At 39.7% G+C, this 121,896-nt stretch overlaps 1 protein-coding gene across 1 annotated transcript; it reads right to left on the bottom strand.

Annotated features, from left to right (window-relative positions):
• Window positions 1-288: 288 nt before the first annotated feature.
• On the bottom strand, window positions 289-58,406 carry srrm4 (serine/arginine repetitive matrix 4). The gene is made up of 13 exons (XM_070834557.1): window positions 58,204-58,406; window positions 17,886-18,020; window positions 10,266-10,349; window positions 10,050-10,130; window positions 9,936-9,962; window positions 9,625-9,675; window positions 7,654-7,737; window positions 6,588-6,753; window positions 2,908-3,230; window positions 2,514-2,708; window positions 1,963-2,064; window positions 1,680-1,835; window positions 289-565 (listed from the first exon to the last, which is right to left on the bottom strand). Exons 1-13 carry the CDS (start codon window positions 58,404-58,406, stop codon window positions 289-291), a joined length of 1,884 nt encoding a protein of 627 aa, XP_070690658.1.
• Between the last annotated feature and the right edge of the window lie 63,490 nt (window positions 58,407-121,896).

The following is a 121,896-nucleotide window of genomic DNA, read 5'->3' as shown; positions in this document are numbered from 1 at the left end:
TCTAAGAGATGAACAGTCTCAGGCCATTTTGAGTGCTGATGCAAGAGGGTGCAGTACAAGAACAAAACAAACAAACAAAAAGACATTCAGTCTCCAATGTTCTCTGTGGGCAGAGTGAACAGGACTGCATCAGTGAAAGACATGGTCGGACCCCTGCTGGGACATGTCCACTCAAGCGTCAAAGTGGAGCACGGAGACGTACACAGTCGATTGCACCAACATCCTCCGTTCCTGCTCTCAACTGGATACACGACGGGCGCTTCGGTCCCTTAATGTTCTCTGAGAAACCTAACGCCTGGTTTTGTTGCGTTTGTTCAACGAACCGCGACTCCTGCTGCGACTGCGGGTCCCAAAGATTGAGTTCCAGGATGAACTGCGGCTGTAGCTCCTGTAGGAGGAGTAACTGTTGCTCCGGCTCCGGCTCCGGCTCCTGCTCCGGCTCATGCTGTGGATCGGGCTGCGACTGCGACTGCGGGTGAAGAGGCTGCTCCAGGACGACACGCTGGTGGACCGACTGCTGGAGGAAGGACTGGGTCGGAAGTAAGGGATGGGTCGCTTCCTGGCACTGTGGAGAGCCAAAGAAGTAAGAGTTTTAATATAATCAAATAGTGAGAACATTAAACCTGCAATCTGTACAGTTAACCCTGAAGCTGCACTAATATTTTTGTATGAACAATATCATCACCGTTGCTTTCAGCCATAGCAGGCAGCTGTTTTCAGCAAAAAAGCACCAGTAGATCCACATTACACTGTCTGCTCAGCACCAAATAGGCAATAAGTTGCGACTAGCTTGTGAACAAGTGGAGAATTTAGCAGCTAAAGAGCCAGATATTAATGTTGCATCTTAAAGGAGACATGGGCTTACATTCACCAGGTGGCCAGAAACATGACTCTGCTGAGAGAGCAATATATATTCATTCATTCTCCTTTTAACACTGTTTTGGTCTCCACCAACTCCTAAGCAAAAACATTGAGCTCTACAGTTGCTAAGTGATCCATTATGTTCCCTAACTTTATCTGTTTGCTGCAAATATAACTTAATTTAACCAGGAAAATGCCTATAGAAGATACAAATCTCTTTTACAGGAATGTCGTGGCAGACAGTTGAGGGTAGTGACAGTAAAACAATAAGTTGACAGACCCTAAAACACTATGTGGAACTGAGGGGAACTTCAGAATATAGTGATAATTCATTACTTGACCCCTTTCACATTACACAGTCATTTGGCCCATTATTGATATAGAATATTCAGCTTTAAAACGGTACAGATCAGTGGAGGATATCTACATAAAATTTTGTAATTTCTCGACAGCTGTCATGTGTTGTTTTGTGCATATTTCTGGGTGCTGCTGTCAAAGAGCAGTATGAAAAGAAATAAAAATAACTCATTGTGTCGCAGACAAGATCTGTTAAAAAGGGAATAACAGACTTGCTTGCTCTTTTTTTACATTTCAGATTGCCCGTCTTTGCTGTCTGCTTCTTTAGCACCTGTGGTGGCTTTAGAGCTGACGGTTGTTTCATCCTCTGGCTAAATGCCATTTCAAGGTACACAGCTCACACTCGATGGGGACTTGTCCAACTGAGGGGGCGAAGGGTGGGACCAGCAGTAAATCTTTCCCACTTTTAGGCATAAAAATGGAAATTGTTGCTACAAATAACCAGGCTGAGAAAGCTGTACCTTGTGATTCGGCGTGCTTCCAGATGGCTTGGTGAGTCTCTCCTCCTTTTCTTCATAGGAGAGTAGGATTTGCGTCTTCGTCTCTTCCTGCTAACTTTATGTGCATGCTTCACATCTGTCTCTCTGGAGCTAGGTGTTCTCTTTCTGTCTCGTAGTCTGGGGAGCAGGCATAAACTGAATGAAAATTGAATCACCAACGCTATAAATATATATTAGTTCTCATACAACACTAATGAGTTATTAGCATTAGTCATTAGCAGCTGAAACATTTCGTAAAGTTCACCTGTCAGCACTGTATCTGGAGTAGCTTCCCCTGGAGCTCAGGCTGGCTACGCTGCCTCGTCGCCTCAGATCGGCTGAATTACTTGGCGAGCGTGAGTATGAGCTGCCAACGAGAAAAATTACAGTTAACCCCTGGAATCGAACAAAGACGCCATTAAGATGCCATTAAATGTTGCGCAATGTTTATTGAAAATTGCTGACACTTAGACACAATGAAATGTGATCAGTGTGTGTTTCCATCAACTTCCTTTTGCAAACACATTGTAAATATGTGATAGCACCATGCATGTAGTCAAACATCTCTTCTGATTCACTATAACATTGCTTTTTCCCCACCTACGACAAGATTTGCGTATTTGCTAATGAATTAATTTGTCTCTTCTGATCCACATGTACCCTGTGGTGTTTTCATCTGCCGCTATAATAGTAGAAGCAACAAGATGATGATGATGAACTGGGGACATGACATTGTGGTTTATGATCAGTGCCTTATCACCAGGCGAATCACGTGCAAATTAAAATACATGTGACAACATAAAGTAGGTAACCCACCTACAAGATGACAACGATAGGCTTCGAGAGTAGCGTCCCGAGTATCTGGAACTCCCCGAAGATCTGCTCCTGCTCCTGCTGCTAGATGACCGGGTTTTCAGGTGCCTTCGAGACGACTTACTTGTCTTCTGTGAACAGCTGGAAGTCTTTGGAGATCTCACAACCTCTACCCGACACCCCAAGGTTATCTGCGCTCTGCAAAGAAAACACACAAGGCATTTCACTGCTTTGAGTGATAAAGCCGAAACTGTATCCTAGGTTGCTTTCAAGAAATGTGCTCCCTTATTCTCACTAATAAGACGAATATTTCAAAAGGGCAAACAGAGCATGGAAAAAAAAAAGATAAACAGCTCGCGATTTTCAGATGGATTATTTATTATGAACACTACATTACCTTTTGCCATTTCTGCTGAAAAGGGTTGCAGACAAGGCGTCCTCCCTGTAAGGTTTGCACAAGGAGGCGTAGCTGGTAACAGAGTTTCCTGAATCAGAGACATTGTCTCTTTCAGTGAACTGCAGCTTCTCTGGCGAGGCCATACGTTTAGAGTGGTTCCTCTTGTCTTCACTGACACTCGCCCGAGAAACACCAGTTTTGCTTGATGGTGGCGAAGATGTGTCATTCCCAGAATCGTAGTCGTGCGGAACTTCAGTCTGGCTCGATAAATGCTGAGACCTTTTTCTGTGTAAAAGCTCGCTTCCAGGTTTTGATGACAAAATCTGCAAACAGACAAATAGGCTGCAGCTTAAAACCAAGGGTGTGCTGATGAATGGAACCTGCTATCTGCTTTGTTGCACTGTGAATACTCTAGTACAAAGGCACCTATTCCCTTGAAAACACAGAGAAGAGATTTCTTTTTTTTTTGTCTTGAGACGGAAAACTTTGAAAGATAAAGACATCATGCAAATTTGAAGCATGCGAGTAACCTCAAAAGAAGGTCTGAACTCAACTTAAGTCAACGAAATCAACCAGAAACAAATTTAAATAAAATAATTCTAAACTAAAACAATTATATGAAAGGAACAACAAAAGAGCAGAGAGGAAAGAAAAACTATGTGTGAAAAGGGTCTACTGACTAACTCGAGTGAAGAGAAAAAGAGTAAACAATAGCCCCATCGAAAAGCCTCATTTAAAGAACATTGAACAAACATCACAAAATGGGTATTATGTAGAAATGAAAAGGATTGCAGACAAAGAGAGATCCCATCAGTCTAACTAAGAAAGCCCTCAGAATAGGACAGATGACTGTGCTCTTTTTCCTGTAAGAAGTAAATAATTAGCCTGCACCGACCTACAAGTAAATCCCTAAATCTGCGGATAGCATCGACTTACCAATCAAGATTTCCTCCTTAAGTAGGTAAGGTGTAAGAAAAAGGGAAGAGCGGGCAACATAAGTGCATCATTAGAGTTGTAAATTGCAAGAAAAAGACAATAACCCTCTCTTCAAACCCAGAGCCAGACTTATATTGGCATGTTCCTTTTTCTTTCCTTAATTGCTTGCATTGTTTTGGAGTTTTTCGGGAGCGAAAAGCCCCAGAATACTTAAAAAGTGTGCTTATATTAACTACTGCACGCCGATATTTGAAAGTTTCCCTACACATGGAAAAAGATACTGACTCTCCAAGGATTATAGTGGACTAATCTCGTAAAATTATGATCTCTCTTTACTCATCGATTACGAGTCACTCAGAGGTTTATCCAACCTGTCCTCCCGAAGGTTTCCCATTATCTAGTCTAAAGTCAACACAACAGACCAACCTTGAGGGAAATTTACCAATCGCATCTACGCACAATCTGTGTGCACTCAAGAGTAAAAGATTTCACTAACAGAGGGACACATTTTAAAGTGAGACATTCTTCAAAGTCACCTCGAGATATTTTGACAAAGCTGCCTTCAAATAAACATTTCATCGCTGCCTTGGTATTTTTCAAATGCTCCTTGTGAGCTTTCTTTTCCTTTTGTTGCCACAACCTTTCTTATGTTTCCACCACAAAAGAAATTCACAAAATCACAATTATATTAACAGAAAAGGTTGACATATTTTACAATCAACCACATTCATGTCAGTTTTTGACACTTTTGAGGGTTTTTCTGCCCAGTCATACCTACCTTTCCCTTTATGGATTGCTTTTTGGGAAAGAAATATTAAGCAAAGATCATTCCGCATTACTTTTAGAATTATGTGCTTTTATTAACAAAACCAATGAATAAATGCAAACACTAATATTGTGATACCATGAGGCTACTACTCAGTAAGAAACGGTAAAGTCCTACTGAAAGACTTTGGGATATTGAATGCCAGGCATGATTCAATATATGGATTAATTTATTGAATTTCAATTAAAACCCGGCGGTGTGTAATTAAAAACATTCGTCTGTGCAATTACCATAATTTAATGATTGCTGGAGAGAAATTAAATATATTTCATGCTCCATTAAGCATGAGACAACGAGTTTAAGGACATAACTGTATTTGAGTCTCTTTGGGAGACAAAAAAAAAAAAAAACAGGAAAAAAGAAAATCAACCTGTAATAAACAGCACAATTTTAGAAGTCTGTCACAGTTTAAAGATGCTTGTTTTCTCTTGGTTTCACTTCAACTCCAAATCAAGTCTGCGATCTGAAAACTGAAACTGCCTGCTGGAAGTATAACATAAAACAGATGCAATGACCGGAGGGGACTGAGAAGGGCTGAAGTGAAAAAGCTCTTGACAGTCTGCCACTGTGCAAGTATTTAGAGGTCACAGACAAAATGCAATATTAAAATAAAACTGTTTTTTTTTCTGTTTTACATATGAGTTTTATTAGGCCCTTCCATGAAAGCAAGTAAAATTAAGTCTATATAAGTAAATATATAGATTTTCTGACCTGCTTTTGTTTTTGGTCCAAAATGGCAAGAACATCCATAATCGTTCCAAGTGTTTATTCTTTATCGTAGTCTGCTGCTTCAGCCTAGTCTCCCTAATGTGCTGACAGTAAATGAACACAATGATGCCAGCGCTGGGTTCCCATACAGGAAGCAGCGTGACGTTTATGTAGCCAGGCAGAAACTAATGCTTAATGCCCCCCATCTCAAGTCAACTTAAAGCTCTGTGTACTAACTAAGCACAGTCTGTCGCACTTTTGACAATAAACAAGTGCTTCCTGCCTGCTGCTTGCAAATCATGGTTTGACAACCAAATATAGAATGGCAATAACATTGTTTTTATCAGTTCTGTTCTTTATAAACAAAACATTGCGCCACTTGCTGTGCAGCATAGTGGTTTTACAGTGTGTAATGTGCAGCAAGCCACAGATATTAACAGGCAACAGTAAACTACAGGCTTTGTTTGTCAGTTATAGATCTAATTGACGTACTTTAAGATGTAACCAGATGCGTTATTTTCCTAATCTTGACCATGATGCGAACACATAGTCTCTTGTAATAATTCGGAAAAAACATTGGTCCTATATTCTTTCATTAATCATCCCTTAAAAAACATGTTAATAACTCTTCAATAATTCCTTTAATAAAGGAATACAAATATATAGCGAGAAATAACTCTTTTAAATGAAGTATTTGTGCATTTGGTTTTAATTTCTCATTTGAATTTGACACTCTAATTCTCAACAAGAGGGAAAATGAGCTTGGGAGAAGGTGTAAGCTTTCCTGTGGTATCATTAGTCTTTTCTATCCAGTACTCAATGGTGTTAGTTTTAAAAACAGAAAAAGAGGAATGGACAAAATTACTGCAAATAAAGAATTCATAAAATGAGCTCAGAGTAAGGCCATGTACAGTGTGATTTTTGAAGTTTTCATCCCTTAGCGGACAGCTAACATGTATGTTTGTGAAAAATATTGTAATTCAGTTAGATATTAATGCAAAACATTTTTTTCTGTATTCACCAGGATGTGGAATTGGAATCTTAACAGTGAGCTAAAGAAAAAGAGAATAATTATCCAATCCCCACCGCCTCACTGTCGGCACTTCATTTTGACTGACAATAAGCTGTTTTACATGGCCATAACTGAGGAATCAAACCAGTGAACCAATGAACCAGTGGCTGCACCGTCAGAGTCCTAAAGTGTACTTACGGTGGCGGTTGAGAGGATGGAGCGATATTTTGGAGCCGTTTTACACACTGATTTGGTTGCAGGTCTCCACTTCATGTCCGTGTGGTCGAGCACTCCATTGGTTTCCTCTACTACTGCTGCCAGATCTCCAAATGTGTGATGTGCCACAGATTTCTGCAGATGGTGTCTGTGGGAAAAAGCTACATTTAGTTCAGGACATAAATTGTTATTTTTTTGTTACAGCCAATTATGCAACTCAGAAAATGGGGCAAAAAGTAACTCTTTTTCACACTGTTTTATTTTGGCCATTTAAAAAAATGAATGATAGCCTGTTGTGTAATTAAATTAAAGGGAAGTTTAGCTAATGAGGACTGAGTTTCAGCTGTATAAAATATTGGAAAAATGCAGTTTGAAGCTAAACATTCCCTGATTTTTTATTAGTTATTTTCTCTGTTTAGCATCTCAAGAAAACTAGTAAACTGCAATGAGTAAGCAATACAATAAAAAGTTAAGCAACAAAGAGCTCCAGACAGATTTAAAAACAGTAATTTCAGAATATTTTTTATATTATTTCAGTTTGACATTTGGACCTCAATTTGAGTTCAAACTGAGGTGAATTTTGCTTGTTCGCGTGTCAAAGTTCACTACCTGAGCAGTTCATGCGGATGCCATTCTGACTCTTAATGCACTATTCTGCATTCAGTGGCAATCAATAATGATTCAAAGGTTAATTATCACCAGTGGAAGTATCCACTTATTCCACTAGCTACTACAGATCATCATGCTGTCAACCCCGTTCAGTAGAATCTATACAACCTGTGGAAAACAACATCTTTCATATTATCACACGTCCAAGATTTGTCATTATAATTGAGTGCATCGATCTGTGGAGTGAATTTGGGGCCATTTCCTGTGAAGCTGTGATAAGGGCTGGTCGTGCCTTGAGACCAGGAAGTCACCTCTGTCTTATCAGTCATCGCTGTGGTGTGACCAGGAACTCAGCAGACACCTCGGGCTGATAAGATAAACTGACGGAGTATTGGGGGTGAGGGGGTGAGGAGGGAAGGAGAGAGAGATGAGTTCCTACCTGTCCTCTGTGGAAGACTGGCAGGAAGAACTGTCCGACTCTGACCTCCGATAGTGCCGCCTCCGTTGTGAGTGAGTCCGTGAACTGAAGGAGGTGATGGGGAGAGCGGGAGAGAGAAGACACAGGCAGATAAGGAGCTAAGAGCACTATCAATAATCATCTGATACAATCCACTTTTTATTTCTTATAATCAGTTAATCGTTTATGTCATTTACCAAACCCAAATTCCAGCCTCTCCAATGTAAGGATTTCCTGTCTCTATCTGTTCTACACCACTGTAAACTGATTGCATTTGTACCTAATGCTCTGTGTAGCTTGCACATATTGTCCACATACCTTTTAGTTTTGTGTGAGGTCGGTGTATTAAGCTCTGGGTATGGCAGAATCCAAAATGCCGGTAATAATCCCTCATTGTTCATTGTGTATGCACAGCTGTAGAAAGTACAGGTCAAAGCTGAACCAGGAAGCTAGTCTGTAAACTGTTTACACTGGACAACTTGACCAACAATTTCACGTTGTGAAATTTAATTTCACGTTTTCTCTTCCAAATAAGTTTGTCTGAGCTGCTGTGCCCTGGTGTTATGGGGTTTAAGGTGCAGACCATCAACTACAATGTCCCAGGTTTAGGTTGGGGGTCTCTGCTGCGTGTCTTCCTCCAGCTTGGTATCTCTGTGTTTCCTGTAACCTATGGAATAAAGTCTGACTTACTACTTTTGTTCCTTTTCCCCACTAGAATTCTTTTTTAGTAATGGCACGGCTCTCCCAGACCTCAGCAATTAACCTTCGAATGAATTCAAATAGGTCTGGAGTTGTGTCCCCATTTGGAGAAATAATTGTTCAATCAGGGCGTAGTAGGAGGGATCAAGAGTTGGGACAACACCTTCCTACATAGCGACCGAGCAACATAGGAATACCCATGAAAAAATGTTTCAGAGAAAAGGCGGCAAATGTGGAAGAGCTCGGGAGAGCTGCACAGGCAGTTCTAGGATGACTTACAGAAAGACATATTTCTTTGATTATGATGAAACATGAAGTTAGGTTGAATGAATAAAGTGAAGCGAATGGCAAGTCAGTCATTCTGGGGAATAGGTTTGATTCTAGGAAACTAGGAAATGCACTTGTACCCAATATGTAATAAACTGGGCATCAACCAAGTAATCTATTACTTTGGATAGTGGATCTATTACTATGGTTACAATGAATGGATAGATTAGCCAAAAATGTGTATGATCATCAGCTGCAGTCCTTTAGAGCACTTATGTAAATGTTCTGCATTGCTGAATGTTTGGATATTCTGTCAAAGCAAAATCAGATCAAGCCTGTACAACTTCAAAGGTGTGTTATTCAAATAGTTTTTTGAGTGTTGCATCTCTACCTCACTCTGTTAAAGGCCCTGAAAATATATTTCCTCAATCAGGATCTTACTGTGAGCGACGGGGGGTCCGGATGTATATGAGCCGCGTTGGAAAAATAGGAGAGCGCGCCAAAGACGGTGAGAGTATAAAGGAACAGCAAAGGCTTGACGAGAACAAAAGAGGCGAGAGGAGAGAGTTGCAGTGAGTTGGGAGGCTTCTGTTGAAGCAAGCAGCAACTGAACCTGGCTCTACAAACAACAGCCTGCTCATCCAAAGTCGAATTATAAAATGTTGCAAGATCACAGCATGAAATTGGTTTCTCTTACCCTCTTTCACCCCCTTTTTTCTCTTTGTGGCTCAAGCTTTCAATCTGTTCTCCTCTTCTACGAACGCTTTTTCACGCTTTGCTCAGAAAAATAAAAGCAGCACATTTCTGTATTCACCCATAGTGCCCCTACATGAGAGCATTTTTGGAGGATCCTCTCTCTTTCTTCTTCAGCAATAGGTGTTCTGAAAAGGGTGGATGGGCTTACCATGGCGGAAGAAAAGGAGGTGGAGGGAAGGGTCAAAAAAGTTGTGTAGGATTTGGAGAGTACAAGATTGTGATGCAACTGACCTTTTCTTGTGCTTGCGCTCATCCTTCCTCTTGTGTTTTAAACTTGAAGAGCTGTTGGGATAACAGAGAATAGAAACATGAGTGTGGAGTATTAGGATTGACAAAGCGTGCGCAGACACCCTGCTTTCTTACTGACAAATACTGTAAGGAGCATTGGCTCTTAAGTTGGGAATCTGGCAGAGAACAGCCACTAAATGTATCCAAGTGTTTGCCTTTAAAGATGTTCTTAATATTTAACCCAATAGAAATGACACACATATAATCATACAAATGCTAAAATTATGCAAATAATGCAATCATCATATACATACCTGTGTTTTGACTTTTTGGATGTATACCTGGAATAAGGAAAAAAGATGATTTCAGTAACCTAAAAATAAATGTCATGCCATTTTACCAGTATTGTCATAGTAAACAAGAACCACCTATGCCGCTTGCTTTTCTTGGAGCTCTTCTTCTTCTTCTTTTTCTTCTTCCTCAGTGGCGACAGGCTGTAGGAAGGAGACCTAAAGCAGCAGAGCAAATAAACATGAAGCCTTCCCCCCCTGCACAACTCTCAATTTGTCTATTTCAGAAAGCTTGACAAAAGGTGTCCAGTAATGCACCTTGCTGCAGAGTCATCTCATTTTGAGGGGACTGACCTTTTCCTTTTCCTCTTCCGCTCGGACTTTCTCTTCTTCTTCTTCCCTTTGGGCCGTGGGGAGAGTTCCTCATCAAAGGAGGGGCTGCAAGCAGAGACACAGCAGAGGGAACACTTATTTCTGTATTCATTCCAGTGATGGGAAATGAAATGTGAAATCTTGGCTGCAAGAATTCAGCAAGGTGAGAAACACATGGTTGAGGTGCGAGTTACATCTTCTGAATCCTAATATCGGAACTTTTGGAGTTTGATTTACATGCTGAACCTGCTGAGTAGATTCACCCAAATAAAGCCCAGTCTTCTTTCCTCTAGTATCATCTAGTCATTCAGATGGTTCTTTAGCTTCCTGCTTCCACTCCAATGAAATAAATGGAAATGGAATTTTACAGCCCAGAATCCAGAATTACGACCACCTCACAATGTACGTCTGATGCCAACAAGCTGTACCAACATGGGACGTTGTGCGCCCTTTTCATAATGAAGTGGAGAATGAGGGAGAAAAAGGCAGCTGAGCGGTGGATCCGTATGTGTTCAAATGCCATCACAGACCAGCAGTTGATGCTTGTCTTTTTGTTCTTTTTGTGAGAATTGTGTAGAAAATAAGTGTAAATGTAGAAAGTGTTGAAAATGCATTGGCATTCGGCATGATAAAAAAAGAAGTAGAAGTGAGCCCTGTTGTGTCAGTCTTGAATTGAGCCCAATTAACTAAAATCTATCCCCCTCCACCTCTGTATTATAGTGGAGGTAGAAATCTTAGAGTCAGAAACATCAAAATCAGCATGGCTAGACACCACTAAAGGTAAGTTAGAAAATGTGTTTTTATTCTTTCATATTTTTGGTAAACTGTCCCTTTAAACATGGGTTATGAATAACTCAACTACTACGCGACCATGTGAAATGATCACGCCAGTGGGCAGCTTGGGCTGCATTCACAGCAACATTAACACATGATTCCATTGTGTGAAAATTTCACCTACTTTATTTCATGTGATATCACACAAGTGTTGCTTACACTTTTCTCTGTGCATTTCATGCCAAGTGCAAAACTCCTTTAAAGTCTTTATTTCCTAAAATCTTTGCTGACAAATAACCCTAACAGAATGGATTGGGTAAAATAATCCTCATGACTCATCATTGGCATCACATAACTGCACATAAATGCATCCTGATTGATCCTGACACACATAGGCAAGATTATCCGTGAGCCAAATGTCCCGTATGAGATGATCCCATCACAACAGGATGATGAAATCCTATCCAGACTGCTATAAAGCACAAAACTGATCACATGCCAGTGAGTTTCACTGAAGTCAAGACTGATGACAACATGGCCTCAGTCAGAGGGGGAGATGGATCCGTGATACATCCCATCCACTGCCAGAGCACAAAGCTGACTTCACAGTAGTTATCATCAGTGCGTCCTATCCTGCCTGTGAATCTTTGTTATGCGCGCCTCTCGGCATATTGGATTGTCCCTCGTTCTTTCTCCCTTTCTTCGCATTTTTTTTCAAATTTTACAAACTCACTTTACAGTAATAAACATATACTCAGCTCTCACTTTATACAATGAACCTTCAGCAGCAACATTTGTGAATAGCACATTTCATAAATGTGTGATTTGATTGTTTTAGCAGAACTGAATAGACATTTTTCATTTTTATTCATTGGCAATTTGGTATTTTTAGCACTAATACTGGACCTCCATGTTAGACTAACTACGTGTTGGTTACAGTCAACCTTAATGAATTAAATTAGTAACCAACTCAGAGATATCCTTGTCTATTTATGTAAACACGCCAACAGCTACTGTAAACAGTTGAGCTCTAGAGTCCCGATTTTAAGACTGATCACATCAACTTGCTGTAGCTTATGAGAGAAGAAGTGATATGGTCGTAAATTGTGATTTTAAGTATTTTCTAGCAGACCAAAATTACTAATTTCTGTCATCAATCAGATGTATCTGACATCTAATATGTAGACACAAATATATCTATTGTATTAAAGCTACTGTTAATGGATAGGGCATGAACACAAACACAGATGGCTTTACACTTAGATGCTCGTAGCTAACAGTGACAAAACCTGACTATTAGTTCTCAGATATCCCTCTGGACACACACATTTCCACGTACACCGACACACATGCTCATGCTACCCTGACCTATTCTTCCATTCATTCATCTCTCGAAGTGTGAAGCCGTCATTGTAAAGAAAAGAAACTTGTCAGATTCCATCTGTTGACCAGCTTGATTACTGTCCAGAGGTCCACTGCATTTGCTGTCTGAAAATGACTGATGTGCAAGGGAGATGAAGGCTCTCTGAAGAGCAACAAGCTCACTGAATGAGCCTCTCAAGTACAGAGTGAGTGAAATTCACAGAAAGCACAGAGGAGGGTGTGAGCGAACATGTAGGGTGATAGAGAGTAAAGGAGGGATGTGCAAAAAGATGATTTTGACTGCAGCTCACTCTGTCAGCCTCACCTTAGCTTTGATTGTGAGGACTGAAATATGCTTTGTTGGGAAAACTCAAAGGATGTCTGGTGTAGGTTAAATCAGAATGGATGTGAATTTCATGTAGGAGTCTTCACATGGTTAATGGTAGAGTAATAAACAAGGCAGAGGGAGGAGCTGAATGCATGGAGCCATAATGCACTTAGTTATGCCTATTTACTCACATACAGACAGAAAAGTACATGATTGCATGCAGACACACTGAACTGCTTCATTAATTAACAAATGGAGCTGATGATATGAATGATGTATCTGTTCACTCCATGGTTTATCACTACAATCAAAGCACATATTCTTAGACTCTATCAAGGGAGAATCAACAAGGCTGTGCAGCTCCCCAACCCATTTCCCCAAGTACCTGGCACATCAAATCTATGCAAAACCCTTTGGGAAGAACAGCAAAAACATCCCTTTTACTGGCAGCTTTCTTTTGAGCAGATTACTTCAATTCTTAATGTGTTAAAGGGCAGTTTTTATTCATTCAGTCTGAGGTAAAAACACTATTCGATTACTAGAATTAACTATGAAACTACTTTGTTTAGCGCCTTTCTAGTCATTTTGACTACTCAAAGCACTTTTGCATGACATCCTCATTCACCCATCATTCATACAGGAGGACTCTAAGTTGGAGGAAATTATTCTGTCACACACATTCACACACTGAAGCTATGCTTCAGGAGCAGGGGGTTCAGTGTCTTTCCCATGGACACTTCGACATGCTGACTTTGAGGAGCCGGGGATCAAACCGTCGACCTTTCAATTGATGGACGACCGACTCTGCCTCTGAGCCAGAGCCACCCAAACCTTTCACGTGCTCCTGGTTCTTCAATGTTATAAATTGCATTTGCATTGCATTTTTTATATTATTGTAAATTTAGTGTCTTTGTGTTTCTGACTGTTGGTCGGACTAATCAAGCAACATGGAGATATGCAGCAAGTGTTTAGACTAAAAGATTGATTATACAAATAATTAACAGATCAAATAATAGCTGTGATGATTTCATCCATAGTTGTCTCTTTTTTTTTTTTTTTATCATGGCTCTGGCACAGAGACCCGGCAGGATCCCATTCACTGAGAATTACACCTTGAAATAACGTGATCACTGCCCACCGTGATTCAAAGACACGGGGAAAATGAGAGGGCTTCGTGTTTGTTTGGATTCCCTCATGAAACAGACATGCTGAGTCGTTTTCCTATTTCAAACCAAATGGAGGAAAACCTGATTGCTGAGATTTACGGCTTTCCAATTCTCTACAATATAACTTTAACCAGTTACCGGGAAAACGATGCATGCAAACTAAGTTACATGCTCGACACAATCACAGACGAAAGCTTCAGGCTCGTGAGACGCACGAGTGCACCTGCTACTCTGAATTTGGATGTGCGCAAACAAAAAAGCACTTTGAAATGTTCTCATTTAAAAATAAATTTTCTCCATATAATGACAAAAACGGAGAAATCAGCAGTTCCCCATGAGATTAAATATTAAGCCAAAAATCTGGAACAACACAGAAACAAAACCAACTGGAATTGACTACTACAGATTTTATACTTTAATTAGTTTTACTGTGAATAAAACATTAAAGATAAACTACATATTTGAAAAACTTGATCAATATCCAGATAATATTTCCATAGCACAGAACTGGGCTTAATTTAGCTCTCTCAAATGTTTATCCTGCACAGTTTAAAGCACTTTCATGCTGACTCAAGGGGAATCGTTTGCTGTTTAAACTTAAAATTCAAACAAATGTACCTTCATGTTACACAAACAGCAGGTCATGCTAACAGGTGAACGTGATCAGAAGTGATCCAGACAGTGACAAACCGCACTCCTTCTTGATATATGCGACCACAGAGCTCTGGAGACTACGTGCCTGCTTCACTGGATGCAAAAGACTGTCTTGCTATAATAAATGGCCCTGCTTGGTGTAGTCGGCAGTTTGGGAGCATTAGGAACTGAAATGCATTAAGGATGATTAGACAGACCGAGCCCAAGTACCCCCTCCTGGTAATGAGAACGCTTTGTCACTCATTAACACCTCTACCATTCTGGCCTTGTAGAAAGAGAGCACAAGGCAAGCATTTGCATTTTTTCTTGCCAGCAGAAACAGTTTCTTTTGATGAGGTGGAGCGAATGAAGGGGAGAATGAGAGAGCAGTCAATTGCCAGCTACACTGGGAATGGTGATTGCGTGAAACAATGGTGTATGAAAAAAGGGATTTGAGGACATCTGATGAGAATTTGCTGAATGCAGCTTATTTTCCTGAAGAGCATGTTTCTTATTTTTCCCTGCAGCAATCATACATGAACACCATACATATACAGTATATTGAACGCATACATGTAACTACATCCCGGGTATGTCATTATATGAAAAATACATCACTCACTTGGTGTAAGGCTCTGTATTGATTTTAGTGCAGTCGTGATCAGGTGGATTTGTAATGTTTCGTGTGGGGGTTCATGCAGGGTTTTTTGGTAATTATATGTTTTCAGCTGATTTAGTTTAATGGAAGTAGTTCATTTTCTACCACTACACTGCTTGGCCTGCTGCCACAAGGACCCGCCAGTACAAAGCGGATGGATGGTTCATTTCCGCGGCTCTTTTTCGAGTGAACCAGGTTTGGTAACAAGCATTTTCTAAAACTCACTGACTGTGGCTAATATACTTTTTTAGGCGGCAGCAGCTTGCGGTTTCATGTCATAATTAACATGGGTAGCTCGCTGGATTGGGCTGCTGCCGGCCAATTAGTAAGATAACATCCCAAAGAACAAACGTCTTTCTCAACAGAGGAGACTTTTCTCAGGCACCAACTTGCGGTGCTTTGTAATTGAGACAATGAAACTGGGAAAGCTCATTAGCCACTTTTTGCAAAGTAGAAATGAATAAACACAAACACAACATTTTCCCTGTATTTCTTCTATTATTTATCATTTTTGATCCATTAATGTTTTGCTTATAGCCAATGAACCTCAGTGTGATGCATCTGTGTAGCTGCAGAAGCTCGATCACGACTGGATTTTTTAGCTACTGTTCAGTCTCCTCAGTCTCTGCTAACAGCTGACCTTTTGCTCAAAGTTGATAAAAAGTTGCAAGTGACAGTTCTCCTTCGTTGAAATTAGTTTCCAGAAAAATAGAGAATTTTCCAATGTGTAGTCTAACTGAATTTCTTTTAGAATTCATTTTAATGTACTATGTTGCATGTGGTAAAAAATTTCAAAATCACTTTGTGACCCTCTGTCTGTGACAATGTGTGTTACTTACTTATTAATTATTACTTACTATTAATCACATACAAGGCTTTTTATGGGCTAGCACTGGAGTAAATACTCAACCTCAACCCTAAGATGCCCACCAATTTCAGTCATTTAATGATGATGATGAAGCTCTTGCTGTTTTGGTTCTTTGGCTTAGGAACAGCCCTCCACTTAGCATCAGGTCTGCTGACACTGTCTTTGTTTTATTCTCCTTATTCTGGACAGCATCTCTTTGCCTGAAAGGAGCTGAATAAAGTGATCATAATTATTGCTATTGCTATTTTTATGATATTCAAAGAGTATCCACCCAGATGGTGGCTTGAGGTCAGCATTTTAGGCTGCGCTCAAACTAACAATAGTTATGCAACAAAAATGCAGAAACACCCAGTTCAACTACTGCAACAACACACAGCAGCACCATCCAGCAACGCAATGTTGGGACACATTTCCTGGTAGCTTCCTGGTGGGTACTTGTTGTGGCATGAAGGACATAAGTCTGCTGTTTAAATGGAGTTGTGAGAAAAATAATTGTTACAGTGGAAACACTGTGTGGTGTTTCAGCATCTGATTAGCCTTAAAACTCATGTGTTACTCAAACTGGACTACCTTGATGGTACTTCTTTACTTCTGGATCTTCTCTCACTAGTAACTTTATCTGCTTAAATCACACTGATGCAGCTCTGTGCAATTTGTGTTTTTTTGGTGCACTGCACAAGACTAGTTTGCTCATTAATATAAACCAAAGCTGTAACACAGCAAAGATACGATCTCCCACAGCCTACTAATAAATATGCGTTTATGAAACATAATATTAAGTGTTGCGGAAAACAAGCAGAAATGAAATTAAGTTCTGTAACTTAATTGCTAAAGAGAGATTATGGTATGGTCCTGATGTCCTGCCTTGGGAATATAACTGGTCGGGCTGGTAAAAGTGTGCTGTGTCCACTTAACTGGAGACATCTTGTTATACCTCAGTTTCAAACGACAACAGTGAAGTCTTATGCTGTAAAAAACAACTCTTAGTTTTAAGGATTAAAAAAAAAAAATCCACTGTAAATCTTTCCCACTCTGCTTTTTTCTATTGCACGCACAAACCAGAAAAATGATTATCAGAAGTCTTCATGCCTGTGTGTTCTCCATGCTTGATGTCAAATTCAAAAACAAAGAGAGGCAACCGCTGGGTGAAGTTCACCCAAAGAGAAGTAATTCGTGTTTATGATCCTCTCTAACACCTCTGATACAGCTTCAGTCGTGTTTTACATATCACAGGCTCCTTCCCTGCTGTGTAACTGCAAAGGCTTTGAAGGTGTCAGATTAATTAAGAGGTTTCTCAAAAAAAAAAAAAAAAAATGCCTGAATTGATTCTTCCCACCTCAGAATAAGAAGCCTGAAAATTATTCTCGGTGTGTGAAGGAGACTTTTGGTTCAAGGTGTTGGTGAAAAGAGGGGATCTGAATGACACAGTGTGGAATTCCTCACAACATGTTTGTATTTCTCCACTTGGCCCGACCTGATAAGACTGTTTACATTCCCTTCACTAGAATATAGAGATTAGTTCTGTTTTCTCACTGAGAATGAAGCCCTGAAGGAGTTTTGGTGTACTGTTAGAAGACTTTATCACCACCACTTAAACCCACAAAAAACACCCCCCCCAAAACAAATTAAAAACTCAAACTGTTCATCATCAGAAGTGTTTCTCTATGATCAACAATCCTGCAACTTGAAAAGACACTGATTTCTCGCCTTTCTCATCTCTTCACCGGCACTCATTATTTGACATCAGAGATTCTTTTCAAAGGATTTCAAGTGCTTCTGCTCGACATTGGCACAAGCATAAAAACTAGTTCACCTCCTGGCCCTGCGATGTCTGTGGCGTTTGCGTCCTTTTCCCTTGATGTAGCCATTTCTCTCAGCGGTGTCCACCCTCGTGTCTGCCGCTTTCCTCTCAACAGTCTTGAGCGGCTGGCAGGTTGTTGTCTCCAAGCTGTGATAGAAGCAAAAGAAAAGAAGAAAATTATTATTTCATTTTTTTTCGCTCTTGTGCCATCTCGTGCGAACTTTCCAAAGTGATTTTTCTAGTTGTCCACACAGTTAACGCTTCCATCATAGAACAGTGATGAGGATTTAGCATGCTTGGTTAGCGTTATTCCCACTGGTCTACTGGGTATGTGTTTTATTCCCCTCCATTTCTCCCTGCCAGCCATTCTCCGGGAAAATTGGAGGTCAGCCATTTACCATTCAAATCGAGGTGTCAATTGAAATGTAGTTATTTACATGCTTCAGTTGCCCTGACATTTTGGGAAATGGTGAATTCTATCTCGTGCTGGGCAGATTCAGCCACGAGAGATGCATGGTCACAAGAATACTTGAAGTTCTCCTTGATTTTTTTTTCCTATTTCTGATAAACCAGAGTTCATACATTTTTAGTTAGCAACACATATTAACAAGAGCATGAAGACAAAACCAAGAAAAACCACAAGCCACATACTCAGCCTCACGTTTAAACATATTCACTGCTGGCTTCCAAACAATGCCGATATAAGTCAGGTGTTTACTAATTCAACCGCTTCCACCTGAACCTCCCAAAATCTTCATCTATAGTCAGATACGGCTGCAGAACGAATGACTAAATAAACTGAATGATTAGATGTGAGCACACAGTTCTAGCCCTGCTTATTATCCTCTGTTTTAGTCATGGGAGATTTGAGCGTAATTACACATTCTCCTCTTCTTCGAGTGGCTCCCGTCTGATTGTAATGAGAAGATAATCAGAGCCAGAGATTAGGCCGTCAACGCCGTCTCCTCCTCCTCCTCCTCTTCCCCCAGCGACGAGCAGGCAGGAGCCGTTGCTTTCCATCTTCCTCACCTTCATTTTCCTCTGCTTCTCTGCATAAGAGGGAGTGCCCCCGGCAGAGCACTAATAATGTAAAATGGCAGACAGGGTGCTCCAACATGACCGAGTGTTTGAAAGGTGATAGGGGAGATAAAGACAACCACCGGAAGGATGATTAGTCTGATCAAGGGGGCTGATGGGAAAGGAACCTTAAAATATCCCTGTGAAGTGGCTCCTAGTGTTGAAAATTAGATTGTTTAAGTTGAATTCTGAAAAACCATCTTGGCAGATCATGAATCTTACTTTGTTGTTGATTTTCTTTTATGTTGCAGTATAAAATATCAGTGATCAACCAGTAGGAGCTCTGAGTTAAGATATGAATAAAATCCTCTATCAAAGCCAAGTCAAGGTTCTGCAAAGTAATAAAATCCAATACTGCTAGAAAGAAGTCACTTTTATTTTGTTATTATGTCCTTATTTTTTTTTTTTATTACCTTTTAAATACTTTACCTGCTAAATGATTTGCAACCTTGCTCACAACAGTTTCATACAACCCTGGCAGACAGCTATTTCTGTTATTTAGCCTGCCTTAATTGATATGAATCGGGTGGACAAAATAATAGCAACACCAGTCAATATAACTCAACAGCACCACAAACTGCAATGCATCTATAAAATGATATTTATGTTAGAATCAAGTCCTCTTTAAAACCGTTTCAACAAAAACTGAACTTTAGAACCTTCAAATAGGTAGGATTTACTGCAGGACTGTTTTATTAGACAGGCACTGTCTGAACAAATCATTTACAAGACACATGTTCCAATTTGTCCAATCATCCAATAGTATGTGACAATGACCTATCCGTAATGCTGACATCAGACTACATGATTGGAGTATCAGGAACAAAACTGAACGTTGGGTACAACAGTTGTTTGTTTTATTCCGTGCAGAGTTTCATAGAGGAAGACAGCCAACACAACATTTGGGATGGCTCACAACATACCATAAAAAGCTTGTATTTTGCCTTTTTCTGATAACCTGTCCGACATGTTCCATGGCATTGGAGGCATTGGAGCACAGAGCGCTGGACACATGTAAACACGGTGAAGTGAAGCGGGCATGATGTTGGTGCTGTCAGGTGGAACAGTGGCACCTCGTTTCTGATCACCCGTGTACATCACGAAGGTCGTGGTTGATTGGTCAGCATTCAACGTGTCCGCCATGTCTCTTTGCTAAGACACAGCAAGGATTTATCAGTGTGTGATTGCCTAATTTGTAACAGTGGCCATCTCAAAAGAATTTTTTTATCTCTTGATTTTTTTAGACTCATCCTAGTAAACACCAGAAAGTCCATATGGCGATTTTTGGCACATCTTCTGTCTGCACACACCAACAACAAACACTGAATCTTGCCTGCTATCAGCAATTCACCACCTCCCCTGTTTCCTCTTGTATTAGCATTTAGATGTATATGAATTCCAATGTGTCTGTCTATATGCGGCCCTGTTCATTGAATGTATATCCATAAAAATGAAAAATCGACCAGATAACTTGATTGTGTGTTCTGTGCAATCTGACAAAAAAAATGATAATTATTCAACTTTGCTCTTGCAGACCTGTCAGGTCAGTAAAACAACACACTCCTGTCTTTCCATTCTGTGTTTTCCGATGCATCATAAGAAAAGCCAAATCACAGTCATGCTATAAAGCCTTAGTTGCTTGTATAGGTCTTTGACGTTTAGTGCGACAAAAGATATTAGTGTTCCAACGAGTGTTAATACATCCTGCGAAGATCTGAACAATACAAGCAATTAACTTGACACAGTAGAACAAAAGGCTGAAACATTTGCTCTGTTGAACGCTCCGCTCTGCGTCCCTGGGTAAAGCTGGAGTGGAAAGTGGTCCAAAGCTCCTTTTACTACCCCCCTCTCTGCTACCTCTTTGTTATTTGCTGTCACTGTAAGAGCTGCAGTTGATGAGTTCTAAATGAAATCGATTTTGCCATCAAGGATGCACATTCCCTTGATCCGGCCCTGCAATTTATGGCCGAAACTTTCCAAGCTATAAGCACCTGGATTTATCGCGGGCTGTTTGTATCTGTCAAACTACTCCCCTCGCTCCTTCTCTCTCTTTCTCTCTCTCTGTAGTCTCTGTAGTTGTGATTCATAACCAGGCAGCAGTTGAAGGTTTTTAAAGGTACAATTCAAACCACCAAACTGGCAAAATGAATGCATTAAATGAATGCAAATACTGAGCGGATTAAGTGAGAGTACTTCATGATGAAGAATTACGTGGACACTAATCCTCCAAAATCCTGACTGGATTTGTTTACCATAAAACAGGTAAAATGGTGTCATAGGCTGAGATCAGCTCCAAAACAATCCCAGCTGATATACAGCATGGTGGGAATGCCACTCATTGAAACCACTGTCTTTGTGCAGCAACACTGCAGATACAAGCAGCATCGCACTTCTTTACTTTTTGACCTCTGTCTCTCATCATATGTGTCATAGTGCACAGGTATGCCTTAGCACAGCTCTCTTGGCGATGAGTAATTCTGTCATTGGCGGCTGAGAGGAGTGACCACGCTGTGACTAGCTCTTGTTTCAGTCTTTGTCACAGAGGGAGCGTCTCACTCCTGTCAACTGGACTCCTCTACTCTTCACTGTCTCGTGGAGGGGTAACAAACACTGACAGATGGTGCACACAAACACACTGCAAACGGGAACACGACGCCTCTTTTAAGAGGAGGGGAATGTGATTTTCACCTCTGTGTGTGAACATAAACAAATCAGTGAGCCACAGCTTTCTTTTCCAGGTTCTTTTTCATAACGAACATGGGTTTACAGTGGTTCCATCCTAAATATACCGTTCAGATGACCCAATCCACAGCTAAAGAATTTCCCCAACAAATACGCTATTTATGCATAATGATTTCTAAAAACATTACTGCCCAGCTGTTTTAGGAAATCATTTAGCCTTTTTATGATATGAAAACATATATTCATGACCTGCTAATGTTTATTTACAGATTCGTTGGGTATGAATAGGTCCCGGCTGCCAAGCTGACAAAGCTGGGGAAGTGGGAAAGTACAGAGACATGGACATCGTTAGAATAGTTTTTTTTATCATGATGTTCTTGTAAAGCGTCCTATATAAATCTAAGTTATTATCATTTTTATTATTATAAAGTAATTCTTTCTCCAATAGTTTAGAGATTTAAATGATTAATGGATCAATCAATTAAATGTTTAAGTCATTTATTGAGCAAAAATCTCTTCAGCCTCTCAGCTGTGATGATTCTATGCTTTTCTTTCATAAATGTGATAGTAAACTGAACATCTTTGGATGTTGGTCTGTTTGTCAGAAAAAACAAACAATTTGAAGACAGTTTGTTCAAAATAAACTGTGTAAACAATCGAGAAAATACTTGATTATTATAATCAATCTATGATGAAAATAAACTTTAGTTGCAGCCTTACATGAGTTGTATGGGAATGTATTTTTTGGTGACGGGGCTGGTTTATATGTGAGCAGAACTGCAAATACGTCACAATATCAATGAGGCTATTTAGTAAAGAGGAAAGAGGATAAGAGAGAAGGGAAAGACAGAACATGTGTAACCTTTTCATTTAGTTTCTATCTAACCATCTGCTTGTCTATTGAACTTCCAGCTCTGCACTGAGATATTCATAAAACATCATTGACTGCCAGAGTCACAGGAGGATCATCATAGTTTGTGTACAGTTTCATTGTCTACACCCCATTTACGATGTAAAATTGAGATAAACTGCTACAATATCTGCCAGGAGCTGCTCTGTAATCTGCCAGCTGCTTTACACAACACCGGCTCGCTGTCGGAGGGCTGCAACTCACATCAGGTTGTACAGGTGTGCAAGAAGCATGCAGGCAGCCATTAAACTAACCAGCGAAACAGCACCGGTGTTTGCATTGAAAATGTGTCAAAATCACACTGACGATTAACACAGATTGCAATCTCAGCTGCCTCAATCACATTCTGCAAGATATGTTTTCATGCACACTGCGATTTTAAATTAACAGTTTATTCAAAGCGTGTGAAGAAAACTGCCTGACAGTTTGCTTCGGCAGGCCTTCTGTGGCGTTGGAGTGTGTGCAGAGCTGGACGGGTGTTGAGGATCTACGGGAACGCAACACACTGCACTCAAATGCAACCTTTTCCTTCCAGCCCTTGCATCTATAGATACCGAGCTGTGACAGACAGGGATCTTACAAAATCAAGTTAAGAGACACTCGAGGTGCTTTTGCACATTTTCTATTCTGTGATCTCATCTATTCCTGAAAGACAGATAAATCCAATCCCTCTCGGTTGTGTTTTGCTCTCTCAGTGTAAATCAGTGACCTCTCACAACCTTTACTTCTGGGATCCTTTTAGTTCAGTTCATTTTGTTTAATATCACAGGTGTGTAAAAGGGATTATCCACATGCTCTTAAATCAAATTGGGGAAAAAGTGGTATTGTTTCCTCTTAAATGGTGAATGGATCATTGGTTTCCTTGTAAGCCTCAGCATGAAAGCAAATGGGCGCATTGCCCAATTGTTTAAAAAGTGATTTGTACTTGTGACTGGACATTGCAGTCCGTGGACAGTATTTTGCATGAAAGAAAATGAAATAAATTCATTTGAAAAATTAATAGGATTTTGTGTAACAGGAATATTTTTTTTTCTTTCTGATCCCTTTAATTATGTTGTGTCCTCTTAGATTTCTATTACAAAATGTTCTATTTTGTTCCCCACATTGGGGATAATAGGAATAGATGATCTGGTAATACTAAACATTTTCACTAGTACTGACTTCAATAGCTATATTTAGGTTGTAATCATGATGCTTATGCTGTTTTTGATGCTGTGCTAAGAGCTAAATTCTGTCTTTTCAAACATAAATCAACAGTGAATATCCATTCACACATCATTTTTATTTTCACTTAAAGATACTGATATACGTAGATTCCAGCCTCTAAAAATCCATATTGGTCAACTCTCTGTCATTTTGGTTGCCATGCCATCCTCACAGGTGCTCTGTCCTGCTGAGTGCTGAGGAGACCCACGCCTAATGGAGTAAGTGAATAACAAAGTGTGGACAAACGAGTTAGGGGATATACACGGAGAGATCAATAGAGCTGACCCTAAAGCAAAAACAGGAAAACAACATCAGGCGATCGATGGGCAATATGTCACTTTGAGAAGTCCTAACAAGAGAGAGAATTTCACTCCAAAGAAAATTCACCTTTCAATATTCTTAAATATTTCTAAATTTGTAAAGCACATATGATGTCAAATTATGTCAATTAAGGAGTCATTTTGAAAATTAATTTCACACTGCGCTACATTTAATGAGAGTTGACATTAACTGCCGAACTCTTCAAAGAAACTCCACTTCAGCATTAACTATGTTGGAAGAAAGATTTCCTCAAAGGGTCATTACTCTGTACAGTGGAGCGGCACTCAGTCTAACAAACCAAACATCTTGATTATTCAAAGTAGAGGGTTGCCAAATTGTCCAAATTAGCACTTCAGGAGCTTTGTTCTAAGTTAAAAGCTTGTAAACACGTCAAGGCTTTCAGAGCTGATAATGGAGGCAGAGGAAGGACTCGCGTGACCTTCATCCTCTCAGGAGAAATCTGTGTAAGTGACAGTAAAGTATGCAGAACTGGCATGCTTTTATTTTTTTCTCCCCATTTCCTTGGATGATTTAAGAGTTCTCCTGCCTCTCGTGAGGTTCACAGAGGCTAATAAACTTTTCATTATCCCTGTCAGAGCCACCAGGAACAATTGATTATCGTTATTATAGGAGTGATGATAGTTGAGATAATTACCAGGGAAAGAGATGATCTACGGCCACAATTAAATCCCAAACAGGGTGGTCTCAAGGCACTTTGCTTTAATTTACGCTGAGAGTGTTTATCCAAGTTTCAGACTCGAGTCGGGAACAACTTCATCACCACCCAAAGGACACAAGCGAGCGATTAAACCCACACAAAGTGAATCAGACTCATCCCTCACAAGGCCAACTAAAGGCAATCAAAGCCTGTTTTTCGACGTAAAGTGTATACCTTTAGGACGGGTGCCATTGATGAAATGTTGAGGGATTTTGAGGCAATCATTCAGGTTAAAACCCACACAAACATGGACATGCAATGAAGCAGTCCCAATCAATTAGGCACATAAGCAAAAGATCCAACCACTTGCTCGCTAAAGCTGCCATCAGAACTGAAGGAAAATGCCATTAGGTGTCTGCACTAAAAGTTCAAGATTCACTGAATGACTTTCAGAAATTTAGGAGGTACTTAAATTTAAATGAGCTTCTGAATGAGCTGGCATTTTTAGTATTTAAGTATAATCTAAAATATCTGACTACTAAACACTTATATCGCCATGACATTAATCCAGTTTGCATCGCTGCTCTTGTGAAAAGACGTTCTCGGGGTTGTCATGCCCCCTTGAACAAGTCTGTGCATGTAAAAGTGCCGCTTCTTTTTCTTATGGGTAAGAAAGTCACCTCATGTATTTTTTCTCTCAAATGTGCTCAGATAGATAATAGATTTTTTGTGACATTCCTCCCACCCGAATAAAATGCAAGGAGGGATGCAAATCCTTTTGGGTGTCTGAGATCAGCCCCAAATTGGCCACCTCTTCTTCCTTACAATGCATGATGGGAAGGCAGGATGATAGAAGTGAACATCCAAGATTTAATGGTGGTACAGCCTCAGTTAGGAGGGATCAGTGGCTCCAGGCAATTTCCCGTCTTCGCTAGTTTGCTCCAAATCTAACAGCAAACTTCAGCATTAAGCATTAACTGGCCCTGATTATTTCAATCAGAAAGACTACATTGTCTGAGCTGGACATCCTCGCCTCACAATCAGCCAATCAGCGACAGCGAGCCCTTTCCCCTTCCAGCGAGGGCGAGTACGCCGTGAGCCACAGTGACTTTGAAGACAAGTGAGGCTGGTTTATTCAATTATTGTGTCCTGATGATAAAATGGGAGCAACATAATGGCTTGATTAATTTCCTTATCACGGTGAGCACAAAGAGTAATTACAACCAAATCCACCGCTTGGTGAACCACACATCAATCAAATTAAAGCAGTCTCCACTCGGCAGCAATCACTTTAAAACAGAACAAATGAGTTGATTGGCTCAGGTCTCCGCCTCCGGCCAGGGTAGTGTTTACCTAAGAACTGTAACTCCAAGCAAAGGTTACTCAGGGTGATTAGAAAGCTTGGAAAATGTCAGAAATCTTAATAGAAACTGTGTATGCACAATAATAATGCCAGTGTGAGCGAGGCTGTGCAGAACCTCTGTGAATTTATTTGCCTAAAGCGGTCATTAAACCTTGTGACAACCTTGACAACTGGCTTCCAACCAGCAGGAAAATTGTGCAAATGTGAGGCTGCGATCAAATGTCGACGCATAATTACGCATGACCTCCAATCACATCCTTGACCACTTACTTCACAAAGACAAATTCACAATGGTAATTTCCAAAAAGCAACTATTATATGAAACCAAACTCATGGTGTAGTCCAGTCCAGTTTTCATTTTTTTTTTTTTTTTTTTTTTATGTCTAAAGGGGCTTACTGCATCTGTTCCCTTCACTGTTAATGTACGGTAGGATTGGTTGGCACAGGCTGAGTAAAGCTCAGGACAAAAAACCGTGACCTCTGACCTCAGCACTTAGTCCTAACATGGCAGAACCCTAACAGGAAGACTTATTGATCTGAAATCAATGCTCTGTGCCAAAGCCTTAATGAAATCCAAAATTAAGATTGAAGACATTACTGCTTGATTATTTTACAGACATTATGAGGCTACAGTATGTCCACAAATCTCAGGTGTACATTTTAAAAAAACATTTTAGCCTCAACTTGTGCATCTAGTGTATTATAATTACATTTGAGTGACAGCACTAAGCATCCATTACTCTGAAAAATAAACAAAAGGTTATTTAATGACATCTACCACTGTTCCAAGACATTCCCTCCAAGAGAAATAAAGTAAAAAGTACCAATAAAGTCATTATTACTTTTATTTTCAGCTATATCGGCTACACGAAAAAAAGGTGACTTGAGAAACAGGTTAAAAATATTTTTATTTTTCTTGCAACAGACTTTCATCCAAAGTCTTTGAGGATTATGACAATACCTTCAGAACATTGGTAAATGTTTTTAACAATCTTCTGGGTTTTTTCAGAGATCGCCATTGTTTTTTTTTGTTTTTTGGGTAAATTGGGTGGCTACAGTAGCTCTGTGGTTTTAAATCTAAAGGTAACACACGCACAAACTTGTTCTTGAAGCCAGATTTGACCTGAATAGATACTCAAAACAGCAGTAATAAGTCACTGTTATTCTTTATTAAAAATAACTGATTGTCCTTTTAACATACCCAGAGACAGAAAAAAGATATTTAAAAACAGTACAATACAGTAAACATAAAGAGCATTGCTAGTATTGCATCTACTGCCCTACTATTATTACTGCATCCACAGTGATAGAACCTCCTTACTGCCAGCTCTAGCAGTAGTTCTGCTACTTTAAATAAATAGATAGCCTGGAGGTCTTTCTCCAGCTCTTATGTGAATGAATCCATAATTTGAAAAGAAAAATATAAGTAACAAAAGCAGATTTGACAAAGCAATAACTTGCAAATATTAGAAAAAGTAAATGTTCCCACATTATTATCAGAGCATCAGTAAAATCCAACCACTCTGTCCCTGGAGCTGGTCTACAAGCTTTAGTATTGAAGTCAGAACTTCTCAGTAAAATACATTTATATATAAAATCTCTAGATATTCCTATCCAGAGTTATGTAAATTAGAACTGTAACATAGACTGGAGGATGAACCATTTTGGAAAGTAAATTCTTCTTCTTTTCAGCCAGTGATTCATAGCCTAAAGGCTTCATTTGACTTGGGTAAACCTGATGGATTCCATTGGCAGCTCTTTCTATTTGCCTACCCTCTGTAGAGCAAACGCTCAGCCTCACAAGAGCTTTAAGCACTATGGTTCATTACAGGAGCTACTACATGCTGAGAGGAGGGGAGAACGTGTAGGAAGGAATGTTGAGGAACGTCAACATTTCAATAACGGCTTCATATGATATGCAGAGCGTGCAGCATGAGTTGAAAATGTCTTGTTGGATGGTGACGTGTCAAATGTGGTCACATGTGTGTCAGTGCTGTCTGCATAGTAATATTTTGCCAGAGTGAGCTCATGTCAGAGTTAGGGCAGCAGCACTTCCCTGCGAATTGAGGGCTGAAGCCCGAGGCTCAGAGGAAGATGGCACCATTCCCTGAATCTGCTGCTTTACATTTCGTTCCTGTTACAAGCTGCCTTGGCCTGAGAATCTAAATGTCAGGCAAAGTTTATTTCCAGTGTGGAGCACGGAGCCAAAGTCAACAGAGTAATCAGCATCAGTTCAGTTCCAATGGCAGAGAACAGGCATTTTCATAAAGACTGCACACCCGGCAGACATGCACAACAAAGCTTGCCTCACTCTTGATTAGCCTGAAAGCTCATATGAATGCAGACACTGAGGGGCTGCCACTGTCATCCCGCCGCCATCATCATCCCTGTCACCATCATCCTTATAACCTTTGTGGCCAAAATCAACAATGCTATTTTAGCGTACGGTTCTCTTAGCCCAGATTGTTAACATCTAAACTGGTAGTGTTTCTGCTCTTTCACACATCACCTTATATATGCATCAATTACTTGCTTCCAAATCGAGTTAGAAGTGATTAGAGGGTTCTTTGTGAGAAGGCGGAAGGAGGGAAGCGGGCATAGTTGGGTTTAATTAGCTCCTTGTGAGGCGCACATCCTCACTGCACTTCTTCCTGTGTGAAGGAGATTACTGAAGAGCCTTCTGCAGATGCTAATGTATTTGGAGTGCAGTGAGCAATAATCATTGTGTTTAATTAGCACAACTATGACACCAGAGATGAATGACGCACCGGGAGGAAGCTGCTGAAAAAGCCTGTGGATGGCAAAAGGTGTTCCTGTGGAGTTTGACCAAAGACAAAAAAAAAAGTTGGATTGGGGAAACAGGCCTGCAAGTCTATGCTGTGAAAGTCTTAAGTATAATTTGCTCACTCAAATAGCAGCTGACAGATGGGCTCGGGATTGGACATTTCAATTCATTTTGAATGTGAGTTTTTGGCCTGTGTGAAGAATTCAACAAACATTATCAACTTTTGCAGCACACCTCTCCTGATTAATTGAGAGAATAGAAAATAAAACTGCCATCTGGCTGGAATTTAATCAGCCAATTAAACAAGTAATATTTACCAGAAACTGCAAAGAAAACTAATAATAGAAAAATAATTTTCTTCATGACATTGAAGCTAATTTAGAATCTGCTTTGACAGACCAGCAGCCATAGCACTGTGCATTAAGGACCTTCTGGGCTGCCTTTTCCCACCTCTGCCTCCAATTATCCACCATCACATTTCCTTGTAGTTGCTCTATGGGAATAATTCCTCGAATTAACTTAAAGGTTTCTCCACACACCTGTCTGGATGCACAGATCTAAATGGGCGAACAGATTGGGACCCTACACTTTGCTGTTTCAATCCCCCCCTGCCTTAATGAGCTGCTAGAATCCCACACTAATTTGTGTCAGTAAACATATCAGGTTTGCAGCCGGCCATGACAGGCAGAATGAAACTCAATGGGCCAATCGACACCTCGGTGTGGGAGAGCAAGTGAGGGAACTCCTGACAAGATCTGGATATACGCTGGTAATTAGAGAACGTGTTCAGAATGGACCAACATGTTCCATTACTTTCGACTTTCCATCTCTCTTCCTTTTTCTTCAACCTCATCCTCAGCTGTGGTGCCTTTGCTATGCAAAATAGCCATGTGAATTATTCACGAAGGCCTGCTTATGACTATGTTTCACAGTATCTGTTCCCTCATTAGGTAATCAATGTCAGTAGAATAGAAAGTTGACCAGAATATAGAATAAAGATGATTTTTCCCCATTTCTTTCATCCTGTTGATTGATGTGCCCTCATAGGAGCAGTGTGTAATCTGGCAGGAAGGGGTCGGGCTTAAAATGGTGTCGGAAGTAACATCTGGATTCCTGGATAACATAATGTGTTTTCGCTCTTCTCTCTAATGTCCGTCCCGTACATTTTATAAATAGGCATATTTATGATAAATTACATTTTGGCCAGAAAATGGCTGACAGTGAAGTTGATGACTCAATTCTTGGAATTCAATTTATTCTAAATTGTACCTAAAATTGAGCTGCCAGCCTACAGTAGAGAAAATGAGGCAAGACCACTTTTTAAAATCAAGAAAATTGCACAGGAAACTTTTTTTTTTTTTTTTTAAGTAGAGAGGCACCAAAAAGCAAATGTTAAATATACAGCACCATTACTGAGATTAGCACTGAAGCTGCGCGTCATAAGACATAAACAGCATCATGAAACCTGTTTTTTTAGTTTCCATACCAACTTGAATTACCTGACACCTGTCCTCTCCCCCCTACCTGTGCTTATTACAGTTTTCACTCAATACACTCTGTCTTATCATGCTGGTTTTGGCACGGAGACACGAACAGGTAAACTGCCCCCATGATTCTTCCTCGTGTTCGTGTCTTTGCCACCTACCAGGTGTGGCGCACAGGCAGATGGACGCACAGCATCCAACAGATCAAGCGGATCTACCACCATTTTGATGCTATAAATGTACCTCAGCGGATACTGCCATATGCAATCCGCAGCCAACTATGTCCCCCCTCTCTTCATATGCTTGTATCAGACCTCCAGGCTTGTTTCGTCTTCGTTTTTGTGCTGCTTTAACCTTCTGTCTCTGTCTATCCGAGTCTTGTCCAAGGAGCTGATTCTTGGTTTTCTCAGTAGAGCTCCACAGTCCCGTACCACCCGCTGTCTGTGGTGTATCAAAGCCGGGACCTCCTCCCACGTCTGCTGCTACACCCTGTGGGCTGTTAGATGGGCCACAGGTGTCATATCCTACTCTAATCTCTCTTTTTCCATCTTTCCCTGTTGTTCCTCTCTGTTTACTTTACTCAAATTGTCTGCATCTCTGCAGCATATCTCCACTCATATCTCACTCCAGTGTCCTTAGATAGTGTCCTTGTACTAATCTCAGAGCACCCTTTGCATCATCTCTAGCACTTCTTTATACCCCATCATGTCCTCTGCTCATACACAACACAATGTGAAGGGAGTTATCCTCACATCCAATGCTGACAGGGATTTGTGGAATAAATATCCCAATGCTGCACACTCTACATGACATGTGTGTATATATGTATGTGTGGGAGTGCTTGCAGGCATTGGTTACAGGTGTGGCAGATTGCTGTCTTGAGGAAACTTGCATTAGCCATGCAACCTGGCACTGACATCTAGAATAATCATCTTAAAAGTTGAGCAGGGCATGCAGGATGGGAAGACTGCAGAGAGCAATCAAGACACCCACCGACTTCCCCTTCCTGCACCCATCTCTCCCCCCTGATGTTAATCAGTGTGGGTGCTCCTGGCTGACTTGATCTGATTTTGAGACAGAAATGCTGTCAGTCTGTAAAAGATAAGCAACATGCAACACTTTGCTGCCCAAAATGTATCTGCTTATCTTAACAGTCTATAACCACCATGAGAGTGGTACTCCTTGTAGTGTTTTAAGCCCTCTCTACAAAGTAAAAGTTTTTTTTTGTCATTGCCTGCATTGCTTTGTCTACTTTCGATGATTTATACCTGCCTACAAGAGAGGATATGATAAAATTCACCTGGACCTCTGGTCGGACACCAACCCCTACTTTTAGAAACGATAATAGCTTAGAAAAGTTTTTTAGATTGGAGCTGAAATGATTAATCAATAAATTAATCTTGGTAAGTAAATAATCTAAATGGCTTCTGATGATTGATTAAATAATCTTTCAAGCAAAAACTCCCAAAAAGTGCTTCAGCTGTGAATACTTGTGATGCTGTATGATAGTAAGCTGAATGTATTTGGGTTTGGACTAAATAAGACATTTGTTGACATCACCTGAGCTTTTGGAGAATGTGATGGATGAGACAGACAAAATGATTCATTGATTAACAGAGAAGTGAACCGTAGATACATTTATGATAAAATAATCATTATTTGCAGCTCTGTGGGCTCATTCACTTTTATCCAGCATTTTAAATCATGGGTTTAGGTGTTTGTTTTCCTCGGCAAACCTGTATCAGCAGAGGTAGATGCCAGATGGAAATTTTACTACCTATTTGGATTCTTAATTAATTGGGAGATTTGTACTCCAGCCCAACATCATGATTTAGGTTGGTGAGACTGGGTTTGCATAACAAGCATGTTTAGTGCAGGTTTTGTACACTTGAAGTCCCTCTACACAGTATGCATTTTATTGGCTCTCAGGCCACAGACCACAAACAGGAATTTGCTTCTTGCAAAATCAATAAAAATTCAGTCCAAATATTTTTTTGTAATTAAAGTTCCCATTCTAATTTAAACCCTCTCATGCCATCTTGTATTTCTTGCACTAAATTGAAATATCATATGGAATAATTGTATGAAAGAGCATGATTAATGTTATAAATGTTAAACTAGATACTTAACGCCCACCAAAATTTATTTTTACATTACATGTGTTTGAGCACAGTATTTTGGCACTTGCGCTAACCATGCTTTCACGTAATTCTAAATTTTGAAAAACACATTCTTGCAATAAAATCTGTATATGTCACAGTTGCTCATAAAAAAACTTTCACATCACCCTAAAATCAAACAAATTCAGTGACACCCAGCAGTTTTAATCTATGCTAAAACAATAATGTTCTACAACACAGCTCTACGTGCTCCCTGGAGGCTTGCTAACCCTTCCTGGTGATGGCTGGAGGTGACCTCGGTCCATGTTGGTACACATAATTACGATTTCCCTACAGGGGAACTGGTGATCAATGAGAGAGTGACCTTACCCTCCATACGCACCTTCTTCAAAGTCAGATAATAAATTGGTTCATCTCACCTCCCCTACCGTCCGTGTTATTTAGAGGGCTATCTGAGAGAGTCCATTACCTTTTTATGGAAAGGAGGTTCATTCAATTTGCTGGCGACCCAATAAGAAGTTCTGTATGGATGCACGGCGAGGGGCTCAAGGGCAAGTGAATTATTCCATTATCTTTAATGTGTGGGAAGGCAGAAGCCGTCAAGGTCCTGAGGGGATTTATTTAGCTATGTAACCTCTGTTCTACGAGAGGAAACAATGAGAGTAAATTAGAAGTCACAAATAAGGGCCTTCATGTTTATTCATGACTCAATGATATTAGCAATATGTTACTGTTTAAGGTAAAGTTTAATTGTAGATTGTATTAATGCAAAAAAATGTTTTTGTGGATTTTACCTTATCGAGGTTATCCTACTAGCTCCTAATTAGATTAAGATTATTAATTTTACATGCTTTCAACCAAAGTAGCATCATTTATTTTATAACTGTTATTGATGCAACTTTGGTTTTATAATTTACATGCAGGTTCATGCTGCCGCGCTAAAATTTTGTTCTCTTTTTTTAAAGTTGGAGGCTGGATGTGACGAAGAGGAAAACCGTAAAGATATTTAATTGAAAAGCATCACAGCCACATGGCTTGAAATGACTGGCTTAATTAAAGGGCAAATCATAAGTCTTCTTATATTTGGCTTAAACCTTATTAAGGAATAATCCCCCTCAAAGTCAAAGGTGGTGTTTAAAGGATTCACCATGCTGTGTCGTCAGGCTGCACATACAGTAATGTCTTAATGTGGATATAATGAGTGGCATAAACTGTAAAGCGAATACACATGTGGTCTGGCATTGTAGCTTATAACTTGTACTTTGTATAGTAACTTCAACCACTGTGGGAGGGTTTTATAATTAAACAAATATAAATGTAAATATTCTCAATCATATATTGGTGAACATTATAATATCATCAAAACAGCTATTTCTGGATGCAATCTTGGGTGTTGTATGTTTCTTAATTACAGTATCTAGCACAGAGATATTGTATCACAAACGAATTTGACCAACACAACCCTTTTTTTAATGTTTGCTATGTAAAATATAATGTCTAATGGCTTCATTCCATTAAAGTACATTAACTCTTAGGATGATAAAAATTTTTGTCCCCGCTCTGCAATTAAACACTGGGAAATCTCAATTTTACCCAACTGGCCACACACATTGTAGAAGATAAATCTTCTCCTTTAGCAGAAGCTCTAAAGCAGGGGTGTCAAACTCAATCAAAGAAAGGGCCAAAATTTAAAACACGGTCTAAGTCGCGGGCCAAACGGGCTCAACATTTAGTGAAGACTCTAATTGTGACTCTTTTATTATAGTATATTATATATATATATATATATATATATATATATATATATATATATACACACACACACACACACACACACACACACATATATATATACACACACACACACACACACACACACACACACACACACACATACATATATTATCCAGAAATATGAATTTAAACAGCCAAAGTTCAACAACTTTTCCTCAATAAAATAAATAGAATTTTAAATAATTTTTTTCTTTTTTGTACTATCCTGATGTTTTGTCTCATAGTGTCGTCTTAGATTTATATTCTTTAATTATGGTCACATCAGCTCCACAAACAAGACACACAGGTTTACCTCCGATATCGACAAACAGGTAAAATTCTGCCCCCCACCTGCTTTGAAAGTCTCTGTTTTCAAAGTCCACTTTTCGTTTAGCCATTTATTTTGGGGGGGGGTATCTTAATGGCGCGTTTCCACTAGTACCTACTCCGAGTAGAGCTGAGTAGGTACTAGTGGAAACGCTCCATAAGTGTCGCTATAACAACGCTGATCGATGCATTGATCCACTGATCGGTGTGTCATTATACCTGCGGGAGGAGGGGCTGCTGCACGGTTCCTGACTAGCGCGGCAGCTGTTCAGTGCATTGTGGGATTTGTAGTATTAGAGGCGGGAGTGCTGTTTACCGACGGGCCATTCTTAATAGTCACATGAAATTATTTCGCGGGCCGTATATAATTGTATCGCGGGCCGGATGTGGCCCGCGGGCCTTGAGTTTGACATATGTGCTCTAAAGGAACATTTGAAGTAATCTGTCATCGAGTAGTCTTGTATTATCTGTTGTTTAATTATAAAGCTACAGCCACTTAGCTTAGTTTAGCACAAAGCTTGGATACATGTGGAAGCAGCTAGCCTGGCTCTGTCCAAAAAATAACAACATGTGCCTTTCAACACCTCTAAAACTCACAAATTAGCAGAATACATCTCATTTGTTTAATCCGTACAAAAGCCGTAGAGTAAAAAAGAAAAGAAGTGGTTTTAACAGACTTTCTTGCCAAGAAACCACTGACAGACATGTTAATTTTCAAGCAACAAAGCCCTCTAGCAAACTTGTGGAATTGTAACTCATTTCAGGTGGCATGGACAAAAATTATATTTTGTCATTTCATTAATTTAATTTAATTTGTTGGGTTTTATGGGGAGTTATTCAGTCTGTTTTAACTGGGGGCAATGACTTTCTGGTGTCATCTCTCAGTCGAAAAAGTTAAAGGGAGTAATGAGTAAAAACATAAAAGTAACACAGAGACATTTTTTTGTATTTTCCTCTCTCATGGCCAAGTAGTCCGATGTCCTATAGTACAATATTTCTCTTTCTATTGCAACAGTTCTCAAGTTGAAAACAGATTAAATAAAAGCAACAGGACATGTGTAGGCATACCAAGCATATTGAATTCATATCTATTTTGAGAGCACTATGAAAAGCATTATTGCTTCATAACATAGGTAAACAAGCGTAATATTATAAATTGCACATTTCATATCCTTTTCCACTATGCAGGACGTATTGGGAAATAAGATATGTTAAAAAATAATCCCTTAAGGCATATATGAGGCATCTGGCACAGAGCCTTTCAGCTCCTTTAAATGTCGTCAGCATCTTGACAGCATGTTTTTTGTCATTTTGCTGGCAAACGCAGCCGCTCTCTGAGTGAGCAGAAGGGCAGCGGCTGCTGTGTAAGTGTGTGTAAATGTAAACTTGAATCTCTCACTTTTGTTACAGAAATCCTATAAGCACATTTTCCAGAAAGGAAATAGCGAGGGAAGGGCGAAGTGAAACGTGACTCAGGAGCGAGGAGTCCACTCTCTGTTCTCAGGGGAACTGGAGGAGACAGAGTTTAAAAGAAGGTGAGTCTGATCCAGCAGCGTGTTCAGCGGAAGCAGATTATGGAAAAGAGGGCCTGATGAAAAGTGACTTAAGCCTTATTCGCACAGGGCCACTACAAGATGCTGTGTAGAAAACTTCATGCAATTAACGAATAACCCTGTCAACCCTGCATCTATTGGCGCGTTTCCACTAGTACCTACTTGGCTCTACTCGGCTCGACTCTACTCGACTCGGTTGCATTTCCATTACAGTAGCTTACCACCTCAAAGTGGGCGAGGTCGTCATAGCAAGGCGGCCCGAAACTCCGGTGGCGTTATTTGTATACGGCACAAACAAACACAACTAAGGACATGGAGCGTTTGGTTTGCGTGTATCCGTTTACCTCGTTCACAGAAATAATAAAAGCGCCTGGTCTCTGTTTCCAGGGTTTTAAAAACGGCAGGTTTGATTCTTGTGAACGGGTCGCTCTGGCCAATCGGTGGCCTGCAGTCTGGTGACGTCGCATTTTCAGCTCGACTCAGCTCACCTGGAACCCCGGCCGAGGAGGTACTAAAATAGTACCTGGTACCTGGTACTAGCGCTGGTGGAAACGCAACCAAACCGAGTCTAGTCGAGTCGAGCAGGTACTAGTGGAAACGCGCCATATGAACAGAAATCTAGGTTACAACTTTGTGATTTAATGTAGCAAAAGTAATACCTTTAAGATATTATATTATCTAAATTCATATGTTAACATGCCCACAAGAAATCTGATCTTTGGGACTAGTTGAGGCAGATCGTGGCTATTGTAAAAGCGCATGTTTACATATTTTGAACCAAGGCTTGAATAATTTACATTTTTTATTTAAGTTTATTTTCTGTTTTTCCTCGAATGCGAATATTTTACAAATAGACCATGACACACATTTTGATTTAGAGGTCATCATCATAGAGAGTTTAACGAGTCTAATGAGTTTCCCAGCCACATCAGCAGCTTCTCTGTCTGTGTCATGCTCATGTGCTCTTGTAAAAACCCTGTTACAAACCCAGTTGCATGATTACTTTGCTAAGAAATCAGGTTTATGCAGCATATATCTTGCTGTATCATCAGCAGATCAGTAGTAATATCATTGTTAAAAGCTTTTTTTTATTTTTTTTTATAGTGCTCTTGTTTATTTTCTAATACTCTTGTTGATAGTTTATTTATTCTCTTTGGCTTATAACTAGGATCCGATTACTTAATTTCATGCCATCTCATGTGCTAATGTGTGCTGGTATGACAATGAAGATCCTTGAATCCTCGAATCCTGTGATTGCTAGAAGACAGTTTTGGAACAGCAGAAGAATACTGCAGGAATTCTCCTTAACAGTCAGAAACTTGCCCTCAAAGTTTAACTTTACAAAATATCGACATGGTGCAATTAAAATCACCATGAATCTTTGAAACTACCGCAAAAACCATCTCACTTCTCACAGCAGTATCGGTCTTGTGGGAATGGGGAACGGGGCTTTAGGCCGGGATTAGAGCTGATAGCACAGGCGGTCAACCACACTGATGACCTGAGGGCTAAGACGGTACGTTGCTAACTGGCTTTTAGACTTGACTCCACCAATCTGACGTACCCTAACCTTGGCGACTGTCAGTCAGGCTGGAGGACTGTCCTCTCGCCTCAGAGTTTATGAGAAAAGATAGGGTGTCGGTGAGATTATTCCTCCTTTCCAATACCATATTAGCCTCTAATCTCCTGCCTCTCTCAGCCCATTCTCAACAGGATGAGGTGCCGTTCAGGGCAGCGATAGATGGAGAGAAGGCTGGTGGAGGACTTTGCTGGAGAAGGAGTAAATATGTCAATCACTTGAAGCGCTGAAAGGTTTTCTTGAAGAGGTGGACAGGAAAGTCAACAAGCCAACGCTGTAATTCTTGAACTTCTCTACATCCAAAGTATTTAGACTCATTGCTGCACCAGAACTGTTTCATAGTTACTACGCAGAACGAGTTTAACTAAAGTGTTTCCTTATCAAGGCACACACAAATACAGTGGTTTTGATTCATGTCCACCACCTGTATTTCAAAAGTGCTGCATTTTGAAACCATTTTCCATCAGGTTGAATAACGTGGCGAGTGTGCAGAAAATCAAGGATTCAGATGAGTGGATTAAAAATAGATTCCATTCTAATCTTTGACTTTGACGTTGATATCGCAGTGCATTAAGTTTTCCCTTTGGCCATCATGAGAAGGATTATGCCACCAGTCAAGATGTATTTGTTTACGCAAATCCTGACATGATAGCCCTCACCCCCCCACCTTATCTGAATGTATTAAACAAGACTAGGGCGTCCTGCAGTCAAATTGTAGCTGGCAGCTTGATGTCCATCACATGATATCATTTATGCTGCATATTGCTGCAGTAAGTTCTGAAATAATACCCAAATATAGGCAATGTAGGTTAATGTGGAAGTTGATTAGATTAGGCAGATGTACTGCAGCTCCAGTCTATGAGGCACCACGATCATTGCAAACATGATTCAGATTCTTTTCTATTTTAAACCTTTGGATTTTTTTTGCCAAAGGTTCCCTCGGTGCAATGCAAGAAAGACAAAATCAAAAAGTAAAACTTCTAGCGCAGCCTTAATAATTTAGGAGTCTTCCACAGAACTAGGAACTCATTTAGATGAGGACAAAAGGCACTCGTACATTGCCCCGGTCGGATCAAAGGCAAATCGTTAATTCTGAGCCTCCTGTTGTAGTCAGATCTGGTGTTTTATTGCGACTAGATTTCCTTAAACTGTCTTCAGAGTCAAAGAGAGTGCTGAGACAAAGCAATTCTATTTCTCCTACAAGGGCACTGCTGAGCCCAAGTTTAAATTGAATGCCCCAAAATAACCGTTTAATTATGTGGCTATCGGAGAGGCTTTCATGTTTTCCAAATGAATCAGGCCGAGTGCGATAACCAATTCTTTCATCGATGCAAAACTGAAAAAAAAAAAATTAAAAGTCGTCCCCGCTTCTATCAAAAGTGATAGGAAGCCACTGAAATGAACTCATATGCCAGAGACATTAATTATATTTCTTATAATTAAGCAGAATATCCCCAGATCACCCCGATCCCTGCCAGATAAATTTAATTAGTGGACAAATTCATCGGCACATACAGTGTCTATATCTTTATAAAGCAATCCGTCTGAGGCTGGTAGATGTTTTCATTTTTAATGTTTTACTGGCAGATCATGGTTTAGGACTCATTTCTACCACAGCAGACGATAAAGTTGTATTTTATTATAGGTCTCAATTCAGTGTTTTGATGACCAATTCTTTAGGGCTATTTTTTAAGACGGAGATGAAATCAGTTGAATCAAAATATGAAGCAATAGCAGTATTCCACAGACAAATCTGTCATTGAGTGAATGAGTTTGTGATTCATTTCATGAAGGCTGCCTATAGCTACTGAATTACTGGCACTGAATATACAATAGATCACCACTCCGTGATGAGGAATACGACTGACTTTGAAGGCTGAAAAGTTAATTAAACTTGGATTATGGAGGACTTGCCTTGCTGATGGTACAAAAACTAATTGATTCATGGATTATTTATGATTTTACAAACAAGACAACAGGCTACAGTACATTGAGGGCCTCTATTTCCAGCATGGTCTAAAGATGTTGAAATCCAGGAGCAGTAACAGAATAACATAAGAAAGATGATGATTTAATGTTAACAAGAATCTACAGCCATGCTAGCAGCTCTGTGAGGCTATACTTAGGGACAGCGGTGCTTTGAGCTAAAGGCTAATGCCAACATGCTCACAACGACAATGCTAATGTTTGCTGATGTTTAGCAGGTGTAATGTTACCATACTGCATAGTAACATTTGCTGATTAACACTAAACACGAAGTGTAGCTGAGGCTGATGGGAATGTCATTCAGTTTACGGGTCTTAAAGTATAGGGCAAATAAAAAATACCTACTGGGATCACCAAAGCGATTACAATTCATAACGGCTGCGGCTTTGCAGGTCTGCAACGTATTTCATAGCAATTCTTTCAACTGTTAAGACATTTCACTCCACAAAGAACCACAAATGTGAACCTCATAGTGGTGCTAGAGGAAAAGTTCCCCAAAGTCATTAAGATTCATGGTCTGGCATCCAGTAATGACTGCACCAAATTTTGGAGTAATCAATTCTGTAGTTGTTGAGAAATTTCAGTCCCCAGCAAAGTGGTAGACTGACTGACCAGCATTTCCATCCGTAGAGCTGCTAGCATGGCTAAAATTAATAACAGTCAACATAGGCCAAATTATGTCACCACTAACTTTCACTATTTGAAAGTAAGTACTCATGTCAGCGTTGAGTACAACAATAGCACACATTGTTTTATTAATCAATATACCTTGTCTATCATTTATATGTCAGGCTTTGTTAATTCCAATAAACTGACAAAACAAACTGGTCACTGATTGAACGAATCAGCAGTGCCATTGCTAAACTGCATCTGCAGAGTAATTTCTGCATCAATAGCTACTGAATCGCTTACACTGACCACATTTAACATATGTCTAATGACTGAACAGTTCACAAAGCTGCTGCTAAACTTAATTAAGGAAAGAAATGAGCCATTTCCAGAACCCAAAGCAATAGAAACACCAGTCTTGTGGTGTTTTGTTAGTATGCTGATGCCATGAAAAAATGATAACTTTCTTTAATGATTTTCTGCAGTCGGAAAATATAAAATTGCATGGTGGACCTACACTTTGCTGGAGTCATTAGAATTTGAGAGACCATCCACTCGATGAAAGAGAAACAAATATATTTTGTTGTCTGGCACTGTTTTAAGGTGATGATGGCTGAGAAAAAAAGAACATGTACTATCAAATAGTCTAAAGGAGGCTCATATCTCCCATCTCCTCTCAGGATGATCTGGCCTGACAGAACAGGAGATTTCTACCCTACTTCCTAGCATGTCTCTCTCCTCCGGGAACAGCGGCAAACCTGTCAGCTCCATTTGTCCTAATCAGTTCTCAGTGGAATGTGCCGGCCACTGGAATGTCATTGGGAATAACACTCACGCTTGGAAGTAGCACACTGGGAAGATGAGCCTTTGAACAACAGGCTGTACCCTCTGAACGGCTCTCTACCTACCACACTGTCACTCTTTAACCTTGATGTTGACCTTGACATGGTCGCATCTTTAACTGCTCAGAATCCACTTGTTGCTTGGTATACCTGGTTTATGCTCATCTGATGTGGCATTAGGGAGCGTGTGCCTCTGAAATGTGACTTGAAGCTCCATGTGCCAGCCGTACACACTGGTAAAAAATGGCAATGAGAGCTAAAAGCTGGAATTTAAACTTAAATATTTAGAAATGGTATCATGTGTCTTCAACAAACTGCATCTGTGACGAGTCCAGGTTTTTTCCCCCCTCACTGCTAATAAGGGAATATTTTTATATCACACTGCAGCTCCACAGACAGCACACCGAAGCAAACATTTTAATCGAAATACACAACTTTATTTTTTACTTCTCGCTAGGGCTGAAAAATTAATCAAATTCAAATCAACATTGTAATGTCACAGAATACAATTTTCAAATTGCAAAAGCTGTGATTTAAAACATCAACAAAAAAAGTTGGTTTGTTTTTAATGGTACGCAATCAAACTAATTGGACATGATTCATTACTCAGAACATCTGAGAAATCCTGAGAAACTGCCTGCAAATGAGCAGACAAGTTCAAAAAATGCTGGACATGGTCTATCACTGTCTAACACAGGCTAACTTTGACAAATCAGATCAGTTAAAAGCCAGTCGGGTGAGGAGCACAAACATCTTTTCCATCATTCCATGATGCCCTATGCTTCACGTGACATATATCAGTTAGAGTAAATGAAGAAAACAGCAAGCATGACCTCAGCAGAACCAAACACCGAAGACCAAAAGGTAAATTTAGTGTCAAAGAAGACAGGAGGTTGATTCTCTGGACATAGTTTGGGTTGAAACGAGAAGATGCTCGACAGAGTCAGGTAATGTGCAGAACGCGCCGTGTTATCACAGCTACAACACAGACAACACTGCAAGTCTGTTCATTTAAAAAAGCATCACAAGGCTGTGTATGACGATGCTAAAAACCCGACGACCAGCGTCAATCTACACTGTCCACCAGCCACCACCTGGCAGTGATCACTGACTGAAATGTTAGAGAGCATACCTTCTTATGAATAAACTAATTTACCCAGGCCGTGCTATCCACGTACTTATTTATTACATGTTTACAATGACACTGGCGAACACGTTAGTATGTGTGATTTGTTACAATGCTGTTATTGACTTCAGAGTTCAGAAAGATTCATATTTATTTTTTGATATTTAAATTGATATTGACACTGAGCCTCTGATGATGATGATCTAATTCATAAGTTAAGTCAACATTTTACTGCAATATGTTTAGTTAAGTTATAGTCAGCTGTTGAGAGTTGTTCATTATATTTCTGCACTTTAGTTTGAGTCATAAGTTACTGTAACTGACTGCAGGTCAGTAAGATTCTGGTTTATTCTTCATATATTAATGTGCATGACTGTTGTTCTGAAGTGAAATCATGATTTCATCATTTGAGGTTCGAAGTCATGTAATTCTGCTGTGACTGAAGGGTTAAATCACAGCAGTGATTAACTGTATCTACTGTTTTGTTGGTCATTAAGGTTAAGGAACTTGAAAAGAACCACATAATGAATCACAATTGCAATATTGGTCTAAAAAATCCCGATTCATCCTGTTAGGTCATGATTCATTTATTCTTAGCTCATCATGGCCCTTGTTATTTTCTCTCTTTGCCAGTCCTGTCCCATCGTGATGCCATTCACATCTCCCTCCTTTTGCATTTCAATAACAAGTCATTATCTTTCATGTTGAGTATTACAGAGCTTCTGTCGAAAGAACAATGAACCACATTGTAAATGTTTTAGTGATAACTTCAAGGCTCCTACATAGCAGAACTAACCGAGCTCCAATTTGTGAAAACAATCAATGTGAAACTGATTTTCTGATCAGACTGACAGACAGACCAGAACCAGGATCATTCCAGAGCCTCTTCCCTGTGATAACGCCAAAGCGGGAAGGATGCTTTACTGTCTGTGACACTGTGTGCCCTTGTTACATTAAAACCTTCCTCGAGCGGCCATAACTGCACTAATAACTGGTTGTTAAATGCTGGGGGTGTCTTAAAATTGGGCGACACTGGTATTGATCAGCAACCCTGTCAGCCCCTCAGATATAATGTAATCGTTTTTACTGCTGAAAGGCAGTAAAAATTACATTATCGCTTAAAAAAACGCATGCAGCAAAAAATGAATCCCAGTCTGAGGGTACATTTTTATGCTCATATACGAACAGTAAAGCACAAGGCAAAATGTATTCATTATTTATGACTGAATATTGGAAACTGGAGTAATGATATAATGAGGCTAAATTGTTAGGACTACTTAACTGGAACCATAAGAGGCTTAGTGGCATAAATTGTTAATGTAGACATTTTGTAGCTGTTAAAAATGTTTCCTTTCATTGATTTAAAAAGGGCCAAAACAGCTGAAAACAAACATTTCAGATTCTCAACAAAGCAAGCCACCAGAAAGTTTCTACGGAGTAATAAATGCAAATCAAACCTGTCTGTCACCTGGTGTGAACCTTAAAGGAGATAGCTTTGGAATCGCTTGTCATTGCGCGACATTTCGTGTCAAGAAGTGACGGCAGAGGTGAGAGCGAGGTGTAGGGAAGGAAGTAACGCAATGTGCCAATTAATTCCTCCGTGCCCATCTCCGATTGCATTTGTGACACCAACACCGCCACAGTTTGCACCCATACCCCTGCATCAGTTATGCAAATGGTGGCAATTTCACATGAATGGCAGATCGTCTTCCTGAAATGAGGATGGGCAAGAGGCGAAAATGAAAAATGGAGGAGGAGGCTGAGACGTGGGAGCCAGTCAGCCTTGAAATGATTTAATTTAAGTGATGAAGAGTTGACTTTGATAAGTTTGCATTTTAATAATGAACACTGTGACCGCTTCAGGGGTCCGGTTACAAAGAAGCAGCACACTTGGCAAAAAGAAAAGAAAAAAAAAAAAAGAAAAGAGACCAACAAGGCAGACAGTCACTGTAAGACAAAACTAAGGCTGAAGCTCATGAATGCCCTCTGTTTGTATAGTGGCAGCGTGTGTGTGTGTGTGAGCATGTTTGTGGGTGTGTGTGTGTGTGTGTTGATCTACAGTAAATAAGATGCTCCTGGGAGTTTTTTGACTCTGGAGTTAAATTTGCTGCCAGGGGAAAAAGGCTTCTGCCTATTATGTGGGATTTTTCAGATATTCCAATATGCCAACTCTGGGGTGTGTATGCATATTTAATGAGGCCTTTGCCTCAGCGCAATTCTAGACTTGAGACAGATTTCAGCCTACTGTCATAATGAGTGATTGTGCTTCCTCATGGCACATTCCAGTTGGATGTGGCAATAACTATCTGTCTACCCCCCGAAGCACCACTGATCTTATTATGATTATGACTTTTCAGCTGATGTATATTCAAAACCTGTCGCATATCATCTATGTTGGGGCTCTTGCAAACTTTCAGGAGTGTGTGTTTGATATATGTTATGTTAATATATAAGTATGTGAAATGGTACAAGTTACACTTCATACTGTGTGTTAAAGGCACAAACACAATAAGAAATGACAAGTTTGTTCAAATATTTTTTCATTTCCAGGGACATCCCTGGTTTGTTAAGATCTAATAGGTTGTGATGAGCGAGCCGTCCCTCTCTCAGCCACCACACTCATTGGTAATGAATCGCTCAAAGGAATAGGTCATCTGACTGTCTGTAAAATGTACTTCTGTCCATTTCATGTAGAGCCAGTAAAGGACAAAGGAGTGTTTCACCTTCTCTCTCTCTTCTATTATGAGTTTATTCAATGCTGTACATTATGTGCCTACATATAATTCAATTCCCTTTGGCCAAGACTCAAGAAAGGATTTCTATTCATAGGCTGGAATATGATATTGAGTAAAATGTAATAACCTTGCCTGCCCCAGTATCCCGAAGTGGACAATCTGAAAATGTCACTCACAGAGTCTCTCCTCTCTTCCTTCTTTTTTCCTCCTCTCTTTTATCTCACAGTTATTACAATCTTGCTTTCCGCTGCCGTTATATTGATCTCCATCCCAACTCTTAAAATAACAATTTCTCCTTTTCATATCTCGTTTTCCTCTCCCTCTCTCTTTCACAGTTTCAGAAAATACCGAAGCCAATTACAGAAAGCTGCTTGTTGTTGCTGGACACACTCCAAACAATCCAAACTATGTGTTTTTTCACACAACCTTGTACAGTTGTCTGTACGAGACAAAATGTAAGAAGCTGAAAGTTTGTACTCTTTCTCTTTTTAGCCCATTCGGTTGAGTCAGCTTTAACCTTGTTGTGTACTGGTTCTTCAATGTCAAAGAAGTACACAATTATTTTATTTTAAAGCATTTGAACAAAGTTAAGCCATGCAGCAGCCACAAGAAACAAAACTGAAAGCCCACTGAAGTATTTGAGGCAACGTCTGCCCTAACGTGTTACTCACATCCCCATTTAAGTCAAGAAGCCAAAACATTACAGGGCCAAAGCTCACTGATATAAGAAACCCTCGAGAACATTTGAAGTATTAAAGCTTGCAACCCTTGACAGTTTCTGTAAAAAAAACCCACAAACCCCGAGAGTCTCTGTCAACTAAACTAAACTACTGAGAAATCTTCCCATTTATAGAGTAAATCAGTGTCTTTACATTTCAGAGATGTCTCCATCTGTTATATTTATTTTTGCAGAGACTGCACATGGCAAACTGACAAAATGACAAGTGCATGCGCGCACACACACACACACACACACACACACACACACACACAGAAATCTTGTGAACAAGCAACACAATTTACTATGTTAATGGACTTAAATGTCATGAGTCTTTTTTTAAAATGTCAGTGCACTCGATTTTAACATAAAGTAAGTTCAACCAGGTGCAGAGCAGCTCCGTACTGTTCAGTTCTGTATAAATGAACAGTTAAAATTTGAACAGTACAGTAAACTTTCAAACGGGGCTAATGTTTATTTTTTTTCCTGTTATGATCACGGTATTAAACTAGTTCAGGCGTAAAAACTTGTGCTCAAACAAAATCATCTCACCCCTCTCTGCCATTGGAGCATAAAATTTCTCTTTGCAGCCTGGCAGATTACCTTATGTTTTACTGATGCTGATTAAACATTTACATCTTTGCACACAGCTTTAATAAAATATATTTTGTTGTCTTAGTGTCAGTGCATAGAGTAGAGAGGTAGACTTTACTTTAGTACAGATTAGATGGATTTTCGTGTTTGTTCCACGGCATGTCAGAGGACAATATTCTACCTTTTACTTAATATTTGTTGTCAAAGTGTTACAGCGAAAAACACACGATGAGCTTATAAAATATGATGCATAGCTAAATGTTTAAATTGGTGAACATGTTGGTTTGATTTTCTTTTTTTTATTTTCTCTATTTCACTACTTGATCAGGAGTGCTTGTTTTAATCACTTTATTTTTAAGCCTTGAAATACTTACTGTATCATGATGTTACCCTGCAAGCAACTATTCTTCACAATGGAGACAATTACTTTCAGAACATTAGAATAGATTTTAGTGCAGTTTACAAATCATACAAAATACCTCAGGACATGATTAATAATTATTATACTGCAGGAAACCGTTAAAAAGGGAGCTACGATGGAGGTTATTTTTTAGAATTTATTTGATGTTTTATATTTTTAGTAATGCTAATATCTAACATTAATTAAGTAAGTACGCACTCTAAGCTCTGTTAAAAAGTGAAAGTAAACAACAACTAAATATTTAACTGGTAAAAAACATGATTAGTACATCCCTAAGTTAAATTGTGACACAGGCACCTGCACTTGCGTCTCAGTACAGAAATGAAAGAATGTGTGAGAGGAATAATGCCTGTGCAGGTGATCAGATACTTGGATAATGCATCATACAGGCATACGAATAACCAGGGTACTTATGTTCCATGTAAGCATTGTATTCTAGGTATGAACCAGTATAAGATGCAAAACAAGCTATGGGTGTGAATTAAGTTGAATAAATGCTAAACTAAATTAAACTAAAATACCATTGAGTTGTTTGGCTATAAAAAGGTCAGGTGTTCCAGTTGATGACTTAGGGCACCAAAATGGCCAGAAATGAGCCTGCACCTATCAGCCTGTCATTACACTTAACCTTCAGATTGGTAGGCAAGTACATTAGATATATTTTTTTTTTTTAACCAGAAAACTAGAAAATTATTTCTGGACTGCAGACAAATGTGCTACATGGGATAGGAGACCCCACAGTAGCCAGCGGCTGCAGGAGTGAAGGCAGTGTGTGGCATTTTCCTCACAGAGGTGGACCACAGGCTGGGAGCTGTAAACCCTGAGGGGAAATTTCACAGCAGCTGTGAGCTGATGTTTGAAGGAAAGGGTTAATTTTCAGCTCTTTGCTTTCATCTCCAAAAATGCTGCTGCTGCTGTTCAGCTCTGGAGGAATTATCATCTCAAACCCCCCTATGGCGCAATGTGTGTTGGCCTCCATATGTACTATATGTGCATGCCTGTATACTGGCCATGCTTCTGCTTTTATGTGTGTATAGGTACATATGGATGGAGTGCATGCAGTCCGTGCTAATGGATTCTGTTGTATATGGACCAAACATCTCCACAAGAAACATAAAACGAAAATCCTCCAAAGTGAAGTCTGTGCCACCTTTGGGTTTGTTTCTATTATGGTTGATACATTGGATTATATTGTGATGGAGGTTGAGGTCCAGGGTTAAGGTGTTGGTATAGCTGCTGCCAAAACAAAGATAAAGAAGAAAAGAAAAATCTAATCTTTATTTAATGAGGTTGTTTGATTGAGATTAAAATCTCCAGCGGCAGGTTTATACAGACCAACATGTATGTTTGTTCAGTGTAAGATGTTCTTTCTTTCCTGTGTCTCTATTTACTTTCAAGTTAATTGGTTTTGTTTCAGCACCAACATTTATTAATCAATTCTGCCAAAAGTCTTTCTGAACAAATTAAAGGGTGTCGACGTCTTTATGATGGATTCAAACTGCTTCTTAAAGTCTTATGTTTACCAAAGCTGCCTGTGTCGCTCTTTCACTGCAGCTGCTGTTGTTAATTTGGAGTTTATGTGATTTCTATTTATGTTTCTTTCTGGGCTACAGCCACCTCTTTATATAGTCTTCATGCTGCCTGCCTGGCATGCAGAGTAAAGCAATGAACAATAAGAAATTGCAGCGATTGCACTGATCGGTATGAGTTCATTTGTTGATTCTATTTAGGCATGTTCCTCTTCATTGCCAGCACATTGGTGCCTTTAGGGGTTTTTCATACACTCAGCCACTGAATGCAGTAATAGTAGTACATATACAGTATATATGTGTGTGTGCATGTATACAGAAGGACTTCAGAGTAGCTCCATCCTCTGATTCATAACCACAAACATAGCCTTACATCTTTTCATGAAGTGTGTGCATGGGAACTTAAAAGAAACCTATTAGATCCAAAATATCAAAGACTCTTTTGAGTTTCTCATTCATAAAGACTTGCTGCTTTCGGGCCCAGACATTATTACCCATCAGTTTTAGGCCGTATCATACATCTATCACAAGTTAGCGATCAAGCGAAGCATATCGTGTCCCAGGATCAATAGGATGAGAGTAAAATTTGAGCTTAAAAAGCCTTTTGAAATAATTGAAATTGTTGTTTATCAATTACACCCTTCTGCCTCTGCTGATATATGATGGTCATTTTGCACTGTGGGCCAGTGAACGTCTTTCTTATTTTGCCTTTAATGTGCTGCTGTTCTGGCTGTCACTTTTTAGGGCCTGTGGATAAAGTTAACCAACTCCTTCCCTAAACCCCTCCAGTAAATAATAAACATGTGATATAGATTATATAATAAAGAACTTTACATTTTTAACTGTCAAGTCTATACCTGGCAGTACTTTGCAAGGGATTGATCGTGCCACAATAGAACACTGCAGGTTAAGAGAAATATGGTTGCAGTGTTGCTAAATGAAGCAGTGGAAGCAATCTGACTGGCTGGTCTCTGCAGGTTGCCTTTGCTGCAGACTGCATGACAGCATGACAGCATTACTTTATTTCAACTAAAAACCTGCTCAAAGTATTTATGATAGCCTGCCTTGTGAGTTAAAGTGATGGATAGAAAAGGATTTTTTTTTTCTCTCTTTTACTCATTAACCCTTTATCGGGCAAGGGACCATATTTGGTAACTTAAGTGAAAGTCCAAAATGCCGCCCCTTGCCTCATCATGAGATTTCTCCAAGCCAACCAGCGACAATAAGGCTTACATGACAGACTGGCAAGAAACCATATATGGTAACTTCACTGACCTTGATTTTCACCATAACATTGAATTTTTTTTTTTGAAAAACTCACAAAACTAAAACAGTCTTGTAATGACCACCAGTGATGGTCTAGGGTTGAAATTTTGAATCTCTAAGTATTTCAATGAGTGCCCTATAAAGGGTTAAGTCTATGTGAGAAAAGCATTGGTGCTGCATTAAAGCACAATAATGTAAGTTTTGAAAGATGAAATAACACATTCTTCTTCTTACAAATGAGAAGTCAAATTCTTAAGCAACAAAACACACCCTCGCTCAGTACAATACACTCACGTGGTTTTCCTGCTACAGCCTTACTTACTACAGTCTGGTATGTCAAGTAGCTTGAGGTAGCTAATGTTATTTGATTATAATAAATTATTAGGTGAACATTGCTGTGTAATGGATATTACTGAAATGCATCAGTTTATCATCGTCTGCTGTTGAAAATGTTCTTCCACTTGTCAGGTTTTGAAATCCTTTGAGATTCTTATTATTAGCTCAGTGATTCAATGCTTCTTGGGAGGATGTTCTACACATCTCAGTGCCTGTGAAACCTTTCAAAGCCCATTGGACAAACTGAAAAAATGTTGCTCCCTGTTACTGAAATGCTCTTTTTTTTTTTAGCAGAGGTCCTCAACCAAACAAAATATTATTATTATCTTGGCTTCTGCAATCCACTGTCCCTTTTCCAGCAACACTCAGAATAGGTCAGTAGCCTGGATGTGTTGTTTGATCCCAGCCTTAATTTTTAACTGCATATTAGCGAGATCATCCAATCTTCTTTTAAGCATTTAAGGAAGGCACTAAGTCGGTTATGCATACTTGTAGTTTGCCTGTAATGGACTATATTCTAACTTATAAATCAGAAAACAATTCGCAAATTGTTTCATGTAAGACGATATTTTCACTGACCGGCCTTCAAGGTGTGGGGGATAAATACGACGAAATAAAATGATATGACCGGCTAAAAACAAATATAAGTGCATAACAATACAACTCACCATTACGCTGAATTAGCGGGAGCCCTGAGCTTGTTTCTCCGGGTAAAGGGAGACACCTGAAGTGCTCCTCACGTCCAAGTCTATTCCGTAACTTTGTTTTGGTCGCTGTCACTGCAGAAAACCCCGCTTCACAAAGATACCATGTTGGAAAGGGAAGCACGGTTTTCAGTGCTTTAGTGGCGACCTCAGGATATTCTGCCTTGATTTTGATTTTCGATCTTGATTTTTAGCGGGAGAATCACCTGTGGCGATAAATCCGTATTTTAAGTAGGACTCCTGATATTGTCTTTTAAATGCAGCTTTCTTTTTCTTGGAAGTCGTAGGCTGCTCTTCTTCTTGTGTCTCCTCATTGGGCCTTTTCCCCTTTCCAAAGAAGCTTTCCAAAGACGTTTGTTTTTTTTACTCATTTTTGCTAGCTTGAGGGCTTAACTGGGGCAACATATCACGTGACCGAGACAAGCGTCTTGACCTGTCTTCACCTGTGTCAAGACGCACAGACGGATGTAAATGGGAGAGAATCCGGTCATTTTTCAAAATAAAACATGTTTCAGACTCTGATCATCAATAGAATATATGTATATATTTTTTCTGTGCGGCCCAGTGGTTGGGGACCGCTGCCTTAAAATGTCTATGGACTGGCTACCAATTTTTATTGTCTATGTTTGTACGTATTAATTGATTCTCATGTATTCATATGTGACTTATTTCATCTATATTCTTTTTACCTCGTAAAGCGCTTTGTATACTATGGGTCTGATAAGTGTTATATAAACCATCTTTTGACATTATGAACTGTATTCTAATCTTGGGTTCCTTAAATGCCTCTTAATGCACAACTACATGCTGTGGCGTTGTGTCTGGTGTTAATCACAAGGCCACGGTTTGATTTAAGTGGATTAGCTTTGCAGAAATTAATGCCAAATATAAATCCACTCCACCAATTAGCATTTCTTTTATAGCTTATATTCTCGTGACATATAAAATGCATCCTTCAGTAAAACACACTGGAACCTTGCATCAAGTGTTAAGCCACTGATGCTGGTTTGATTCAAATGAATTGGCTATGCAGGAATCAATATCAAAAGTGAATCCATTTCAGTGATCCTGCCGGGGGAGTCTGCATCATCTCCTACTGTCTTGTCAGTACGCCTCAGCCGCTGAGTTCCTATGTGCTCTGAGTAATATGACACAGACACAGAGACGGCAAGTTAACGCTCACTGAGAAGATACTGAGAGAAAGGAGGAGAGAGATACTGATGTGAGGAGAGGGAGGGAAGTCGGGTAAAGATACTCAGCGATGAAGAGAGCAGAAGAACAGACAGAGAGATATATAACAACAGACAAACCCCTCGTCCGTCACTAAATCATGTTTGTCATTCTCGTGGAGAGAAAGAGAGAGATACTTCGTCCCAGGGGGAGCTCTGGCTGCTACTCCTTGATGTTTTTGAGAGTCTATATCCTGTATTCATTTATTCCCATGCACATTTTAATGTCTGTGCTTGTGTGTATTTGTGGATGATTTGCAGCATACTTTAACACAGACCACCGTAGAAATTCAAACCCAAGACAAAATTGTTTCCAGCCAACCACGCAGGGGGTGGTCACAAAATATTCTTAGCTTCTTAAAGAATAATTCCTGTTTAAAACTTATTTTGAAGAGAACAAAATGTGAATGGTAAAATTATTACCCAGTTTTACTCAAATGACTTGCTAAAGTTGTGTACACACAGTTTTCCGGTACAGTGGGAGACTGCAGGGTTGTAAAGTAATATATCTAATATCTGATGTTCGCTCATGTGGGGATTCTTGAATCCTTAATTTTGAATTCGTGAATCGTTGGGTCTCTCTTATTTAAAGAGTTTGGTCTAGACCTGCTCTTTATGGAAAGTGTCCTGTTATGAATTGGCTCTTATGAATTGGCATTATACAGATAAAGATTGATTGATTGATTGATTGATTGATTGATTGATAAAAGTGGTAAATACTACAATACCCAAGAGCACCAGCTGTAGCAAATTCAAAAGCTTTATTGTTGTAGCTGAGAAGTAAACACAGTAGCAAGTTGCTGAATTTATCCAAATTTCAGATTCCAAAAGTGATTTCATTAATGCTTCAGATTGTTTTGATTCAGACCATTTTGAGCTGATTTGATGCTTGTTACAGAAATGCACTTTGGGAATCATATTTTCTCACTTTCTTTGTTTTTTTCTTTTCTTTAAAGAACGGATTTGCTGCAAATATTTTAACTAGCAGAACTTCATGCAGATCCAAACCATTGAACAACTCTAACTGTAACTCATGTAAGATTAACCTTTACATTGACGAAACCAGAGAAGACCAAAATAGCTCCTCTTAATCTGCTACTGTTATTTCATTTACCCTCACTTTCAGTTTATCTTAGTTGTTGAGATAATCTTGCATCTCTGGTCTTCTGAACTCAGTGTGTTTCTTGCCCTGTCAGACTTTGTTGTAGCAATACTGCTGTATTCTCAGACTGCTATTACCTTGGTGAGCACAGCGTTATTATAACTGATAGAGTGGTCACACAACACAAAAGCTGTAATAAACTTGAATTATGCTTTAATATAATGCAGCAGTTTTAATAGTATATGTTGCAGCATATAAGATCTCCCTCGCTAAATGATCACACCAGGTACATTAAAAGTGGAGGAAAGCAGAAACAATTTAGAAAAAATGATAAAGTTGAAGACTTTTTATTTACCATCAAAAGTGTAATAAAAATCTTGCAATGTCGTATAAAAAAAACAACAAATGCTTATTCCCACCTGATTGCCTCTCAAAGCCACAATCTCATGGTTTTAATTACAACCATTGACCATTAATTACCCAGTTCACTTAATTCACCACAGCAAATTGTGAGGACTTCCTCAATCACTTTATCAATTAACCAAAGGAGGTCAAGCAAGAAATTTCTCCACCATTATGTGAAATCTACATCTCTCCTGAGCCACTCATACTGAACCGATTGCTCTGTCAACCCTGTCGCCTCTATAAGATCCTCTTCCTGCTCTCTAAATTTCTTTACCCATTTGGTTTTTAAATCTATTTTTCACACCATTGGACACAATATTCTCTCCATTATTAGCTTCTATCTTTCCACTGATCATTTCCATTCTAGTTTTAAGCATGCCATTGTCCAGCCTTTTCTAGCAAAGTCCACTCTTGCCTTCTTGGTTTTAAACTACTTTAGGTTTCAAAGCTTTAGAATTTTATCAAGGATCATCAAATAATTTCATCCATCAACACAATGAAAATTGGTCCATTTGGTCTGGCTTTAGTTGATTTCAAAGTGACCAATGATGTTCAAATCCTGCTTGATATGAGTTCTGTGTTTAGAAAGATGTATTGGTGCCAAGGACATTGTTCTTGATTGTTTTCACTCCTACGTTTGTGATAGGGGTAAAATTGGGAGGCCCTCATCCATTGCCTGTCCCACTTTCTTGTGGTGTTCCCCAAGGGTCAGTTTTAGGTCCTCTTTTATTTTTCATTTGTCTATTTTCATGCATGCAAAGACACTGACTTTATGTTCCTCTTAGTGAGACTGCAAGTGTAGCCTGACTCCTAATCTGCTTTTCTGACCTCAAGAGCTGGATGGTACAGAACGTTTTGCAACTGCATGCATTAAAACCTGTTCTTTTATTTGGCCTTATCTGTCAGATCCTCTACAATCCAAACGTGGTTGTTTATCATCTAGTATAAAATGAGTTTGCTCGCAATGTAGGGGTTATATTTGACTCAATCATTTAACAATCAAGTACTCAGAGTGGTGCAATCATGCTCTCTTCTGCTGAGGACAATATCTAAAATTAAATCATTTCTAACAGCTGCAGATCTTCAGAAAGTAATCCATGCCTTTATTTCTACTCGCTTGGACTACTGTAATTTACTCTGGGTCAGCCATAAGCCGTTGTTTGCCTCCAGCTCATCTAAAATGCTACGGGGAGGCTTTTAGTAAACACTGGGAAATCAGATCATATCACTCCCATTCTTTCGTATTTGCACTGGCTCCCTGTGAGTTTAAGAAATGATTTGAAGATTTTTCCTCAAAGTTTTACGGCTTTGCATGGATTGTTGATATATTAATCCCTTATGAGCCACAGCACAGTGTGAGATCCTCAGGCAGCGGTCTAGTTGTTGTTATTTCTTACAAGAGGTGACCGGGCCTTTTTATTCAGTGCTGCTCAGCTTTGGATCTCCCTGCCTGAGAATCTCTGGCTAACCAAGTCTGTTGCATCTTTTAAATCATTTTGTAAAACTAGCTTATATCATATAGCCTTTGCTCCTCATTGTTTTAAATTGTAAACGATTTTTTGTTTCTTTCCATGGACAACATGGATAGAAAGAAAAATCTGTGTTGTACTATGAAATTCTTTTTGTAAATTAATTAATTCAACATTTTTTATCGTTTACTCTGTTGGCTTTACTGCAGAAGCTGGCACAGCTCTGCAGTAGGCATTCATATAATGATCTGTTTTTGATTAGACGATTTTGTTGACATGTTGATAATACTGCTCTCATTTTTCAGGCTGTAATCCAATTACATAGCATTCTCTTCTGAGGTGTTCCTGGTTTTTCGTCCATTGTATATTCCCACTGGTGCAGTCAGTGTACAAGCACCTTCAAACCCCTTTCCTCTCTTCCTCGTTAAACCAGCATCTGCTGAGGTAAGAAGCCTGAACCCCCTGACCACACACACACACCCACACACACACGCACATGCACACACACTCCCCCACCCCTCCCTTGCATTGCATTCTCTCGAGCCTGCCATCTGCCACGGAGTTGGACAAGACCCCACTAACACAGCGGCTACACACACACACACACACACACACACACACACACACACACACACACAAACTTACAGCCTCATTTTAGACCCTTGAAATTGCTGGAAAACATTTCCAGTACAGATGCACATGAATGCACACACACACACACACACACACACACACACACACAACACTACACGAGCCAAAGTTAGCCAGGCTGCATATTTAATGAGGAGCCCCCCATGAACAAAACAGCTTGCAGGGTCACAATAGTTTCGAGCAAAGCCCCACCCCACCACACAGAGCCAGTGAACTCCTCCTCTCCAGTGTGTGACTGGCCTGAAGAGGAGGAGACATGGAGGACAGAGAGGGGAGGGCAGAGGGAAACAACAAACTCTAATTACTCCTCTGTGGCTCCTGGGCCTCTCCAGCATTTTTATTTTGCGAGTTCAGAGAAAGAGAAGGAGAGCAGAAAGGAAAGGCGAGGACGGCGCAAACAAAAAAGAAGACTCGTGCTGATTGAACATGAAAAATCTCCCCCTTGGTCTCCTCTCTTCTTTTCCTCTACTTGTTGTACAGAATGCCCCCTCACTTTCACTACAACTGTTCATCACCCCTCTGTTATCCACAGTGAATAATGATGTTTCCTCTTGGAGAGAAAGAGGCAGAGGAGCGAGCCTTAGGCCATGCATTCTGATGGTCTAAGCATTCCCAACACAGTCACACTGCTTGGACAAAATCAACAGTGGAGCAATGAGGGAGGTAGGGATGCCTGAACCTCCTCCTGCATCCACATTCTCTGGGTATTATCTTTGTTTGTTGTGTTTTACTCATTATTTACAATCTGTGTCACCCAAATGTCCTTCTGCATTTCCCCCTCCTGTACACAGAGGCGGGCAAAAGAGGAATAGTGGACAATGGAAACGCTGCTGTCTTCTTTTCACGAACAAACCCTGGTGAATTAGCAATATTAAGTCTGCTCTCTGGGGATGTTCACCACTGCAATGCTGCCATCATCATCACTATCACCCGGACAGAGCCTGTGGAGGGGCAAAGCCACTTGAGGAGAGCTTCTTTCCCCGAGAAGCTGAAGCTGAAGAGACAGCTGGGCTCCGCTCTCTGGGTATTTCAAAAAGGCTATTCAGTTCATGGCAGCCAGCCACATTACATTTCTTTTTTTCTGTATGGGTTCATTTGCTTTGTTTCTAATTTTTTTTTTTGATAGTTTCCCCAAATAGATTTGAATCTAGCATCTGTACCAGGGTATGGCTGATTGACATGAAAATTAAGGCTGCAGTTATATGATTGGATCGCTCAGCTGGGGCACAATGAATAAGGGGGATATCTGGTCATATTTTTGCAATAAAGTTTTTTTTTGTCATATCCCTCAAGCCAATAAAATCCTTTATAACCAGGCCATGTGCAGCATTATGGTCCTGCTGTAATAAAACCCATTAAAGACACATTATCTGGTTCAGTGTGTCTTTCCTCTGCCTGAGCCGATGTAGGATGAAATGGGCCATTCTAATCCTCATTAACATAGCTAATTTCACATAAGAGAAAGTTGATAGTGGATGTCAAAACTATTCAAAGGTCATCCAAGCAAGCCACATGATTTGATATGCAAGTACGCATGCACAAATGCGTATGTGTATGTCTGCAAGTGTCGTCATGTTTGCACATTTATTAGGTGTTTAGTTGCATATGCAACAGAAGACTTTCTCAAAGGCTAAGCACTGTCATTGCCACTGTTGTGCAGCGTTTGACAAATAGGCACAGTAAGCAGAGCAGTACATGGATATGAAAATGGATAAAGTTGTCAAAGCCAGCAGATGATGCTTCATCATGTACACGGGAGCAAAGATGGGATAAAATGAAAGGAGGAGAAAGCGCAACAGATATTCATCCTTCCTCTCATTCCCTCTGAGGCTGCAGGGGCTACAGCTAACCTTTGGTCGGAGGGATGAAAGTGGAGGAACAAACATGAGACATGCTGCTCCTTCAGCAGACACTGGCACAAAGCCATGTTACAGAGGGAAGAGGGGACAAGTCTGACATTAGAAGAATGACGATGCTGCCACATGACCTTTAAAGGGGACAATTAACTGAACATCACACTTTTCATGCCATCTGTGTTTGGCTGTATGTCACACGTGTCTGCTTGCATACAAAAGTGAACAGAAATCATACAAATGGGCGTTTGGTGACCGAAGACCTATTTGGAGTTTTTAACCTCTTAAAAGCCACAGCAAGCACAGCTTTACAGGTCAAAAGATGTCAATGTCAAAACTGGGCCAATTTTCCTGCACGTAGCTGCACATTTTATTTGACTGTTTTTCAGGGTAGTAGCAGATTCTAACAACCTGTTAAAACTACATGTCTTTTGACCTGTAAATGACCAAAAGCAGGGTCTTTGGGGTTTGACTGACTTTGGGAGATATGATCAATTTGTCCTTTGTGTGACTTGAATAGAAAAACACCAGATCTGAATTTCTGAAAGAAATATCTGACAGTAAATGATGGAATCTTCGGGAATTGCGTGTCTTTATGCTTGTGTCTTGGTATATTCACACAACAACTATTCGTACTGTTTGTGACACAAAAGATTAGTTCAGTGGTTCAGTAAATTTAGAAAATTGTGAATAAACAAACATTAGCATCCTTCTTTCTGCAGCAATCACTCTAGAACTACTTGCTGATGTTTTATATAGAAGAAGCATGTGCTGTAATGGAGCATTTCTTGCTCAAAAAAACATGAGCTTTGACTAATATCACTAAAGCAGTTCAATAGAACACACATTTCAAATGGGGGGGAAAAACCACAAGATTTGTTTGTTCTTTAAATGTGATTAGAAAGAAGAGAACTCACTTGGTCACCCTCCTGCGGGCAGTGATGCTGGCCACGATGACGCTCTCCGGTCTCGGGGTGGCCACAGCCTTGAAAGTCCCCTTCCAAAACTTCTCAAAGAGCAGCTTCTCTTCCAGCTGCTGGAGGCCAGCAGTGCTGCCCTGCGATCCCAGGGATGGAGGGGGGCCACAGGGGCCGAGCTGGAGCGAACACAGGGGTTGCATCTGTGGTTCTTCAAAACCAAACCAATCGAGTCTACACGCTCATGGAAACACACGCTCACAATGGTTGTTGCTCAGGAGCTGTCCAAGTACTGAATCAAATCGTGTTCAGCACAGAAACTGTTTTGCACCGTCTTCTTCTCTCACAGCAGCAGGTCAATGTGTCAGCGCGTCTGTCTGCTGCTCCTCTTAAGCGGGAGCGTGGGGAGAGGGACAAAAGCTGACCCTCTCCAACTGGAGGCTGGGTATTGTTCTCCCAGATGAGGGAAGGAGGGGTGGGGGGGAGATTGTGTTTCTCTCTCTCCGCCTCTCCTCTTCTGTCACATCTGCTGCTTTTTGGGACGGGGTCTGGGTCGGGGTTGGGAGTCGGAGAGCTCCTTTCTCCCGCGTGCTCCCGTCGGCAGCTTCACACAGAATGAAGCATCACTCACATGAGACGGAGCATGTTTCAGTCCTGAGGAGTGAGAGCCCAATTGGTTTTCTTGTTGCTGGAGTGCAATGTTTTGGTGGAGAGATGATTGCACGCCTACGCACACCGGCTGAGGGCGGAGCGGGTGTCAGAGCGAGTGTTGCGGCTTGTCTGAGGGCAGGCGTGCGTTGGAGAGTGTGTAAGTGAAAATCAAGTGAGGAGCTCAGCTGAGAGCGACTTGTTTTGTGTCTCTCAGCCTGTGACGTCAAAGATGGGGGCTGGACATTGGGGAGAGGGACACCTTCTGTCATCCTCTCTCGCTCTCTGTCTCTCTCTCTCTCTCTTGTTCTCTCTGTCCCTCTCCCCCCAACCCCCTCTCTCTCTCCTCATGTCTCTCAGTTACTTTTGTTTCTTTCTATTATACCCCTGATTAGGTTCAGTTTCATCCTGACATGTGCCAGGAATAGTTTCTTTCTTTCTTTCTTTTCCTTCCTCAACAAAATGAATATAATTTATTTTGCTAATCTATATTAATAATGATAAGAAAACTTGCTAGATTTGCTCATTTTGTCTAATCTTTTAAAACTGTAAATGTAACATTTATATTTTGGACTGCTGGTCAGATCAAAAGAAGGCATTTGTAGATGTTACCTTTGGCGCTTGGAAACTCTGTAGATGTACTATTTCCTGACATTTAGAGGCCAAACAAACCTCCAGCTTTTTGCGAACATTACATCTTCCAGTGAACCTTTCTGTATTGCCTTTTTTGTCTGTTATGAACCGACTGTTACCTCAAACTCTCTCCTATACCAATAAATATCATATAGCATGTATTTGATGACAATACATTTCTTTCCGGGTTATCAAGTTATCAAATATTGAATAACTGCAGAAACTGTTTATAAAATAATAGAATATATTACATAATTCGTCAAAATAAAACTAAAAACCATCGTCCTGACAAGCTACCATAGATCTACAACTTTCTCTCCCTGTCTCATCAATAATTGAACATTTTCCATTTCCTGAATGAATTGCAAGTGTTGCATTGGACAGTAAGATTTTGTAAGGTGCTGCTATTATCTTCTCTATTCCCTGAATATGTGATTTTGGATACGTCTACTCTAGTCTGCAATGTGTTCTAAATACTGTCAGTAGTCTCTCTTTTTCTTGTCGTCTTCCCTCACACACACACACACACACACACACACACACACACACACACACACACACACACTCTTGGACAAAAAGCAGAGTAAATCAGCATAACAAAGGGCCTGGCTCAGTAAGGACCAGCCAGAGTATGTGGCTGACACAAACCTCCCCCGAGGGTTTTAGCTTTTCCCTGCCGATGGATACCTCCTCTCCTCTCCTCTCCTCTCCTCTCCTCTCCTCTCTAGTCTGCTTCAACACGACACATCACACAGAGCAACAGCTCAACAATCTCCCTCCCCAAACCTCCCTCCCTCCTCTCCTCTCCCCTTCTCTTCTTCACTCTGTCTCCAATGCTGCATATCATCGGCTGCTTGCCACAGCTGTAGCACGTGGGACTCTGCTTGGAAATCTTGGGAGGGATTATTGACTACTACAGGGATGCCACCCTGTTTAGGCTACAACAGACACCCTGTGTAATACTTTAAAGGATAAATACTATTTATAGGCTTCTGAAATTGCTTGCCAGTTGTAACATGAGACAGCAAACCTTGCTGATACACTGACTATTAATGTAGAACAGTTTCACTTTTGCTGCTGTAACATGCTATGGTGTAAAACTATGTAAAAATTCTATCTACTCAGTCAAATGCCAGCATCATTTGCGTCTATGTTTTGATGTTCCATGATTACTGATTGCAAGACCACATAGATCTGTGGTTTTCCTGTTGTAATCCATTAGCTCTAAATCAAACACCAAAGTCTGCATTATTGACAGCAATATTTCAATGCAGACCATGATTTTTTTAGATAGATTTCCAATTTTCCAAACAGCCATTGGCTTCCATTAATTTCAAGATATTATGAAAATCAACCTTCAAACCTCCATCACTCCACTATGAGCAAGTGACCATCTCTTATTTTGTACTGATGTGCAACAGTCAAAACAGTCATGGATGGTGCATTCAAGAACTCTTTTGCATTTGTTTTGTTTCATTTATGGACTGCCAAAAATAATAAGAAAAGTAATTCGTATAATAATAATAATTAGTTTCTTGCGTAACAAATAAACACGCACACAACAATGGCGAGTTTCCCAAACAATACATTTTAATGTTACTTGTCTCAAAAAATGTCAGCTCTCTTCTAAATAGAACATTGAAATTAATTCAGCGGAATTAAACTTTGAATGTAAGTGTGAATGTAAACAGGCCTCAGAACCACAGATAAACCACAAGCACAGCGGTCAGCTCAGGCTCATATTTTCTCACACATGATGAGATTATCAACAACAAAAACAACATCAAGCAGGTTGGCGAAATTCTCAGCGTTTACATGTTTTGTTATTGACAGAATTAAAGCCATTTCCTCTCTGCTTGCTGTAATCTGTCTGTCTGTCATCACTTTCTATTGCAGGGAATAAAAGAATGTAAACACCATTAATTTTGTATTCATTGTAATGCAAACCCTCCCATTATTACTCTATGTTAGTAATAAAACGATTTGTTGATTGATCTCTTGATTAATTGACAGAACTTTCATTGTGAATTTTGATCGTTGACAAGTCATTTAAGTAATTCATTGAGCAAAGGCATGAACAGTTGTTGTTTTCAGCTTCTCTAATGTGGCAGGTTGTTAGTTTCTCTGTATTCTGTCCCCTAAACTGAATATATTTGTAGTTTTGTGTTGTATTTGTGGCACAAAACAATTGTGGCAAATTGTGGTGTTTATTGTTTATTAACTATGCAATTAAAATTAAACTGATAAAAAGTACTAGACAGCATGACACGACCTGGTAGTGTAGGACAAGGGATGTGATGGTACAACAACAATCTGTGGGTTAAATCTGATGGAGAACTATGAATATATTTCTACATCAGTCATACAGCGTGACACTGAAGCATAAATCCAACTTTCTTCTCGCAAACAGGTTAGTATGATACAAACTACATATCTTTTTAGATGAAACATTGTAAACTACTATTACAGTCCTTTAATTTAGTTTCCTTCACACATGCTGAATTCTTAAATCCATCTCATCTGGATGGTTTTGACTGTGTGTATGTATGAGGATCAGTGTCTTCTTTCTATACAGGATAAACATGGATCATCATACCACAATATTGTGGTATGATGATCGTAGCTGGCAACATTGTCATGTGAACTTCTCTTTCCCCCGATGACGAGGTTGTAGGCATGGGTTGGAATTAATATCTCCCTGCTAATAGGTATGCATGTATAAAGACAGCGCTGTAGCTTGTCTGGATTAATAATGCATATATTAGCTGATAACATGAAACCTTGATGTATAACAACAGCAGCTACCTAATGATAAGTGGCTGCTTCATCGGTGTGCTTTGCATAAAGATGGAGCAGAGGCACTCTTGAATCAAACCAGAGGGCAGAGACGAGCCGCTCCAGCAAAACACCAAATATGTTTCATTTATGGTGAGGAATATCAAACAGCCGATTCTGCCGTGAGATGAAGTCGAGGTTATATTGGAGGGCTGTGCCGAGGGCAATGGGGTGGACTTCCTCCTGCTGAGTGTTTTTATGAAGTGCTATTGCTAGCAGTGGTTTTATATGGAAAGTTGAAGTGAAGGACACAGAGCTGTTGTGGAAAAAATCATTAAACTGTGGAGAGATTCATTTCATGTTTAAACGTTAGTGTTTTCATGGAGAGAATCGCACCCCGTGACAGTAATTGGTTTTGAAGTGATACACGGCGACACATACATACAGTATAGGAGAGACTTCATACTTTTTTGTGCTACTATCATTATAAGCACTATTAACGTTTCTATGGTAAAGACATCACATCAATATAAAACAAAAGACTAAAAACATTTCTAATTGAGCAACTTTGAATGTAGCTCTACACATAATAAACAATATTAGATTAGATTAGATTCAACTTTATTGTCATTACACCTGTACAGTACAAGGCAATGAAATGCAGTTTGGCATCTAACCAGAAGTGTTTATGGGCAGGGTGGGAGGAGTCCTTGAGGATGCTGCCAGTGGAGTGGAGATTGCATCCTCTGTACTCCTGTTGCTGCGGTAGGCAAACTGGTATGGGTCCAGTGTGGGTGAGAGACAGTTCTTCAGATGTGCCAGGACCAGTTGCTCGAAGCACTTCATAACGATGGGTGTGAGTGCTACAGGGCGGTAGTCGTTCAAGCACGCCGGGCTGGAGTGTTTCGACACTGGAACGATGGAGGTGGATTTGAAGCATGCTGGCACAGCTGCTTGGGCGAGGGACAGGTTGAAGATGTCCGTAAGAACCTCTGTGAGCTGTTCCGCACATGTTCTAAGTACGCGTCTGGGCCAGCAGCCTTGCGTGGTTTGATGCGGCTTAGTGCAGCGTGGACGTCTGTGGGTGTAAGTGAGAAGGGCTGGTTGTCTGCAGGGGGTCTGGTCGTGGTCGCCGTCTCCCTGTTGTCTCTATCGAAGCGAGCATAAAAGTGATTTAGCTCATTCAGGAAGGAGACACTGTGGTTGTGGAGGTGGAGTTGTTGGGCTTGTAGTCGCTGATGACCTGAATGCCTTGCCACATGCGTCTGGGATCGGAGTTGGAGAAGTGTTCCTCTACCTTCAGCTTGTAGCAGTGCTTGGCCTTGATGATGCCCCTCCTCAGGTTAGCCCTGGATATGCTGTAGGCCTGTGCGTCACCTGATCCGAAGGCAGTGTTGCGGGCCTTCAGCAGGAGCCGCACCTCCTTGTTCATCCATGGCTTCTGATTTGGGTACGTGGTGATCTGTTTCCATGTTGTCACACTGTCAGTGGTGGTGTTGATATAGTCCAGCACAGAAGAAGTGTAGGTGTCAATATCTGTCTGAGAGCCACAGGTGGCCTGAGAAGCAAACATACTCCAGTCTGTGTGATGGAACTTGTCCTGAAGTACCTGAAGTAAGCCTATTAACAACATAATTTTCTGGGTTAGTTACACAGGCACAGCTAAGCATGAAGTGCATCCATTCAAAGTAAATCATAAATCAGTTGAATTTTATAAAAGAAGCTGGGGGGATATATGAAAAGATATTGACGCTGCTAAATGGTTTTGCATTATCAGATTTCAAGCTGACAGTAATTGCAGCTGTTAGAGCAGATGGATTCATCGCCGTGGATTTTTTTTTTGTCACAAATCTATTCAACACGAAAGGGACATGGTAAATTGTTCGTGTTTCTTTCTCTTTACCAATGATAGTTCAAGTCAATATGTTTCTTTCTGTGCTGGTTCGGCCACAGATGCATAATTAGGGCCCGAGCACCAAGCGGAGGACCCTATTGAAACTGCGTGGGGGAAAAATGTGCAAGGGAGGAAATGGGCCAGTACCCAAGAACCAAGAGGTGTACGGACCTCATAGGCCTCGAGCAGGTAGGCCTCGAAAAAATACGTGAAATGAAAAAAAACAGGAGATCAGGGGGCCAAAAACATAGTTGAAATGCAAGGAATTCTTCTTCGTCTTCTTTATTAGGCAAATGAATTGCATTTTTGGGGGCCTGAACATGCACGAAAAGTCATGAAAGTTTGCAGAAAATTCAGTCGTGGTGAAAAATTCCGTAATGCCCTGATTATTATTTTTTTTTTATTGCATTGCCCTGAAAATGCAGGTTTTACTGAAAACGGTCCATGTCACAGCCATAAAGTGCAGACCAGTGTCTTACTGTTCATATCATACTGGGATACAATCAAGGACTGTTTACTGAGTATCAGCTGATCTGATTTGATTTAATGTTGCAGATAAAAATAATATTATAATATTATAATATGTATCATATAATAAAATGACATGTCATTTTAATTGAATTGTCTAATTGTAGCATGACGAAACAGTTCAACATTTTCAGAAATGTGCTATTTAGCTTTCTCTCCAAGAGTGAGATGAGGTCACTCCAGCACGTAACTCACCCTGAAACCACTGTGTTATTTTTACATTTCTGTTTGTGTTCACACTCAACCCAGACACAACGTGTTTTCGTCTATGAGTTTTAGAGGTGTTCACAGGTGTGTTTTTGAACTCTGGACAGATCCAGGATGGCTGTTTCCCCCTGCTTCCACTCTTTATGCTAAGCTAGGCTAACCACGTCCTGCCTCCAGCTCCAGCTCTTCTTTTAAATTGAGGAGTCACGGACAAAGTGTGTTTTCATATAATTAGATATTATCACTGGTGCATTTACAGGCCAAAAAAAATCTAAACAGAAAGGGAACAGCACTCAGACACATTTGTTTTTAAAGGAAACCTTCAAATAAATATTGTAGTGACAAAATGGGTTATTTCAACCAGAATTATAATGTAATATTTCCTACTGCAGCGTTACAAATCAGCTTGTGTTGCGTTCAGGTGTGTGATCTGGATGTACGACACATGCGGCCCATCTTCTGCTCTTAGTATGCGACGGTGTGAAGCGATGAGGTGTCACGTCGTCACATGGGTCCACATCCTGCAGTCACACTGAAGCTTTCCTCGTTTCACTGCAGCTCAGTCAGACATTAATGTGGAACTTTAAAAAACAAAAGAAATTGGTCCAGTTTGCCTCAGTCGACTGCCAACTGCACCTGATCACAGTAGGTCCACTAAAAGTGCTTGTTTGATCCACTGACAGGCTCAGAGTGTTATTCTAAGTGTGTGACAGCATCATGGAAAGGATCCCTACAGAGAGAGACCTGGAGGATCCTTTTGGTTTAACCACAAACAGCCGTTATATCACTCTCTGCACACACACCAGACTACATTCACAAAAACAGGGATTTTACCACACAGAACACAGGAAGCTGCTGCTCTGCTGCTGCCTCATTCGGTTAGTATGTTTGTGTTGTTGTGTGCTATATAAATATTTCTTTGGATCCAAACTAACCATTAAAAGCATCGAAGTAACACAATGACATAAACAAACTCACTGATTGAGTCAGCTGTAGAAGAGAAGCACTGATGTTCTGTTCGGTAAAATCCCTGTTTTATCGCATGGAAGGGTCGGAGTCCAGCAACAGGATGGAGCCGCTGCACGCCACGACGTGCACGGAGGTGCGAGGGCCCTCCAACGCTGCTTGCAGCTTTAATTTGAAAGTTATTTTTGTTCTGATGAAACACACATAAAATAACAGTGAGGCTAACAACCCTGAGCAGTATTTTCTTTTATAGCATTGTTCATTTCTTTTTCATTTTCACTTTCACTGAAACACACCTCCACATAACTTCAAGAGAAATCAACCCCTGGTATTATCTGGGGATAAGCTGTCACCACAGCATTCAGGACAGCCAAGCTTACTTTGTAAAAAAGTTTGGGAGAGATGACAGTAATAATATTTCTTGGCTTTACTTTTTTCTGTGTTACTGTGTGTTTAGTTATAAGTTCAGGATGTAGTTATAGACATAAAAGTTCCACTAACGAGCCCTGAAAACTAAAAGAAATGTGAAACTAAAAGGAATGTGCAGTCTCTGTATTTGACAATTTCTGGTTTCGTGACATTTGTGATTCAGGTTGATGTCAGGATGATTAATTGAATTCTTCTACACGTGTTCGACTTATTTTCACTGATTTGATGAAAGCAACTGTGCCTCTGCCTGTGTCGAAGTCAAGGTGGCTTTCACTCTGGCACGCAGTAGCACGCCAACTCCAGTCATTTCAATGAGGGGACCGCAAATGGTGGCTCCAAAAGAGGTCAAGCATCAGATATATCTGAACTGCAGAGTATTTCTTTAGTTGAGGAAGAGCAAATCATCTGGTGCGTCAGGTCATGAAGCCAAAATATATTGCTGTAATTATATATATTGCAGTAATTTCAAAAGACCCTTGCTTTCATAAAACAGATAAAACAAATAAATAAATAAATAATAAAATACTACCAGAAATATATGATTCCTTAAATTTGACATTTAAAAATTAAGGTGCAATGGGTATAACAGTGTGGTATGTGGATTAAAAAGTAGCTAATAGACATTTAATATGCACCCACATGCTAAACTGGTTCACATGATCTCTGACAGGCCCAAAGTCATGTGAGGCATTTAAAGTGTCTACGTTGTCACAGTTTTGACCGAGAAAAAAAGCTATGCAGTTTGTACAACACGTACATGCCAATATATTGTCAGAGTGACTGTGTATGGGTATGTAGGATGAAAACATACTCCCCTGCACGCAATTGGTCCCAACGATGGAATATCACCCTTTTTTTATCGTTTCTGTTGTCCTTCAAAATCATGGCTGAAAAGCACTGTAACCAATTTCTTGTCCATTGTTTATGGGCTAGGAGGGGCTGTGTTTATAAAAATAGTTTAGATCAATGAAAAGTTTATCTGTGACCCACTTTTGTCTGCACCAGCTAACTCCCTTCAGATTTCTATAAGATAACAGAGCGTGAGCTCAGTAGAAGAAGTACTCAACTAGGAAAAAGAAGTAAAAGTAGCAATACCACAAGTAAAAGATATGCATTCACAAATTTAGTTACATATTAGCACAAAAGTAGTAGCATCAAAATACACTTAAAGCAGAATGGCTTGTTTCAGAATAATGCATATTAACTTTTTGGACTATGAGTATTGATGCACTTATGTGTTCATCTCTTTAAAGTTAGTATTGGTGGGGCAAATTTTACTTGGGGTAGCTTGTGAATCTCCCCCTAAATATCAAGTTGGTTACAATTTGTATTATTAATCTGAATATGCAAAGTAACTATAACTTGTTATCAAATAAATGTAGAGTAAAAAAGTACAAGATTTTACCTCTAAATTGTAGTGAAGAAGAAGTATAAAGTAGGAGAAAATAGAGATAAAGACCAAGTGCTAGCAACTGCTTAAGTACTTAGGTAAATGTGTTCAGTGGTGGTGGTCTTTTACCCCGTGGTGAGTTTGACTGTGTTCTGAAAATATTTGGTGGGACTAAAATAAATCTCCCTCTGGTAAAACTTTGAGGCTCCTCTTGCAATTATAAACTACAAATTACTTTTTAAAGTCAGACCAACACATTGCAGAATAAAGTCAGGCATGCACTGTTACTGTGTTGTAGGAAGGCTGCCAACAAAGACACAGGCTCTTTGATTGGTTTAACAGTTCACTCAGAATCCCCTCATTAACATGTAAACCCCAAATTCTAGGTGCTTTGGCTCAGGCTGCTCAAACCTGATAAGATATTTCATTTTCAGGCAACTGCAATCTTGGAAAATAAATAGACCTGGTCTGACTCTATTGTGTTACATGGCAGTGGCTGGGGGGTTTGTTGGGGGGGGGGGGCTAAGGTGTGAGGAGGATGTCCGATAAAAGCAGAATTAACAAAAAAGGGGAGTTATAAACGCTGACACTGCCGCACAATGAATGCTGCTGCTTGGGGAGCTAATACTGTTGGTATGTTTGTTAAACTGGATAGTGCATCCAGACACATGACAAATAACAGCACTACTGTCACAATGACGTGATTTAGCTTTATAACAAAATCAGCACAGACTGACTGGAAAAGTAATGGGATATGTTGCTTTTCTGAAAATTCCTATTAGCATATCATACGGAATATAAATTGATTCCCATCTGCCACAGAGAGAGGGCTGGATACATGAAGAAAAGTGTCTCATCTTTGGAAACATTGGATAAAACCTGCATAGCAGCCAATTTTCCAGCGCAATTACCCATCATGCTGTAGCTCTACTTCCCTCTAGGTGCATGAAGAGATAAAATAAAGATAATCCCTCGCACCCATCCTAACTCTACCTCACAATGCTGGTTGTCACCATAGAAACTTTGAGCTTAATGCATGTTAAAGAAAATTAAACATGTGAAAATTGACCAATTTAATCTGCACTTTAATCAAAGAGATATTTTGATTTACTTTTATTAAACAAAAGATGTATAAACGCTAATGTAAATGTAGGCTTTGAGTGAAAAACTACTTTGTAGAAAATAAGCACAGTATGTACAGAGCTGAGCATGATGAAGTTGTGAAATAAGGCTGCATACATGTACACCAGAGCAGCTTTTCACAAAATAACAATATCTTTCTCATACTTTCTCCCACATCCTCCTCCTGTGACTGACATCTGCATGTCAATAATCAACACATCGTATAGCCCTGATAAGCAAAGATTGCTACTCAAGTAAACAAATTGACCGTCAGATATTATTTACAAATATAAATATTTCCTGAGTGCCAATAACAGAAGCCAGATGTCTTTGGGCTGACCTTCACGTATCATGTATCCAATCGTAACGAGCTCTAAGACATGAAAACCATAATCAGAATCAAAAAGGTGACATCTTCCAGGAGGTGTTTTTTTTTTTTTTTTTTGACACTGCATGGGACATGTAAATCTATGCAAAATCTACTGTGTATTTAACACATCATGCCTGAAAAGTCCAAAAAAGAGTGAAAATATTTTTTCTTTCCTGACATGGCGAATTGAGAAGAAAATTACAGCATCAGTCATGTTCAAACAATGAGCTATGTTTACAGTTTCCTGACAAGCGGCCCCTCGTGGTCATGCATAAAGGTATAATGACTGACCTCTCTCACAAAGGTGGTGTGACGTCAATAAAGCACCACAAAACTCTTTTAGAGAGGAGAGCAGATGGATGGATGGCTGTCCTGAAGTGACTGAAGACAACCTTTCATATCCCATCTCTTTTTACAATAACCACAATCTTCACTAATCTTAATCAGGAAGTTCTAGTAGTCTAAACTTAACAAGACTGTAATCATAGAGGTCAACGATCAGCAAATGCACATGTGAATTGTTTTAGAAAAGGTCTTTTGTGTATTTTTTAGAATTCACTGACACTAACTTTGCCCTCAAATTGTTTTAGCAAGTTTAATAAGTACAGTACTGGCAAAAATGTAAGCTACCTCACAGTAGCCAAACATTACATCTCACTGTATTACAAGTTTTGTGGTAAAGTAAACTTTGACAAAAAGTCTGTTCAGCCAAGTAACACAATGGGGATTGTACATATAGTGCAGTCTGTCTTGTGAAAATAGATAGCTTTTTTTAACTATCCAGATGTTTTTTTTTCACAGCATGCTGCAAAAAATGTGTTTTGTACTGAGCTTGCCAAATGAATGGCTTTGCTCTCGTGATTTAGATGAACACAGGTGCACTGGTTAGTGCTAAAATAATTGTGCTGCCAGCCAAAATTAAAAACACGGAAAACACGAGTGTGCGGTTTTCACACACATCACGACATTGCTGGGCTGATTTTCAAAACATTTTAACCGGTTTCCTCTGCCTGGCATCCTTTAATGTGAAATAATTACAGCACTAATAGTTATCGCATTTTCCCTCACCTTTTAAAAGTGTGATAGGGTTGTTAAGTGGTGTAACAATGCATATCCCAACATTACTTACATAATCAAAAGGAGTAATATGAAAGAACAGAGAACAAAACAAGGGTAACAAACATCCGCAAGTCCCTCCCTGGATCTTACCATTACATAACAGTCATGCAGACTATAATATTTTATTTTGTGACTCAGCACAGTGTAAGCAGGACAGGCAGGTGAAGAAGCAGTCAGGGAGGGAGAGCCAGCTGCACAGGGCAAGGGTAAGAGGACCCTCCCATCTTGCCAAATTAAATTACAAGTCTCCATCAGGGTAAATAAACCGCAGGGTTGGGGGACAACACTGCGCAGCAGATTTGTTTTTCCCGGGGATGCAGTATAACATTCATCCATGGTGATCGTCGCGACGGGCCGTGGAACGCTACGCAGGGCCCCTAAAGGCAAGCTGAGGGTCACCTCTTGTGCTGTCATCCGAGAGGACAGCGCTCATGTTGTGAGGCTCACCCAGAATTTCCAGACCTCGGGCACAGAGGGAGACAATTATTCATATCTTTGTTTGTTAAAAAAAAACCCAAATTTTTGAAGTTTGAACAGCTGCTTTTTTAATTGAAGCTGTCTAGCATCGTTTCAGGAGGAGGACCACACCTCAACTGTGTCGGATCCACAGCTTCCTCTGTACCCACGTGACCCACTCCTCCTGGTCACCCCTCGTATTTTGTGCCCCTCCCTTCCACACTGTTCCTCTCTTTCCCTCTCTCTCCTTGCTTCCTCTCCTTTCCGTAGGGCCTTGAGGGGGTTCGTTGTGCCTGGCTGCTGTGGTGGATTCCCTCTTGAAGCTTCCCCACAGCGCAGTCAGCAAAACGGAAAAGCTATAAGCAGTTCCAGCCTCGGAGGTCAATCATCTGTTTATTTATAAATTGTTAACTACATCTTGTTGATGGTGAGTTCCTTGCTGGTGAATGGGCCTGTAAGGACTTTCAGTGGTTGAATCCCTAAGACATGACCCAGACCTGCTGCAGGTTTTATATGTGGTTGTGGTTCCTTTAACTTCATATACACACGAGCTACACGGCATGGCCAAAAATTGCTCTGAAACGTAGCCCACTTGACAGATGTCAAAGATTCATCTGATGCAATTGTTGCTCACTTCGATGTGCAGCACTGTCCTCCAAGCACGTCATAGCTGAGTCCTTTATCTATAAATACACTTGGCAATTACGAGAAGGTGGTAGGTGTTGCCAGAAGTCTGACTGACATGTCTGAGACTTTCTGCTGTCCCGAGAGGACCTGCAGTGAAACAGGCCACGACTCTGTCACTCTCAGTGTCAGTGTTTCTTTTATGTATTGAAGGAAAATGGCAAAGGCAAGTTTTTTTTTTTTTTGACAAAAAACAAAATCACATACTGGTGGAATACTTCAGTTACTTAATATTTCATATTTTAATAAATTTTCCTTAACATTGTATTAGAAATACTGAAAATGTTTTTGTCATTCAATACAGAAGGATTCAGTGAACCGACTGCAGGTCTAGTAGTTCTTGTCCAAGTAACTCTCGCAATCAACCTGATCTCACCAAAACACATCCCATTACTATGACAACACAGGTGTGGTACACCTGTCTGTCTATTTTGAAGTTCTGTGTGGGAAATGTACAGTTGTTTTTTTGAGCTTTTTCACAGAGAACTGATGACTGATTGCTGCGACTGAAAACGGCTCTATGAGAGCAGTGTGAGTGAAACAAAACAGTACAGTTTTTGACTGGACAGCTAACAATGAGCTGAGAGTCTCTATAAGGTGATGTAATGATAATAAGCTGCTGTATGTGGTAATTGTTCCATATAGGTTCATCACTACGAGCAACCCCTTTCACATTGCAAAATGGTTTTCACGTTGTACTTTACTGTACTGTATTATAAAAATACCAATTATACCCATAGCAGAAATCAAATCATCATGACGTAGCACATTGTGTTGAATCTGTCTTGAATCGTAGTGTGTCTTATTACAAATACATCATTTTTATCAGTTATTGTGGACTCTGACTGTATCTGTCTAACACAGAGAGATGCACAAGCCATGTCGATGGGTAGCCTGTATGGTTTTGCCTGTTCGTTTTGTTTGTTTTCAGTAAAAAGAGCATTGCTTCTGTGGTCCTTTCAAATCAGGAAAACATTTTACATCACGCAAATATACACCTCAGACGCTGTGCAATAATTTATGCATTGCATATAGACCTAAACCTCAGAAATTGCCACGTGCCATAAAAAGACTCAGAGGAAGTTTTTGTGAAAAGAAATTAATGAGGTTTAGCTGTGAATAAATAATCCCTGTTCTGCAGCATGCAGCCCATTTAATTGCATTACTTATCAACTTGTCAGAGAAATCCATAGCTGGATGGCAGAGAATTTCCCACAACACTGTCTCTTATGGTCCTCTCCAACAGCTGTGTTTAACAGATCATCATAATTGTTGTTTATCTTATTCAAAATGACTCATCCATATAGAGTTGAATATGTGGATGGGAGATAAAGACAGAGAGAGAGACACAGACAGACAGAAGAGTGACGGTGATGGTGAAAACAAATAGAAATGCATTCAATGCATGTAGAGAAGCAGGCGGAGACGGGGAAAAGAGAAACACCTTCAGGCTATGCCTTTTCCGAGTCACTCCTGGTGGCATACAGAGTCTGCCCTGTTTGCTACTGTCTTTATAAACAGTAAAATCAATATGACTGCTGCTCTGACCCTGAGGCTGGAGGAGCGCATCACTGGAATCACTTACAAAACAGGTTGTTCAGGAAGGGCACCACTCGAAGTAGGGCAAAGAAAGTTTTCAGAGGGGATACATTTTGGTTTGGAGCTCTAAAAGAAGGATACATTTACTGTATGTCCTAACCTACTGTAGTAGTTCTGTTGTCAGTCATCCCTGGTACATAAACACTGCTTGAATATAAATGCAGTCGTATCTACTGAAGTCATGCAGCTGAATACGAACGGTTTTCATAGCTGCACTTGCAAATTTACAAGTTAAAGGTTAGCTCAACTTTTTACTAATACACCTTTTTTTCAAAGAGTGAGACAAGAATATCTATCAAGTCTGAAGAAATATTTCCATGAAATCCTCCCCCTAAAACTGCAAATTGTTGTTTCTACATTTCTGCTTGTGTGCGGATTAAACAGGCGAGAAACTGTGTGTTAATTAATGGGCTTCAGAGGTGCTGGTGTGCAAATTTTTTCTTTTTATCTTTGAAAATAGCTGGTCTAGCTGTTTCCCCTTGCTTCCGGTTGTTATGGTATGGTATTCTAACCATGTCCTGGCTCCACCTCTGACCACAGACAAGAAAGTGGTATTGACCTTTTAGTTTCAATTTCCGACAGAAAGCAAATAAGCATTGTTTCCCATAATTTTGAACTTCAAATGTCAACAAGTGGTAATGGTTTAAGAAAAGCCTGATGACTTAATACAGATCTACGTAATATTGTGTCCCCCTCATGTATAGTATGTAAGTTGGAGCAAGCAAAGTGTTTGAAACACCTTTCAATAGTCCAATACAAGTCTGCCATGACCTGTAGCTGGAGTTAAACTGCATTTGTTTTTATGCGACTGAACCTGCCTTGGTGGTTTTGGGACATTCTGGCAAATTAAAAAGTAGCTTACATCAGCATTTTTTAACAGTCAATATGTCGCACTGCTTGGAGGAACACAAATTTCAAATTTTTTCTAGATTGACTAGATGTTGAATGTACACTCTACTTTATTTATTTATTTGGACTCACAAGACAAATGATAGTAGCAGTTGTATGTAGAAACAGTGGCACTTTGAGCTAAATGCTAACATCAAACAGAAGCTGCATTTGCAAGGCCAGTTTTTTTGAACATCTGGACCAAAGTTATGGACTGACCGTCATCGCCATAGACCAGAGAGGCAAAAAATGCCTAGTGCAGCTTTGATTTTTGTACCATAAGCCAGTTTCACATTCAAAGTCACCCAGTGATAACCTCTACATGCACATCACAGTACATAAGCTTGTAAATACGAAATAGGACTTGAAATCAAAGACAACTGAGGGAGGGTGGTGTGTGTGTGTGTGTGTGTGTGTGTGTGTGTGTCTGTGCCCAACGTCTTCCTGGGATGACATCTGACAGCACAAGGTAAATGAAGCTCCCTGACGAGCACAACAGACTTCATCTTCAGGACAGCGAACAGCAGACGTACAAAGCAAAACAGAAACCAGCAGACAAACCCGATCTGATGGCCTCAGCTTCATTCTGCCAATCCTGCTCCCCAAAATACCCCTCTGACTTTCACACCTTCCCTCCTTGACATAAAACAGGATCTGCTCCCAATACCCCGACGGAAGCTGGGATTTATTTTTGCGTATGTGCCTATAAAATAGACTCTTATGCAAGTGTTCCAGATTTAAAGCGCTCAGAGGGGTTGAGAGTCCATACTGTGCCACTTCTGTGCACTGAGGGAGAAAAAAAGAAAAGAGAAAGATGATGATGACTTGACTGAACCCACTCTAATTGATGGGTCCCTTGGCCTGAGGCACGAGTGCATACGTGTGTGTGTGTGTGTGTGTGTGTGTGTGTGTGCGTGTTCCCATTCAAGTGCGCGCTTGTTCTGTGCAGACTAAATCATTGTAATGGAGCTCTTATGCCAGAAGAACTCAATGGGAGAGGACACTCACAGAAGATGGCCCCGTAAGAAAAATCATTTGAAGGCAAATCGCTTTTATGTGTGGTTTTTCATTGAAATGCATCATGGGCAATGAGGGGTTTTGTTCCTCTCCGCTCAAATGGCCTTTACCCACTAGACATCACTAATCGCTGGACTGCTTGACAAAAAGTACTAACAGTGTATTCATCACTATATCTTGGGGAAAATCTGATTTTGGAGCCCACTGGTGTCGCCAGCAAAGTTAACTTGGTTTTCTGCTTCTGCTTTTCTGCTTCCACAATGTTAATGGTGGAAAATGTCTTTTACCTCACTTCAAGAGCCTCTCCGAAGGCGAGATTTATTACTTTGTGTATCAATGTGTATTTTACCTCAAACAAGCAACACAGAGAAATGCTAGCATTGAAGGAGGAAGACGTTTGACATATTCTTCACCTGCTTCTGCTCCAGATTCAAAAAACTATGCAATGGCATAAAAAGGCAAATCATAATTTTTTCTTTTATTAAAACTAATTCAGATGGTTGTAATCAGATGTAGCTGCTACTGTCAATGATATACTGATATGTAAGGCATGATGCACTGTGAGACGATCAGGGTGATGCAGGACAATTATGGCCGCCGCTTGTTGGACATTATCCTGCTTCGAACAGAGCTTTGTGCTAAGAGAAATCAATAATTTCACACAAAATACTGACTTGAAAGCGATTTTAATGATTTACAAAATTATTTTATTGCTTCTGGTATCAGAACTGTGTCCATAGCAACAGTGTGTTATACATGGCAACAGTCATCGGTCTCAGAATCGAGTATTCAACAACGTCGTGCAATTAAATCTGACGTATTGACATGCAGGAGCATTCCTAGAGCCTGAACAGGCTACAGATACAGCTTCAAGCTATTTCACAGGACAATAATGAGACTATTACCACAACCATATACCTTTGTTATGAGATTATAACATGTTGATGATGATAACAGATGTTGGTGTTGTGGAGATAACTGTATGCCTTTTTTGCATCTTGCACACCGACAGCTGAGGGGTTAGAAAAGTCAAAACAAACAGTGGGGAATCATGACAAACACTTTTTTTTCCACAGATGAGGAAAATAAACACTGTGCTACCAGTAATTTTCCTTTGATCAACAAACAGAATCTACATTTTCTTCTGCTCTTTGTATTTTCTGTTCATCCATTTAAAAGAGCTCTATTTATTTCACACTTATGATGATTTGTTCACGGTGTAAACAAACACTTTAAAACTTTGCTTTAGCTCAGCTCTGTGTAGCTCTGCTGTACACTTATACATCATATTAGCTATGCATCAGTATCTATTTGTCATGCACGTATATTACTGCCTGTATTACTGATATACTGTGAAGACTGTTATCCAAAGTGGCAAAAAAACACTGTTAAAATAAATGATCTACTTAAAATCTGAGGCTCATTCTTATACAAACTAGTCTGTTTTGGTGGATCTGTAAATCCTGTAAAATGTTGAACAATAAACTAAAAACCTCTTTTCCCCAAAATACTTATCCAACTCAAAGTTTCGTTGTATTCGTTTAATAAAACCAATTCTGGGAGCAGCAAAGCACTAATCTTCTAATTTCTTTACCCCTTCCCACATGAAAATCACACTGTAATAAAATGGAAAAAGGACGCATCATTTTCTGCACACACATGCACCCCTGTGTGCCATTGCAGAGCAAACAATTTGTACTTGTATCAGTTCTAACACATTTTGTTAATAACCATCCACATTTACATTTACATCACTTTATCTTTAGGCTATAGGCTCTTCCAAGGAGGTAATAACATCCAGCGGCAGAATAAAACCTCTAAATGCTTTCTATTAATAAAACAATAAATGTGAGCAGTTTTTGTTAATGTAGCACTGAAACTACTTCAGTTTTCAGTTTCAAAAAATGTGTAGGAAACAACATACTGTATCCTTTCTGAAACTGTACACCGTCCTTGTAGCCGTCCTTTTGTTATTCTCCATAAAACAGAAACGCCTTTCAATGTAAGACAATTCAATACAACACCAACACAAACTGCAGCTTCAAACATTCCTCCTCAAGTACTTAAAGAATGTTTTGTGAGATTTTCTCTCTTTCTTCAGTATGGTCTCAATTTAATAAACACATTAGCTTACACAGGCAAAAAAGTTTTCAAAACCATTCTCCAAATGTTATTATAATTATGATTTAATGTAGCTGGTATATTAGAAAGAGTTCATAAATGGTGCAGAGACTGAATCTGTCACCTCTGTCTAATATCTCTCTCTTGTGGTTCTATTTTTCTAAATAGCAAATCTTCTTCAAAGATGCAGTGTGTAGGATTAAGTGATACCTAGTGGTGAGGTTGCAGACTCCAACCAATCGTACACTCCATTGCTCACCCCTTCCTGAGAAGAAACTGTGATGGTAAATGATCAGTAAATAATGAGTAGGATACGATCCTCCTCTCACTCTGCTCACAACAGAATATAATTTTGAACATTATATTCCATTTCTGTCAAAAGGTCCAACTAGGTAAAGTAAAGATTATGTTGCAGAGTCAGGTGCAACAGATAAAACTCCCCTGGAAACCGATGTGGATGAAGACCCTGAGGTTACTGTTGATATATGAAAATTGTCCTTACAATTTCTGAATTATATTAGTTGTAATGTCAAAAAAACTTGTGCCGATACAATCTTTTTTCAGTCAGACCTCTCATTAAATTGACATGGTATCAAGCTATGATGTACATTATTACATTTATACAATGAACAGAAGATGAAGTTTCATTGTTTTATTTCAATCATTTTCATTTTAGCTAAGCCACTCCCAATAGAGGCTAATTCTCATGTAAAATGTTTCCCAATACGTAGAGAAAAAACACTCATGAATGTCATTCGTACCTGAGACCAATTTGGCAAAGGCAGTCAGTTCTTTTAAATCGCTCCACTTCCAAATGCTTACATTTTCAAAGGGATGCAGCCAGTCCTGTGCTGTAATTGTGAGGACGAAAAACTTAACTTGCTGGTAATGAATGGATTCACTTGAGATCAGCTGTTGTTTAGTGATTGGTTCAGAAATGCAAGAGGGGACCTGCTGAGCCTCACATTGACGCTGCATCGGTTGCCATGGGATTAATGATGTGTTATAGTTCCCTGAAAGAAGAGGAAAAAACCACTGTAATGCCATTATTGTACGCTGTTCATTATAATTAGCTTTAGATTGCCTTTCTGTTCTCTGAGGGCATAAAAGTGTTTTTGAGCTGCTTTGGAGTTTTTCTTTACTGATGCATAGCTTTGCTGTGTTTTTGGCGTTAACTGTTAACTGTTTCATGAGGCTTGAATTCAGAGCGACCTTACAAATTCTTAAATGTATATCAGGGCGCTGCAACAAACACACAATAAACAATAGGTTTAGCATCACGAATGTGACAGTAAGTCAGGATGACACAGAAGCCTTTCTTTTCAAGCACAGTAATAGAATAATGGCATATTAATGAGCACAGCCTATCTGCTCCTCATAGACTTCAGGTATGGTGGTACATGATATGTTAAACTGTCACAGTAGCTGAGCTTGCAGCTCTGTAAAAACATATTACTGTCAAGAGTGTACAGTATGCAGGGACGGCTTGTCAAAGCACATCCATGGAAAACTTTCCTTTGTAAACAATCCTCACACTTGCTATTTGATATATACAACTGTCAGTAGGATCAATTTTTAAGAAGTTTGAAGATGGAGAGAGGTAGTATGAAAGAAAAATAGCAACACTGTCAAGTACCATGTAAGAATACTCATCACTGGATTCAATAATCATATTTTCCTCAAAACAAGGTCATTGACAGAAATGTGGTTAGAGAAAAATGACCTTTTTAGTTAGATGTCATTCTGTCTGTATTAGTCTGACTTTTTGTTCTTGACACTTAAAAATGTTCAAGAGAGTTTTGCTACTTTAACCAACAACACTATTAATACTCATACTAAAACTATTAATATTTTATAACTGATTATGGTCTACGCACTGTAGACTAACTGTACGTGTCGTGCAGTATTTTGGCCTTATTGCTTTTCAGCATAATGGATCAATTAAACCTGATTACTGAGTTATGAGTATTTGCTTACAACAGCACAATCAAGGAGCGAAATCTGTATGCTGAAGGACAGTAAAGTTAAAGTGGGCACTGGATTTGGCATTTATGAGACACTTCAACAGAACCTGGTTGTTAAGAGTAACTGTCACTTCAATGCAGATTTAGGAGGTAGAGCAAAGAAAAAGTCTTGAAGTCAGAAGCATAAGGACAGGTAAAAACAGGGAAATACAATCCTGACTGCAATAATGTTTATAATGTTTAAAATGAAACAAAACATAGTTTGAGTCTAAGTATCAGCCCTCCAAATGTATAAAACATGTGCGTTGGTCAATAGTTTTTATTAACCTATGTACATGTGAAATTTGAGCCTTGAACTTCACTGGTCGCAGAAATAACTCTATGATTTCCCAACCCTCATACAACAATTGGAGCTCTGCTGTATTCAGGCACTTGCAGGTTTTATCAATTGAAATCTGACAGGGTATTCATGGGAACTGGGCCTATGACACTAATCAGCCAGTCCTGGCACACCAAGTGGAGACATTTACCTACCAATCATCCAACACTTTTTAAATAATTCCTATGTGCAAATATAACTTCCACCTCCCTCAGTGCCTTTAGAAGCTTTTGCGAAAAGAGACTGATCTCCTGCATGCAAGGCTCATTCTAATCTACATCGATAATTGCTAGCAGGGTGCCTATTCTTCTCAAAGATAATAACAGTGTGCATATAAATATTCTAGTCCCAGGCACTCAGTATATGTTACACAGAGAATGGGCTGGCAGGGAAGCAAAAGCATGTATGAGAAAAGCTATAATGATGTAGGACAAAAAGGACAAAATCTATGATGTAAATGAAAGTAGTGACATTAAGTGGTCCATAACTCCTAATGTATTCATCAGCAATGTATAGAAAATGCAAGTGTACTGTAATGCCTGTAGCATCTTTACCCATTCTGCCCTCTTTAATTTAGAGTGGGTTGTCATCACATTTTCATTAGAAACAAGTAAATCGTCTAATCACAGGAAAATATAGTAATATATCTTAATGTAAATACTGCTAAAAACATACTAGTAATATTGTTACTCCTCCATGCCTTAGAAGCTTTTTATTTAAAAAAAAGGCAAAATACAGATACAGAAGGGTAGCAGGATGCCTATTCTTCTCAATGAAATGATATTTTATACATGTTGATGTATGTGCATCCTCAGATATACCAGCTGTCTTTAAATGTGAACGATACTTCCTAAATGCTTTTCCTTGTCTCTGCTGGCAAAGCATTGGTTTGTCTGGCTGACAACCAGAATCTCCACACCGCCATTAGTCCCCTGCTAAACCGAGCAGGACCAGGGCGAAAATGGCCATGACTTGAGACCCAGCTAATGAGGCGTGGACAACACTGGCAACAAGATCACACTGGCATAATGATTACCAGTAAGTGACTGTGAGGATTGTTTTGCAAAAAAATACTTGAAGTAATTATTTTAACCAACGTAATAAGAAATAGTAGAAAAGACAAACTGCTAGTGGCCTCCATTCATGCTACAGTCAGTCTTTCTGTCACCCAAAGGTGAAAACCTGAATCCAAGTCAGTTTTATTTAACTCTTGAGCATCATTATCTTATTGACTAATTAAGCCACTGCGTTTCAGCATCTATTATATATCTATTCTGCTGTTTTAATCTACATTTGTTCATAATCTTAAATGGCTCGCTTGCTTTAGTAATAATCATATGAGGTTAAAATTCTTGATACTGGAGTACTTCAGTGATTTCCATGAAGCTGGATATATCAGCAGAGACAGATAAGAATATAAATGAAACATCTGAGGCCAAACTATTCTGACTTTAAGTCTCAAAATCACTAGCTCCTAAATTTCCTATAATGGCATCTTTCCTTAGATCCTCTCTGTCAGGTTTATATGCACTTCTGGGATACCTCAAATTCCAGCTTGTAATGCAGCCTTAAGATCTCAACCTAAAGCCCAAGCATAAATATCTGACCACATAACACTCCTTACCACAGGTTAACCTAATTTCATGTGTAATGCAGAATGCTCCTTTAAAGAGTTGGAGAACTTTGGCAGCCTGATGTGGTCAACCGCAACCATTGCTGGTTCGATTCCAGCCGGTGACAGGCGACTTTTGCTGCACCCCTGCTTCCTGTCTGTCTCTATTTAAAAAGGTGGGGAAAAAAACTGTTAAATATAAAGATTGACAAGACCTAAGCTGATAAAACCAATATATGTGTATCTTGAAGCCAAGTCCAATGATATACATTACCAATTGTGCTTTTAAAGCCTAGAAACAATCAAATGAAAAGACAGGTGTGTATGAAAATGAAACAATGCAAAGGCAACGTTAAATTCCCATATACTGTCAGCTCTAAATGTATTAAAAACACTTCGGTCAGAAACAGCCGACACACAAAGTCACAATTTCATACCAGCAATCAAATCCGACATCAGTTACTGATTCGAGGCATCGCTAAAATGAGGCATACAGTTAGGATACAATAGACAACAAGATGGGCAATGCAACATAGGTGATTTTCAAACAGGGAAGAGGGGGGCAAGGAGCTAGGAAGATCAGCTGTTATAGGTTGAAAGAGAAACAACATTTTTTTTGCAGTTTTTGAATGCTCAGTTTGTGCAATTAAGAAAGGAACTGTCTGTAACTAATCTGACTACACATTGTGTCTTTGTGTTGGGTCAGCTGGAAGCAGGTGTTGTAGAAGAAGGAATTGCTACCAGCCTACACTATTTTCCATTACAACTTCTAATAAAATAGCTATTACTTCTTGTGGGAGTGAGAGCAGAGCAGAGCTTCCAGAGTATGGAAACACTGCAGCGTTTCAAGCTATGAAAAAGCAGCTGGCTGGTGATGCGCTGGTTGTGGGTGTCTTTTTTTTTCCCCCTTTTGCCCACAGACCTGAGCCAATGCTGTGAAAGAATGTGTATCTTCTTTATTGGAGAGCTTAATGGTCTCTGGATTTCATGTAGTGTAGGTAGAGGCATATACTGTAGTGTCTCCCTAAAGTGAGCCCCCAACTGTGGTGCACAAAATAGCTTTGAAGTGTTTCCAGTAATTGTTCCTGCTTCACACAGAGAAGAAAAGCAAACATTTGTAAGACAAAAGATATGTGCCTCGGAAGGCATCTTTATTGTGTCTTCGTTTCACATCCTGAGTTTGTTAAGCTCCTAAATATAAAAATTAGTCTGGATCTTGCAGGCTTGTCTTTGAGGCCAGCGGTACACAAATCGGCCCTTGAAAGTGCTTAGTCTTACAGGAACTCATGCTCCGCTATTCATCAAACACCTTGTTTATGATCGTGTTTTCTGGTCCCATTTGTCCTCACACAGCAAGACAGAAATTAATGAGTCACTCCTTTTACTTTCTGGTACTTATCATCCGAGAGACGTGCTGCAATAAAAGGCAGCTCTGAGAGAATATTACTGAGCTTAAAATAAATAAGTGTGTTCTAGCTGAAAGACATGAGACAAGAAAAACGGATTCAAGTTACTAAAAAAACACCTCTGCTTTAGTGAAAACTGTTTGTAGGACCTTTACTTTTAACAAAAACAAATAGTATATAATAAGAAATAAATCCAAAGCAGGTTTTACACAATAACCTACTACGAAAGCATTTAATGACAAATGTACTTCAAGCATTCTAATAATTGTCATGAAGGAAAATTGGCTATTTCCTTTTTATATGCTCTTCTTTGCAGACACCTTTAAACCAGCTAATCTTTGGTAACTGATCAATTCTTATTTTTAATTTTAGTTCTAACTGAGCTGCATATTCAACCAGTAATGTTACATTTTCTCAGGGTTGTTAGTCAGATCTCCTGCTGTATAAACTTTCACTTTCAAGTTAAGATTTGTGACTTGCTACTGCAGTGCCATAGCCATAACCAACACCACTGCTATCTTTTTTTGGGGGGCAAATCGAATACATCAATCAGTCATTAAAAGACTGCTGTTCTGGACCTACAGTTCAAGTCCAGCCAGCGCCACCAACAGGTGAGATGAGGAAAGGTGGCAGCAGATTAGACATGGCAGTACACGCTCTCTACAGGGAAAGAAAGCAATTTGGCACTGAAGTGCACCACCCTCAGATAATTTTATAGCTGCTGTTATATGCATGTGTGCTTTGAATATATACATGCCAAACACATACAGGAGGAATTAACTACACAATTCAACTCCTGCTGTACATTACATTTTCCCTTCAGGTTGAGAAGCAAAATTGTGTCACAGAGAGTCTGAAATAGCCGCCTGAATGATATGAAAAACAGTATTCACCATCAAACAAGGCTGCAACATTATTATTATCATTCAGGGCAGCATCAGTAATTAATTTATTCTAAATATTACAACATTTGGTTATCTATTCATTATTTTTCATGAATTACTTCAGAGCAGAGGGTTATGCTGCAGGCGTGGTTCTGCAGGTTTGACACTGGTTCAACATTGGAATCTATTTTAAACATAAACTCAAGCCGACCAAAGCCACCAGCTTCAACAAAAGAGCAACAACAACAACTGCAACAAACAAAATCAACATATTTTTCATGGTGGTGGAAACATTACAGATAAAAAATAAACAATGCACATATCATAGATGCATGATGTACACACTGTTGATTACATTGTGTTGTAAAGCTTGTACTATAAGCTAATAGAATGGAGCAAATACAAAAAGAATCAAATGCATGTATCAAATACATAACTTATCACTTCTCTACTTGGCATAAGAAAAACAGCCTATAAGCTGTAATAGTATTCTAGTTATTGGAGCTCATCCCTGCATCTTAAAAACAAAAGCAGGATGCAAATGCCCAAAAAGCAGCAACAAAACTTTTAATTCCATCTCAATACAATCAAGACATCACCCACCAACACAGAAGCAAACCAGGCACATTAAACCAATAATATCCGCAAGACGCTGCTGTTCACCTGTTCAGCTACATTCAGCCCAGACAGACAATGTGTATTTTACTCCCTAGTGGGGGTGAGATGGTCAATAATCATAATATAGTCACATAATGTCACTGCACTTGTTGCAATCGTTGTGGCTTCTTTCCACTTGCTCCAAACATTTATGCTAGCTAGTTTATGTGCTAGTAAACTAAGGGTAATACTTGCTAGTTAACTTGCAAAACAACTAGTTAGCTAATTACAGATTACAGCTGTTACAGAGGGCCGGTGAGGGATCAATTGAGGAAATAGCTGCCAATATGAACACAGTGACTAATAAATGTAAAGTAAGATGACTTTCTTCTCTTAAAACATCAGTGAGAGCCAATTTGAAGTAATATAATGTAGTTTTGGTTCCTGAGAGAAAACACTGCTGTATTTCTACCCTTATCAAACAAAAAAAAAAAGCAAAAACTGTATCTATACATATCTACACAAATGTCATCACAGTATTCTAATAAATGACTGTATTTTAGCTTTCTTTTCCCCCCCTGAGTTTTCAATCAGTTTCCTTAATCAAACAGCCACAGCATCATCCATCTATTCCAATATTCCTCCAGGGTGACACTAACAAGGAATCTGATCTTTAAAGAGGTCATACAGAGCAAACACAAGTCAGCTGGTGCCTCCAGCCAGTCTGACTTTTATAAATTTAGTGTATACTGACGCAAATTGCATTCACATGCACATTGTTTAATTTGATTTTGTATTATTTTAATTAATTAGTTGTAAACAGCTAATTGTGTTAACAATAACTTCATATATAAACTATAATATAAACATCTGAGTATGATGTTTTTTATGTGAATAACCTGGAATTTAAACGCTATGTCTTTGTATTTTGGGGTTTGGCATAAGAATATCAATGGAGTCACAGGGATCAAAATAACAGTCCACTAATGAACACAGTTTGAATGTCAAACTGTAGAAAATTAGACTGTGTATTAAGGTATATGGAAAACATGTCCATTAAGAATAAGACTTGAGTTTACTTTTTACAACTGTAGTATCAATTTGTAAGTGAACACACTTATTTATTCATTAAGTGTTCTCATAACACTCATGCTTAATTGTCACATATTATTATTTTGAAATTCATCGACTCAAAATTAAAACAATCTCAGCTGTAGAATAGAAATTACTTTATTTATCCCAAGGGAAATCATGGTGCGACGGCTGCAGTACAAAATAGGCAGACAAATAAACAGTAAATGTACAAATAAACAATGTAAGAGTTAAAGAGTATCAGCAAGGGGCAATAAACATATGTTCAGTCAGAGATGTGACAATTTAATGGCAGGTATAAATAAAAATGTAAACTAGTTAGCAATACTCAAGTCTAACAGTAACAGTTGCAGTAAGGGTCATAAATTAAAGGTTATCTGTAGGGTGAAAACCAAATCTACATATCCTAGAAATGTTACAGGTTAATACAATTGCATATCATTTACAGTTGCACTAACAAGATTTAACAATGCCAAACATGTAACCTAGTGATTATTAGTTCAACCAGTAAATGGTGAGGTAAAAATCCAAATTATCAATGTCCAAATATCACAGGTTATCTGTAAAGGTCACAGAAATGTTTAAGAGCAGCAAACAGCTATGTGCAAAATCAATCCAAAGTGCAGGCATGTCTATGGTTAGATTCAAATTTTCATTGATTATGTCCATCATAATTTACATAATGTGGCACATGACCCATGTCATCAGGTCAACAAAACCATTATGCTCCTAGCCAACATTTCACAAATATTTAAAGTGATAAATAATTTAATATAATTTTTATCTTTGAGACTGTGTTATTATCTACATAGGCCAGTTGTTTCATTATGAGCATTAGGCTTATCATTATTGCAAATCATTGTTGTTGTGATACAATATCAAAATATTTACCATTATATATTTAAAGGGGCAGAAAGGTTTATGAAAATGTCACTCCACAATGGTACATACAATACAAAGTAATTTAAATATAACCTACAATAGATTTATTTGCTTCATTAAACATAATACCCAGCACACTAGGAAAGGACTTGCACCAGAAGACACTTACTAAATGATATTCAGACAGACTTTAATAAGCGTGTAAACAATTGACTTACTCTTATGAATCTATTTTGATGTTGGATGTTTACTCAGCGACAATCCCCGCATGTACATAGCAATATGTGCATCAGCATGTATACAGTCAACCACTATAGCAAGATTTGTCAGTTTATTTTACAGCATCATGGGGATGTAGTAACTTCTGCTATGACTACACATATTTTTCTACAGGCCCTCTGTGAAAAAGGTCCTTTCTTGGTCAACTTAACCTTGGATGCCCTGACTACATTACTGTGCTCCATTTGGTTACTGTCCAACCATGACAGCTTCAGGGGTGTTGCAGACCAGTTTGACATGTCAAAAGGAGCGCTGCATTATGTTTTCTCTGACATTTGCAAGGCCCTGTGTGGAGTGAGGAATGAATTCATACGATGGTCTGGAGAGAGTTTGCCAACCTGCCAAATGGCTTTCAAGAAAAAACTGGCTTCCCTGGAGTCGCAGGAGCCATTGATTGCACACACATTCCCATCCCTGCACCCACAAACATAGAAACAGATACATAAACAGGAAGGGACATGCAAGTATTCAACTCCAGGCAGTGTGTACATCAGAGATGATGTTCCTGGACATATCTCATCACACCATACAGAGATAATAGGCACTTAACCCAGAGGCAAAAGAAATTCAACACAGCGCACAGCTCAACCAGGGTCGTGATTGAAATGGCAGCTTGGGCTCCTAAAGGGGAAATGGAGAAGACTGAAGTACCTGCCCATGGAAGACCTCAAGAAAGTTCCCTTGGTAATCACAGCTGTGTGTGTTCTACACTATTTCCTCATGAGGGAGGAAGAGCACCAAATGGTGAAGCTGATAGCAATGAATGTCAAGCAGTAGAGCATGAAAATACTGCAGGTCAAGGAAAAATGGATGAACTTTAAGTTCTGTCTAACTAACTAACCAAATGCGGCAATAAGTTCTCACTTTTTCTGCGTGAAAGCAGCAGCGAATTGTTTTAAGATGTCATTCCTTTCACCTGCCATTACCATTGCTTGTTTTTGCAGGACCATGATCCCGACATCTGCCTCTGCTCAGTGACATGCTGCTCAAACTACTGGTGTACCTCAGATGTGGAGCTGGGTTTTATTTCTTTGCCACATCCTGCTAATGGTATATTTTATGGAGTTTATGAATACTTAATTTCATAAAGTTTATGGGTCAATTGATGAAGATCCTGAGTGGAAGGAATAAGATATTGAACATGGTGGTCTCAAAATGGTAGTGATCAAGGCAACAACATCACTGTCCGACAAATACTGTTATTTTTATATGGACTACTGTAAACGAGAATCATGAACAAACAAAGCTACTTGAAAGTTAGCTGAGCTTCTAGTTACCAGAGCTACACAAAAGCCATTATTACCAACCAAGTTACCCAGTATAACTAGATGGCAAGACGTCTTCTTCTTGTTGTCCAACATTGTTTTGTATGTAATAATAGATACGAATGCACAGTAAATGTCTTCAAGTTGCCCTACTCCCCAAACGCAAGGCAGACATACTTATGTACTGATTTGCTCATTGAGCTTGATTGCTGTCATGAATTGTTAGGTTATTGGTTTGCCACATCGCAAAGTGATGTTAGTTCAACATTGGAATCTATTTTAAACATAAACTCAAGCCGACCAAAGCCACCAGCTTCAACAAAAGAGCAACAACAACAACTGCAACAAACAAAATCAAACCTGCATCTTCACACAGATGCAGGTTCTTGCACGCAAACTAACTATCCACTTTCTAACCTGCCACACTCACATGCACATCTACACAAACTGGCCATAAACACACGCAAAGACACACATCATGTGGTCTGAGTGCCGACCAGCTTGTCAGTGGCCATATTTGATTCCGCTACCTTTGATTCCGTTGTTTTTGTTGGCCAGCACATGGCCCGACGGCAGCCATCTTGTCTGTAGTCATCTTTGATTTTGCTATTTGGCCTTTGTCTTCCCCTTTTTGCTCACACACACACACACACACACACACACACACACACACACACACACACACACACACACACACATATATAAAATAAACTTGCGACTTGACTAAGCTCATATTGCTTAATTAGACCGCTTCTAAGGGCTGTGGCAGCGGGTGCCGCCTGTATTTGATTGACAGTCGCTCTGCTTTTCGTTTTGTTTCTCCTGTACATACATTCTGTGTTCTGCACTAACAAAAACATGATGCAATATATGCAACAATGGACATCAATCAAACTGAAACTTTTGAATGTCATTGCCAGTAAACATAATGAAAAGAAAGCGCAATGCTTTTTCCAAAGCTTTAATACTTATAATACGTGTTTTCTGAAATGTTTTGAGATCTGTCTCACCACCATCCACAATTTATATTAGCCCCTTCAGACCTGATTTTTTTCTGCTGAGCAAAATTTTTTTATCCAGTTGCATTTTACTCCTCTCCAATATAGAAATGCAGGGAAAAATTTTTTTTTGCTAAGTCAATTTTTTATTAGTATTTTTACATGTCCATTACAATGGACGCCACGACTGGATGGGCGTGAAATGTCATAAAAACTTATATAAAAAAGGATATGTTGTTGACATTTAGAAGTAGATGTCTGCATGTGTCTGCATGTTTGTCTATGTGTATGTCTGTGTTCAGGTCTGGACATGAACAATTTGAACAACCTGTGTATGATTTTGGGAAACATAAAATCAAGACATCAGTTCTGATGTCTTTGTCAGCAACATTTCATGAATGCATTGCCGTACTTTTTAACATAGTAGGCGGCATGTAGAAATTGATCACACAAAGAATTGGAACATACTTTTATCTAGTCACTCATTTCTGATGAGTGGCCTTGAAGCAGTTTCTGTGTGGCACAAAGCACAGGTGGATATTGTATTTGCCACAAAAGACGTGTGTTTTTCCCATGCAGTAGGGCCTCTTGCATGTGGTGGCCTCCCTCTTATCATCATAATTTGGCATGTGGTCAACCATGTCTAACTGCACTTCAGGTAGGGGCCTTACATCCTGAATGTGTGGTCTGTGGTGGACATGCTGTGGTTCTGGAGACATGCTGAGTCTTCCACGTATTGCTGCCACTGGTTTGTGGACCCTCACTAGACACTGGGCCACATTCATCTTGAAGTGGAGGAGATCGAGAGTGTCTTTGGCCTTTATTTTGACACTCTTGGCATCCAGCCTATACTCCAACCAACTGTTGACCACAGCGAGTTCAAAAAGCATATGTGATCATTCGGTACGGTACAGACTGACAAGTTGATCGAGCAGGTCAACACCACCCATTGCTTCATTGTACAACTTGACCACCTCTGCACGGGGCACATTCAAAAATCGGGCCTGCTTTTTGTCCCACCGTTGGACTATAAATACATAAAATATAAATAAACTGTCAAAGTTTAGCTATAAATGCTCACAGACTTTGCATAGTGACACTAAATAATGTGACACTGACACTGTTGGCTAACATCACCCAACTCCTGATGTCCATTGGAATGGACACTGAAAATCCTGTACTTTGCAGTTATGAAATATATTCAGAACAACATAAAATATCATCACTTTGAATTGTGTGAATTATGCTGAGTGCAAATTGATTAGGCTACAATCATCATAAATGCATATTTATAAGAAAATAAAGGTGCTTACTCCTCGTCCTGTCAAGCTTCAGAGCCATGCTTGTCTTGTCTGATGTCTGCAGCTCTCTCAGATCAAATTACCAGTCATAACTTCATTGTGACTGGATAATCAGGAACCAATCAGCAAGAAAGCACTATTCAAATGATGAAATCTCAGATATTTATTGGTCTAGACCCATAAATGTGTCATGTCCATTCAAGTGGACGCAGGGTCTGAAGGGGTTAAGGAAAATCAAGCATTATTGCCTAGAATCACAGTAGTATGTAGTGTGGATTTGGGATACAGCTATACCTAATGCTGTAATCTTATTGTGTGGGAGCTACCATACCAAATTCAGATGAACATTCAAATCATGATACATATTTTTTCTGAAAGCTCCAATATGTGTAGGACAGGGGTGTCCAAACTGCAGAGGAAATTCTAAAAATGTATTGGAATACGGCCCACACATGGAACTTGCGCTGGACTGTATTGTACTTCTTAGTCTCACCACTAGGTGGAGTAACTCTTGAACGAGGCAGCTTCTCTTTAAAATGAGTAATGAAGAAGAAATTTGCTACAGGTGACCCAAAATGGCAGAATTAAGGAAACGTAAGAGAGCGAGTGAGTGTAGAAAGTTTCAGACGCGGTGTGCGATGAGAGCACAGCTAATAACTAATGACGATCACTTTTGCATTACGGAGGGGCTGCTTTATGTTAGCAGTCTAAAGAGGACCAGGACGGGTGATGATGTTTTTGAAGCTGTGCCAGATGCAGTTGGCATCATCGGAGTTAAATGGGACGAGCTGTGTGGAGGTACGACGGATGGGGCTCCAGCTGGGACAGGTGAGCGCAAAGGAAGGGCCTCTACAGTGTCCGCCGAGGGTCAAGAAAGTGGAGGTAAGGCTGTTTATTCGAGCACCAGGGCTCTATTTCAAGCTTCCCTCTCTGATGCTGATGCTGGTGCATCAGGCTGGGGGGCGCTGCGCTGCTCAACCATTCTCAAGTCGTGGCTCTGTGCTGCAGCAGTTTTATTTCCTGAGATCAGAAATCGACTAGTTTTGAAGAGAGAAGGACCGACCTCTCACTGATCACCTTAACACACTGAACAAGAGCCCACAAGGCAAAGACCAGTTTGTACCACAACTAATAAATGAAAGCCCACTAATGGAAAGGCTGTTTTTTTTTTTTTTTTTTAATCATGTTCAGTTATCAAGCAGAATTTACCTACATTTGATTGATTTTGCCAACTTTAATCCACTAGAGGGGAGGCGATATACATCACCTCTAGTGGATTACAGTTAGCAATATACCTCACTCCTAGTGAGTGGCCCAGCCCTTTGTGTGTTTTTCTGTATGTGGCCCTCAGTGAAAAAAGTTTGGACACCCCTGGTCTAGGATGCATTCACATTGTACTCGTATACTAATTGTATCCCTTGAACTGTACATAGTTTTCCTTAGTATAGCTACTGTTTATTTATCTCCTTTATCTTTCTATCTATCTATTCATCTATCTATTTTTTTTTTTAAATCCTGAAGCGGCATGGAAGGCAAAAGGGCATCATTTCCTTGTGTGGTGAAACTTGTTTTTATCTGTACATATGACATTTCTAATAACATGATTGAATTGAACGAGACAGCTTCATGTCGTTTGGTGGTTGTGTGTTTACAGAGTTGGTTGTGGGTTAAAAGTGTAGCGCACTGTCCATTAAATTTGGGTTTAATTACCTGAAGGCATCAGGTGGCATAAGGGGTTCATTTTTGTTGGGTTTTCAGGCACTTTTGTATGAGTTTTCCAACTGTAATTACGACTTATTGATGAAAAAGCATTGAAACTTGTAGCGCACTGTTCAGAGCATGATTTTACTTGGACATCATAGTAATGTAGAATACAGTATAGCAGTGTTTAACGTGTTACATCCCGTTTCTCTCACTTCTCAGAAACAGAGTTTTGTCATGTTTGGAAATCATGTACTTACCTTGTACCTTGGGCTGTTAAAGTTTCTTTGGCTGGGCGCCTGGTGAATTGGCAGAGGCAGTTCATCGTTGTCCCAGTGTAAATCCTTGATAATGGAAAATAAGCATTTCCCAGTTTGCTTTGCAATGCTCTTCTGGGTAATGTGATTGAGGAAGCAGGGACGACAGGTGGCAAGTGACTCTGGAGCCTGATAATTGAACATTTTATGAACTGTGCTGTTGCTAGATCAACTTGTCTTCAGTTGTGTGCCCACCAGCACCAAAGCCTTTGTAGTTCATAATACCCTCTTGGTGACCTGCCATTACTGACTGCTTTAAATTCAACACCACTCTGCAGTTCATATTTGCATTCCATGGCTTTTTCTTACACTTTCACACAAACAAATATCTGCTTGATGGCTGTTGCTGACACGCAGATAGACAGAACACTTTAAACCATTTGTAAAAGGTTTTACTTTTGTTTTTCTAAATGCGGTGTCTGCGAAGAGCCTTGTTGTGTGTGCAGACAATGATTTTTTGTCATTATCATTTTTAATAAATAGACAAAGATAGCATGGGCAGTAATATCCATGGATGGCAAGAGTATTGTCTACATAAACTTTAGAATTTAATAGGTAATGAGTGATCAAATTTTTCTAAAATCCTCCTCAAAGGAAGCATTTCAGCCACTCTAAACTGAAATCAGAAGTCAAACATCACTCTTTTTAAAACTCAGACAGGCAAATATTTGCATCCACGATATCAACCATCCACCTCCCCCACTGCTCCTTTTGCCAGCGGTATGCATCACATTTGTGTCCCACATTATACGAACCTACCTTTTAATATTCACAAGGAATCCTCACAGTCGCTGCTCGGAAATAGCTTAATTCAGGCCCCAACTGCTGTATAATTCTGAATCTCAAAATGCAATTAACACAGGGGCCAGCCCTATTATTCCTTGGCAGTTGTAAAGTATTTCTTGGAAATGAGAAGATTGGCTGATATGAGGAGCCATAAGATATCCTGAGTATATTAGGTACAGTATTTACTGCGTACACCTGTAAATGTGACTGTGGGAGAAGGAGAGAGTAGGGCTCCTTCCCTGTCGCAATCTGTGGTGCAAGGTTCATCTTCTTCCCTGAAGGGTAATGTGGTTAACTGAAGAGGAAATTATTATTGAGTTGTCAGAAAAACATTAAGCCTTAATTTAATGGTATAATGCTACTGAGCACTGGTGATGTGAACGAGAGAGGTATATAGTGTGTTGGCTATATAATTTCGCAGTGGTAGCTTTGTAATTTTGTTTGCTTGAAAAATGCTTTTCTTACCCACTTAACATCAGAAAAACCTGCTGCAGCTGGGCTGATTCTACCTTTGTACTTAGATGAAAGTATGATGTATGTTGTGTGGTCGTAGTTCTCCGGAGCGACACTTAAAAGAGAAGTGCTGTTTCCTAAACAACAGCGAGGGAGCTTCTCTGGTCAGAGGAAGCAGGACTCACCCCTGTTAGATCTCTTCTTTCTCTCATCTCTTTGGAGTAAAGTGATCATAGACTGGGCTGGTTGGGTAACATGAGAGTGCCGCGTGCAGTGAGCAAGTGTCCTGATGATGATTCTAAAATAAAACAGCAGAAATGGAGCAAGCACAAAGAGATTAATCACTCAAAGGCTTACAACGACAACATACTATGTGTCGGAATGCTCCAGAATGACAGCTTGTTAATATATACACAGCAAAATATTCAAATAAAAAAACGTGTGCAGATTTATAGCCCTAATAAAATGAATGTTGACTGAGTTAGACTTCACCAGAAATCCCATCATCAAATTTGCGTTTCAGAATTTGCATGACCAAAAATGCACATTTCTATAGCAATCTTATATTTCTCTTATTTGAGTTAATTATCTTAATGCTGCCATGTCATAGAAGTGCATAAACAATAATGTATAATGAGAGAAAGGTATATTCCACAGAATAATGCATGTAGCTCAGACAGCACAGACCGTACCAATACCAACAGTAGGTTAGAGATAATGCTAATGAGGAAACATTTAGAAACACAATAGCAATACTTTTCCATGCAGTTTGAACCGAAATACATGACTTTTAAACTGTTTGACTTAAACGAGGAAGAAGGAGGATCAAAACACATGTTACGTGTGCATCTTCTGTGTGTCCCGTGGATAAAAAATTCATTTCATTCGTTCACGGTTTCCAGCCAGTGAATCCTAGTGATTTCGGTGCTCCCCTCACTTTTCCTCTAGCGCCACCATGAGGTTGGCATTTGTGCTTTTGAGCATTGTATCTCAGCATCTACTTGATCCTGCTGGCATGTTTGTAACTGTAGACTCGAGCTGTGTACACTGTAAGTGTGTCAATAAAGTTGTTTGGTGGATCATGACACATCAGATATGGAATTAATCTGCTCCTGTTCGAAATGAGAGAAAACTGTTCTGTGGGTGTCAGTTTTTGTCCGACTGATGGCTGGAAATACCTTTTACTCTGTGATGTCAAAATGAAGCAGTTAATTATCACTTGCAAGTGAGGAGTCAGCAGTCAGCGCCAGTATGAAACAGTCAGTAAGATGGTTTTTCAAAACGTGTGAATCAACTGCGAGAGGTTGTTCAATACACAGGCGTGTGTGTGTACAAAAAGTATTAGGCAGAACGTCCATATTCACATCCGTATTTTTCCAGATTAGCTGCGAACAGACTTAACTGTTTGAATTGTATTCAATATTTCTACAATATTAGATGCATGTATGGTAACTTTTGCTAATTAACACTAAACACAAAGTACAACAGATGAGTATGGAAGTCAATAGCCTTTTCTGAAAATAATTTCTAATTATTCTGAAAATATCAAATCCATTACTCATGAGTGATTAGAGTGACTCAGTTTACCTCAATCAACGTCTGACAAGGGCAGAAAATCTCTGTTCCTGTTTTGAGACCAGCCAGACTGCAGTTACTCCTCACAGACTCCATGAAACTACTCCAATTTACTATTGTTTAGCAGAGGGGGATCATTTGGACTACATATTTTTTTCTCATGAAAACAGGTTAAATATCATGTAATTTTGAGGTAACATCCAACTTATTGAAATCAAGGGTTAATATCTCATTAGATCAGATTAAATAAGTAATCATTATTATCATAACTAATGCAGTAATCTCAATCGTAATCTCAATAAAACAAGATGATTAAATTGTGATTCTGAGATAATACAATTAAGAAATTAGTTGCAACAACAACTGTTAACGACTTCCATACTAACATAGATTAATGCTACCATAATAATACAAAATGCAGTGTGTATGTAAATAATATAGATCGATTATTTTTTTTAAAGAGGACATGTAACATTTTGGAAAAGAAACTCAGACTTACTCAAACTCAGCTAATATACTGTATTCACTTCAGTGTCTCATGGTGAGCACACTTTTACCACAAACAGCCACAGGCTTTGAGAGGAAAGTAGATGATAAGTGGTCTGAAGGGATGAGTAGTCTACTTTATTATTCTATCACACAAGCACATATCACACACATAGATTGACACGCGCGCACACACACACACACACACACACACACTCACAGACAGACACACACACACATCATTTTCATTCTGCGGTGCAGAAGCTGTGTTCTTCTCTATTAATTACAGCAGAGATAAGATGTCTCTCTGCCCTTAATTAAAATGGCAGGATGGTGAATTTCAAACACTTGAGTGAGTTTTAACCCTCATGAATTTGCTCAGCTCTCTGCTAACTTTTTTAAGTTAATGACTTTAACCTGACAGCGGAAGCACTGGCCCATTAGTCACAAATGCAGTCTTCTAAAGCAGTTAAAGAGCCTGGACTCAAATGAGTAGTTGTAAAACAGGTTATGACATTTTAAAATAGACCAGATTTGATGCATAAAACAAATTCAATATAAATAACAAAATTCAATTCAATATACGTGCACATATCCAAACAGCCTTGTGTGTTTTACATTGGTCTAATGAAAAAAAAGCCTGCATGTCCATTTCTAAGAGTTTTCCCTCTGGCTACTGAATATGAATGGATATGCTCCCAATAAAAACGCATTCACTGATGTTTATGCTTTGTTCAGTAGCACTGGGGGGGAAAGTGAGCACCATTAAGTAACCATCCTATTTCTTAAGGGTATGAACTTTCAGATTCAAGACACTCAGGGTTGTTCAGTTTCAGCCTTCTTGTACTCAAGCTGGCATAGAAATAGCAGAAAAGAAAACAAACACTATGTCCTTCACTAAATAAATCTTTTAATGTAAATGACAAATGTTAATTGAAAATTTGGAGGTTTGGCTGTAGTTGAAATAGATCCCTTTGTTTTTTTGTTTCTTTTGCATGGGTGTTAGATGCATATATGTTGTAACCTTCAGGTGGTGGCAAAGCACAATTTAAAATCAACCTCATATACAGTACAGTGTTGGAAAAAGCTTAGTGGAACATATATGTCAGGATGCTATGGAGTGGTGAAGACAGAACAAGAGGGCTTCAGCCTGCACATGGACAGGTTTGTTTCCTAATCGCATCTGATACATCTGAAGGTGGAAAAAATGTAAAACGTTTTCATGGACAGAGGGGAGACAATGTTGTTTATTTGCAAAAGTACGTACTAACCCACCCTCCCCGTGAGAAAAAAATACACATTTGTGTTCCTGTGTGCTACATCTCATACATTAGTCACATATTTCATTTTGTGTTATGTAATCTTACTGTTGCAAAGGCCAGAAGGAAAATAAAGTCCTTCATATATGTTGTAGAGTTCACTGGTATGTAGGAAAATAATTTCTGGCTAATGGAGGATGCAGCAGTAATTTTCTCTTCCTGGAGCTCAGGATGTTTTCTTTTATATTGCAACTGGAATAATGTCATGGCGTTTTGTCTCGAAATGTCCCCATGAATCGCAACATGTTGGTCAGTGTCAAGCCCCTTTCACAGTCCTTTTTATGTTGTGCAGTTATTGCAGTAAATGGTAGTGGTAATGAGGTAGTAACTGTAAAAAGTAAAAAGGGGGAACCAACAGGATGGGACCCCTCTGGATGTCAACGTTGTTGTGCTACATGTCACGCCTCTTTTATTTTTGGAGAGCTAGAATGTTTAAAATCATACATTTGAGCAGCCGTTTGCCTGCATTGTTTGGCTTTGTATAAAAAAAACAAACCTGGCTTGATGCCGAGTCATCTCCACGCCAATATTACTCAATCTGTGTATAAAAAGGGCTTCAGACTCTTTGTTTACACCGCAGATGACAGAGACTAATAATTAATCACTCACCTGGATGATGAGGAGCAAAAAGAGCTGGATCCCTTCACACTGACACAGTTTGTTCTCGTGAAGGGCAAAGTTGATGTGGGGGGGGGGGGTCAACGTTAAAATCAATCACAGGGCAGAGACTGATCGATCCAGCCCCCCTCTCTCCACCACAGACACAGTAACTCATACAGCTGTATGGATCAGCTGTCATCAGTGGGATTTGTGGCCTTCTCTTTCTGTCTTCCTGGCAACCATAATCAGTGAAAGCATGACGGCAGTATATTTTTCATATGAACAGCCAGATGGCGACCATCTTACTTCCATATCCCTCCTAATAAGTATGGATTTTTTTGTGTGTGTGTCACTTCATTTTTTTCTTGTTTTTCTATTTGACCAGTAAAGCTCATAAATTAGTAGGATATAAAGAGACAAAACCTGCTGCCTTCAAGTGCACAACAGATAAAATCATAAATAATCATGTATCATTGTCTGTGGGGGTAATCTGTTCCTCCAAATACACGGTAGAAAAAATGAAATTATGGCTTTTTATGAACCCTGTCAGTGGATATGTGTCTTTCCCATTTATCTTTAATTTAATTTTAAATCAAAGACCATCCGTGCTCACAGACTCTATTCTTTTAAATATTCTTTTAAGTCTTCAAAACTATGTTCTAAATGTGTTAATTCTCATATAGAAATATCACAGATATTGAACTGAAAAATAAAATTCTGGGTGAGAGGTCTCATTTGAACCCTTCCAGTGTTTTCACAAAAAAAAAAAAAATTCAGGTCGTTGGGTCATACTTATAACACATCAAGTATTTTTTTTTTTTTACATATTATTAAGATATTATAGTATATTGTAATGCATGATAACGTATTAATGAGATATTATTTGATTAGTTTAGTTCCCAGTGCATAGACAGTACTTGTATCCTGTAAAAACATATTAGTCCCTACAAGTGCTCTTGTAAGACATGTTATGTCTCGTCAAGCTTTTAAGTTTAGTTCATGTGTTTTATGTATTTCCTGTTTTATTGTGGCGTTCAACTCTTCCCTCTTGTTTCAGGCCCCTTGACTTCCTGCCCTTGTGTGTTTCCCGCTCATGTGATTGTCTGCTCCTTCCACCTGTGCTCCCTTCCCTGGTGTATATATTGTCTGCGTTTTCCTCTGTGCTGTGCCAGACCGCCTTGTGTCGAGCGTTCCAGCATCCTAGTCAGTGTTAGTGTCTTGTTGGTGTTATGCTCTAGTCAGGTTAGTATTTGTTAGTAAGTATTTTTGGATGGTGTGTTGGTCGTGCTCAACAATAAACTGCACCTTTTTTTACCATCTGTTCGCCTCAGGTCGAGCATTTGAGTCCATCTTCTTATGTGAGCTTCTAGTCGTACCACATAAAGCACTTGGTCCACCACTAAAGGTAAATGATGAATGAATTTACACATCAAAAACACCGTGGCTGGGCAATAAATGGTTTTTGATTTCCCCTAAACCACAATGACACTTATTTTGTCCAGTCCAGTTCAGTTCCTTTGCTGCAATGTTGATTCCAAACAAATTGTTGTATAAAGAATTTAATTTGCATACAGTACATGAGGTGCTGCAGTCAGAATTACAATTGTTCATTAAAAATATATCAGTCATGAGGCTCAAGCTTTGATTCGGGCACGTTGTCATGAAATACGTGAAATGTTAGGATTTGTTCACGAGCTCCATGCTGTTTCGACACATTTACTCCATTTTCCACCCTGAGATACAAATTATTTTCTCTGGGTTCTTTTACCAACCACTGTGAGCTCAATGAGGCTTTGCCTGCCGTGCTTAGGAAGATATAGCCAAAAAAAACAAACGATTTTCCCTACAATGTCACTAACATTTTTTCCAAGAAGAAACACCAAAGATTACTCATTAAGTGACTCAGTGCCCTTGTGTGCCGGCAAGTTAGTCGTATCTTCACCAGGAGTTCTTCAAGAGGAGATAAGGTCGCCTGTGCTTCCTACCACCTCATCTCCGACAGGACCTCCGTATCACTAGAGTCAAATCTCAATCAGCCTTGCTGGCTGCCTGGAAATACCCAGGGAGAGAAAGAAAATCAATGCCTGGCCTGGTTCCCTGTACACCTTTGAGGTTTTTCATTTGATCTCTATCACTTCTTATTAACTTCAAAATATGTTTCAGAGACTTAATGTCATAGAGGCGCCATCCTCTGGTGTCTCCTTATTGAATGTGTCTAAGGTGTTGTCACTTTGATCTGCTGAATTCAAAGGAGGTTTAAAATTCAGTTTCCTCGGTGATGCAGCATCAACGTCTTTGTTTTGTCCCTTTGCTTCATCGGTGGTCTTTGAAATGGCAAATACTTTACATTATTGATCCTCGTTGATAAATAATCCAAAATGCTGCTGTCGACAGGCGCGAAAGTCGAGCATGACATCGCCATCAGTCAGTTTTGCTCCACAGGCATATCATCAACATTACAGAGACACAGAACTGTGAGATGAATCCCTCTGTGAAAAGGAATTGATGCTGCTGAACAGGAACACAGATGTTCGGAAAGTGCAGTCCAGCTGTGACAAGAACATAAACAGCCAGTAAACAGAGTTTTTGTATGTGACTTAGAATGAAGATTTTTAATAATTTCAAGGAATTTCTGTAGGCATGGGGTTGTGTGTGCTGGTTACACTATTATAACCAGCCTTACAGATCGTTCTGCAGCCCATCTTTACACATGGAAATTGTGCAGACAAGCTCTGTTCAAACACACCAAAACTAATACATACAACCATGTAACATGCATACTTAAAAAAGCTGGAAATTTGCATTTTAGGTTCAGTCATAACAATGGTATCCTAGATTTCAGTGTTTCCCTCAATATGGGTGAAGAGCTGGGATATGCAGATACCCACAAAGTGATAACTTACAACATTATGGCTCAAGTGCAGTGTTTTGACTGTGTTCCTTGTCTGAATCATACTGTTACCTACTTGACATTTGGTAGACTGGTGTGCTGAATGGACATCAAAAGACCGACCGCTCACTCTTCAAAAAATCCTATAGCACATGAAAAATGTGCAATGCACTTATTTGTTTTCTTTCTTGGAATCAGATGAGAAAATCTTACGTTAAGTTTGGAGATGGACAATAAAGACTGGGAGAAGGGGAAAACAGCGAGCCTGGCTCTGTCCAAAGTTGAAATATATTCCTACTAACACCTCAAAAAGCGTACTTACTACCACATTTGTTAAATTCATACACAATCATGACTATAAAAACGTGGTGGTTTTAGTGAGTTTGTTGCTGTGGTGACAACAGGCTAGCTGTTTCCCTCTGCCTCCATTGTTTACGCTAAGCTATGTCGAGCAAACTGCCTCTAAGCTCTAGCTTTAAACTTGGCAGACATGGTAATCACGAGAGTAGTATTCATTTACTTATCTTATTTGGCAATAAAGATAAGTTCCTCTATTCCTCTAGTGTGAAATTAGAGTCTTTCTAAGAAACTTGAAATGACTTTGCCATTTATGAGTGTAGTTTTCTTCCAGGTATGATATGATTAATTCCCAGAATATTCTAAGCTGCCCCGACGCTGTAGATGTATTTAGCTCTTTGCCACCAGTCAGGATTGTTCCCTGCAGAGCCAGAGGAGGTAACAGTCAAATCGTTATGTTGCAGGGAATGGTAATGTGGCATTTACTCAAATAATGTTTTTTTTTTTTTTTTTCTTTCTAAAATCCACCACCACGCTTTCTGACTTGCAAAAGCACACTTTAGAATCACATAAAAAAAATAAATCCTTAAATAACCAAATAAAGTCTTTTGTGAAATGAGGGATGGAGAGCTGCCTGCTTTTGCGTCAAGTGAGTGTGTTTGTGTAAGCATGTGTGTTTGGGTGTGGTGGGGGGGGTGGCTGTGTCCTCACTCACGGGCATGGTTACATGCACTGCAATGCACGCAGAGCTGCATCAGACTCAATGGTGAAACTAATCCTGTTACAGTGTCTGGAAATGTGTCTGCTCTCACGCGCTGTAACCTTGATTTCGCTGAGACAGAGTCGCCCTGGTTACAAAATCACTGTTTTTAAGCCTTCTCCCTTTTTTTCTCTCTTCCTTTGTCCTTTTATTTTATCTACAAGTGGCATGCGGTTCTTGTCACTGGGCATTCTTATCAATGGCTGTCCAGAGCTCCACCCCCTAACCATCCATGGCCCTGGGAGCAAGTGCACTGGATGACTGCACACATACACATTCATGCAGTATAAACACACAAGCTCAGCTTCCACGGTTTTATGTGAATGAGAGGCTGAGGGGTGAAATGAGGTGCTTGGAGGATTTTGTGGTCTCAGGTTTTGTCCCAGTTCTCACCTCAACCCTTCGCCTCATTTCATTGTCATTCGCAGTGCAATGAAAACAGAGTCAGGATAAAAGAGCATTCAGTGACCTTTGCACATCATCCAAAGTCGCATGTGGAAGAAAACTGTACAGCGACGAAGAGAGCAATAATGTGGGAGAGAAACTGATGAAAATACAATCACAGATGACTTGTATATTAAAAATATGTCTTCACCAGTTTGAAAACATGTTGTATTTTGCACAAAGCACTGAAAATACAGAAAACGCAGCTGCAAGTCACACAGACGAACTGAACGCAACACTATCCAAGTTTCTTGGGTGATGATAAAAACTGATCAACATACTGGCAATTGGTAAGAAAAGCTAACACGAGTAGGTCTATAGCCAATTCATAGCCATCCATCTACAGATATGGATGTATAAAGTGTTTTTCAGTATTATGCTAACATAAACACTTTCCTTATTTGTGTGCATAGCTGCATTGGGTGCAGACTTTGTTGAGTTGGTTGGACTGAGAGAGAGCCTGCTCCTGCTCCTGCTCCTTTTTGCCTGCTTGCTGATCATTTTTAAGCTGAATAGCCCCAGATTCACTAATAAAGACCACGCCAATAAAGTTGTCGATTTCGAAAGCTTTATTTAATAGTGAGGAAGTAGAGCTGCGTAGAAGTTGGTAGGATGGATGGAGGTTCTGCGGGAGGGATGAAGGATGAAGGGTGAGGGTCTGGGTGGTGGAGCCGTCGCTTTTACCATCTTGTAGATAAGATACCCGGTGGTTCCTAAATTCAGAGGAGAGAGAGGGGTTGGATGTGAAAACTGAGGGGGAAGAAATGGATATGATGAGCTTGGATACTTTGGTGTGGGACTGAGGCGTGGTCATTGTTATAAAACTTCATTTTGTTAACTTTTTAGGACCAACAACTTGAACTTTCATGAACGCCATTTGGGGCCTTTGCTTGAGGTAGTTGCTGGTGCCAACTTAAGATAAGCCCCAAACAACCAACTGCCAGCCTTCAATTTTACTATTAGTTTTCACATACAGACTTTATTTCAGAGAGTGACCCAGACACTACTAAGCCGCGGATAGCCAGATCTGCTCTGTGCCTTACTGTCACAATATGTACTTACTGATGGTAAGCAGATTTCATTAATTTGTTGAGTTGTTTTCCTTATTTCTATTTTTTAAGTAACGTGCATTTGCTCTGACAGCTCTGCCCTACAGTTCCCAACATGCTTTGAATGAACTGGAAACTTAATTTGCATGTATTACACTTGAGCCCTATTTTTTTTTTTTTTCACCTAAAGTTATTACATTTTTGCACCATTTTGATTGAACTACACACAAACGTAACAATCAATAGCAATGACTTTTAATACGGAAGAAAAAGATGACATTTTTATAGGATGTTGAGCAAGCTGAGTTTAACTGATTTGTGGCACTATGAAAAAGTAGTGATTTTTTTTTTTTTTTTCTCAAGTAGATCAGTCTTTCAATTTAATATTACATTATCATCCTTTTCCTTGAGCTGCTCAAAAGATGTCCAGAGTAGCTGAAGTGGTGATGAAAATCTCTATTTGGAAGAAGACGGGGCAAAAAAGATGTTTGAGTTGGAGAAACCGCCACAGTACTGCATGAAGCCTGTCGGTGTCTAAATGCAAAGTGTGTACAGCTGTGTAGGCATGTCTAGTCTTATTTCAGCATGGAAAAACATGACATGTGCCAGTCAGCTCTGTCACAGGCCTCTTGCTTCAGTTCAGCCTCCAGCCCCCTGACTGTCAGTTCCCGTCTATGGTGGGAGAGAGAGAAACGGAGGATAATGTATGTAGAATAGGATCAGTATACACAGTACAGTTTTGTTATGGTAATAATGTTGGATTACTTGTGCCTCATTCTCACAACAGTTTGTATATCTCTGAGCCCATCTGCTATCGTCTCACAATGATCTAGCCTCTGGGGGCAAAGGCCAGTGTTTCAGTGATACCAGTGTAGCCGGTGGATATATGGATAACTGAATCCAGCTAAGACTTCCTCATCTGTGCACTGGTTGTTGCTTAACCCATATGAATTAAGGTATCCAAATGTTAGACAGTAGTCAATCAAAGGATGCATTTAGTGCAATGCATTCCGCCTCTTTTGGTCTTCACACAGATTGTTTACCTGGATGCAGCCAAAGCCCACTCAAACATGATTGATCAATACTATTCACACTACAAACTGTCACAGGGGGCGTGCAGGGCAACAGGAACACGGAGGAAGGACCCAAATGCAGACCACATGGCAGATCTGGTGCAGTTCAATAGTTTTAATTAGACAGAGAAGCAGAGAGCAGTCCAAAACACAAGTACAAGTGTCCAAACAGTGAGCAGGCAGACATCCAAAGTCAATAAAGCAGGCAAGGCCCTAAACAGGTAGGTAACAGGCCCCAGATAAAGATCACAGGAGCTCAAAAGTAAGAACCAGAAACACACTGTTACAAACTAACAACTGAATAATCTGGCAAAATGAACTGTGCATATTGTGGGTGGGCAGAGTGGTTCAGCTGACTGCAGGGCTGATGAGAAGCGGCAGCAGGTATGTGGATGGGTGGGCCAGCCGGGTGATGAGGAAATGAGGGTAAGACGTCCGGTGGATGGTATAGGAGAATGGCGGGTATGGGGAGTAGAGGAAAGTAAATAGCCTGGGAGGAGTGACAGAAGCAGATTGTGGCACAAATGGATTACAAACAGAAATCAGAACACTTCTGATACCAAAATCGTGTCCCTTACCTACAGATTCTGCATTCATATGCAGATATCTGGATATAGAGATTAGTACACCTCAGGTGTTATATCCTTTTAACGTCAACCAGCATTTCTGTTGGTTTCAATTAAATTTTCATCGCTGGTCAACTTCAGGATATCATCTGCGTTTTAATGTTGAAGCAATATTTCAATGAAATTCTATTACACAGCAACATCTATCTGGTGTTAAAATGTCATTCCCATTAACAAAACAGTTTTTCAAGTATATGCAGCTATTTTATCATGTCTAAAGATCTCATGGGTTCATTTAATTCATTTTCCCTTTTCATTGCAAGGGAGGTTAACTCTGCATACTACATGTCAAAGTCATAAAATTCAACAAATTTTATAGTAGTTTTGAATGGGAAATGACAAAGAATTGAGATTCATAGAAATCATCAGACTGGCTGATAAAGTTTGCGAACTTCTTTCACTCCCACTATAACTATGATTGAGAAAAATAAAGAATTGTTTGACTGTACGATTTGAGATCAAGTTTGACGGTTACATGAACGAGGTGAAAAGTAGTTTTCTCACACAGTCCATTTACATTTCTGTCTGTTTGTATGTGGTATATGAAAGGTATATGAAACTTTAACTTGCAATAGGATTGTAACATTTTATTGTCTACCTTTCAAGCACATTTTCTATCTTCTAAGTCCTTCAAGTGTTGGAAAATACTGTTTAACATCTATGAATTAGGCTGAAAAATAAAACCAAGGTATCTGTTTCTGCTGCATGTCCTCGATGGATGTTACATAACAGGATCTGTGAAGCCAGCCTGCTTCTCCCGCTTGTCCTCTGGCTGTAGATAATGACCTTTATGTGGCATCCTTGTTGGAAACACGGGTTACTGAAAGATCAACTGGAAGTTGACCAGCAGTATTTTCAAGCACCCTGTCACCTTGATGTCAAGGAGGCCTTAATGAGAATATAACCGCTTGTAGCTGCCAACAGCTTTAACTTCCAGCTGTACAGTGAATCTCACAAAAAAAGGTCAAGGGATAGTTGATCCTCAGCATGAAGGATTACAAAATAAAAGATTTAAAAGTATAAATTAATGAGAGTTCTCTGGATTTTCCATTGTCCAGGATGTCATGTATGCACTAAAGATGTTTGTGAGAGCCTAGGAAACAACTATCTGTAGCCTAAATCAGTAGAAAAGGTCTGCACCGCACAACCAGCACTTAGAGAAAATGTCAAACCCAGTTGCAGCTAGGTAAGCATCCTCTGCTGTGTGATCCCAGCAGTGGAAGCGCAGCATGGGATGTGTTGGTCATTACAATCAAAATAAACAGTAGAGGTAAATGACCGTTTGCTAAACCTGTCCCTCTAAACAGCATCTAGAACAATAGGCATGACAGGTCTGTCAAGCTTTGGATTTCTTCGCATACCAAAGAGGCATATACGGGGCTCTATGTGTGGGGCTGTGACATGGAATAAATTAAAAGAGTTAAAAGATGTGCCAAATCAACTCCAGCCTATGATGGTTATGTCAAACAAACGGATATAGACATTAGAGTCTAGTGAGATGGAGTCTGGGCCTTTCGAACGTGTATTCACAGGTTGTTGTTGTCCGTTTCACACCAGCTTCTGTGATATTAAATCGAGTAATGTTGTGTAATGTAGTATGAAAGACTTCAACACATGTCTTTGACAGTTTGAGGTGTTTTCTTTTACAGTGATTTAGCCGTGTTTCTGTAAAGTAAAAAAAATCTTATTTTGCAAGATCGCTGTATCTGATTGTGATTAGTTAAAAGAAACACAAACAAGCCCCCACACCAGAATAATGATAGGTTGAGCCAGAACTTTCTCCAGAAACTAGTATGGGGAGAGGTCTGGCTATGCAAGACTAATATTTGCACAACAATAGCAGGTGGAAACATAAATACATTTGCATACATTTGTATTTTATTTTGCCAATTTTCTGAAAATTACATTGAAATTTGAGTTTTGATGCAAAACTGGCTACTGTTAGTGAAAATGCCACACAGGTAGAAAACTCTTGACAGGCATAGCAACTAAGGGAAGCGCCGCTTAGCAAGAGTTCAACTTTTTCCCTTAAAAGAGGTAAAGCAGCCTAAATAATCACACTGACAACTAGAGCAAAAAAAAAACTTTTTTTTTTTTTTTTTTTTAAAGAAAACATCTTCGCCTCACTCATTCATGCTGTGAATAGCATTTTTTGCCGCAACAGTACAGCCAGAAGTGAAGGTCACTGGGAGAATGTGTTTGCCTGCACTTAAAAAAAAACAGCATAGATTCAGTTAAGAGAGATTTTTTTGACATATCTTGACAAACCTTGAATTCCTCCTAAAATCACTTTCTCTAATCCTGAAAACAAGTTAGCGCCGATGAAGGGCGCGGCACCTACCTCTGTTAAAGATATCAGTAAAGTGCACAAGCTATTATCAGAGCCTGTTTCCAATGGATACCAAATTGAAATCAAGTGAAGCAGACAGAGGATGTTTGATTCGTCTTATACCCTCAACCTTCCCACACCTTATCTTTCTATCCCAGCGTGACATTGTCAGAGAAAAGTCGTGCAGGTGGAAACAAAGACTTGGCTCGCTTAAACATCTGACAGCTGAAAGGGGTCAAGAATCAATATGAAAACAATTTAATTCCCAGAGATATTAGAAGGAGACATTTGCATGGTTCTGACAAAGAAGAGACACCTTTTTTTCTTTTCAGTATCATCATGTAGATGTCCTTGAAAGTGATGGTGGAAAATCTGCCGTAGAACCAAAGAGCTTTAAATGTCAATCTTGTTCCTGTTAATCATCATCACAAGGAATCCTGAACTTCAGGCACCTACAGCAACTCAATGATTTCGACACACCTGCTTTTTCTCCTTGAGGCAGAGGCTGTGGTGTAAGTGCTGTGTCATACAGAGAATAACAAACTGTGTCAAAGCAAGAACACTTGGCTTGTTGTAGCAGTCTGCTTTGTTCATATATCAGGACACCTTGCCACTCTTGTAACTCTTGTAAAGGTTGTTCTTACAAGAATAAATGACCATCAGGATATATTCAAGTTTATACAGTATGCAACAGAAAACTCAAAAGCACCCTCTTTTTATTAATATTCAGAAAGCTTCAGTCAGCCACTTTGTTTATCACTTAAATATCTGAAAAGGCATTACACACACCTCTTCATTGTGTGCAAGTGATTGATGCTTGCACATTCCAGTCCACTATAATTTCTTTTGCATGTGTCTGCTTCAGATGAATCTCACTCTGGGCAGTGGAGATGAATTTTGATGAATGTTGGGGGGAATGGCGGATGACAGCCGGAGTGGCCCTTGTGCGAGATGAGTCGGGGAACCCGCCACTCTCTTCCCAAATGATGACATTTGATTTCGTCTGGTGCTTTTTCTTTCAGTGTGGCAGGTGCAAGAGGTGACAATCAATAGCCCTCTCTTGTTCTCACTTTCTCCCCTCACCGTCCCGTCTCCCCTTCTTGTCTCCCTTCCTGTGTATGTGTCTGTGCATTTTCTTTTCAATCTCTCCGGCTCTATTGAGCTCTCTTTTCTCATTCCTTTGTGTCTTACCTAGCTTATCTCCTGCTCTCTCTCTCTCTCTGTCTCCTTCCCCCTTGCCACCCCCCTCACTCTATCATCCTTGGCTCTCAGTGGCACATATCTGTGGATAACTAATGATAATGGACTTTGCTCCCTGATGTGGGAATTCTGTAATCAGCCACTCTGCATGACATATGCATTGATGGCCTTAATTTTCTCAGACTTGAATGCCCCTCAAGATCATCAACGGTGAGGAGACCTAGCACACAAACGAACACAGCGCTAATAACGAAAGAGCGATGAATCCTGCCAGCAAAAGTGCGGTACGACGATGTTCTAGTGATTCAGTCAGCTGCAGCCTATACTGAGAATGTACTTCGCCGTGAAATCCAGCTCATGGCCCTCATGGCATATCTCCATGTCTGGATTTCTCACTCCTGTCTTTGCTGATTTCAGTAAGATACAGATGTCGGGGAAAAATAGCTGATTTTGTCGCTAAGGCGTGACTAGCCCATGACACATTTCAGTGTGATTTTCTCCTCAAAGCATCATTCATTAATGTGTCTAGTGCAGATAACTTGTGGTGACTCATGCAGTCCTACAGGGACAGCGTATGCATATATCAGGCACTGATATTTTAAAAGTAGCATTCATCTTTGGCACATCCATAGAAGCATTCAGTCATCTAGAGGAGCTCATTATCCACTTAATAAATAACAGTGCAAACAAAGTGATGTAGTAACCAAACATGGAAAAAGATCCATCACATCTCCCTTACTTGGATGTTATAGATGAGTTTGATTTAATATCTGTGAAAGATTTTGATCTTTTCAAACTAGAAAACAATGATAAGACTGTCACACTCTGGTTATATTATTGTTCTCCCCAAGGGTTTGTAAAACGTGACCTCTCAGAAATCTGTCAGCATTATGCATGTGTAATCACCTCCCTGATTTCTCTCAAATACTTTTTCTAGTCTGTAGACTGCACTCATGCACAAGCACCCACTGGTGCATTTAAGTTAGAGTTATATTCCTCAGCAGCAGGGGTTTTAAAAGTCTGACCAAGGGGTCTTTTGGCCTGCGCTTGGTACCAGGCTCTTACTATGAACATGAGTGGATAAGATGAGTGCTGGTTCTGTGCCCAAACGATGGAAGAGCTGCTGTTTCTGGAGCAAGGGAAAAGCTCAAGTACTGGGCAGGACAACAATCCCGCTCTCCATCCAGCTCCACTCCACAGAGCAGAGCCAGCGTCAAAGCCAGCTGTCCTGCTTTAATCTTCTGGACTGGTCTTGCGAAGATCCTGTCTGCCTGAGCGGTCTGACATGCCATTCAACCTGAATATGTGTCCCAGTAAATGGAGAGGAAGTATCAGTGATCTGCTCAGATAACCGCTCCACTCTCTCCTCACGTGGACGTTTTCCTGTTTTTCCCTGTCATGCATCCTCATTCTCCTTGTCCCATTTCGTCTTTAATCTCCCTGTTTATCACTTTCTGCCACACACATACATACACAAACACATACTCGTGCACATCACTGGCAGGAGATAATGTTGGACCTGTGACCGCCCATGGGAGGAAGCAGGAATATGTTTGTGTGACGCCACAGAGGAGTAATGGCAGCTAATCAGAGGCATCTGCTCCTTCGTGGTGCCAACATCGTCTCAACACAACACAAGCCAAACTGGAGAAAGGGTGAAAGAAAAAAAAGGTCTTTATGTTTTTTTTCGCCTCCAGAAAATAGAACCAGCACATGGTCATTTTTGGCTTTTCCATTGCTGCGTTGTCAGTCTATTTTTTATTTTTTTATCAAGTATGGCTTGCATCCCCACTGCCAGCCATCAAATCTTGAAACAAAACAAAACACCTCAGGCAGGATGTTATCTCGTGCAGTGACACTAAAAACACTCCAACTTATGTTTTGCGAATGCTGTTGTCACTGTGGTGTTTGTGTCTTAGCTACCTTTTGTGAAAGGTACACTCCTCCTCCTCGGTCCTCTCCGCCTCGGGAAAAACGTGTTGTCTGTGATCACAGCTGAGAAGTGGAAATGTGAGATGAAGGAAAAGGGCACTGGGAAAGCAAGAAGTAATTTGCTTGCTTCCTCGAGTCAGACAAGCTACAGTGACACAAGCTCATGTGTTGTTGTTCATGATTTTAGCTAGTTTAGTCACAGACACTTAAGTCAAGGAGTTGACCATTTTTATCAAATTAGTCTGTCAATAACCAGAAAATAAACGACAATTTTTGTTAACTGCCTAATATTCTGCCGTTTGTCAAGCAGAAAGGCAAAACATTTGCTGGCTCAAGCTTCCCAAATGTGAGATTTTTTTGGTTTTCTCAGTTTTAAATTCATTGGCAATTCAATATATTTGGATTTGGACTGCTGATCAGACAAAACAGGCTATTTGAGTTTGAAGAATTAGTTGTGTAAACCTAATATGTGTAATGCATAATCCAGGCAGCCATTACAGTTCTTCAAGGTCATATGTAGCAACGGAAATTTGCAGAATACGTCAATGTGGATTGTGGATAACAAGGTTGGAATTTCACATTTTTATGGCTGATGATGTGTGTGTTTTATAATGATCATCTCATGGCAGAATTCCTCTGTCCAGCTCTAATCCAGCTCTAAAAGTTCACTTTTTTTTTTTTTTTTTGTTGCTACAATTGTCAATAAGCCTGAAAACAATAAACAATCTCAATGGCAAAGATGAAACACAGTTTCAAGCTGGGATCATCAGCACATATGCAGAGTGCAGGGGAGCTGTGTCTCTACAACCACAGTGTTTGAAGTGTGCTTTGGGGCCTCTGCCAGGCTTTGGCTGTACTGTAACTGGGAAACACAGCTGTCCTGTGGCTGATAGCTCCCAAAGAAAACTCTGCAGTTACTGGGCGACCATTTGATTCTATAATCTGTAGGGGCGGGGTGCCAATGGGTGTCAGAGGGGAATTAGGGTGCAGAACAGGAGCCGAAAGAGGGAAGGCACCAAGAGTTAAAGGTGGTAGATGGAGCTTTGACTCTATCCACATTCAGTTTAATGACCTAATAATTCATTAAGTCTTGCTGTAGTGTCACGTCGCAGAGCACAGATGGTGGTGAGCTGGGAACAGTGTCTTCCCTGCAGTTTTATGTTTTTATCTCGTAGGAAACCAATTATGCCTGACAGATTTAATATTACGAGATTGAATCGGGGTAAGGCACAATATAGCTGCTCCCTGTGCCTTTTTGACATGCTGTATTTGTCATTGTATCCAAAGCGGTCTCTGCACAACAGTCTGCATTTTGTTGTTGTGGATTTTAGATGGAACATGTTAGTTAAAATGGTCTTTCTGCTGAGAAAGATGATAAAGTGTTTGCATTGGAAAATAAAGAATGACTGAAATATCTCCCATGTTTATGATATACTTAAACTGAAAGGTTGGAATTTTATATTTACATTTTTATATTTATGGTGCCGTGCAGTGATATCTTCAATAGTTTGGCTCTGTGCTCCAATGCAGCAGATTTGAAATGAAACAATAACTTTTACTGCTGTTTGTTTATTACTGATGCTGTTTTTGGTTTAACTTTATTTCTATGTATTTTACATTTTCATGTGGTTATACACGCCACACCTTGTAAAAGAAGTGAGGTGAGCAGTAAAGGACGTGATATGAGATTCTTTACATTCACACTAGAGGAAGAGTGAAGGTTTTGACGCCCCTCTTATACACTTTCTCCCACTTTCAGCAAACCAACAGTAACTGGACACCTTACTGTGCTGTAGTAACTTTTTAGAATTATCCACTATCGGCATCTTTGTCTAACGATGGGTTTGGTAAACGAGGTGTCAGTCTGGTGTTCAGAGAGCAACACATGATCAGTTTGACTGAGGACAAGTGACTAACTTTGCCAGCCATAAAAAATGGCTATTTGGTCATTAAACCTCTTTGATTGCCTTGTCTGGCTAATTTAGGATCATTTTTCCTGCCGCATGGATGATGTATTAGAAGGCCTAAGGGTCCTGCTCACTGTTCACCTATACTGATGTGAACACCCTCATATATAACATTACATATTCACTGCAAAGCTGAGAGTCAGCACTTTAACCTGCAGTTATTGTTTCATTTGAAGCCCAATGTGCTGGTGTAAGGAGCCAAAGCAACACTTAGGAACACTACTGTTGAGACGGACTGTAATAAACCTAATATCGCTGCACCAATAAGAGTCCTGGACAGAAAACAAAGCAGAGTGCTTGTCTTTAGCGGCGTTCCATAATGGCTGATCGCCACTATACTTTAATTTAGGAACCATCAGGTGCTTACTCAGTGAATTGCTTAAGAGGCTTTTAGACATCTTATCAGTATAAAAGCTCACACACCTCACTGTTTGACTCGCCAAGGCAGACATCCCATTGTATGTTATAATGTTTGGTGTTAAAACATTATGATATGAGAAAAATGCAAAGCCAAAGGGCTCAGCCTTCAGTTTTCCACTGAGGATGTAATGGATAAAAAACATTTATAAAGAGTACTCTCTGTAAGAGTTAATGGCTAAGTGCTGCTAAACGAAGATGTCACAGAGAAAGCATCAGACAGGCAATATTTATACCAGCCAGAACCATTCAGCTCTTCTTCACTTTACCATGTAATTTATGGCAAATTTAGACTGTTAAAATGGTGCATTTAGCAATTAATTCAAGAAGTTAGAGGTTTAAGTTTGAGTTGAATTTCTGAAGAAATGCACCAACTTTGGACCTTTTGTTTCACTGTCCTGCGAAAACCTGTAAATCACAGAAAGTTGCAAAAAAAGAAAGTGGGAAAGGCTATATGTGTACGTGTGTGCAGTTTGCTAATATTATGTTACAGTGTAGGTAAATGTTAGAGTATTTTACAAAAAGGTATGTAGCCTGTGGCCTGCAGCCAGATATGCTGGTTTCTAATTAGACTTGTGCCTCACTGAAGGAAGAAAAATATATCACCAACAACAAGACATTAAAGACCCCCAGAGAATAAATCCTTTCACAATAAAGTTAAAAGTTCATATTGTACTTTGGGCTTGGAGCTAATTAGCAAATGTTAACATGCTAAAACAATAAACTAAAATAGTAAAAATAGGAAACATTATACCAGCCTATCATCAACAGCATGTCTGTAGGCCGAATTTAGCTTTTACCTCAAAGCACCGCTGTGCTTAAGTTGCTATAGTCTCACAGTGCTGCCAGACTCTTTTAGCCTTTCTCATGTTGGATGAATACTTGTGAAACTTTCTTGAAATATCAATATTTAGTAATATATACTGTATATGTATATAGTACAGTAGTAATTTAGTAATTACAGGATTTAAGTACAGTACTTGAATAAATGCAGCCTACTTTGCACCTCTAAGCTTTTTCCGTCCTGCTCCCATTTAGGCCTCCCACTCTGCCAAGCAGCCAAGTTTAGCTTTGATTAGCAGCAGGTGGTGATTAGCAACAGCAGGACGTTTTATGGACGGCTCCATTAGAGTAATTGCTTGGAAAGAACAAGAAGACGATTTCCAAGAAGTGGACATCCGTAAACTCCTTATGATGGATTTTGTCCTCATATAGACAAGAAGGGTCTTTCAGTGACGTGTTTGACAATGAGAACAAGAAAACAGCAATGGCTGAATTATTTTCATTCTTAATTCTATGAAACTGTTTTTATTGCATTTGTGAGTGAAGTGCTTTTGATTATTTTCTCGACAGTGGGTTTGCTAAGAAATGCAACACAAATGTATGAATAACTGTTTTAAAGTGAGCGAAATGCAAATGAAGGAAGTTGTTTGAATTTTAGGTCAAACCTATCTGCATTGATATATAATTTAAATTATGTCTAATGACTCCATTTAAGCCATCAAACTCTCCAAAGTGGTCACCATCAAGGACGAGAGGGCGGCCATGAGCTCCCTGCCCCTTCATCTCCTCCTCCTCCTCCTCCTCGTCTCCCTCAGACAGTGCAGAAGATCATTAATTTGAGCATGTGCGCTTTTGACTGAGCTGCAAATAGGCCCAAACTGCCTCCCTGCAGTTCCTGCCACAGATGATTATCATTGCGTCGATTAAAGCACTGACTAATGCGTCCCCCAGGGGCTGCCGCTGCCCGTCTCCTCCATCAATGCCACTGACCCTCTTGTTAGCCCAAACCTGCACATTGGACGAAGGAAAGAGAAGTGCCGCTGGAGCTCTCCTTGCCAAGAGGTAGTTTCGAGGTTAATGTATTAACAACTATGGATCTGTTTTAATCTTTGTCAGAGTGTACTTTCACTTGATGTTTCAATCTGGCTTTAAATGTAATCAGAATGTTTTTTTTTCTTGTTTGTTTTTTATTGTTGATTCGATTCAGTCAATTTAAATGGTGTAATGCTTAAGTTATGGAACAAACACAAGGAGTGACCTAAACCTCAGTATCCCATTTCCTGCTTTCAGAAAAGCTCACACTGACTAACTTCTCAAACTGTCTAATTAACAGGATACTTGAGAAGTTTATCATTACTCAGCAGCACACTTAATCATTTTCCCTCCAAATCTGTGTGTGTTTTTTGGAGTGTGAAATCGCTCAAATGAATTGACTCTCATTTTTTATTTCTGCGACGTAATCGCCGGATAATGGGCTCAGAGCTGAAGGCGTGGATGCTAATTTCACATCAATTAATGCTATTCAGGGAAAACCCAATAATTGATTGCTGCTACACTAACACAACCCAACCATATTGCTTTCATTTTCCCTGCAATTAAGGGCTTGTGATTGTAGAGTTCATCATAAATCTTAATCAGGAATCCTTGCATCTAAAAATGGAAAATAAACTCCTGTATGTATTTATATGCAGCTTTAATTCTGCTTCTTGGAAATGGGGAACAACAACAAAGTCACGCTCAACAGGAGAAGCGGATGGGACTGTGTTATGGCCGTTGTCACTTAAATGCTGCTGTAAGCTACAGGTCCTGTGAGACCCCAGTTGTACCTCGCTGTTCCACCTCCTAGGCCGGTCCTGCAGTGATTGGCGCATCTTCCTCCCCTCGTTTGATGACATCACCACCCAGTCCTCCACTCCCAGAGCCGGATCCATTAAAAGACGGTGGAGCCACCGACTGGTGTGGCTGTGATTTAGTAGAAGCTAACTAGTGATTACTGTGAGCTTTCATTTATTAGCACTTTGGGCAAATCTTAAAGGGTTTTTCTATGTTCACACTTCACTGTGCACTCACACTTAGTTTTCTTTTGTATAGCACACTAGTTAGAGGGGTGGCTGCCGCCAGAGTATTTTTGTTTTATAGTACAACTTTAGTGTAGTCTAGGGGTTTTTGTTCTTCTTTATGTTCAGTGTGTTTTCCAGCAAGATAGCTGTGATTTTTAGTTATTGAATGTAAATAGTCATAGTGGTTTTGGTTTTATTCCTTTGTTGATTTTGGCTCCACCCGCAGCTCTCCTCCCCACTAAACTGCCATTACGGCTTGATTTCTTTGACTCCTTTCATTGTTTGTATTATTGTTTGTATTATACATATTGACTACTTACCACACTAAATGGGGACTTTTTCGCCCAACACTTCCGGCACACTTATGTTCTTCCCTTTCCCTAGACAACAGGGACATAACAGACAGAGTGGAACATCGACTATGTTAAAGTCAGAACCTTTCTAGATGAAGATTGAAAAGTACACATGTGAATATATGTATATATATTTATGCTTAAATTTAAATTTATGCTATGAATTACATTTTGATACTGATCAGCAGAACTTCATATATATTTCACCATAATTTTATTCAATTATTAATGCTTTGGAGATCTGATGACTTTTGAGAATCCTCATGTGACTGTTTAAGGAGAGATTAGCTACTTAAGTTCAGCATTTGTTATAATCAAAGGAAAGAATTCAACAAAATTCTATAAACAAGAAACAAAACTTTTATTCGTTTATTCGTTTATTTCATTTTATGAACATTTTGGCAAAATCGGGATTACAGTGAGCGGCATGAGTCTCATTAATTGTTATTTAGCACTCGAACATCAAATGTTTCAAAGAACCATGGTCAATGTTTAATATTCCCTGACTAAGTGATAAATTGAACAATATTATTTCTATGTTTTGTCAGCTCTGGCGCTGGTTAATGGACAAAGTGACTGACCCTCTGCTGTCATATTTACCCCTCACTTTAATGCCCCACATTCTTCACAGCTAGCTGATATTTGTTTTATTGGAGATGTACTTTTGTATGTAATTTAATGCAGCTCTCATCCATGTATCCCGTATGACAAGGATTTACTAAGTGAGGGGTCAATGTAAGGCGCTTTAGCCTTGCTTTTTCTCAATCCCATTGTTGATTTACAACAGCAATAAGCTCTCTCCCCCACCTCGCCTCAGATCGATACCCAGCATTGACCCTGAATGCAGTGTTTGGTCTTTACAAATTGGCATCATAATACATGCACACACTGCGGAAAGTGCTGGCTGGTTGCAAATCCTGTGACTTAACAGCAAAAACATCTTTAATACTGAGTAATAAAAGAAAATTAATAGACAGCGAATGTCTATTTTCTTGTTTATTGCAAGCTTTTAATCAGAAGAGCTCAAATGAGATCACAGAGCTGTGTGTAGTACAATACAAGCTAACAATGGCGGGTAGATTTGTTGAGGAAACCTTGTTCAGCAGACTGTTTCAAAGTCATGGGCACGGACCCTGAAGGACAGATTTAACACCTAGGAAGAAGAATGGGCATCTCTGGTGAATTCACTAACTGGGTGATGAATGAATTACGGCTCCTAAATTTAGCCGGGCAGTCTACCTTGAAATCGGGCTAGACTTCCATCTTAGAAGCACAGACAGGCTGCATATTACGTCAGAAGCCACGACCTCTATTTCTGCATTAAGGAAAAAGAAAGATTGATGTCTGACCAAACATTTCATGGTTGCCAGAATAATATGTTGGACATGGCGTGTTGCTCACACATTTGTCTGACTGGTCAGGGTGTGCTTTCAGCATCATTTTGTCTGAGAGGAGATCAAGCATCAGATGCCAATAATTTATGCAAATACGGTTTAAGGCTCCCAAACATTTCTTACACACTGCTCTGCTCTGGAAATAATTGTGTAAATGACCTCATTCACTTGTTTTCAGTCAGTCATTGCAATTTGGTCATCAGGTTCGCTAAATAGCTAAAGACCAGTTTCAGAATTAGAATCAGTTTTATTGGCCAAGTTTGTGTACACATACATAGAATTTGATTCTTGTTGCTCTCAATGTAGTTATACAGAACAGACATATAGCAATGGTGCAGAGTGCAAAGATGCAACAATAAATATGGAACCATTAATGTAACAGGTGACTTTTATATGCATGAGGTAGGTGGATGTGACGGTATCTATACAATATACAATATACAGTATAGCATTCTCATAAAAGCACACCTGTGCTGGAGGGAAATTTGAAAATTTTACAAGCCAGCACTTTAATAAGTGGCATGGCGCACCAGATCAGTAGAGGTTTCCCTGTTTCTTAAACTCTGATTAATTTTCAAAGCTGATGCCCAGTGAAAATGTAATGTTCTTACTGAGCTCTGTGGTGTGGAGGCTTCATTTATAAGCTGTAGTTTGTTGGCAACAATGCCGGCTGGTCCCATCCCTGTCTGTTATGAGACAGACCTTAATTCATATACACTGTAAGTTTTGTCATTACCTTTGCAAATGATTTTTATGGTATCAACATTGATCCCTTATGGCATTGCAAACAAAATTGACATTGCAGCCTGCACTTTAAGCAGTCATTTTTGCTAACAGTTGCATTAATTCAGTCACAGTTTCACCTTTGGGCAAAATGTTTGTTCTAATGACCAACCTCATATGTGGTTCTTTATTATTATTCCAGCAGAATACTAGGTTGCATGTGGCTTTAGTAATAATTCTTGTTCATATACTTTAATCACCTCAGCAACACACTCAATTTTATGCACTGAACCGCATTTTACAGTTTACTCATGTAGTCAGCTGGAATGAAAATATTCCTCTTCGGCCTGATGTTTGGATGGAGATTTTCATCTTCGCACTCATGTTACACTATGTGCATGTTTATTGCCTCAACCACTTCAATTTACCAGAGAAGCTTCCCTCATTGATGCCTACTTTTCAAGAGGAAAATTACCTACTGAAGAGCCCACCTTGACGAATGATTGAACCTATTCCTAAGAAGCCTCATCACTCTCAAATCAGCCCCATTCTACTGTAAATCCCCTGCGACAAACATTTTGGATGACTGACAGTAGAGAAGCAAGCTGATGGGTCATCTTTTGAAGTGATTAATTGCTGCGCAAAAACAGCAGTGGCGAGAGAACCTGATTAGAAGGTTCCACCACTCTTGTGTAGAAGAGAAGACATGGAACAAAAACTTAAATTTCAACGCTGATTTGCACTTAACAGAGGAATGTGTGACAAAAGCTGGAGGTAATTGAGGACACGCACAGCTAAAAAGAAAGAATTATATTCATATTGATCTACTGCCACACCCAAATGTGCCAGAGAGAACAGTTTGTTGAAGTGTTTTTCCAAGAAACTAACACTTTGCTGTCCTGCGACTTGAAATTAAAACAGCTCGAAATGTAAGTCTTGCATATGAGAAACATTTTCAAATCTTTATGTGGAATCTGATTTGCATAACACTCTAGGGTTTGTTTCTCCCATAAACACTCACCATGCTTATGCAGAATAACCAGCAAACACTGAATAATACAAATGGCAGTTGTTATGCGTTGCTTCAGTCGTGTTTCCTCTTGCATCAATTCATGAATTCCCCCAGATTGTCTTGCATGTTTTTCACTAAGGTAATGTTGTAGCTTTACATTCAAATGCAAATGAATTGTAATTTCCATGCTCAACCTGAGAGTGTGATGATGAGGTGACAAAAACAAGGTGCTCCTGTCCTAGAGAAATATTTCCACTCACTTGTTCCTGTTTCTTTTTGAATCTGTCAGTGCATTCAGCACATCTACACATGGTTTGGAGGTGATTATAACGACCACAGAAACTCTAAATAAGTGAATCCAACGTAATGCGCTGAACCCCTGCTTATTTTCCCCCTCTTAAGGCTGAAATACTAAGTGTGTCCAGCCAGTGAGTGACACTTTTGTGGCTGGCCACTTCAGTCATATTTTGAGGCTGGAGAGGATTAAGAAAAACATTTAGAGCAGATTACTGACAGAGTTCTTCATCTGGATCCATTTTCTCGCATGCCAATAATTTTCTTCTTAAATGTCTGAGCTGTGGTGACAGCATGTCACTTGGCAAGTTTGTGAATTGGGCAAATCATAGAATTTAAGAGGATATCTCTTCTGTTTATGTTTTCTTTGTTCACAGAGAGGACTCAAACTAACTTTTTAAGTTGACACCCATTGGGAAAGATTCATGTTCAGACTGTCATGACATGTCATTCAGTTTAATCTTCGGTCAGAGACCAGCATTCAATTCAGTCTTATCCTGCCTTTGGTCTTTGCTTTCACATTGGAGTGCAGCTGGAGTAATCCTTTAAAAAGTGTAAAAATCTTGTGAGTGGAAGAGATGGTATGTAAATGAGAATATTTTGACCTCTGACAAACACATGGAGGATTATTAATGTGCTCTTAAATCAGTTGTCATAATGACGTGACAGAGAGTGTATATAGCCATGCCAATGGCTCTGTGAGGCTGCATTTAGGCACAGTGGTGATTAACATCAAATGGCTTGCACACTCACATTGACAATGCTAACATGCTGATGTTTAGCAGGTAGAATGTTAACCATGTTCGTTTAGCATGCTAACATTTGCTAACTAGCACTAAACCCAAAGCAGGAACATTTTTATTAGTTTTACATAAACCAAAGCTGGACAACTTGAAATATTACCCCATTGATGGCACTAGATGAAAAACCCAGGGTTCACCAAAGTAATTACAGTTCATCCTAAGGGGAACATAACTGTCTGAACCAAATTTTGTAGCAATCATTCAAACAGTTGCCTAAATATTCCAGTGAAAACCATAAATGTCATCCCCATGTCATAGGAAAGGTCAGTGGATCGGCCTCTGAGGACTATGAACGTCATTACCTTCTATAAAATATGTTCCTGGCAATTAACTTAATTTCACAGAAACAGGTGAAATGACCACGTGGACTCGACGTCTCCTGGGTTTGATGCTCTTTGTACTATGGCACCTGACCACCACCACCCATTGCATGATGTTGTTGTACCACGTACATGTGATTTTAACACAGTACGCTCTATCATCACCTCATTTAGTCTTAAGAGGTTATGGTCATTTCATGAGGTTAGTTTGGTAACAATCCATCCAATAGTTATTGAGATATTTTAGTCTGGACCAAAGTGGTGGACACACTTTCTCTGCAAGGATAAAAAGTAAAAAAAAAAATTGACATGTTCTAGAGAAGTTGCCATGACTTTGTTGTACTCTTGAGAAAGCTGTTCTTTTGGTTGTTTACCACTGCTTGTAAATTTCAAATTTTGCATAGTTTCTTATGTCACTATCAGAAATAGACAGACACAGAGTCTCAACTTTACCTCCTCCAAAATCCAATTTGCTGTTTTTCTCTGTACGCGTTTTCCTCTGAAATGGACAAAACCAAACCATAAAAGAGAATCTCTGCCTTTGGATCACTCCGGGAGGCAGAAATGGACCCAACCAGCATCTAAAAAAATTCTACTTTCACACTTTGTTTCATCTCTCTCTTTCCTCTTCTCCTTGCCATGAAATTGTAAAAAAAAAAACCTTTTCTGTCTTTCAACTGTTTGTTGGTGTGTCAAGCATTCAAACCTGAAGATAAAAAGACTAAAAAAATAGAACACGACTATTTATGAATCAGCAATGTGTCAGTATGTGAGTGGACAAGACAGCCCCTTCATGCTTGGTTAGGTTTTCACTCTCATACTCAGTAGGGCAGAAGGTCATGCCCACAGGCTTTAGATCACATTGGAAGAGTCCTTCTTGCTCAGCAAGGTATTGTCTTCGGCAAGCAAAGTTTTTTTTTTTTTGTTTTTTTTTTTTTTCTACCCTTGAACAACAAAATATTAGACGATATGTCACTGTCAAATTGAACAAAAATGACAAAAAGAAGAGCAGCTGAGGGCTGTTAATCCTGGTTGTGGGCATGTCAGCAACGCCAAATGCATGTAAAATGATGAAAAGATGAGCCAGTAGTCCTTGTTCCTTTCGGTGCTTTGGGAAATGCCATAGTCGATTAGGCCCTACATGTCTGCCTGGGTATTACAGCTGACATTAAGAAAGCTGTTCACCGTCTCTATCACCACTTCCACATAGCCGTGACTCACCAACACCCCCACAATGCATTGTGGCCGAGCCCCGAACACTCCCCCAAGAAAATCCCTCCACTGGCCCGGAGCGACAGCGAGTACAGAGACAGGAATTATCCAGTTTGTGCCCTCAAAGCTCCACTCACAGCATTTAGAGGATGTGCACTGTCAGTCGCAACTGAGGGCGAGAGGACGGTTCCTCTTGTGTTTGGCAGCCGTTCTGAGAGGGGAATGTGTTTTGCTATGACACATTTATGCCTGATTAGGTTACTGTGTTCTCTACAGATGTGTGTTCTTAGTCCTGATTTAGTGTTGAAGCCTCAACAGGGCGCCTTTCGTAAGCTCTTTATATATTGCCAAGAAGATGTAAAAACACTGATGTGTAAAATATGCTTTGGCAGAGGATCCCTTCCTATTGCTGAACAGGACCTTGAAATGAATACGCACATATGGCAGAAGTTAGATTAAGTGATGGGATTACCTCCTTAGAGGACTTAAAATTGAAATTCAGACAATCCATAGGCAGAGAAAACGTCTCACTGTGCAAAACACTGAATCTGAATTCGTAAATCAAAGTGAGATATTCATGATGAGCACGGAGATGATGTTTACCGGATGTGGAACCATCGCTTAGCGCTCACAGAAGAGGGTTAGCGGAGTATTTCTGCTTCTTATATTGATCCTACGCAATGCTTTTCTACTCACTCAATGCAGCATTAAGCCAGTAGAAAACAAACAACTGGCAAATTGTAATGTTTCAGTAGAAGAACAGGTTTAAATCAAAATGCACCACTCAAAGACAAGCAGCTGTGGTAAAAGTTCATGTTTACTTGCGGTCAAAACCAGCCTGTGAGATCAAAACAGGAACACTTATTCAAAGAGGGGTCAGGCTGGGGAGCAGAAGTCCAATGGTCAGGCAGGAAAAGGCTGGAACGTTGGTTGATGAGGGAAAGTGGGTACAGTCCAGCAGTGGCTGGATATCTAATGAGAGGAGACTTAAGGCCTGAACGTACTTCCATGTA

Source organism: Pempheris klunzingeri, chromosome 7 (genome assembly GCF_042242105.1).
Source record: "Pempheris klunzingeri isolate RE-2024b chromosome 7, fPemKlu1.hap1, whole genome shotgun sequence".
NCBI classification, from domain to species: Eukaryota; Metazoa; Chordata; class Actinopteri; order Acropomatiformes; family Pempheridae; genus Pempheris; species Pempheris klunzingeri.
This window is presented reverse-complemented; position numbering and strand designations above follow the sequence as displayed.

What these genes read in the sequence shown, in the direction of transcription:
- srrm4 (XM_070834557.1), bottom strand. Translation starts at nt 58,406, where the DNA reads ATGCAACCCCTGTGTTCGCTCCAGCTCGGCCCCTGTGGCCCCCCTCCA. An exon ending in CCATCCTCTCAACCGCCACC is followed by an intron (nt 3,231 to 6,587) that starts GTAAGTACACTT and finishes GTCTGTTTGCAG; the next exon opens with ATTTTGTCATCAAAACCTGG. An exon ending in TCCAGATACAGTGCTGACAG is followed by an intron (nt 1,836 to 1,962) that starts GTGAACTTTACG and finishes CCTGCTCCCCAG; the next exon opens with ACTACGAGACAGAAAGAGAA.